Below are 144,179 nucleotides of genomic sequence, written 5' to 3' on the forward strand. Positions count from 1 at the left end.
TAAAAGTGTTGCTAGATGGTTGCTAAGGTGTTGTTGCTATGATGTTGCTAGGTGGTTGCTAAGGTGTTGCTAGGTGGTTGCTAAGTAACATATTTGCATGAATCAGGTTACACATGGCGTGTCTATAGACGCAAGGTTGCTCTAGATATGTCAGGTTTTCAAACTTTTGACCAAAAGCTGCTTTATCCAATAGCTCCTCCATACACTCACAGTACCGGAGAGCAGGGAACAAAAGGCATTTCCCTGTGCAGAGTCCTTCGTTTATTCCTATAAAGCAAAGTCATACGACAAATGTACGAAAACCTTACATCTATATAGGCCTTCCATATTTGCTCTTTATATTTTAAGGTCTGAAAATCCAAAAAAGAAAATTGCAAGAACTTTAAAAGTATCCTCAAGTGCAGTCACAGCAAAGACCATCAAAAACATTATGATGAAACTGGCTCTCATCAGGACCGCCCAAGAAAAGAAGAGTAAGAGTTTCCTCTGTTGTACAGAATAAGTACATCAGAGCTACCAGCCTCAGAAACTGCAAGTTAAAAGCTCCCACTATTTTGGAGAGTATTACTTTAACTACTTTTAGTTTAGTTGAACACTTTAACTCAATCATGTGTTTTTTCTTAGTCTGGATGATTACAGTATTAGTGTATTTAAAATTAGTATATTTATCAAATGAATGTTGTTTCTTTTTTTTATTTTGATTCCAATGTTTTAGTTTATTGTGATTAATTTATCACTTCTTATCATTCTTATTATTTGTATTATTATCTTATTATTCTTATATATTTTTTTTCTCATTTTATATCATATGAATTCTTTACTTCTTCACTATGTGTCATTTTTTATGATCTTTTAAAAAAGTCCTTTTTTACGTATATATTTTATTTATTTATTTTAAATATCAGTTTATTTTTAATTTTTTTACTATTTTGTTCTTTATTATTTCTAATTTCTTATTAAATATTGTAAATGAGGGTCACCCTCAATGTATTCCCCAGGAGAAAAAAAAGTTGATTAATTGATTGATTGATTGACACAGGACACGCCCCTAAATCCAACAGCTCAAAGCACAATTAACTAATGTGCTTTAGATCACTTTTCTCACACGTTTATTCCTGTTGGGCAAATTCATACGACAATTGTATAAAAACCGCACATTGTTTAGTTCGGAAAGAACACAATTTAAAAGTGTTGGCCTGGCAACTGTGAAACATGTGTATTTTAATTGTATTATACCTTATTAAATAAAAGTAAATAAGTGTTTCTTTTTGCAAAACACCACTGCATGCAAAAAAAACCTCTTATCATCAGAAACTGCATACTAATGTAGTGTAATCTGTATGTTGGTGCTGTAGGGAAAGCGTGAAGTTTCAGGTCTTTGGGAGGTTTATTGTGATAGTAGGGCAGCAGCAGCAGCTGAATGGTAAAAGCTCTGTGGGCTGAATGACTCAGTGTCACAGTGTGGAACAGAATCCACTGTTTTAATTAGACAAGAGAGAGAGAGAGAGAGAGAGAGAGAGAGAGAGAGAGAGAAAGAGACAGAGTACAACAGGAAGCCTTTCACCTGATCATCAGACTCCTCTACAACACAGCACATCTGCAGATTCTCTACACATTTTATACAAAAGCTACACTGTGAGCAAAACAGCTTTTATATTTTACTGCAAAACAAGTCCTTTCACTTGTTTTTAGCATCATTTTTACCATTCAAAGCTCTTTACCATTTTAAAATAGGTATTACTTTTAGTGGGTGGTCCATTAAAGCTGACTCATAAAAGCTCAGATAACATTTACTTAACTTTCAGCTGAATATCCATTAAATACAACTGAACTAAACAGCAAAATCTAAACAATTCTCCATGGAATCCCACCTAAACCCTAATGCTAACCTTAACCCTAACTCTGAATCCACTCTAACTCTAACAATTACCTGAAAGGTGTTGGGGGTGTGGACTTTTGTTGTAACAAGATAAAAATGTATTTGATGAATAGCACACCTCCGTTCTCCCACAGTGTTCCGAGATCCAGACATTTTAACAGCTTGTCAAACAAACGCCCTTCAGACTGGGTGGTACGGGGCATAATTTACCATAATAAATCACTTTTTACACCATTATCCAGCTCAAAGTAGCTCCACACCTCCTTGCTAGAATCCAGAGAGCCCTGACATTTAAAAACGAGGCACTAATAGCTTAAAAAGTGCAGAAGAAGCTTATTAAAAATCTCTGTTTACATCCTTTAGCGCTAGCTTTAGCTTCAGCTCCGAGCGCCGCCATTACTGTACTGATAAGGATACAGACATATATATACATAGACTCCACATAGTGTAGCAGCCGGCGCCAGGAGGCAGGCTATGCGGAGTCTATGTAATAGCGGCGCTCGGAGCTTAAAGCTATTAAAGATAGATAGATAGATAGTTTTAAATGTCAGGGCTCTCCGGATTCTATCAAGGAGGTGTGGAGCTACATTGAGCTGGATAAAGTTTTAAAAGCGATTTATCAGGGCACATTATGCCCCGTATCACCCAGTCTGAGGGGTTTTTTTTTGGATAAACTTAAAATTTCTGAATTTTGGAACACTGTAGGAGAACGGAGGTGTGCTATTCATCAAAGGTAAGAACTTTTTATCATGTTTTACTACAACAAAAGACCCTTTTACACCGGAGTTCTCCTTTAAAGGCGAGGAAAGCGGTGAAGACGCTGAAGGTAGGGGTGGGAACCGTCTTCCTCTCTCTTTACCATAGAATGCTCTGAACTCATAAACTGTACATCATAAAGAAGAAGTAAAGAAAAAGGGAACGCCCGTAGTTTTCAGTATGAAATCGCTGCGTTTATTGGAGACTCTGCAGAGCTCTCTTGGTGGTTCACTTGTTTCTCTAAGAAGAAGAAAACGGTCTCTACAGGCTGCAGAAGTGACCTTGCATTATTACACATTTCACAGTGACTCTCAGAGGACTGTCTATTTCTCAGAGCAACAATGCTGAGCTACTTCAGATGCTGCCACTTCTTTCTCCAAGTCTGACAAAAGAGAGCAGACTGGAGTGCCATCTTTTCAGCGCAGTTCTATGCCTCGTTACGGCCAAAAAGCCTGGAATGAATAAAAGAACAGGAACAGACGTCCTACAGCAGCGGGGCGGTGGAGGACATATGAAGGTGGAATCACGTGGAGCAGAGCTGAATTCATTTCAAGCAAACTGCAAGCAAATTGTTTCATTTACAAACAAACACTGGGTGACGATACATTTTTCAAGATTTATTCTGAATCAACTCATTATAACACAGATAGAGTCATGCTAACCTTAATGTAAAAGCATTTCTTGCACTTTTTTTTACACAGTTTTTACACACATTTTTGCCATGTGCGCTGTGCTTCCTGGTTAATTTGTGTAAAAGACAAATATAGCTTTTTTACCTATAAAGTTGTGATGATTTATGCATTTAAATAAAAAAAAAATTAGTTAGTTAAAAATATATACATATCAAGCTGTTAATAATGTTGATAATTCCACCTTTAAGAAAGTAGCCTTTTGACATAAGTGACCTAAATTAAAACTTTCATACTTATTTAAGAGGAAGATGGATGATCACAAGCCATCAAACCAAGCTGAACTGCTTGAATTTTGAACCAGGAGTAAAGCAGCATAAAGTTATCCAAAAGCAGTGTGTAAGACTGGTGGAGAAAGAGAACATGATTCCAAGATGCATGAAAACTGTGATTAAATTATTTGCATTATTTGAGGTCTGAAAGGTCTGTATCTTTTTGTTGTTGTTGTTGTTGTTGACATTTCTGATTTTCTGCAAAAAAAAATGCTCTAAATGACGATATTTTTATTTGGAATTTGGGAGAAATGTTGTCTGTAGTTTATAGAATAAAACAACAATGTTCATTTTACTGAAACATAAACCTATAAATAGCAAAATCAGAGAAACTAATTCAGAAACTGAAGTGGTCTCTTTATTTTTTCTAGAGCTGTTCAAGAGCTGTCCACACAGTTGTGGTAAAATATTACAGTAATTAAAATAATATATGTATCTTTGAAACAAGAACAAGAGCATCAAGAATAATTCACTGTCACTGTCTACTCTGTCACCCTGCTTGCTGTAACAGGGTGGACACATGGAGAGTGAAAAGTAAAAATAAACAGGGATTAAACTCGAAAGATGATTTCTATGTGATCTAAACTCAAAATTTGTTTAGGTCCATGAAGGTTTTTGGAAGGCTGTGATCAGCTGTGATGAAGTCAAGCACTCTGATTTCTTCACTTGTTTTCCAGGGCACAGAAACATCTCCATTGAGAAATAAAGATTTTTTTCCACTTCTTGTTTTTCTCAGTAAATTGTGTCTGTGTTTATGGACTTCTTGAAGGAATCATTTGGCAAAAATCTAATTATCATGATTCATCATTTTCCACAGAAGCAGTTAATTAGCTAAAATTCGAAAATTAGCCTTTTCAGTTGAGAGCATGTGATGCTGAGATAAAGTCGATGAGAAAAACTTAATTTAGGCTGTCACCAATCACATCTTATAAATAAATATATAAATATGCACTTACCATTTTAATTAATTTACTTCACAATCAACTGAAATTCTACATTAATACGTTTTTGAAAAATAAAATGATTTTGTAAAATAAAATGGGCAGATCCTATTTAAGTAATTTAATTAAATAAATGCTTGTAAATGACGCAGCTGTTTAGCCAACAGTTTTAAAACAGGATCCTTTTCACAATAAAAGACAGATTTTCTGTGCGTTATTAACATGTAAATGTATATTCAGTGATTTGGAGGGTACCAGAGGTGTCAAAGACATACTTAAGAAGAAATATTTTACTACAAATACTGTACAATATATTTGATGAGAAGCTGGTTTTCATTCCAGCTTCTCATCATTCAGTAAAACCAGATCTGGATTTATCCAGATAAATCTCTCCTCCATCCAGATAGAGTGAATCTGATTGTGATTGGATGTAGAAAAGTATAAACATATACCATTCTGACTCCCTATTGGTTTATACTGTGATCCACTGTATATACACCCCCCCCCCCCACACACACACACACACACTCCAGCAAGAACAAAGCAGACGGATGTAGTCTAGTATAAAGATGATCTGTGCAGAGACTCAGGATAACTCTTTAATATATATATATATATATATATATATATATATATATATATATATATATATATATATATATATTCCAACTAAACTTCTTTAATATATTTACATTCTACTAAATAAAATACATTAATTTACAACCAGCATATATGCAGCCTAGTGCCTAGTGCAAAATCCCAAATTATATTATCAACATTAACATTTTAATATTTTAACATTGTAGTGATTATGGCTTTTAGAAAAATGTGTTTTGGGGAGGGGGGTTAGTAGTGCACTATAGGACTCTGTGGGCGTGGCCTAAGCTTTTGTCCTTAATGGCTTTATTTTTTCCCCTTACATTACTTTTACTTTTATATTTTAAGTAGTTTTGAAACCAGTACTTTTACACTTTAACTTGAAGAGTAAAAAGCTTGAGTGTTTAAACCCTAGTATCTATACTTCTACCTACAGAGAAATTAATGGCTTATACTTTTAATACCTTTGATTTCAGGTACCCCCTCCAAACCACTCTAACCCCCAAGCCCTGTGTCTGTTATCATCACAGCTCCAACATTGCCGAGCCCCATTGTTAGCATTGTGACTAACCTGCTCATATGTAACAATATGTTACATCCACCAAATGTTAATGTGTAGTTTAGTGATTTGAGCAGTTTTACAGTGGCGGTTAAAGAAACCAGGTGTTATGATTTTATGAATACTTTTATTTTCTGTCCAAAATAACTAGTGGAACAGAACAGCAAAGGCTTTCTCAGTTGTTTGTGTGTGTTATTGATAGTTTAGGAATAAATCTACACTGATGTGTGTTCAGATAAATGTCTGATGTATTGCTATCTTAGCAACAGAAAACACCACTGATGCGCCACTGATTGATTAAAACCCTGACAACAGTCAACTGTCAGATGTTTGTTAAGTATCTTAGCAATGCAACTGGTGTACACCGTCACTCTTTACACACACATGGACAAGCAGAAGAAAAACCCCAACTTTTACACCAACAATAAACAGAGGGAATACACGATAAAATAACATTGCTGTTCCTGTAAATAAGATGCTGTCAAAGTTTTCCCAAAGTTACGATAGCAAAGACACTCTAACATGCCCTAAATCAAGCTGCACTGTGCACAGATCTTTAAAATAGGGCTTATTATCTCAGGCATCAGATGACGAATGTATCCTGGGGACATTTCCTGTGTTAATAATCTGTACAGTCACCTTTGGAACACGCGTTAATGTATTTTTTAAAAATAGGGAAATAAATGAAAAAGTCACAATGAACAGCTGTGCGACAGCAATGTACGAATCTCCCAATGAATGAAGCCCAGGACAGGTGCCTCAAATTGGCCTAATGACACTGACGCCACCGATTTATTAACTACTCAAAACACAAAGAGCCTACAAGTGTAAAAGCCCTCCCTGATGCTGACCCATATTTGATGTTACATTTCCATCTGAGCAGCATGGCAGCGTTAGTCATGTGGGTGAGCAGCATCCAGGAATAAAGATGAACGGAGAAACTGACATTTGGTGTCATCTGCGACAGCAGTTTCACACAATGGGCAAATCTAATGATTATTTGCCACATTCACAATGTGACTGATAGTTCCAGTCTTTGGCCTTTTGAAACATGGCAGGGAAATTGATTTCAGAAGCTTATTAAATATGAAAATAGAAACGATGCACATAGGAAATAATAGGCGTGACGGACAGGAATCCACTGCGACGGTTCGTTTTTTTGCTTTTTATAATCATCATTTTTAGTTATATATCAAATTTTTCCATTTTCAGTCGTCAAACATAAAAATAGAAACACTTAAAGCGATAGATGCACAATAAACAATAAAATAAAAAACATCACTATCTAATGTAATACATTTAGACATTACATTTAAATGTAATACAAAAACATTGAAACACAATATGAATTTAATAGATTTTTTTAAATGAGGATAGAAAAAGAAATGTGCTGAACATGAATGACTTGAAGAGAAAACTGCATCATTTGCTGCACATAAAATAAGCTCCTATACCAAATGATCTACCAAATCATCACAAGATAATGGGGCTAGGGGATGGGGAACATCACTCATCGTCCAAAAAATAGTTTCACCCAGCAGGAATCAAACAACAGGAATGACAATTGTTAGGAAGTCGTGACTCAGAGTGACTCGCATTCAGAAAGCCTGGCATCATGGTGTCGGGTGCAGTTTTTTAACAATGCCAGATCACCTTTAATATTTGATATAGGCACTTTCACTCTCCAACATAAGATTATTGATCTACAGTGCGCTATTCCAGCAGGACAATGCTCGTCCACATTCTGCTGCTGTCTCAAGAGCATCTCAAGATGCTATACCATGGCCAGCCTCATCACCAAACCTATTCCTGATTAAAATGTGTGGGATGATGTTGGATGCACATTAACCCTACTTTATTTCTACCACAAAATCTGCAGAAACCGCATGAGAATATTTGAATGGTATGGATAGATTATCACAGGACACCATTAGGAACCTCTACGATTACATGCTGATATGACGTCTGATATGATGTTGGTTTACACACTGCTTCTTTTTGTGTAGCTCAATAAATAGGACCAGAAGTTTCCCATATCTAAGTCTAAGGGCCCTATTGTACAACATGTGCAAGGCACGTCACAATGCTCATTGCTATCTTACTCCCCTTCAACAGTCTATTTTCACACCTTGTGCCCATGCTGTTAATATAGTGTCTGAGTTTACGAATAAATCTACACTGATGGACGTGGTGGTCTGGAAGTGAGGTGTGTTCAGGTTAATTTCTGGCGTGTTTCTATATATTTTGGTGGTGGAAAACTCAGGAGCTCCACTGACAAAACCCTGATTAAAACCCTGACAACAGTCAACAATCAGTCAGTCGCCCACAAGAGTATGCTGCAGAGCACAAACCCAACTTTTAACTCAACAACAAACAGAATAAAGAATAAAATAACATTGCTGTAAATCACAGTGTGAACGAGCAGGTCAGTTTCCTCTGCTGAGACACACAAAAGCACCACACTGTTAAGATACGAACGCGCCAAAGTCAGAGCTCACCTGCCTCTTAAAGGAAATGACAAGTTACACACTGATTTATTTCACGTTACGCCCAAAATTAACCACACCCATGATTGAGAGAATTAGTACATGCCTTTTGCTTTGTGTTTCGAGTCACACAAGGTGTATTATTTTTTGTGCCCTCATGAAACTAAAGACACACCAACACACCATAAAACCAGCTGCACGATGTGTAATTAACCAATGTGCTATTGATTGCAAAAACAGAGCCCTAAATATTTAATGGTTTATTGTTCTATTCATTGTTAGTTGTTTTCAGGTACATTTCTGGTGTATTGCTATCTTGGCAACGGAAGACAAAAAAAAGTACCCACTGACTGACAAAAACCTAGACAGATAGCAACTGTCAGACATTCATTGCTATCTTGACAGTATGGATCTAACAGGGAGGGCAAGTGAGAATTAGTACATGCCTTTTTTTGCCCTTCATTTTGAGTCAAGCAGGGTGTACTTTTCCAGTTGTTATGATAGCAAAGACACCCAGACATGCTTTAAATCAGGCTGGATGGTGCATGATGGTTGATGGTTGATGGCTCACCCATTGTTCACTAAATTAAGGCCCTACATCTCTGTGAATATTGAATAATGTCAGATAAAGCAAGTGGTATAGTTGTGGTAAAATTCTGGACATGGTTAAGACAAATAAGACAAGTGTTCTTCTCTGTATCAGCCCCCTGCTCTCCATCCTAAAAGCTCAGATTACATGCTGAGTGGGAGGAGTTGGGCTTTAGCCAGCTTTTAAAGGTGGCACCGGAAATTCTTCACAGGCCATTGTTGTCTACCTGACATATTGCACTTCACCAAGCACCCAGTGTTCTCTGCAGATAGAAGAACAGATGCTCAAAGGTGAAGGCTTTAGCCCTAACAAAAGACCCTTCCACAGCCCACCAATCAGCAATTGTCTTCCATTTCAGACTTCCTGCAACTCAATATTCCCTTCAACAGATGACTTTTACACTCAGCTATTGAATAACTGCCCTGAGATGAGGCCAGGTCGACCCTCAGCCTGCGTAGACAAGTCTTTTCCTCCAGATGTCGAATTAAATGGGATTTGGAACCAATACAAATCTCAGTCACCTGTCAGAGCTAATCTATAATCCTGCAGCAGATTCACTGCTCTCCAACTGCGTCACAGTTCAGACAACACCTGCCCATACAGTCCTCCACTAAAGCGCCGCCTCTAACAGAAGAGCAAAGTTGAATAATAGAAATGATAAGATGTAAAATATGAGTTGTGGTCAAACTAAATTAAGTGAAGAAGACTATAAACAATAAGAATAGCTCGTCACATTTTTGTTAAAGTGTTTGAAAGCCTCTAATTACTACATATTGTTACACTGTCTTACAATGATATGGTACAAAAGTCAGTTTCTGCAATTTGCTGCTTAGAGTTTGTTTCACAGAAAAATATATAACAAGTGATGATTTTCTATTGATTCCAGGATTCTTATAATCAGTCAGATACTTTCATTAAAAGTCAAAAACCTTGGGGCTCATGATTTCTGATGCACTTTATCCCACAACCCCCCCATCCCCACTTCCTGTTTTTCCTGAAAATTTCATCTGATTGGCTGAAGTGGTTCTGATGTTACATGATAATGCTGGGGTAATACACATATACTTATTTCTATTTTTTTATCTAAGCATAATATGAATATGAAAATATGAAAACAATTTGACTTGTTTGTCAAATATTTTTGGGGGGAATATAATGTGAAAGATGAACAACTACACTATTTTACAAGCATATAATACTCCTGATTTCTTAATTCTAAGTAGGTATCGTATCAGCAAATGCAAAAATACACTTTTACTCGGTTGGAAAAACAAATGGTGTCCATGCATCCCTTTTCTTAAGCTTTAAAATTCAGTAATGTTTAATAATGTCTTAACTAGAGTCAGTTAATAATTTGTTGATACATTGCTTAACCATTTAACAACGTGTATCACTGTCATTTATTAAACTTATTGTAAATTCGGAAAAAAAAAAAATCATTTCAATTTCCGAATCTTTGCTATTAGCTTTTTTGTTTTTGTGGATTTTGGGTGGGTCCAAAAAGAATGAATTAATCTTAAATCTTCAGTTCTTTTAATGTCTTTTTCCCCTGCCATCCTGAGGCTGTTCATTGTTGTTAAATGTGTTAGTTAATATGACGGTGTACAGAAAGACTGTTATGCAGCAATTAATAATTAGTTTCTGTCTTAAGTATTAAAAAGCCACTCAATTCTAAAACATATTTTTCCCCGTTATTGACTGAAATGTGTTCTTTTGAAGTAATAAAACAAACCAGTCCTGCTTACAATTATTATAGACATTTCCTATCCTTTACAAAACACTTTAATTTTGGTAATTTTGGTGCTATAGGCGAGGATGATGTTTCGGTGTACTTTAGTATAAAGACACATTATCACAATATGCAGATCAGTCAATAATCAATAACACCTTACCCCTGCTGATGTCCACAGGCACACTGTTGCTGCTGCAGCTCAGCCAATCAATCAGCTCTCCTTCCTTCCCTGCCTCTAAACCCATACATCACCCAGTGCCCCTCCCAAACAACTTCTCCAATTTTTTTGTCATTTTTCAAATTTAAGCTGAGAACAGAGTCAATTAAAATTAGGGGGTTTAGTGCCGCTAATGTACTCATGCTATAAAGTCTAACCCAAGTATTTATTAACTTATTGCTAACATGCTACATGCAGAATACTGTAGGGTAATATCAGACATTAGCATTATCCTGCAGGTTTATTCCCTGTTTCTTTCTTTTTCTATTTGTTAGGTGAACTAATGGAACAGGTACAGTAATCATGATTATATATTGAGTATGGTTGTAATTAATGGTATTATATCATTGGTGTGAAACAGCAGTCACCGCTGGACTGAGCTGATAAAAGAGTGGTCAGATGATTCATCCCTGAGTCACAATGTTCTGGCGAAGAGCACGACAATAGAAGCCTGAGGGCTTGATCTTACAGCGAGGTGATCTGATGACGCAGGTTTGTGGGGGTTGAGGGGGGGAGGGGTTTCTGATGGCATGGTTTGGGTTCACATATCTGATGTAAAGGTCAATACAAATCAAATTAAATAAATATCAAACAAAGAACAGCATGGCCAATGCAAGCTGGTCAAGTGGATTATGTTAGATTGTAGAGGTGTAACAGAAAATTACTGAAAATTTACGGTTCAGTTTATACCTCGGTATAAACCACACGTTTCGGTATGTTTTCGGTACGGTTGGTGGAAAAAAAACCATACCATGACTGTTCTCAACAAAATACACGTACTGTTACACCCCTAGTAGTTAGTTAAGTTGGTTGAACAGCTTAGCTTTTGACCAGTACAGGCTATGTTTTTCCTTTTAATATTATATTAATATGAGCCTCATTTCACAATCCACTGCACTACAATCCCCAGCATGCATTGCAAAGTCATATGTGTGTGTGTGTCCACTAAGTGGTTACACACAGTGTTGCCAACTTACCTTTTTCTTCGCTAGATTTAGCAACAAATCTACCTTCATTTACTACAAATATACAGCTACATCCTATGGAGGAGAATCACCCAAACTGCCCAGCGCTCTCCTTCTCTCTTTTTCTCTCGGATATGTTCTTAAAAACTATTTTAACCTTTATCTGCAGCTGTTATGGCCATTCTAGAGTCAAGGCATCCCTTGAGAAGGGAAGTATACTTAAGAGCATTAAAAGTATGATTAAATTAGGTAAAGAATACTAAAAGTGCATTTTCAATTTAATATACTTTAAGAAAGTACACATTAAATATACTTTCTCTGTATTTCCTTCCATATACTTCATTACATCATATACTTCAAGTGTATTAAAAATGATGTACAAAAAACACATACTTAAATCTACTTAATTTTACAGAAAATATATGAAAAAAGCACAAAAAGCACAACCTGCATAAACATTTTATGTTGTGTTTAAATATAGCTTAATTACTATTGAAAACTATTAACTTAACTTAACTTAAGTTGCCATAAGTTGTTCCAAAATAGTAAATTTAATATGTATTTAAGAACGTATTTTAATGTTAAAAGTATGTTAAAAGTAACGCATAACAGGAAATTATAGTGGACTCCCTCCCTAGAGTTTTTTGACAAGAAATAGGAAAACGTAACTTTAGGGGTGAGCATTGGTCAAAACATCAAACAAAACCATCTTCAAACAAAACCCATAAAACTATTCTTTTTATTATTTTATGCTATAAACCAGGATAAATTATAAGATAACAGATAAGATAAATGATTAAAAAAAGTACATTGATGTGTCGAATTAGCCAGAGCAGGTTGTTTTTCCAGGTCGTTAAAGAGTCCTAAACGTCTCTCCAGGTTAGGCATTTCCACAACTTTTTATAGAGATATAGGGCAAATTTATATATATATATATATATTGTTTGTTAAAATATACAGTACCAGTCAAAAGTTTGGACCTCTTCTTATTCAATTTGTTTTCTTTATTTTTATGATTCATTTAAACTAAAATTTAAGCCATAGTTTGATAACACTTCTCCAACACTTCTATTTATTTGTTTGCTTGGAAAAAATGCTGCTTGATGCCTTGAGAAAAAAAGCTCTTTTCAATATAAACAAAAAAACAGATTGCGTAACACCTATAACATGCATGGAAGCTCTGGTACAGGACATCAGAAAAAATCCAATAACTGGCAAAAAAGAATAAAGAAAATGATGTAATGGCATTACATGCTGGGATTGATGTTCCAGTTTAAGCCCTTTAACATAGCACTGGCTGTTCTTGTTTTTACAGACTATAATTGTGTTATATTCATGAGCGGCATTATTCAGTGTTCTAGATCTACTGATAAAACCCAAGATATCCAGGATGCACCAAGAAAAAGAGCAGTATTTTCCCCTCCCCCTGCCTCAGGTCACGCTTCTGTTCTGGCTGACCCCTAGCTTTAGGTGACCTGAGCAGCTGACAGCATGTGTGTGTGAACAGCAGGCGACTCGTAGTAAGCCAGCTTCTTTTCTGCATGCTCACACACACACACACACACACCGTGCCAGAGCGGCTGCGAGAGGCAGGAGACTGATCTTCTCCAGCTGGCAGAGAAAAGGTGGTAGCGTCAAGCAGGTTCAGCTTATGCCAATGCTTACATTATTAGGTATCTGAGGTTCTGCAGGCATGACGGGCTGTGTGTGACTGTCATGGTGTCCTGGTGCATCTTGGGAGTTTATATTGTAAGCTGTAGTAGACTGGCAGCAAGGTAATGATTTTACAAGACGTTTTATTACTAAAACTAAGGCCCTGTCTGTTCGCCCTACTCCTTGTGACCTTTAAAATACTCCCACTGAGAAATTTCACCACCACAGATAGCAAAAATCAGCCATCCAGCCATATTCAAACCATATCTAAACCAAATGCATGGCTTACATCTGAGTGCTGCATGAGGCATAATCTTGTTTAATACAAGTATAATACAACATTAAGTCTGAGCCACATGTGTTAACACCCCGGCTGCTGAGTATAATATGGGAATTTGCCTGAGATGAATACACCATCACCCCGGCTGCTGAGTATAATATAGAAATGGGTCTAATCTGCCTATACCAACACCCCGGTTGCTGAGTATAATATAGGAGTGGGCCTGATCTGCCTATACCAACACCACGGTTGCTGAGTATAATATAGGAGTGGGCATGATCTGCATATACCAACACACTGGTTGCTGAGTATAATATAGGAATGTGCCTGATCTGCATATACCAACACCACGGTTGCTGAGTATAATATGGTAATGTGCCTGATCTGCATATACCAACACCCCGGCTGCTGAGTATAATATAGAAATAGGTCTAATCTGCTTATACCAACACCCCGGTTGATGAGTATAGTATGGTAATGGGCCTGATCTGCATATACCAACACCCCGGTTGTTGAGTATAATATGGGAATGGGTCTAATCTGCCTATACCAACACCCCGGTTGCTGAGTATAGTATAGGAATGGGCCTGATCTGCATATACCAACAACCCGGTTGCTAAGTATGTTTTATGGAGATGCAGATTTCATTTTCCAGCAGGACTTGGCACACTGCCCAAACTGAAAAGATCTAATACATATAATATATGTCTTACTTTATATATATATATATATATATATATATATATATATATATATATATAAAATATATGAGTTTCACATTTTGAACTGAATTACTGAAATAAAATAACTTTTCAATGATATTAATTTTTTTAGATGCACCTGTATCAGTCTAGAATTACTAAGAATGACTTAATAAAAAGTGTCTTTAAATAATAATAATGTACTCTTAAGGTTTATTTTGGATTTATTTGGCACATATAAACAAATAAGGTCAGACTGATCTCACAGCCCAGCTTGAGAAAAACAATCACTTTAATACATTTCCTGTCCCTCAAAATAATGCACCTTATTTATTCCTTTAATACCCTATAATTTAAGGGACAAACAGCACAACACCTGGCAGATGCAGCGCGCTCAGGGTATACAGGTCCAGGATGCCGTTCTTCGGGGGAAAGTGGGTCAGTGTGTTACAGGTATGTAAGTCAGTGGTGCTCTCACCTGCGCCCTACAGAGTGTCCAAATGACTGACCTCGTACAGAAGAAAGCAGCTGAGTTGGCGGACAAAAATAATCCTGAAAAGAAAGACCACAGCGTCTATATCCGCCATAAGGAGGGACTCATGGAGAGAGAAGGACGCTGCCGATGCCACATGCGACTCGGCTCCCGGAGCCTTGAGCTGGAAGAACGGGCAGGCATGCTGTGTACGCTGCTTATTGAAAAACTCAAGCATGTCTTTGTGGTAGACGAGTGAACGGCTGGATGGAGGAACATTGCATAAAGCGAGACGAGGGGTCTGAGAGCTTGACCCATATTCAGGAGTTCCAGCTTCATTTCCCGCTCTCATTCTCACTCAGTTATTCTCATGTATTGGCTCCCCTTTTTCATTATCATTTTTTTACCTAAAAAGGAGAGATGGATAATAAAAACAGGTCTTAGAGCTGGGAATAGCACCACTTACCTTTACAATCCAAAAATACATACAAATCAACACATATAGTATCTTACAAAAGCCTAGGCCATCTTTTCTCAAATCCTCAGCAAGTTCTTCGCAATGAGGTGCCACCATGTTGAATATCCAGCGGCCTGTATTAGAGAACTTTACCACTTTTACTATTTATTAACATTATAAATAGGCAATTAAAGAGGCACTAAACCCTAAACCATATTTTTATTTTATTAATAGCTAAAATGTATTCCTTAGAAGTAATGAAGCATACCAGTCCTGTTTAAAGGACAGAGAGCTGATTGATACAATCCAAAAATACACTCATATCAACACATATAGTATCTCACAAAAGCCTAGGCCATCTTTTTTTAGAGAGCAACAAATCTATTTCTCAAATCCTCAGAAAGTTCTTTGCAATGAGGTGCCTCCATGTTGAATATCCAGTGGCCTGTATTAGAGAATTTTACCCCTTTTATATATAAAAAAATGTATTACTATTTATTAACATTATAAATAGGCAATTAAAGAGGTACTAAACCCTAAATCATGTTTTTTTCCCATTAATAGCTAAAATGTATTCCTTAGACATAATGAAACACACCAGTCCTGCTTAAAGGAGAAAGAGCTGATAGATACAATCCAAAAATACATTTATATCAACACATATAGTATCTCACAAAAGCCTAGGCCATCTTTTTTTAGAGAGCAACAAATCTATTTCTCAAATCCTCAGAAAGTTATTTGCAATGAGGTGCCACCATGTTGAATATGTAGTGACCTGTATTAAAGAACTTTTATAATATATATATATATATATATATATATATATATATATATATATATATATATATATATATATATATATAATATATAATATATATATATATATATATATATTTTTTTTTTTTTTTTTTATTACTATTTATTAATATTATAAATAGGCCATTAAAGAGGCACTAAACCCTTAACCATATTTTTATTTTATTAATAGCTGAAATGTGTTCATTTACAGTAATGAAACCTAACAGTCCTGCTTAATTTTTTTATAAACATTTCCCTAACCTTTAAGAAACTCTTTTATTGTGGTAATTTCTGCCTCTGAAGCCCCTCTCAGGTTATATAACTGTGCTATAGGCGTGGATGATGTGTCCAAGTACTTTGGTAAGCAAACACATCACAATATACAGATCAATCAATCAATAATACCGCCCCTCCTGCTGACGACGTCCAACTATCTGCCCCTTACTACCGCTATCAAAGATATGCTGCTGCTGCAGCTCAGCCATTTAATCAGCTCTCTCTCCTGCCTCGCCCCTAAACCTATACATCACCCATTGCCCATCCCAAACTAGCCCTCCCTCTCTTAGCAGGGCTTCTTTATGCCTTTTTTCTGCAGGACAATGCTCGCCCACACACAAAGGATTTCACCGGAACGTCTTCAGTAGATTACAACACTGATCGCCAGATTTATCTGGTTGTGTATGCTGCTTTTTGCAAAACTCCAGCATGTCTCTGTGGTGGACGAGTGAACGGGTGGATAAAAGAACATTGCATAAACGCACACTACAGTTCTGACCCATATTCAGAAGCTCCAGCTCCATTTCCTCCTCTCATTCTCACTCATTTACTGGCTCTTCTTTCCTATTACCCATTTTTTTCACCTGAACCACAATAAAGAGATGGATATGGATGGAGAGATGGGTAATATAACCAGATCTCAAAGCTGGGAATAGTACTACTTACCTTCACACTCCTAAAAACAGTCCAGTGTAATCTTTTTCTCTGGAAAATAACCTTAAAATAACAAGCGTAGATTTTTTTTTAAGTGTAGTGGGATTTTACGAGAAACAAAAACATATATATCAGTGGAACACTAAATAAAAAAATAAAAACATTTTCTGTAATTTAACAAAGAAAATCACTGTTTTCATGTAGATATATCACTGTGAAAATAGAGTTTATTACTGCAAAACATATCGTCGCTGTCCAATGAAAAACAAGTATCTCCAAAACTGCAACCTTACAGGAGAGAGGGAAAATATATATAAATAAATTTTCAATGGAAGTCAATGTAAAAAAAACTCTATTTCTGGTCATTTGAAGTTTTTTTTTTGGTCTGTCATCAAGACATTTTGGCACAGTGTAAGGGACAGTTTGTCTGTTTAAATTATGTAGTAAACTAAAAATCAACAAAAATTAAGATATAAAACATGTTTTTCACTGGACAGCGACAATATACAATAAAACATATACAAGTGGGTGGGGGGTTGCCATGTCCACAGTGCTGCCTGGTTAAGTTAATTATTTTTAGTGGTTAAAAAACTATAAATATAATAATAGTAATAATAGAAAATATTATTTTTGAAGATGTTTTTAGTTGGTCTGTTTGATTGTTTGTTGATTTATGTTTCCATGTCCTTCCTTATGAACAATACATTATAAATAGGCCATAAAGCGGATGGAAGAGATTTATAAATAAAGCCTTTAACTCTTTAAAATCTTTATTAAAACATCAATGTGGAGAAAATTAAAGGAAAAGCAATAAAACGTGTTTATTGTGATTATTTGTCATAAAGAATAGCTTTGGTGCAAAAACAAACAGAAATTTCATCATATGAATGAATGTCAGGGAAAGAACACAATAGAATATATCAGCAAACATTTTGGGAAGCTTTTTTTTACAATGGAAAACTTATCAACTTTCATTTTCCAGCATTCTGTTGCAATCAAATTCAAAATTCATTTTTATAAAATGGTAAAATATATAATTTTCAGCATCTGATATGTGTCTTATGAGACTTAAAAATAAATGCATTCTTATTTTTATAAACATTTAATTACATTTTACACAATGTCTCATTTCTTTTTTGGAATTAGGGTTGTAGATGAATGAATATAGGTCTTTTCTTTTAAAAGAAAAGACAAGTAAAAGGCAAATAATGGCAAGTAATGAAAGCAATACATAGTCACAGCACTTTTCTTTACGTATTTAAAGCCTTAAAACAAGTGCTGTTCCTTTTAAATTTAAACAGATCCATAATTATGTACGACATTAAAGATTTCAACCAATTAAAACTGAATTACAGGTGCACACGGCACATAGTCTAAAAGTGAAATACAATCAGTGCTAGTTAATAAAAAAGCTCTGTGGTCTTTTATAACTAAAAGCTTGTTAATAAATGTGAATATACCTGTTGTATATCTATTATGCTGTAGCATGTGTAGAAAGTTGAAGCTGTAATACTGACCTACATATCATAAATCAAATTTCATAACCAACACAGCTGTGGTCAGAAGTTTGTATTTACTCATCATGGGCTGAGGGTCATGGAAACACTGAGCTTTTGGTGATTTCTTTGATCTGGTCTTTTTCTGGGGCAGAATGTGAGAACTGGTACATTGGAAAGATGAACTGAATAATGAAAAAGGACGAAAACCACCACAGAATTCCTCAGCTTAACCTCAAACCATCAGCTAGACAATTGGAAAGTGGACAAAATTGGGTTTTTCGACAGGAAAGTGACCCCAAATACATGAAATGTGGATGAAGCAGTATAAACTTAGATTTTGAATGATCTTTACCAAATGTCTGACTTTAACTACATTAAAACCAACTCATTTACACTTAGTTAATAGTTAAAATGGAATAAATCTTTATATGTGTGTGAATATAATGATGATATACTAGTGCATCTTAAAAAAAATTAAATAAATATAATTTACAAAAGATAGCTATTTTATCTTAGTAATTCAGTTCAAAATGTGAAACTGATATATTATATAGATGTATTAAACACAGAGTGATCTATTTTAAGTGTTTATTTATTTTATTGTTGATGATTATGAAGCTTACAGCCAGTGAAAACCCAAAAATCTGTATCTCAGAAAATATTATCTAGAATATTATACAAGACCAATTGGTACTTTTGGTACAGTGTGGGCAGTATGCTAAAATCCTGCTGGAAATTGAAGTCTGCATAAAAGTTGTTTTCAGCAGAGGGAAGCATAAAGTGCTGTAAGATTTTGTGGGAAAACTAAACTGCACTGACTTTAGACTTGATAATAAAACACAGTGGATCAACACCAGCAGATGACAGACATGACTCTCCAAACCATCACTGATTGGTGGAAACTTCACACTAGACCTCGAGCAGTTTGGACTGTGTATCTCTCCACTCTTCCTCCAGACTCTGATCCCTTGATTTACAAATGAAATGTAAAATTTACTGATGATCAGTGATGGTTTGGAGAGACATGTCATCTGCTGGTGTTGATCCACTCTTTGTTTGTTTGTTTGTTTGGGTGGATGGATGGTTTTGGTTTTACAGGTGGTGTTATTCACCCTGTTGGTGTTGGGTTGGAAGTTGGATAAGGGTCTCCACCAGAGTCAGTGTACTGTAAGATAACCACTGCTTGTTTGCTGGTGTTTTATGTTCTCTCCTGTTCTGAAAAAAGTTTGCTCAGGATAAATATATAATAACTTCTCCTGTGATATAGCTGAATTATCATTTCTTCTATTTTATTGAGGGTGTAGTTATGTGTAAGTTAATAAATGATTCAGAAAATAATAATATACAAAAGATTAAATTTAAAATCAACACTGTATAGAGTCACATATTAGCATTGAGTGAGTGTTATTTTAAATGAACACTTTGGAAAGATGTTCTTCATGTGGAGTAAAAATTTAACAGAGACAGTGTTGAATTCAAATGTATAACTTAATTGATGTTAATTTATGTTTTTATGTATTTAAGATGTATGTAGTATACTCGTTCTGGCCTAAAAAATACAACACAGAAATCACTGAAAACCTAATATTACCAATATTACGTTCATCTCCGTTATAAGTGTATGATAAACTTCCAACCACAGCTGTATATACTATACTGACATATACAGCTCTGGAAACAAAAAGAGACCACTTAAAAATGATTAATTTCTTTGATTTGACCAAATTGAGGAAGATGGATGATCACATGCTATCAAACAAAGCTGAACTGCTTGAATGTTATTTTTGCACCAGGAGTAAAGGCATAAAGTTATCCAAAAGCAGTGTGTAAGACTGGTGGAGGAGAACATGATGCCAAGATGCATGAAACAAACTATGATTAAAACCATCAGGTTTATTCCACCAAATATTGATTTCAGAACTCTTAAAACTTTATGTATATGAACGTCTGAAAGCTCTGCATCTTTTTTTGTTATTTCAGCCATTTCTCATTTTCTGCAAATAAATGCTCTAAATGACAATATTTTTATTTGGAATTTGGGAGAAATGTTGTCTGTAGTTTATAGAATAAATCAAAAATGTTCATTTTACTCAAACATAAACCTATAAATAGCAAAATCGAAGACACTGATTCAGAAACTGAAGTGCTCTCTTCATTTTGTCCAGAGCTGTATATCATTCCAGTATCGTACAGTTTAAAATGATCTCTTTCGCATCTCACTTACACATTCACACAAGAACTCCACACATCAAATATACACAAACATAAGCTACAGGGGAAAAAAGCAGTGAGGAACGAGGCTCAGTGGGAGCACAGCTGACAGAAATGGGTCTTGTGAGTCAGTAAGTTCTGAGAAGACGTGCAGGAGCTTCTGTAGTACAGAGAAATACCGACATTCAGCCAGTTCACATACACATCAGAACTGAGGATAAACTGATAAAAAAAAACATTAAAAAAGCGAGAAGAGAAATCTACCAGTTTAATACTGATCCTCCCTTACATCTGTAGGTTTCAGTGCTTTAAATCTTAATCAGAACTTCTTGTCAAATGTTTTTTTTATTATTATTTATTTACTTTTATTTATTTCAACCAGTGTCAAAACATTAAATGATCAATGTGGTTCAATATAAAGCAGCAAATGACAGAAAACAGAACAGCAGTGGGAAGTTCATAAAAGGGCAGTCATTTATTCATTCATTTATTTATTTATTCATTTATTTATGTGCCAACAGTTAAACTATTACAAACATATGAAACATATGAAACATTAAACACACTTCACTTTCTAACGGAAGAGCAATGAATGTTGGAATGCTACTCTTTGGTTGTTTTAAATACATTATGCTTTTATGACAAAACATGTTTAAAATTCAAACACAAAGAATTCTTCACATTCATGAAGGCAGTTTCACACAGAGTCCGATTTTTTTTTTTACAGACCTAAAAAAAAATGTATGTTGAAAAATTCAACACTTATATATATATACTAGCACATTTAAAAAAAATGCATTTTCAATTATGGCTTACAGTCAATAAAAACTCAAAAATCTGTGTCTTAAAAGTTAGAATATTATAAAAAGACAAATTGGTACATTTGGTAGTGTGGGCAGTGTGCCAAATCCTGCTGGAAAATGAAATCTCCATCTCTATAAAAGTTGTCACCAAAGGGAAGCATGTAAATAAGCATTACTGAATTAATAAAATAAAATATATTTTCAATGATATTCAAATTTTTGGAAATGCACTAGTAATTAAATGCAGTCTTTCCCGCACAAAGAGACAAGAGACTGTCTGAAAGCATTTTTTTTTAACTACAAGTTTATCTGGAGTGTTAGGGCTCTGTATTGACCAGCACTTGGCGATACGGTGCATATCATGCTATAGAGCTTTCGATTCAATATATAATGATATATTGCGATACTGTAAATGTGTTGGCCTGAATGGTGTGAACGATATACAATATTTGTAAAAAAAAAAAAAAAAAATACTATACTTCTATTTGTTGATTGCCGAAAAAAAATCATACTTGGTGTGAAAGGGCCTTAAAACAGGAAAATTATAGACTTAACATATTTATAAACATAATTAAAGAAAGAGTGGTTTCGATTGGTTTATTCAAGTCTTTAAATCAGACCCAAAGTCTTGATCTAAGATCCACAGGAGACTCCACTGATGTGCTTGAGTTTAATTTCAGGAATAAGGTGTTGTCTAAAGTTCTTTGATCCATAATATAAAATAAAACTTTATAAATCTTGGTTCTTAACTTGGTTCTCTAACATGTTTGCTCACAAAGACAAGTCATCAACTTCAGATTTAGACTAAACAGCATATTTTATTCATATTTTTGAGCTGCCTCTTCATGGCAGACAATGCATTTACACAGTTTACATTAACATTTTTGAGAATTATTCATAGGTAGGGCCAAGGAGTGAAATGGAATTGGGCCACAGTGTAAACAAGGATGCTTAAATATATATAAAAAAATAATAATAAAGAAAAAAAAAACTCTTTAAATCAGCCTGGAATGCTGTAATGATTTGAGTCTTCTTGCACGACTTTTAAGCCCACTACTTTTCATTGAAACAATTCTTTGTGTACGGATGTCTGTGATGTTTTTGCATGCAAATAAAGCAAAAGAACAGTTTTTACATTTTTAATCTCATTTTAATTTAGAATTCTGGAAATTCAGATACTAAATTTACGCCATACACTTCTAATTCTATTTTTTTCCCATTTCTCTCCCGCCCAATCAGTTGTTGATACAGCATTGCTCGGAGCAAAGCGAAGCACAGCGATTCGGTTCCAATACATCAGCTCACAGATGCCTTGTGCTCTACGAGTAATGAAGGAGAAGAGCTCCATCTACCCACCCAGAGAGAGCAAGGCTAATGTGCGCTCTCTCGGGGCTCTGGCTTCTGATGGCAAGCTGCATGCCCAGGATTCGAACCATCGATCTCCCGATCATTCTGCGCCATGGTTCCTTTAGGTTTGACAGGCATCTGAATTGTGTTTGATGCTTATGACAAACCAGCCTGCTCTTCTTTGATTGGCTAGATGCAGTGCAGAACTTTTTTTTGCACACACTTTAGGCCGTAGGGGCAAAAGACAATGTTGACATATCAAAGTATTGCAATATGTAGTTTTATTAGTTAAAATGTAAAGATTGGTGTTACAAAGCGGTTCATTTTGTGTTGTGTTTAAACTTTGACCTCTAAATAGTAGTATTTTACTCTGTTGTTAGATCCCACTGTTCTAATTGGGAAAAAAATTCAACTTTCCTTTTATTTAGATTTTATAAATATGATGAGTTTACCTAAAATTTAAATATATTGACTTTCTTACTGTATCACAATATACTGCAATATACTGTAATATTATCTGTATCATATTACTGTATTTTTCACACTATAAGGTGCACTTATAAATCCACTCCACTGAAGTACAGCTTCATACAGGAGTTTCAGTTTAGTTATCCAGCAGTATTAGCATTAGCTGCTAAACGTGTAAAGCCCTAGCTTTTTGGCCGTTCAGAGGTGGGTATTATCGGCCTGTAGCCTGCTGCTAACCCCACCTAGCACTGCTGGAGCAGCATTAGCATTAGCATACACAGACCTACATGGCCAGCAGCAGCTCTCTCCCTCTCTCCCTCTCTCTCTCTCTCTACATAAATGAATAGGATGTCTGAGTGTAAAATGGCAAGTGGATACATACCGTGAGAGCTGGAATGCTGTCTCTAAATAACTATTTTTAAATCTTGGACCACTCTGAGCTGTCAAAGACAGAGCAGGATTGATATGTCATAGCTGTCAATTTCTTTACTTCGGCCAGGCAGCATTCTAACATAAGTGTTTCTCAGCACAACCCAACTCTGTAAAAACCTCACAACAGCATCTGACGAGCTTTGCGGCACAGCCAGGAACGGGTCTCATGACTTGCTGGCAAAACATCAGAGAACTCATTACAAAGGACTTTAAAGGCAAAAGAACGGTCTGCTTCTGACGCTGCGCAGATTACATACTTTCAAAAGGTGGAGGGGGGGGGGGGTGCTGATAAGTGCCAGCCAAGCATAACATCCAGCACACAGCCTGATCCTGCAGCAAACTGAGGTTAATCCTGCTGGAATATCTGGAATCCCCTTTCCCAGCTCATTCGCATATCCCAGTGCCTCACTAACCAGGCTGATTTCCAGGAATCTGGAGAGGATGTCAGACAGTGAGAGGAGTCTGACTCTCAGGCGTTCACAATATTTTGGCCTCTGTTATTCTTATATGTGAGGATGCACAGAGAACAGCAGCCTAATGATGCCAACACAGACTGGGCTTTAGTTAATGGATACGGCCAGACAAGGCCGGTCACGATCATTATCACTCAGTGCTCAGTGGGCGGTAATGATGGTGACCGGTGGTGTCTGGCTAGGATCGTGTCCCATGATACTGGTCCCAAGTTCATTTATATTTGTCCCCTGTTCCATAATATTAGACCCATAATCTGATAATATTCCCATGACCTGGTACTGGTCCCTTAATATTGGACCCTTGATACCAGTCCATTGTCCCATGATTTTGGGATCACATGCAATAATACTAGACACATACTACTAATTTCATAATGCCTGTCCCATGACAATAGTCCAATTAAATTCCCATGTCCCATGATTCATGATGCTTGTCTAGATGTCCCATGTCCTATAAATACTATTCCCATGACTTGATACTAGTCCCATGATACTAGTTCCCATGAAAGATACTAGTCCCATGTCTCATTATACAAGTCACATAATTCTAGTTCCCATGTCTTATTATACTAGTCCCATGTCCTATGATACTTGTCCCATGATACTAGTCCCTTGTCCAATGATACTAGTCCCATGTCCTATGATACTAGTTCAACGATACTAGTCCCATGTCCTATGATACTAGTCCCATGATACTAGTCCCATGTCCTATGATACTAGTCCCATGATACTAGTCCCATGTCCTATGATACTAGTCCCTTGATACTAGCCCAATGATACTAGTCCCATGTCCTATGATACTAGTCCAATGATACTAGTCCCATGTCCTATGATACTAGTCCCATGATACTAGTCCCATGTCCTATGATACTAGTCCCATTATACTAGTCCCATGTCCTATGATACTAGTCCCTTGATACTAGCCCAATGATACTAGTCCCATGTCCTATGATACTAGCCCAATGATACTAGTCCCATGTCCTATGATACTAGTCCAATGATACTAGTCCCATGTCCTATGATACTAGTCCCATTATACTAGTCCCATGTCCTATGATACTAGTCCCTTGATACTAGCCCAATGATACTAGTCCCATGTCCTATGATACTAGTCCAATGATACTAGTCCAATGATACTAGTCCAATGATACTAGTTCCATGTCTAGCGATACAAGTACAATGACCTAATACTGGTTCAAAGATACTAGTCCCAAGTCTTATGATACTAGTTCAATGACATTAGTTTCATTATACTAGCCCCATATCCTATGATATTAGTCCAATAATACTAGTCCCATTACATGATACTAGTTCCATGTCCTATGATACTAGTCCCCTGTTTAATAAAACTAACTCCATGTTCAATGACACTAGTCCTATGATACTAGTCCCATTACCTGATACTAGTTCCATGTCCTATGGTCCTAGTCCCCTGTTTAATAATACTAGCTCCACATTTAATGATACTAGTCTCATGACCTGATACTAGTCCCATGTTACTAGTCCCATGTTTAATGATACGTGTCCCATGTCTCACTCACCAGGCTGTTTTCCTGGAATCTGGAGAGGACGTCAGACAGTCAGAGGACTATATTTAGGCTTTTTCTTATTTGTGATGATGCACAGAGAACAGAGCACGGCAACCTAACTCTTATCATCAGTCATGAACCTGCACAGTGCCAACACAGAATGGGTCTGAGTGTAAGGTTTTTTTAAATGTCGGGTGCAGAACTTATGGGTTTTGAAAAGTGGGTCAGAGTGCTTTTTATGCCTTACACCCCCCCAACCCTCTGCATCATCCTTGTATAAACACTCCCACATGGTGGGGGCTTCTTGACTGGGACACATCAGCTGCTCAGTCTGAAAGGGTGGCTTCAGGGGGGCTATTGTAGCATAGTCAGGAGTGCAGCGCTAACGCTAGCCGCTATCTGCACAGATGAAAGGCAGGGAAAGAGGAGATAATGCATGTAGGCTCTCTCTCCACCTTTTCTGGCTGTATCTGCCTGCACAGAGGAGCCGGAGCCCCAGTCTGTAGAGGCAGAAGCAGAAATCGCTGGGTGGTGGGGAAGGGTGGCTGATTGCTCTTAACCCTGCTGTCTGAAAACTGCTGATAAAACGCTTGATAAAGAGCAGATGGATCAGGCGGCTCAGCGTGGAGCATCTTCAGTGAGCACAGATAATAGCGCCTTTGCCTTATTTGCATGCAGAAGCGCAGGGGACGAGATAGGTTGACTGTAAGTCATTTCAAAGTTTGGTTAAAACCCAAACGGATAAATCTCAAAGGGTAGAAAAACAGTTATCGTTTCCAGAATATCAAATATACTAACAACAGCTGATAAAACACTGTGGTCTAGTGCAGAGCCTTTTAAAGGCAGTAAACAGCTGGATATTTGGAAATGTGTAACTATGTGCACTAATATAATATAATATAATATAATATAATAATTAGTAATATACTACACACTAACAGGCCTGTTATGTCATGTTATAGCATTATAGGTACCACTTTAAAATAAGGCTCCTTCATGAAGGCTGTATAAATAGTTTACAAAGGCGTTTATCATTGATTATTAATTAGGTTATAAACCATTAATAAGCAGTTACAACACATAAATAAAAAAGGGCAAGAGTGGACTTCCATGTACCAAATAGTGATTCCACATTTGTTTATAAATGTTAAACCTTATTTCGTAATAGATACTATCTTACTTTGTCTTTTCCATCAATCAGCATTAACTTCTGTTAATTAATTTCTGTTAATAACTATTTATTTAACTATAAAAACATATTACATGACTAAACTGACTTTCTATATTGTTTTATTACATATGTTAAAAAAGTTCTTTTCACTGTTATTTTTTCTATGTATGTGTTGTAAGTAATGTTTAGTAATGTTTTAAACTTTAATTAGTAAAGTATTAAACTTTAATTTATAACCATTAATAAACTCCTGTATAATCATTTTTTTTTTCCATTGGTTGCTGTCTAATAAAAAAAAGTATCTCTGTTTTGTCGATTTTTAAATTACTACACAATTTTAAGAGAAAAATTTCCTTGGTGAACAGACCAATAGAAATACTTCAAAATAACCTGAAATAAATTTAAAATTATATTTTTTGAAAGATTTCTCCTGTAAAGTTGCTGTTTTGGAGATGCTTGTTTTTCATTGGACAGCAACATTATACACTCTTTATAAAGTAGCCTTATTTTAAAGTGGTACTGCAGTATATAAACTGATCAAGAAGTGTTAAGTTTAGGAAATGGCTTGGAAACACTTATATCTGTATAAGCTGTGAGGTGATATCTTGTGAGTGAGGTTAAACCTTGGCCATTTTCCAAATTATCAGAACTTATCGAAGGCTGATTGGTGGATGGCAGATTAATTAGACATTTAATTTACTAAATTTTATCTTTCTCGATCCACAGAGACACGTGCACCAGTGGACAGTGCAGTAAGTGGAAATGATTGTGACCGGTGGCTTCTGGCTACACCTGTCTATGTGAATGCACAAAATCACATGTACATTCAGTGCAGCAGGCCATACACACATACTGCATCCCAAAGGTCATTCCAGCCTAATTGCATAATTGTTCTTTAGCTTCTGAGGGACATGGCAAAAGTCATGGGACAAGATATTAGTTCCTGTTCCATGGGAGTAGGCATGTCAATGTAATATAATGTATGGATATGATGCAAATGAATACTAAACGAAAAATACGTAAAAGGTATGGCATATTGGATTCCATAATCGTTGTAGCCATGGTCTTCATTAAATCCATTCTGGATCCTGAGCAGCATGTATCTATACTCACTACTCACTAATCTTCACTTCTTCTCACAGCATCATGCTGCGCTCCATCAGACAGTGTAAACTTAAGAGACTCATAAACTCATACAGTCCCGCTCAGTCATCAGGTATGGGAGTGTTGCAGTTCCCGTGGTAAACGTGCACAGGTCCCTCGCAGTGATAGTAAAGCTGAAAGATGTCCCCGTAGCCGTGGTCCCTCCACCAGGTGCACAGCTGCCGGTTCCAGCCGCAGGGCAGCTGGTGGAACAGCTCCGGGTGCTCCATGCCAATCATGGTAAAGAAGTCCTGGTCGCCGAGGTGCCCCCGGAAGTGGTACTGCTCAGCCAGACGGGCCACTCTCTCGGGTTCCAGCAGCTGGTTGTAGAGAGCCGAGCGCTGCATGGCCTCCAGGTCCAGTAGCATCACCCCGCTGTTGAAGCCCGGAAGACCCTGTGGAGGGGGGTCGCCCACGCGGGATTTGGGGTTCTCTTTGCGGTACTGCCAGAAGGTGTGCCTGGAGTTATAAATATAGAGAGAAAACAAAGTCAAAATTAGTTTACACAACCTGAATATTCCATTCTGATGTGAGCGACTTTTCTCTATACTGTTTAACTCCATTATTCAGTTTATTATATAGGTAACATGAACTGCTTTGTGTTGCTTTAAGTGGGTGGAGCTTCTGGTCATGGTGAACATAATAAGGCTGGTGTACAGTAGTAAAGTTGTAAGTGGTATTAGTGAATATAGTAACTCTGTATTGTAGTAGAGAAGTGGGAGGAGCTTCTGAACATGTCATGTCATCTGCTGGTGTTGATACATTGTTTTATTATCAAGTCTAAAGTCAGTGTAGTTTTGTTTTCCTGCAAAATCTTACAGCACTTAATGCATCCCTCTGCTGAGAACTTTTATGGAGATGTGGATTTCATTTTCCAGCAGGATTTTGTACACTGCCCATACTGCCAAAAGTACCAATTGGTCTTATATAATATTTTAAATTTCTGAGACACTAATTTTTGGGTTTTCATTGGCTGTAAGCCATAATCATCAACAATAAAATAAATAAATGCTTTTTTAAATGATTTTCTTATTTTTTTAGATGAACTAGTACATCCATTCATGCATGTCAGGCCTGTAACTCATTCAATAAAAGTTGGGATCAGTCTGTGCTGTGTGTAGTTTTGCACTGTTTTGTAGAAAAATCAAAGCAAACAAGTCTTTATCAGATCAATAACACAAGTTCCATCACAGCAACCCAACTGAAGGCTCACACTGTTTGGGAAAGGAAGTGACAACCTCCAAGACATGAGGGTCGAAGTGCTTTAATGAAGGCAGAAATGTGGTGTTCAGCCCAGCATGCCTGGCCCTTGTCCAGCTGGCGGACCGCGGTCTCCCGGCCGCTCTGAGGACAGTGCTGCAGCTGAACAAAAAAACATGACATGCACATAACAGGAAAAGTGAAGGAGCAGGAGGCAGATGGTATGCCAAAGGCCACTGCCAACTCAGCAGCCCCGCCCCCTCCCACACACACACCACACTGAAGCAGCCACCCCCCCACCAGCCCAACATACCACTCTCCACATGGAATTCCAGGGGACTTCTCCTCAGATTAGGACTTGAGGAGTGAAGCTCTTGGATTTCTTGGAAAAACATATTCATCAGTTTTATTACTTTGAACTGTAATCCTGTGTCACTGATTTGGGATATTTTATATTTTAGATCAGACATGGATAGCAGAGATATCTATACACAAAATACTTCCTAAATATTTCCCTGGTTTCCATGAACACCTACAATTTTACAAAAATGATGAATTAAACTAGCAGTTTTTGCTCCCAGTTGGCTGCAAAACTTGGCCCTCAGTTATGCCTTGGGTAGATATGGAAATTATTTAATAAGTGGTCCTAACAAACAATGGGTTTTGCTATAAGAATGCAATTGCCATTAAGGCTACAAACTGCATTGTTAAAATCCAATTCTTTGCTCAGATCGGGTTTAAAAGCAAAAATGAATTCCGATTTGACCATTCACACTCATGTCGCATGTCTGTGGATCGGATACATATTTAATTTAGGACCACAAATAAAAGTGACTCAAATCTGATTCGAAAAAAATTCATTTGGCATGTTCACACATCCAAGAAAAGAACTCAGATCTGAGCCACACTGTGCAAAAAAAATCAGATTTGAGTCACTTCAGCCTGGTAATGTGAACGTAGCCAAAAAGTGTTTAAGAGATTATTTCTATGTAGTGTACCTCTTGGTGAAAGATCGTGGACTGCTAGATATGCCTCTATGATGCACCTGACATTTTGCAGAAATAACAGACTTTGAGGGAATGCATTACTGGATGAACTAAGAGAATCAAGATGGTCATTTGAGGCCGACAGTTTGCCAGTTATCTTTCCTTTTTTTTTTCACCGTTTCCTCACAATTTAGCTAGACCAATTGTCCCACCCATTCAGCTGCTACACAGATGTATATCCCTCATCACTAGTGATGCCAAGACACCAGGAGGATACAGACTAGCACACACCTCCTGTAAAGTCATGTGAAGTCAGACTCCGCCTCTTTTTTTTTTTAGCTGCTGCTGATGCAGCATTGCCGAGTAGCATCACAGAGCTAACGCTCGGAGGAAAGCACAGCGACTCGGTTCTGATACATCAGCTCACAGATGCAGCCTTGTGCTGATCCACATCACCCTAGGAGTGATGAGAAAGAGAGAAAGGGAGAAAGAGCACCATCTGCTGTACCCACCCTGAGAGAGCAAGTCCAAATGACCTGGATTTGAACCAACGATCTCCTGATCATAAAGACTCAGCAACCCCCCAGTAACCATCCAGGTTTGAGTATGGAGGCCAGTCCATGCAGTGTTCTTTGGCTTCCATGGATCATGGGACCTGATACCACGAGACCTGTTCAATTATCCCACACTGTCTGTAGAATCAGGAAATACCTGGTTAAACACTGAGCCTTAAGGAAACCCCAGAATCTCAGAATCCTCAGAATCCCAGTGTTTTCTGCTCAGCTACTGTTGGTCTGAACATGGAGTTTAAGAGGATTCCTCCGTTCAAAACTGGAGCAGTACGGTCCGGGCTGCCAAAACATCACATAGCTTCAACCGAGGAACGGCAGAGAGTCTGAGGGCTGAGGAACCGTGACATGCAGGCCGAATCCTTCTGAAGTGGAGAGCGTTTCCCCTCTCAGAGAACGCTTCAGAGCTCTCTCTCGCCGCCTTTCTCAAAAAGAATGAGCCGAGGAAACAACAAAGTGATCGCCCGGCTCACTTCTTACTGCAGGTTCGACTGACAGCCGAGGAGCCGGGCTGAGAAGATGACACGACAGCACTGCAGCTTTTATCAACCTGTCTCCGACTTCAATTTAGCACAGCTACTAGAGGAGGCTGCTAGAGCTGAGGGCTAGAGCTGAAGTAAACATATATATATGTACACACACACCACAGCACTGAGCTCTAAAACACACACACACACATACACACACACACTTTCAAAGTCAAGCCTTAATAAAGTCTGAGGCTCCTGTGTTCTTCTTTCTGAGCTCTTTAAATCTCGGTTTCAGGAAAATACAACTGAAATGTTCTCCTCTCGTCATTCTGTTCAAAACTTGTTGTTTTTATACCGAGTAAAACACTGTATGCCCCACATTTCACATGCTGTACAAAGCTTGCTGAAAGTTTTCAGACACTTGCTCAGCAAATGTCTTTTTTCTGAACTAGAAAAAGAAACTTGTATGATCTTTAATACCAAAAACTACAAACAACATTTCCTGTGGGAGTCAGCCTGCCCTGAAAACCAGGGCTGTTTTGAGGTAAATAGGTTACGAGGCAAATAGCTTAGCTAACATGAACATTACCCATATTATTTTGTTATGTTGCTAGCGTACCTGATGCTAAATTACACCATTTGTACACACAGGCATAGTTTACCCAGTGAAAATTATCACTTACTCCTGTTTATTCTTCTTCTTTTCTTTCTCTTCCTCACTCTTCTTACTTTTCTGGCTTTTTGAGAGATAACTCCTCTGATTAATGATCGCCGAAAATTCATATTTTGCAGGCTGCAGGAATGACGAACCTGGCTAGCAACTAGTGGGAACGGCTCCTTCAGGGGGATTCTAATAACAGTCTTGTTGGATTTTTTCCTGCATTGACCATCACAGAATTTAAAGGGCCGCTTACACAGTTTTGTTGTTGCATTCGATTCATAACCAGTAATTGTCTGGGGCCACAGGCCAGCATGGGACCCCAGGCAGTTAATTAGTTTGCTTGTCTTGTTGTAATCAAAGGTCATCAAAGGCCATCAAAGGTCAGCCTAAGTCCTATCTGGTCGGGATTAGTTTCTCAGGGGGTTCTGGGCTAATTTTCTCTTTTATGGGGGTTTTTATCCTCTGTGATTTTATTCTTGTCAGAAACGATCATGTACGTGTTTTTCTCAGACGTCCTCTAAGAAAATTACAGGCTGAATTATCTACTGTTTTTCTCTGAACTCCGTGCTCCACCGGTAATTTTAGTCCCGTCCGGATGCACATCTCTGAGTTTCGTCTCCTCACGTTTAATAAAATAGCTATTTGTCCACTGCCGCGCACAGTAATTACACTTTGGTCGTGCGTTTCCACGGAGATCCATGTAAAAAAAACACAACAGCGAGTGGAAATGGAGGAGCTACTGAACGTGATGTCATGTGACAGAGAAAAAAGGCCTAAAAACTCAATTGTCCTCCTGTTTTTTCAATCCCCCTGAGAAACTAATCCTGTCCGAATAGGACTTTTGAGCGAAAATAGGACTTGAGCTAGATTTTTCAGCAGAGTGATGTTACATCCAAATATGAATGGATTTAAATTCAGCTGGATTGGCTAAATTAAAGCCTGGCTATTTTGAATGAACTAAATCTCATGATCAGTAGAGAATTATTAAAATAATCAGTTTGAGTAATAAAGAGGTCAGTTATCCGTGAGTTCTTTTTCATAAATAAAGGAAAGTTATCTTTTTGTCTGGTCTTTCACCCCCTTGCCTCTTACACATACACACACACACACACAGTCAAATAAAAGAGAGCGATGTTGGACAGTGTTATTAGTGCTCCAGCTACGTCACATAGCCAACAATAGGCAGACATGCTGGAAACCAAAACAAACTGCTCTCTGCTTCCATCTCATCCAAGAAAGCCATCAAACCTCCTGACTGCCCCCCACAGATAACCTTTCAGATCCTGAACTGAACTCAAACACTGCTGCTTATATCAGACTGTCTCTCTGTGGAGAAACGCTGGATCACAGACAGCAGTGTGAGTGTGGTCACACTGACACTTCACTTTTCAGAGGTCATGCCTCGTCCTGAGAGATCACCACCCGAACAACACCACAGGACAAACACTCAGCCTGAGGCTTCTGTTTAAAGAGCTGCTTCTCAACTGAGGACAACTTACTGAAAAGAGAGAGAGAGAGAGAGAGAGAGAGAGTAAAGAAAAAAGGATGTCTGATTTTCCACAACAACATGCAACCAATAAACTACGTCAGCTGCTCCTACATGTCACACGGACTCGAGGGTGTATTTAACACACATGTACGTGCATGTCCAGGTCCAGGTAAAAATAAACACTACCTACATTACATAATAAAATTTTAGTTTTCAAACACACAGGGCTGTATTTTAGCGATCGATTGCCCACTAGTCAATTGTGAATCGTGTAGCTAGATTTAGGGGCGTGTTGTGTGTCTGGTATCGTGAGGGCACAAAAAATATGCATTGTGCGGTTTGAAATGTGCAAAAGATTAAATAAAAATATAAAAATAAGTTATCCTATGTATCAAAACAATTTGATATGTTCAATTTGATATATACAATATATCAAGATATTGGTTTAATCGCCCCATCCTTACCCATTGAAGCTATGTACTGTCTGAAGTCAGGGTGCTACTGTATTAAGTAAGAAATGCACTTCAGCAGTGTGGGAGATGATGACAACTTCCTATTGCTCCTCTAAAAGCACCTAATGCCCTTAATATATACTATAAATAAGAACGTTTAACCACACTTCACATGTCTGCTTAGCAAAAGTTCCAGAGATCAATCCATAACACTTGTGATAAACCCAGAGAAGGCCTACGTGCAACCCAACACAGACCGGACAGGAAGGCATGATGATCAGCACAGATGTTCTGCACTTGTAGTGGACAGAGCAGTCGTGCACTGAGTAATACTGCAGGCTGCTGACAGAGTATTAGTGATTTATGAAGTGAGAAGACTGAACGGCACTCGTGAAAAGCCGGGGAGTATTTTGCCAAATGATGCAGTCTGGCTAGAACATGCTGGTCCAGACAATACACACACGTACAGCATCCACAGACATCTCTTCACAAGGCCATTTCAGAGCCCTGGGGAAATATAGCACGGAGAGACAGTAACCGGTCCATATACAATAAACAGGACAAAATAAAACCTTCCAATATACAATGTCTGGCCAAAAAAAAAAACATCACACAATCTAATACTTGGGTGAATCGCCTTTAGCTTTGATTACAGCATGCATTCGTATAGATCAGGACCACCCTGCAACGTCTTCTCCAGTAAATCCAACAGATTCTCATCTGTCTCAGTTCTGGACTCTGGACTTGAATCCTGGCATTGTCATCTTGGAATATGGCCGTGCCATCAGGGAATAAAAAATAATAATACATTGATGGAATAACCTGGTCTATAATATTCAGTATATTCAGGTAGAGTCAGCTGACCTCATTCTTTCAGCACATACTGTTGCTGAACCTAAACCTGCAGACCAACTATAGCATCAAATCCAGATCCGTTTATTTACAGTGAGCTTGCTTAGATTTTCAGATTTCTTAAGCAATAAGGCTGGAGCATTAGCATTCTCTCCTCTGAAGGTGAAAGAGTTAGCGTTTAGCACGGTAAGCAGCTAATGCTGCTCCAGCAGTGTTAGAGGTTAGAGGTCAATAATACTCATCTCTGAAGGGTTAAAGAGCTAGCGCTTAGTGCAGTTAGCAGTTGCTAATGCTAATAATGCTCAAGCCTCTGGAGTGGCTTTACTGCTCCTTAATACCTAACTGGTAGAATTCCTACAAAAGGAGCACCGGATTATAAGGCGCACTGATGATTTTTAAGAAAATTAAAAGATTTGAAGTGTTATTTGTGGCACTCCTTCTCAGGTAATTAAACATGGGCTCATGAATAAATGGCAGCGAGTCAAATTCCAACCAGAACACTCGGACGTGCCTCCTGGCCACCTGTAGTAGTGGAGGTGTGGACAAGCCAACTGGACTGTAAGAGCAGAACTGTCCAGTGCCAAGCCTGTCTCAGAGCATTCTGTCCACTTCTGTGATTCTGCTATTTCGTCGTTCCACACCGGGCTGCTCCCTCTCTCCTCCAGAGCAGGGCGGTAATTAGTCAGCCAAACACTCAGCACTGAGCTGCCAGGTCATCTGCTCTTCCCCTGCGCTCGGCTCAAACGGCTAAACACCGCCGTGAAGTCACTGTGAGGTGCTCTCAGAGAGAGAGAGAGAGCAAAAAACAACAGAACGATCTGTACCGCACCCAGCCGAGACAGCCGATGTTCCCTCACAGAGACAGCACAGGACTCTCTGCAGCTCTCAGTACCCAACGTCAAAACCAGGGGTCTGAAAACTGTGTGCTTAATGCTAATCTTCAGGAACAGTCTCGAGTCCAAAATATATTCAATCTGTCCCTCATACAAGCCTCAAAATATACAGAGCACTATATACAGTCATCTAAATGACTAACGTACTTCACGGATTATAAGGCGCACTCAATCAATGAACGTCTATTTTCTGGTCTATTTTCATACATAAGCACACAGTATTATAAGGCACCTTTTAAGCGACACTAGTAAGGAACAGGGGTCTCGCCGTGTTTCTCTTCTAAGAAAGTTATACGAGCACTGGATGTTAATCAACACAGATTTTCTCTTCTTCTTTCTCTATCTGGGTAAATAAAGTGCTTCCGTTTATTTACAGTAAGCTTAGATATTCAGTATTTTAGTGCGGTTAGCAGCAGAGTTTAGCGCAAGTGCTACAATGAAGTACCCTGAGTGTTCAGGTAAGCCACGGCGATATCAGCTAACAGTCAGTCCCATGTAGCTTGTTTTAACACAGTAAACACACAGAATACAGGCCGAGAATGCTCACCTCTGTATGGTGAAAAAGCTAGAGCTGTGGTAAGTGGCTAATGCTAAAAATGCTCCAGCCTTATTGCTGGAGAAACTTCACTGAAACTCCTGTATAACTCTGTACTTCAGTGGAGTGGCTTTACTGCTCTTTAATACCTGACTGGTAGAATTCATACATAAGGAGCATCAGATTATAAATTACACAAGGATTTTTAAGTGCTACTTAATGTTTTACATTCACTCTCAAACACAGAGCAGGTATTATTTGGTGGTGAGTTATTCGCATATTCTTACAATGATTAGCATGGTGGTGGTGTATGAGGTGTTAGTGTGTGCTGTGCTGGCACGAGTGCATCAATCTCTTGCTGCACATTTTAAGTTGGTCTTCCTCATCAGTCCTTCATTAGCGGGCACAGGACGCCGCCCACAGGATGGTACTGACTGGATATTTCAGCTGGGTGGTCTATTTTTTATTTTCAGTTCAGGAGTAATACTGGTGGAGGTGTTTAAAAACTCCAGCAGCACTGCTGTATCTGATTCACAACACACAGTCACACCGTCATACACAACCATAATGGTAATCACCATGCTATCACTGCTAATCACTGCAGTGCTGAAAATAACCACCCAAATAATAATAATAGCTGCTCTGTGGTGGTTTTCTAGTATGATTCTGAGTATTGAAAAACAGGGTAAAAGGAAGAGAATAATAACTTATATAGGGAAACACATACAGAACTACAGTCTGTAATTACTATTATAGAACTACAATCGGCTCCTATATGATCAGTCAAGCTGATAAGATGGACAGTCAATGTGGAAATAAGGATTCAGTCATAATGTTCTGATGTGACTGTGTAATTCAGTGTTAAATCTTATAATTGTGTTGAAAATCGTTTCCTAAATTACTTATTTTATGTTTATTATTTACTTGCAGTAACAATTCACATGGCAGTTTATGTAAAACAAGGGAAAAAGAATGAAATATAAACATGAGCAATTTAACAGGCCACAGGGAAACCCCTCACTCCCAAACCAGCTCTGACTGGAGTGAAAATCAGCTTCATAATGAGGGAAATAACAGCGGGGAAATAAACACATGATTGTAATTAGAGGCCTGGAGAACAGAGTTCATTTCTCCTAAAAAAAAACAGAGAGTATGAATATACATCTGATCTATTTACAGCTGATTTATCTCCGTATTTCAGACTCTGTGGTGAGTGACTCCGCAGGGAGACGACCCGCTGGACTCCACAATAAAACAGCTGTACAACTTGTTCTGGATTTACAAAGTTCAAATCAACAACAACTCTGCTGCTGCCACACGCAAAACCTTGTATCTGCTAAAAGACAACTTTACAGAAGAGGTATACAAACTTCTTAACAGTGAAGAACATTATATATACATAACGTACATGTACAGTGCCCTCCATAATTATTGGCACCCCTGGTTAAGATGTGTTCTTTAGCTTCTCATAAATTGAGTTTTGTTCAAAATAATATAGGACCACGATGGAAAAAAAGTAAAGTCCAACCTTTAACTCAAGTAAATTTTAAGGGGGAAATAAAATCCCTGACTAAGAAATAATTATTCTTCATAAAATCACCTGTTCCACAATTATTGGCACCCCTAACAATTCTTAGGAAATAAATTTAATAAGAGTATTTCTGTCACTTCTACAGTAGTTTACGAAGTTGATCAGAGTATGTAGGAACATTTAATTGGTAATTCACAACTTCCTGTTTCCCTGGGGTATAAATATGACGTGACACAGAGGCCATTTATCTTCAACATGGGAAAGACAAAGGAACATACCATTCAAGTGAGGCAGATGTGTGTTGACCTTCACAAGTCAGGCAATGGCTACAAGAAAATCGCTACTCGCCTACACCTGTCCATATCTACTGTCAGAGGAATTATTAAGAAGTTTAAAACAACTGGAACAGTGGTAAACAAGCCTGGACGAGGACGCAAGTTTATTTTGCCACCACGCACAGTGAGGAGGATGATAAGAGAAATAAAAAGTTCTCCAAAGCTCACTGTTACAGAATTGCAACAAATGGTAGCTTCTTGGGGTCACAAAGTCTCCAAAACAACCATCAGGCGCTATCTACATGCCAACAAGCTGTTTGGGAGGCATGCACGGAAGAAACCATTTCTCACTCACAATCATAAACGCAAACGTTTGGAGTTTGCTAAGCGGTACTGGGACTTCAACTGGGACCGTGTGCTTTGGTCAGATGAAACAAAGATAGAGCTTTTTGGCAACAAATGCTCTAAGTGGGTCTGGCGTAACACAAGAGCTGAGTATGCAGAAAAGCACCTCATGCCCACTGTGAAATACGGCGGGGGATCAGTGATGCTGTGGGCCTGTTTCTCTTCTAAAGGCCCTGGGAACCTTGTTAGGGTGCATGGCATCATGAATGCTCTAAAATACCAGGACATTTTAAACAAAATCTGGTGGCTTCTGCCCGAAAGCTGAAGATGGGTCGTCACTGGGTCTTTCAGCAAGATAATGACCCTAAACATGTGGCCAAATCTACACAGAAATGGTTCACCGCACACAGAATCAAGCTCCTCCCATGGCCATCTCAGTCCCCAGACCTCAACCCCATTGAAAACCTGTGGGGTGAGCTGAAGAGGAGAGTGCAGAGGAGAGGACCCAGGTCGTTGGATGATTTAGAGAGAATGTGCAAAGAGGAATGGTCAAAGATCCCTCTTTCTGTATTCTCCCATCTTGTGAAACATTACAGGAGAAGATTAGGTGCTGTTTTGTTGGCAAAAGGGGGTTGTACAAAGTATTAACATCAGGGGTGCTAATAATTGTGGCACACATGATTTGATGTTAAATAATTATTTCTTAATGTGGGATTTTTTTCCTACTGAATAAATTCACTTGAGTTAAAGGTTGTATTTTACTCTTTTTTTTCATCGTGGTCCTATATTATTTTGAACAAAACTCAATTTATGAGAAGCTAAAGAACACATCTTAACCAGGGGTGCCAATAATTATGGAGGGCACTGTATATATGCATTATGCATATAGTTTATACAAATATAATATTTTAGAGTTTTTCTATTGATTCATTTAAATGCATATTAAATGCATAATATATAATAATTGTATAATATAGACATTTTAGAGCATTTCTATTGATTCATTTAAATGTAATATAATAAATGCATAACATAATTTAGTTGTATAATTTATACATTTTAGAGCATTTCTATTGGTCCATTTAAATGCATAATAAATGCAAAACTAAAATTGTAATTACATTTTAATAAATACAAAAAATGTCCAGATTCAAACTCGTAACATAAATAAATAAATAAACCTTAGATACACATTTATAATGTGAAGTAAGTAATACTAATACTATGTGCTAGCTAGCATGCTTTTTCCAATTAATATTTTTTTCTTATCTTAAGTTTTTCTTAAGATTTTAAATTTAACATTTTACTTTTAAGTACCATCTATGAATTATGCAATATCTAGTATAATGAATATTGTATCTAAAATAAAAGATTCAGTATCTATTGTAAATAATATGGTTTCTACAACAAATAATTCAGTGTTTAGTAGACATTATGCAAATTTGTGTGTCTGCAATAAATGACTGAATACTTTATATTAATTATTCAATTATTCATTGTCTAATAAAATATGTGGTAACTACAATTACAAGCATCTACTATAATGATGTGGTATCCACAATTAATGATAAGTACACATAATAAATGGCTCAGTATTGAATATAAATACAAACCAGAATATATTCTATATTTCACATTCTTTAAAGAAGCTCCTCTTGCTTAGATGACAGCTTTACGCATTTTGACATTTTCTGTTTGAGAAATGATATAATCCATATTCTGTTAATAACTACTCAGGTAAGTAAAGAATTAAATTACCTTTAGAAATAAAGGTCATTAATTAAAAAAAAAATAATAATAAAAAAAAAAAATCAAGAACTTTGAAAGTATCCTTAAGTGCAGTCACTGCAAAGGACATCAAAAACGTCATGATGAAACTGGCTCTCATCAGGACCACTCTATGAAAGAAAGAGCGAGAGTTTTCTCTGTTGTACACAATAAGTTTATCAAAGTTACCAGCCTCAGAAACTGCAAGTTAACAAACAGCTTATTTACAGAGTATTAAGTTACTACATGATTCCATATGTGTTCCTTCATAGTTTACTATATAGGACTGGTACTGTATGTGTGGGTTGATAATGTAATTATCAACAATAATTAATTGAGCCCACACACGTCTAAACTGAGTTTAAAGGGTTAAATATACCCAGTAGTCCATCTGAAAAACATCAAAATCAAGTGAAACTAATGACAGTATATTTCAAAATCCACTGCCCTACATTCCAGACAAACATGTAACTGAAGGAAAGAAATCCATGAAGTATAATTAATATAATAACTGTAATTTTAAACTGGCACAATCACTACAATTTCTGGATGGAGGCTGTGTGTGTGTGTGTGTCTACTGACTTGGAAAGAGAATATAGGATGACTGAAACCATGCACAGCACTAAACATGCCAAATGGACCTGTTATAATTAAATTAGGTCATTTATATAAACCATTTTTATTTAATCATTTAATTATTTATGAATGACCTGCAGATATGGGTCAAAAACATGGTGGATATGCTTCAATATCTTATATAAAAATATAAGACCCAAATTAAGGCCAATTTAATGGTATACCATGGTAAGAAAATGTGCATTTATCCTACTGAAGATGTTTGCTTATTATGTATTATACATTACCAGGGATAGAACCATTAAATGGCTAATAAACTAATAAACTGGCCACTAACTTATAAACTAATAAACTGGCCACTAATGTTAGCTAGCTCTCTGCTAACCTTAGTTCTTTCCCTGGATTAGATGTTTATTATGGGCCACTGCGTTTTCCCACCGGCATTAAACACACCGTCTGAAAATGTATTACTTACAGCAAATTTACAGTAAACTTAAGAGAGGTTAAGATATTTTACGACTTTTTAAGGACCTGCGGGAACCCTGTTATTAGTGGATTATTGGCTGCTTGTAAACATAGCTACTGTGAGCCTATTATGTGAGAGGATAAGATATTGAGGATCTTGCTCTCAGTTGACCCTCTGTATCCTGTACCCCAGATCTGCTCGTGGCTAAGGGGCCGTGGGCATATGAAGCAGTAGGGGTGTTAAGACAGTTCTGTGAGAATGTGAAATGGAGTGGTACCTGCAGTAATTGTGCAGGGCTGTGAAACAGCATGCTAGCACCAAGGCTAGCACTGTTGGCCTTTGAGTTTATACCCTTCAGGTGGTTGTGGGGGCACTGTGTCGGCCATATTTGGAGACAGCAGTGAGACAGATAAGCTAAAACATTGGCCATTCTCTCCCAGTATATCCCAGTGCCTGAGACCAGACATTAAGTGGAGGTCTCAGGTGGGGTTTCTACAGCTGCAGATTATATCAAACATTTCAGAGACACAGGAAGTGAGAATGGGAGTACTGGGTGTTTCAGTAGTAGACCATTTTAGGTTGCAACTGAGATTTGCACTTTTTTTTTCCTTCAAAAAAATTACACAGTTTTATGGTTTTGTAATATTTCACAATGAAAGCATTACAAGACTAATAATAATACTAACATAACATGCTGTATGATTTAAACATGGATATAATTTATGTAAACAAGTGGATTTTAGCTTTTTCCAAGTTAACTGCTAACTGATTATTCAGTAATAGGTAATTACAATATTTATTATTATATTTACAATGTAAATAAATTATTATTATTAAATATGGGAATCAAACAGCACAGTAAAAAAACAGGTCTGAATAGCATACATTCCCGCTGTGTGAGGTCATGTTACTGGCTGTGTATTTCCTCCACTTCTAAAGGTCAATAGGTCGCCTCAGACTGCACACAACCACTTTCAGCCAGTATAACTGGCAACCTCCCATCTCCCAGCCAGACAAGATAAATCTTAGTGAAGTGTTTATGGAAGAACTACCGGCCTGCCCGGCCTGCCAGGCAGTCCAGAAGAGAAATGACGTGGTGCCCGGCTGTGAGACGGTAAGGCCCGTCCTGAACCTGCGGTAAATGTTGGCTCTTACCACGTGTGTGTTTACAGAACTGCATGTGCCACTATTATACGGGGTTCCCCCTAATTTACGAGAAGGGAAGTGGGACACAACAGCATGTGAGAAGAGAGCTCTGTTTACACTGACCAGAGCGTCTCTCAGTGCTGCCTGAGGCTCTGGAAACCAGTTCCTGCTGAAACGTCTGGCACCAGCAGCTGCCGCACACACTGCTCAGAGTGGAAAAAACATCTACAGCACATACTCACAATCATTTTTCAGAGCTGGACCAGAGAATTCAGAGTGCGTCACAGAAAAAAGGCAGACAAACAAACTTGTATCATGTTCCATTCTAAGTACGCCGCTTAAAATTCCGGTCATGCAGCTTGCCATCAGCTGCCGGAGCCCTGAGAGAGCACAATTGGCCTTGCTCTCTCTGGGTGGGTACAGTAGATGGAGCTCTCTCTTTCCCCTCATCTCATCACTCCTAGGGTGATGCGGATCAGCACAAGGCTGCGTCTGTGAGCTGATGTATCAGAACCGAGTCGCTGCGCTTTCCTCCGAGCGTTAGCGCTGTGATGCTACTCAGCAATGCTACAGCATCAGAAGCAAAAAGCCTGGCTTCAAATGTATTGGAGGAGGCGTGTGCAAGTCTTCATCCTCCATGTGTTGTGGCATCACTAGTGATGGGGTATATCGTTGCTGTCCAATGAAAAACACTCATCTCTAAAACAGCAACTTTACAGAAGAGAGAAAAAACCTTGTAAACTTTCAATGGAATTCAATGTAAAAAGAGTTTATTTCAGGTCATTTTGAAGTTTCTATTGGTGCGTTCATCGAGAAATTTTGGCACAGTGTAAGGGACAGCTTGTCTGTTCAAATTATGTAGTAAATTAAAAATCAACAAAAATGGAGATAAGTGTTTTTCATAGGACAGCGACGATATACAGCTGAGTAGCAGCTGGATGGGTGGAACAATCAGCCTACCTAAATTGGAAGAAAATGGGGAAAATTAGAAATAAATAAAAAAAACAAGAGAAACAGAACATCCCATCCATTTGCACAAGGGGTGGAAATCTCTAGGAAATTTATGATTTGATAAAAAGGATGGACGCCGTGTCGCCGTTCACATTTACTCAATGAAAATGAAGCCAAAATCTCCATGTTGGCGATCCTGAAACCCGTCTGTAGAGCGCAGTAGAGACCAGAGGAGAGAGAAAGACTGTGGAGAGACAGCCTACTCATTGAAATAACCCCGCCCCTGAGGGCTGCCTCCACAGAGCTACACAAAGTCTATGGTCCCGCCAATACAGTCATTGGTCCCACCCCGTCTAGGTGTAACCCAGCCCTTTTACACACCAATAACCACACCTTTTTAAATATAGAGCTGAATAACGTTTTAAAAAACGAATTCTGTGGGGATATATAAAAATGTAACAATATAAGCAGAGGTTACACTAGCTGCTGTATTTAAATAATGGAGGTAGAATTACAGTATATTGGGAGAAAAAAAACGTGATTGATTTTTATCTGTTTTGCCACTGAAACCTATGGGGATGGGTGGGGTTACACAGCGTTCTGCAACCCAACAGCAGGGGGCGCCCGACCTGTGGTGGCTTCACCTTTGAGAGACGATGCTCTGTCCAGCTGTACACAGTCTATGGTGTTTTCACTAAACCCTAAACTAGAAAAAAACTGCTAAAAAGTGCACCTGCACCAACACACAGCTCAGACTGGAAAAACACGTGTAGGACAGACACACACAATCATTTTTCTGAATACTTCTGAAAGCGGCACAGAAAAAAAAATGCGAACAGCAGAAATGTACTGCAGACAAACCCATACCGAATGAATACAGGATCTGCAGCTCTGTTTATTTCATGGAGAAAAAGGAAATGAGTTTAGTCTGGCCTGACAAACAATGGGCATTCTGAACAGAAAACAAAGCTGCACTGATGTAGATAAAAACAAGCAGAACGCAGCTCTACTATTACTAACCTACACTGGGAAAAACTATGCATAAAATAATGTAATAATGTAATGTATTTAAGTTAAAGTTTAGTTGGACTGGAGTTTGAGTCTCTGCACAGATCATTTTCATACTAGACTACATACGTCTGCTATGTTCTTGCTGGATCACAGTATAAATCAATAGGGAGCCGGAATGGTATATTTTTATACTTCTTTACATCCAATCACAATCTGGATAGAGGAGAGATTTATCTGGATAGGGGTTTTACTGAACGATGAGAAGCCGGAATGAAAACGAGCTGAAATAAAAAAGGAGTAACGAGGCTATTTTTATTAAAATGTAAGAAGTCGAAAGTTCAGATAATTATGTAAAAACTTTAAAATAATTACTCCATTAAACTAAAGATAACCAACATTTCTACTTAAGTGAGGTAACAAAGTATTTGTACGTCTTTAGTTTCCACCACTGATCCCTACAATGGCAAAAATGGCATTTAAACAACAATTTTTATAACCCTTTTTTTAAATACTATCCATACTTTTTCTTATTTGCGGTTTAAAGATTTTAACCTGAACTCAAATATGAAAAAGACTCAAATAAAAAAAAAGAAGGGGGGGGGGGGGTAGTTTGGGAGGGCCACTGGGTGTTGTATGGGTTTAGAGGCAGGACAAGAGGGAGAGTTGATAGGCTGAGCTAGTACACGAAGTACACGGAAACATCATCCTCGCCTATAGCGCAGTTGAACATGAAAGGCAGAAATTACCACAATAAAAGTGTTTTTTAAAGGTTAGGAAATGCTTATAAAATTTAGGGCGGGACTGGTATGTTTTATTACTTCAAATCACATTTAAGCTATTAATGGAAAAATATGATTTAGGTGTTTAGTGGCTTTTTAAGGAGATTGACCAAAACTCTATAACAAAAACTATAATCATAAATCTGAATGCTGAGTTTTAGAAAACGAAGTAGCAGATCCATCATAACCCAAACATCCAACTACTAAGAAATAACTCTCTCTGTGTGTGTGAGTAAGTGAGTGTGGAGCTGTAGATTTTTAACTTCATGAAATCCAATATTCTCAGTGCTGCCAGCTTCCCACGAGACTTCTATTAGAACTGACCCAAAGCACAATGCATCAAAAGTTTCCAGTTAAAATGACAGACATAATTCAGCAGTAATGAAAAGATCAATATAGGACATTTGCTCTCTCTATTTCAGCGGGTGTATTTGCATAAATAGACGTTTTGGGGAGAGACCATTTGTTAGAGATGATCGAACGCAGAGGCGGCCGATTCATCACGCAGGCACAGCGGTGCAGACGGAATACAGAAAACTGCTGCGGCTGCACGTGCAGGGTTTGATGATATGTGAGCTCGGCTATATTGGATCTTTTCTCTCTTCATTTCCTTCATCAAGCGCAGAATATTTCATGCCGTCCTGCCGTCTCTTGCTGGGGGAGCTGCTTCCCCTCGGTTTGGATGTGCTGTCAAACAGTGAGAAGAATAGATTCGCCAATTAAATCCCAATTCCCACACACAGTCTTTTCTGGGGCAACAAAAAACAAAGTTCATATTCATATTCGTGTTTTTTTGTTCAACCTCCATGGAGACACCCTCCTTACCCACTGATATCCAAAATATGAGTCATGACTCCTGTTTTTCTTTCCAACTCAATGAGGAAAATATTTCGTTTCTGCTGACAGGCATCAATACAAAGCCTAAAACTCAAAGCTGCTGCTACTGCCAGCGATAACACGAGCGTGATGTCTTTATAATAGTGCTGTTTACACTTTAACATATGTTAACTCATGCTAAATAACACAGCTGGTGTAGGTCAGTATCATACTATAATCATGTGATATTGGAGCTAGAGGAGCTGAACAACACCAGCTGCTCGTGTACTGTATCTGTGGCGGAGCCTGGCTGAATCTACAGCTTATACATATAATATTACTATTATTCTTACAGTCAACACTAGACCTCAAACAGTTTGGACTGTGTGTCTCTCCACTCTTCCTCCAGACTCTGCTCCCTTAATTTACAAATGAAATGTAAAATTTACTGATGATCAGTGATGGTTTGGAGAGACATGTCTGTCATCTGCTGGTGTTGAGCCACTGTGTTTTACTATCAAGTCTAAAGTCAGTGCACAAAATCTTACAGCACTTCATGCTTCCCTCTTCTGAAAACAACTTTTATGGAGATGGGGATTTCATTTTCCAGCAGGACCTGGCACACTGCCCACACTGCTTACCAAAAGTACCAATTGGCCTTATATACTATTCAAATTTTTCTGAGACACTGATTTTTAGGTTTTCACTGACTGTTAGCCATATAAACATCAACAAAAAAATAAATAAACACTTAAAATAGATCATTCTGTGTAATACATCTATATAATATATAAGTTTAAACTGAATTAATGAAATAAATTAACTTCTCAATGCTATTCAAATTTTTTGAGATGCACTAGTACAGGGGTCGGCAAGCGTGAAACATGTGGCCCGTGAGGTTGTTTAAACTATAATGAACGATAATGAAAAATAAATAAATAAATAAAAATAAAATGCTTCTTTGGCAAAGTTTAGTTTACACGCCTCCTCTGTTTCTCTGTTGCGCTTGGCGTGACTTTAGTTCCCGCCCATTCTCATTTTTCCACCCGTTCTTGGGCTCCCTATCTCCTTATATGGGCCTTTTTTTCTTGGCTGTGTCCCATGTCATTAGCCGGGGCAGCGGTAGTGTATAGGGACGCAATCTTGACGACACAGGTTTTTTTATTTATTATTTTTTTCCTTTTTTCTTGGGTTTACCTGCTTTATTTTCAGAAAAAAACATTTTTTTTTGTGGCCCGCCATTTAATGGTTTAAATAATTTCTGGCCCACGGTCAAAACTAATTGCCGACCCCTGCACTCATAGATAATAGAGGAGATGAGCTGTTTCCCCACACAAATACACACACACACACACACACACACACACACACACGATGTCATGTGTGCTCCAACAAACTGCAGATCACGCTACTGTGTGTCTTATGCACTCAGAAATATGAACTCACGTGGACTGATGCATAACTCTGTGTCTGGTGCAGTAAGCTGGTACAGGCACCCTGGGTAGTTGACCCTGTTCTGATGCGTGTTCATTCTGCCAGTGGCATCCTGTTTTCCCTAAAGAGCTCACGTCAAAAACCAGCCCTTCAGTCTGAAGCCCGCTGTCGCGTTCGTGTTTTGATTGGCACGTTTACACAACCAGCAGCAGAACAAAAAGGGGAAGATAACTCCGCCGTGCCGCTGTCTGCTGCAGCCCAGTCAATCCTTCCGGCCACCGCCGGAGACCCATTTACCTTCAGTAAACAGCCTGATTCTCTCAGACTGCTAACATCAGCACTAGCTTAAAGAATATTCCTATTTTGTGCATGCATGTAAGTGTTTAAAGATTTGAGGCGTGGTACTGGTGGCAAGGTCAATGAACACTGGATATAGAACATAACATATAAAACCTTTTAGATTACTGTCACTACTGTTAACCTAAATTTACACTTAAACCAGTTATATGCACTGCTAACAAACTGTAAGGTTTTAATAAGCAACTATTCAAAATAAAGTTAATGATTATGAATCTCAATAAGGAAATTTTCACACCTGAAAGTCCTGACCAGACTCCGTGGCAAAAGTTTTTTTGGTTAAATGTGTTTCTGTATATTTCTGTATTCTTCATTTTATATTGGTTTGTAGGTAATGTTAATAATGAGTTTGGTTCTGGTTTGCGAAACAAATTTTTGCATTTCCACCAACAAAAGAAGGTTCTGGAACCAGGAACGTTTGTTTGCAGTGGGAAACGAAGAATTCTAGGTTCTTCAGCACAAACTGTGACAACATCGGTTTACCGCCACTGTGCAGCACCCTCTGTTGATGGCGTATGATGTGACATTTTGATGGTTTCCCTAAAACTGGTGGAATCGTGGGCTGGTTTGCTCAAAAGCACCACGGTTTTTATAAGCTTGAATGGAACGATTTTTTTTAGTGGAGAAAAATTAACATTCTACATCTACAGAGCTGTTTTTGGGCAAATTCCTGGGCAAATTTCTGGCCAAGAGAAGCCACATACGGGGCCCCGAGTGGTCCAGCAGTCTAAAGTGCTGCCACTATGAGCAGGAGGTCGCAGGTTTGAACCCCCGCTCATGCAGCTTTCCCATTAAGCTGCCAGCGCTCAGAGGGAGCACACTTGGCCCTGCTCCCTCTGGGTGGGTATCTCCCCACATTACTCTTAGGGTGATGTCTGCAGCACAGGGCGTCTGTGAGCTGACGTATCAGAACCGAGCCGCTGCGCTTTCCTCCGAGCGTTAGTGCTGTGATGCTGCTCGGCAATGCTGCATCAGCAGCAGCTCGAAAAGAAGCGGTGGCTGACTTCAGATGTATCGGAGGAAGCATGTGTTAGTCTTCATCCTCCTGGTGTGTTGGGGCATTATTATATATTCCGAATGGAATTCTTTTGTTGGAAAAGCACTAACAGTCTACATCTACACAGCTGTTTTGGAGTTTGATGATTTAAAAAAATATCAAATGAAGAAATGCCCTTCACTGGACAGCAGTGATATAGTAAAGTTCAGTAAACAGATGGAGGGCATAAAATTCCTGGGCAAATTTCTGGCCAAGAAAAGCCACACACATTGGACACTTACTTCCCTACTGACATCATCATCAAAACATGACCGAGTGGCCTTTATTACAGAACAAAAGCATAATAAATCAGCGTGGAGTCGGTCGGAACAGCGCTCTCAATAACCTCCATTCAGTAGCTGCAACCAAGGGCACTCTTTCAGATTCGCTCTGTGGTTTGGATATCCTCTCTCGAATCTCCTACAGTCCTTTTTAAAGAGATGAGAGAAACGTGCTGTGCGTAAAAAAGCTTCAACTCCCATTCACAGCAAACCAGACAAAGCCGGGGAGCAGCGGACCCGGATTATTGTTAACATACTGAAGGTCACAATTCATTTAGCGAGCAGCCGGACTAGTGTTTACTCTCATACCGAGCTACACATGCAGGGTAGATTCCAGACACTTGGCAGACTTTCCTCCCTGTGCATCTGGTGCCCTGGAGAGGGCAAGGTCTGGCACAAGCTTGGAGAGGCTGGTAGTGAGGAATGAGCATGTGTGAGCAGCAGGTGACCTATCTTTTTTATTGGTATCAGGGCTCAGGTGCGTTTCAGTTCTGAGGTCTTCAGTAGGTTAGAAAAGGTAGAGTTAGTATATTGGAGTTCGCACCATAGATACAAAAAGCCCAATAAATAGTTTAGAGCAGACAGGTTTGTTCAGTATTTATAGAGCCAACACTGGTCACCAGTCAGCCTTACTGATGAGAAAAGAATGCAGTTGGATGCTACATTAACCTTTCATGGTGTTACTTGGCAATGCATCATGGTGCAGGGCATCTGTAATGTTCTGCAACCTCTATCAAGATGATACGTACTTTACTTTTTAAAATCAACAACATTTAATACACTGTGGAACTCTCGAGAGGGTCATCCAGTTAGTGTTCTGATACTCACTGTACTCTGACACTTGATTAAGGTATTCACACAGCAAAAGACAAGCTCATAGTTGTCAAACAAGGAATACAAAACTCTAAATTATTTTCTAAATAATTGATGATGTAGCAAGAATGAAAGTCATTAATTTAAAAGCTATCTGAGCACCTTGTGCCCACCTGGCAAGATGTGGACATCCTAGTGTATGTCCACAAGGCTCTGAGCCTGCTAGTGATTTTGGCCAAAACTCCCTTATTCTCTCACTTATGAGTACAAAAAAACCTTTAAGTGTAACAGAAAGTGATATGATTTATATCGTGATACATATCAATATCGGCTGATATAAAAAACTATATTGTGATAAGATTTTTTTCCATTTCACTTTCTAATCAGCAACTTTCACATGAAATCAGAAGCTAAAAGGTAGCATTCACATCAATCTTAAAAATAGGAAAAATCATTACATTATGCTGAGGTAATGAGTTTTAAGAGTGAAAGGATCTTTCAGCAAAGAACAGAAAGCTGAGGCTGCAGTTGGCACAAGTTTAACAAAACTGGACAGTGAAAGATGCTCCATTTAATACACTGTGGAACTCTTGAGAGGGACATCCAGTTAGTTTTAGATTAAGTTATTCAAGTGTTCAAAATCTTCATGCTGTGAAGCTCCAGCTCATCTCAAATCACCATCTCAGTTCATCAGGTTTAGATCAGGGGATTAATGTGGAGGACGAACACTTTTTTTTACTGTTTACCACAAAATTCCATATGTGTCCCTTAATCGTGTTCATGTCTTAAATATTAATCTATAATGTAAAGAAAAAAATTAAATAACTGGGCACAGCCCTGCATTTATGCTGTACATTGATTCAACAATGTCTACTAACTGAATGGCTGGATGCAGATAAAACTAGTTCCCACAATATGGGGGAAACACAGCAAAAGACAAGCTGATAGTAGTCACAGAAGGAATAGAAAAATCTGGATTTTCTAAATAATTGATGATGTAGCAAGAAAAAAAGTCACAAGCCTGCCCCTGAGGATGTTACCAGGGTTTAGGATGTAAGAATATGAATTCCACACAACATACTGTCATACAAAATAGATATTCAAACACAGAAATGTGTCCATCAATATACCCATCCATCCATCCATCGTCAATAACCCAATAACCACTTTATCCTTCAGGTTTACGAGGGGGGAGGGCATGGGGGGTAAATATAGTACTGTGCAAAGGTTTTAGGCACCAAAGCAAATTAAACTAATCCATTTCTCAGCAATACGAGTGTTTTTGCCTGAAAAAGAGTCACATATGATTTGACGAAACAGATGCAAATAAACATGAATACAGTAAAACGTAACAAGGAATTCTCATTTTAACTATAAGTATGTTTTATCCAGTGAGCCGAGCTGAAGAAATCAAAGTGTAGAGATTCCAGATTTCTCCTGGATGCTCCTCCCCTCAGCCAGCATGTGTATATTATGTTCAGTTCCGTCAGCAGCCTGCAGTTTCAGTGGCAGGCTCTTGTCACAGAGCTGCTCTACGGACAGACTGAGAAGATCGTTCGTTCCGAGAGCCATCAGACTCTTCAACTCCTCCCAGTGGAGCCGGAAGAGAGAGGACAGATGAGGAACGAGTCTCTATGTGCTTTCTTAATCAGCCTTTTTTTATCTGTACTGGAAAGCACCCTACACATCTACACCCTGGGACTCTTTTGCCTTTTTACTGTATATACTGTTCATTTGCATCCCTGGACACTTGGCACTTTACTGTACACTCTGTACCTTTTCACTCCTGGACACTTTACTGTACATCTTGTACATTTGCACCCCTGGACACTTTGTCACTTTACTGTACATCCTGTACTTTTGCACTCCTGGACACTACACTACGCACCTTACTTAAATACAATACTTGCACAGGTTTATGTTTAATATTGTCATATCTGCTGATACCTTCTATACTTAAATTATTATTTTACTGCACTACCTCATATCTATGACTGATTACTTTCACACTTTGTATAGTTTTTTGTATTTATATATTTATGTATATATTTTTAAGTCTCAGTTTATAATTTTATAGTTTAGAGTCTTATATTCCTCACTGTGCTCTTTTATTTTATTTTATAATACTTATTGTTTGTTTCTACTGTGTACTGTTTGTTTCGACTGTGTTGTGTAACTGCTACTGGCTGCTAAATTTCCTTCGGGATCAATAAAGTATCTATCTATCTATCTATCTATCTATCTATCTATCTATCTATCTATCTATCTATCTATCTATCTATCTATCCATCTATCCATCTATCCATCCATCCATCCATCCATCCATCCATCCATCTACCTGATTCACCACATTTACCAGTAATTTACCAAACCAAGTGTTGATTAATATGATTAAAAAAGAAATAACTCTATTAAACTCAGATGAGGAGGAGAGATTAGGAGATGTTTTAAGAAAAAACAGGGCTGTAAAAGTTGCTCTGCTTTTTGTAAAATTGCTGTTTGTATTTATTGTAATGCTAAGCTAATGTGCTTACTGAGCAAATACTAAACACTTACTTCACAGATAAGAAGCTTTTTCTTTACTGAAATTCACACAGGTGCCTAAAACATTTGCACAGTACTGTATAAACATAGAAGTATGTGGCTTGGGACTTTTAAACCTTATTAAAATAAGTAAATGGGTCAGTGGATGCTGCACTCTGCATCTCTGAACTGTTAGAGCTACAGCCATGCAAATCTGAGTGCCATCAAAACTACTCTACTGAGAGCTTATAAAGGTTGAAGTGCCTGATATAGATCACACACACACACCGTAAACAAGTCTCCTGCCATGATCAGGAACTATACATGCACACTCAAAACACCAGTTAATTAGCATGAGCTTTGACCAACTTCTTGGAAATCAATGTAAAATATTCAAGCATTTAAACAGAAACTCACTGATTTATTTAGACGATCTCTACACCTATTAAACCAGGTGACTTTCTAATCAGCAACTTTCTATTTTACATGAAATAAGAAGCTAAAAGTTAGCATTCACATCAGTCTTAAAAATGAGGTAATGAGTTTTAGGAGTGAAAGATTCTTTCAGCTAAGAACAGAAAGCTGAGGCTGCAGTGGACACAGGTTTAACAAAACTGGACAGTGAAAGATTCGACAAAAGTAGTCTGATCTTTTTTGTTTTGTCATTTACTGTATTTTCTTTAAACTGCATATGCTGCTCTTTAGTTTTGTGGTAGATTTTTGTTGTTACTTTATTTTTGTTAATTTTGCTTTATTTTGTTACACTATTATCAATACCAATTAGGTCTAGGTAACATACTGTTTTTATGTATAATTTTTTTAGATTTTTAGTAAATAAACCTTTATAATATATTTTTGCTGCAGTAGTGAATTCTTGAAATTATTATTTCAAAAAGAATCAATGTTTTGGCACATCACCAAGAACACTGTCATCGCAAAAACAACATGAAACATTGAGATTTTAATTTAGGGCCATATTGCCCACCCCTAGTTTGGTAAAGCTCGATTTCTACTAGCAGATTCTGCTCACAGATAGTTGATCTATAGAAATGTATAGATATAGAGAGATTTTAATTAAAAACAATGGATACAGAAAATAAAACTAGCTAACTTTTAAGAAACACTGTTTATAATGGAGGCATGCAGATGCCTCATGACTCCAAGCACCTTTTAATTTCAGTTTTTCGAGGGAAGCAAAACCCCTAATATTTTTAATAGGTTACCATTTTCACACTTGCTGACCAGAACTAAAATGCACACTTAACGGTGTGGAATCATGTAGACAGCAGCAGTGTTGATATGATATGCTAACTGCATTAAAACGTGCCAGTCAGGTGGAAGACACGGAAAGTCCAAACATTAATTAAGAGGCCCAGTAGAGCTTCTGCTGCAGGTGGTTGATCTTATCGCCTCAGCTGTACCTATACCTGCTGACTCACTGTTATTACTAAAGAACTGAGCCTCTCACCTGGGGATGCATATTTCCACACAATATTTCCACACAGAAAATGACGGCAGTCAGGCATATATATATATATTACGTGTCATAATGTCATAGTGTTGTAAACAGGGATGACCCAATCAGTTGATCTAAACCCAACCCCACATCCCAACTCAGACCCCAGTTTAGATCTCTTAACACTAGAACATGGCTAAAGCTACGAGTAGGGCTGGGTATTGGAATTTGGTATTAAAAAGGCACCGACCGAAATGTCTCCAAATTGGTCTAAAAAAATGGTTGCATATTTTCAATACTTAGCATGACACACACAAACACGCCAGTTGTGGAGCGCATGCATTACATACTGTAAATCCACTGTGTGAGAATAACTATCAATTGTAATTTAGAAAAAGGTATAAAAAAAAAAGTAGCATTTGGATATCTGTACTAAAAAGTTTAAAACTATACCCAGCCCTAGCTACGATTTTAGCTGTGATTGTCCAAACACACAACCCTGCCAGATGAATTCTGGGAACTGTAGAGGAAAACAGTGTTTGTCCTTTAGCTGTAAGGGTAAAGAGACAGAGTCCGGACACTTGACGAAGATGCTGATTTCACTAAAAAGTTGTTTGTTTAGGGATTTATTAAGTGGGGCTAATATTAGGCCTGTCAAAATATTTACATTCACATTATCGACTTATCGTTCAAAAAATGGACATGACCTCAATTATTTTAATAATCGTGATTTCGTCCATTGTGCTTGGACTTACAAAATGCACTTACTTAGTAGGGTACTTAGTACTCTTTTTAGGAAACATGCCCTCCATTAACACCCAAAACAAACGTAAAGAAATATAATATCGGTCCAGTGCGGCTCTATTTGCTTAACTTTAGTGTCTTAAGTTGGTTTAGTGTTGCCTCAGCCTTCCGTTTACCATTAGCGCATCTCTCGAGTGAAGTCTGAGGCAAAGTCTTTATGCCGGTTCAACACAGGCCAGCTGGGACAGACCGGGGCTGCTGTACGTCATGGTGTGGGGCAGACCCACAGTGTCTTTGCCTCCGCACTTCGCAATTTGTGCGTATATATATATATACATATATACATATAATATAACCTACTTTGGTTCAAGCTGGGAACTTTTCACGTTCCAAAATTAGGTGCGTGAACAAGAATATAAAGCTTATTGTCTTTAAAAGGATTAATTCCTTTGTTATGATATTATGTTATCATTAGATTACTGCCAAATTAGTGGTTTAAAAATGCCAAAAATATCGTTTATTGCAGTAATTTCTGGGACAAATTATCGTTTGCAAAAAAATGTTATCGTGACAGGCCTAACTAATATTGAGTAGGGCTGTTGCCACAGGTGGTAGATCTTATCGCCTCAGCTGAACCTACACTTGCTGACGCACTGTTATTACTCGCTCACTTGCAGATGCTTTCCAACAAAGGACTGACTCAACCGAGGCATATATTTACTATACGTCATAATCATCACTATAGTTTTCACACTATTGTGTCTGTACATATGAAATTACTGGAAATATATGGAAATATTGGTCAAAAGGTCAAAGTGGTTAGCATTTTTCTTCTACCCCATAACAAAACACTGAAAGAGGAGCATAAAATCACACTGACTCTTCAAGTGGTTTGAATGGAGGTTGTCCTTTTGTGCAGAACTGAAATAAGACCTCGTTTATTGATCTATCGCATTGCTCTGCATTTAAAGCAGCAGTCTCCAAAGTGGCTGCCCTTTTACAAGCCCAAAACAACCCGAGCGGCTGTCCTTGAGTAGGGACAGCAGCAGCAGCAGTACTGAGGAAACAAATCCAAAGAAGAAACGAGGGAAGCGGGGAAGGGTGAGGAAGAGGAGTGAGAGAACAGAGTGTAAACAGCCCCAGCTGAACAGCTGACTGGAGCTCCATCTAGTGGGTGGCACAAGTGTGCCTAAGGTTAAATTTCACTAAAGCTGATTGGAGATCATTTCAGAACATTTCCACAAAGTGTGTTACATAAACTGCGCTAATTTACGCAATATTTTTAGCACATTTCAAAGTAAAGTCCAGAACATTGAGCATGGTGTAATGCTTTGAGTCATGCTCCTGTTCCACATGCTTTCAGGAAAGCAAGAGATACTTCAGTTTCTGAATCAGTTTCTCTGGTTTTGCTATTTATAGGTTTATGTTTGAGTAAACTGAACATTGTTGTTTTATTCTATAAACTACAGACAACATTTCTCCCAAATTCCATTAGCAGAAAATGAGAAATGGCTGAAACAACAAAAAAAGATGCAGAGCTTTCAGACCTCAAATAATGCAAAGAAAAAAACAAGTTTATATTCATTAAGTTTTAATTACAGTTCAGAAATCAATATTTGGTGGAATAACCCTGGTTTTATCAAGTTGCATCTTGGCATTATGTTCCCCTCCACCAGTCTTACACACTGCTTTTGGATAACTTTATGCCTTTACTCCTGGTGCAAAAATTCCAGAGGTTTTAAATTTGGTAAAATCAAAGAAACATACAATTTTTACGTGGTCTCTTATATATATATTTTTTTCCAGAGCTGTACATGTGGTATAAATAACCATATTTAAAGCATTATTGCCACTGATGCCATTGTTGGTATTCCAATTATGATGTCAAAAAAGCACATTTACGCTTCACAGTTGGGTCTATATGACCAACAGAAAGTAAGAGTGTGTGTGTGTGTTGCGTACCCAGAAAACCGGGCAGCAACATTAAGCTGGAAATTTAACCTGCCCTCCAGCACAAAGCCAAACCTGATGAGCAGTACACAGGCATCCTGTTGTTACAGCCCAAAAAGGCAGACTCACACACACACACACACACACAAATCTCCCCCAAAGGAACTTCCTTTGTTAATCCCCTGTTGCAGCTCCGACTCTCCGTCTTGTATTGCAGCAACTCTTAGCGGTGCAGCGCGAGGGCAGCGTTCTCAGAAAGCTCTCGCGCCGCTCTGCCGCTCGACGCTCGGTCCTCTCGGGGTAAACTCTGAAAGGCTAACACCTCCACTTGCCTTTTAAAGTGCCCCAGTTTTAGGGGTGTGAAACGGCCCAGCCGCAGGACAACACTGATCATATTGGCTGTTCTCGAGCACACTGAAGTAGGTCAAGAACCCTAAAGTTACTCAAAGTTCTTTTTTTGTTCCCAAAACTAAACACACATAACAGGCTTGTGACTGGTCCAGAACTTCCTGTACTGACAAATCACAAACAAAAACAGTGAACCAGCACTGGTGTGTTTTGATTTTCTTATGAATATGACAACTTTTTTTGCTATAATTTGCATTAAAGGCAGTGAAAGAACTATATTGATTAGAATAATTGTCTTTATTAAATTATGTACCATATATTTTGCACTATAAGAGGCACTTAAGATCTTTTAATCTTTTAAATCGTCAGTGCGCTTTATAATCTGCTGCTCCTTATGTATGAATTCTACCAGTCAGGTATTAAGGAGCAGTAAAGCCACTCTGCTGAAGTACAGAGTTGTAAGGGTCTTTTCAGTGAAGTTTCTCCAGCACTAAAGCTGGGCGAAGCAGCATTAGCATTAGCCGCTAACCACAGCACTAGCTCTTTCGCAGTTCAGAAGTATGTATACTGGACAGTAGTCTGTGTGTTTACTGTGTTAAAACAAGCGCACCAGAATACTCAGGGTTCCTCAGTTTAGCACTATCAGGCAGCATTTACTAGTGCTAAGCGCTGCTGCTAACCGTGGATGAAAATATTTTAAATCTAAGCTTACTGTAAATAAACTGAGGCGCTTTACTCACCAAAATAAACAATTTTCAGGAGAGAAATCTGTGTAGATTAATGTCCAGCAAAATATGTACATTTTTGAAGAATTACAGTTTTTTACTTAGCTGCTTCCCCAGCACTGAGAACTGCTGAATTAAAAGGAAAACATGGCGACACCACTGTTCCTTACTAGTGTTGCTTGAATGCACCTTATAATCCTGTGCACCTTATGTATGAAAACAGACCAGAAAATAGACGTTCATTGATAGTGCGCCTTATAATCCAGTGCGCATTATAGCCCGCATCAAATAGTCCAGTGCGCCTTATAGTTGCATCACAATAATGCAAATACGCCTATGCCCACTGAAACACGGGCTGTGTTACAAATTGGACACTTTCACTAAGACCCAACCCCATTTCTCAACCTTTTCCTTGGAACAGAGTTAGAAGGGAAAGTGGTTGAAATCTTCCCATTAAGCAATAGGTCACCCCTTTAAGAACATGATTAAAAAAAAAAAAAACATAAATAAATAAACAAATAAAAAAAAAATTTAAGATATAATGCTTGATTAGCAGCTACTAGCAGTGCTCTGTAGGCGACCCTGCAAATACAGCTAGCTAGCTACCGAGACATGCTACTACTAATAGTGTTATTTAATGCATGTTATGAGAAAAAAGGGCCATAATACTCTGAAACTTTTATAAGATAATGCAATTATAATCATAAAAGATGTATTTATTTTTTTTGGTTTCTTTGGTAAATTGTACAACCACTTTGCCAGGGATCTCAAAACCCTGAGGGTTAGTCTATTTTTTATTTTAAATAAGTACAAACACACACACACACACATTAATATTAGAATGATCAACTAATCAAAAATAATCATTTTAATCCCTAAAGTATTGGTTAGGTGCAGGCCTAGTGTAAACGTAATATAAAGACAGTATTACCTGTATACTGGCTGCATCTCTCGGACGATTCCGATCACCGCTTCAGGAGAGAAGAGTCTGAACTCTTGGAAGAGATCTCGAATATTACTCCTGTACTTCAGATCCAGATCCAGCTGCACAATACGCTTCATCTCTGTGAGGGAGAACAGGACATTCTGTTATTTGCAAACAAAAAATGTTTCATTGGTGCATGCAATCAATAAAAAAAAAAAAATTATATCACTGGAAAGTTTTATTATATAGATGTTTATTTTTTTTATTGTTGATGATTATGAATCCCAATGAAATCCCAAAAAAATTATCTCAGAAAATAAGATTATTATATAAGACCAATTGGTTGATTTGTCAGTGTGGGCAGTGTGCCAAGTCCTGCTGGAAAATGAAATCCGCATCTCCATAAAAGTTGTCAACAGAGGAAAGCATCCAACATTATCATTAGCTAGCACTGTTAGTGCACTATGTTTATGAACACATTAATTGGGAGGTTATTTTTTTTATTTGTATAGGATGTATTAAATGTGGCTCATTGACTTAAATTAATTTGAAGACCCTGAACAACAACCTCAAATAAACACCATCTGTAACTGCTGATGAGTTCAGTTGGGTAAAGCCAGCGGTTTCCAACCAAGTCATTAAGGATCTTCATGGACCGAATTTTTGCTGTAAAATTTGGACCATGTGGAGTCCCTGTTAAACAGTAAGTTAAGCAATTTTCCTCTTTTAAAAACTACTCCAGTTCCCATATACTGTATTTTCACTGATTGGACAGCAGACTCACAGCTCTCACTGTGAACAGCAGACCTAAGCATGTTGTAATTGGAACAATGAAGTTCTAAGCAGCCAGAGACGAACGATCGGCTGGAGGGATTTGGGGCCGAAGTCAGTCCAAACAAGAGGCGGAAACCGAGCAAAGAATGCAAGTCAACCATGCTCCTCACTCTTCTACAAACACGGAAGCAAGAAACACAATAACTTCACACGCTACGCTCGCAGAGCTACCAGGAGAGACGAGTTAAGGGGCCTTGTTTTCACAGAGGACTTGCTGCATGTTATTTGAGTATAATGGATTTGATGGGTAGTGAGGGAATCAATACGACAGTATCTATACTAGCATCTCACGAGAGCTGACACGTCATTTTGTGTTCAATTTGAAAAGTGACTCGGTAAACGTGACGCTAAAACTAACTGGAACATTAACTGCGAATAAAACAATTGAAACTAGAGCTGGGCGATATGGCATTAAAAAAAAAAATTGTTTTCGATTTTAATAATTTTTTATCCCCTAATAAAAATTTACCACAGATGACATTAAAAAAAATTTAAAACTAGGTTTACCTTTATTTTGGTTTCACTTAAATTTCATCTTTGGGGTTCAAGTGCAACCAACCAGAAACAAACTTGTAGATGAGATGGCAAATTATGCCATTAAAAAAATAGTGAGAACATCCTGTAACTTAAAAAAAATAATTTTTATCCAACATAGCTTAGATTCAAAGAGGCAAAATAAGAAAATATGGCATTTAGAAGCATTTAGGACCGTGGCACAGCGAAAGTCCTTAACTGTAAATTAAAATTAATCGATAAAATCAATTGATCGCCAAAATGTTTATTTTATTGTTATGCTTCTGGCTTTTAGACCGCTTTTCCTATGCAGGCTCAAATGGTTAGTAAGACGGTGATATACCGATCAATAATAGTAAGGACCCTTTAGCTCAGTTACATTACATTTTCATTTGCTTTGCTGCTTTTTTCACAAAATCCAGCTCTTTACTATCAGTATTGTGCAATTGCGCTAATACTGTGTTGGCAATGCCCGCAACTGGGCTCATCATACATTACTAATGCTGCATTAGCAAAGCTAACACAGAATTAGCGATGTTGGGTAAGATGGCCAGTGGGCTCCAACGTCACTAATACCACTTTAGAATGCAATAATATTTATTGTTTTTTTTTATTTATTATTGTTTTTGCATTTTTTGGTTGCAATTTAGAAAAAGGTGTTGAAAAATATATCATGTGGGTATTGTATCAAATTCAAAGTATCACATTGGTACCGTTATCAAACATTTTAAAACAATACCCAGTACTAGTCCCAGCCTGGTTTATAAGTGCTCCTGCAACCAATGGAATGGAATGAGCTATTCTAACAGGACAATGCTCATCACCATACTGCTGTCCTCTCAAAAGCTTCTCAAGAGCCTAGCTGCTAAATCTGCAAGAACTGTCTTTGTGAATATTCAAGCTGCATAAGATGGATTAGTACTTCTGAATGAGTAGCTCATTAAATGTTGGTTATATTCATATTTATTTTTATTATATATATTTTTTGCTGGGTGCAACTATTTATGTTAACTGCAGTTTGTATGAAGGTTTACTACACCAGTGTTTATTGGTTGGTCAACTTAGTTGTGGCATGGTTTAACACCAAAAAAGGCAGCAAAATGTAAGTTAATATTAAAGGGGGTCTAAACCACTTTTCTTTTTACATTTTTGATGACTCCACCCTCAGCTCAAATTTGTAAACGTGTAAAAAAATGTGAGGAGAAGTTTGGAAGGGGCACTGGGTGATGTATGGGTTTAGGGGATGGGCAGGGCGGAGAGCTGTTTGACTGCAGTATTACTGACTGATTATTGTATTACTGACTTACTGTATTATTGACTGACTGATACACAAACACATTATCCTCGCCTATAGCACAGTTTGACCTGAGAGGGCACTGCAGAGGTAGAAATTACAATATCACAATAAAAGCATTTTTTAAAGGTTAGAAAATATTTACAAAAAATTTAAGCAGGACTGGTGTGTTTTATTACTTCAAACGAAACACATTTCAGATGTTATTAAAAAATGATTTATGGTTTAGTGGTTTCATGGTAACAGAGATTTGCTTTGCTCTCCTCTCACATTCTTAGAAAAAGAAAACAGCGCAGAGGAAAACTCGTCTTCAGAGGTGGTGCTACACCTTCAGGCCAGACCAGGCCATCATCAGGAGAGCACAGTACCTGCGGGGGACGCACTGAGAAGCTTTAATGGTGTGTTTGTGGTCTGCCAGACAGAACTAATTAATCTCACCAGAGCGTCTCAGCCAGGGGCTATGCTGATTTCTCAGACACGGGAGTGAAAAGTTCACCATGACCAGATCTACCCCTGCAGTGCTCGAGCATGTGCTGCTGCTGCTGCTGCTGCATACCCACAGTCTTACACTCTGCCACTCACGCATGACTGACAACACATGACTAAACACAAATACTGCACAGTTCCCTGTGATGTGGCATTTATTTAACCCTTTACTATAAAAAATAGACGAACCACACAGAACACTATCTGCTTTACACAGGATCTCAAGTTAAAGCTGTTCTGTATGGAGGAATGGGTTAAAATTGCAGTTATTTCTACACTTTTCATATTTCATATATCATGTAAAATGTGATCATTTTCCTCTATTTTCCTATTTTATTTGTCTCAATTGTTTGATTTGTTTATACTTATGTACTTCAGGACTTGATATCTGATGTTATATATAAGTTATAGGCCAAAAATGATGCAGAAATATCGAATTTCTAAAATGTTCCTGGATACAGATTTAGGATTGTGGCGTCATATCATACACAATAATATCAATATCATTTCTGAAACAATAAAAAAAAAAATCAGATTTTGGCAAGAGCAGTATTCTGTGTATTATATGTTTTGCTTGACTGCACATTTTTACTGTTTACTGTAGTTTTTTGTCCCATTACACTGTTTTACTACTGTATGTTTTATTACTTATTTTATGATTTTTTTTAATACAAATCATTCTCTTGGTGAGTTACTGTTGTTTACCCAATAGACAAAATAAATTCCTGCATTTTTTCCTTTCTAGTGATTGTGTAAAACTGTTATTTTACATAAAATGCAGTAGTATATTCTTAAAAATGTAAATATATTTCAGTGTTTTTCACAAGAATTCCAACAAATATTGCACACTTATTTTAGAGCCATATCCCCCACCCCTATTCTGCATTAGAATTTCTTTCCAAACCATCCTAAGAGTAATAGATTGTGAATGATGGTGAATTTAATTGCGCCCTGAGTGCATTATTACACTCCTAGATAACGAGGTAAAAGTCTGCAGGTCACAGACTGCTGAAGACAGTAAAGCTCTGATGATAATGCAGCATGTGGCAGGTGGGCGTCCATCTGGATTTGGTGGATTATGGCTTCTCTCCGTCCCCCGCCTCATTTCCCTGATGAAAACAACAGCAAACGTTGCTTCACGCCGAAACTCCAGACAAATGTAGGTCAACCTCATTATGTGCTTAATACCTGGCTGTACGTGACCACCCTCCACGCACCCCGCCTGCACGACTACGCTGCTACAAATGAGGCATGCAGGGACATAAAAAATGGTTCCAGCTCTACACAAATAAAGATAGCCTAATAGATGTGCTGTTTATTAACAAACACGAACAAACAAACAAACACAAGCAATGCAGGAGCTGACATACCACACTTAGGACTCATTGTGTTTCCTATGTGAACTGCTGGCCAAAGTGGCATCTTTAAAATATCATCAAATATTATAAAGTATACCACAGTTAGTTCCGACCCTGGCAATGTGATTGGCTGAGAGGCGTTCTGTGAGTGCCATTATCAGCCGGTAATGCACTGTAACCGAAGCTCTTCATGTATTACTCCTCCACATACAGGTAACCTAGCAACAATGCAGCGCTTACAAGCCAAACCAAACAGCGCAGCAACAAACAGAGCAGCAATGAAACTATTTTAACTGGCGGAGTGTTTATAACCAAACAGATCCTATTTTCTCCTCCTCTTTAACTCTTTAAAATCTTTCAACAACCAGCGATAATGGAACTGTTGTAAAATCGCAATAATACACTCGAGGTTGGTGCTATAATGTGTAATATTGGCACTGCTGTGCTGCGGTTGTAGGCACGAATGTCGACTGTATTATTGGTCAAATATTAGTGGTGTCACGATTCTCTAAGTCCGCGATTCGATTTTATTTTCGATTTTAGGGTCACAATTCGTTTCGATTCTCGATTTTCTTTTTTCTTTAGCAGAGAGGCCTATGGCAGTTTTAGATTAGTCTATGGTCATTCATTGGTTTGATTCATCAAATTTGCAATATCTTGTTTCTAAAGGTGGGCTTGATATAAGTGATGCAAAGTGATACAAGTGATCTGTAATACACCACATTAGGCACTAATGGTCAAATTTAAATAATTTAATTAAGATATATATGTAATGCCATCTAGTGGCTTTTTTGGTAGCAGCAGTGTGCACTATTAAAACAGCAATGTGCAACATAAAATAAATAATAAAAAAATACAGGAACAGTCATGTACAAAATAATAGAACAATTAGAAAAACAAGACTCGGTCCCTGGGAATAACAAGTTTTTTTCTTTAATAAAGATATATTATTAACTTTATCTGAGAGAAAGATGCTCCTTAAGGTACCAAAACTATTAACATATTTGAGGCTAGACAAAACAACTGTTATTTTTATATTTTCAAGTTTTTCTTTAAGAAGATGAGAATGTCCACATTCTCTTTGAGCAGTCGAAATATCCGCGGTGTCGGCTACAGTGTGCTGCGCCATTTGCGTTTGCGATTGCTTTCACACATCTCTGAGAGCTTTTTGAGGTATGTTTGGGGTCATTGTCTTGCTGGAAGACCCATGACCTAGAATGCAAATCCAGCTTGAGCCCTACATTGCAACTCAAAATCTTTGGGTAATCTTCAGATTTCATCAAGCCTTTAACACAGTCAAGCCACCCAGTGCAAGACGCAGCAAAACAACCCCAAAACAATTTTTTTTATTAACATATTTGTTCTTGGTCTCATCTGTCCACAAGACATTTTCTCAGAAGGATTTGGGACACAACTGGGACACAGCCAACATCATCTATGGATTGTAATCTTTTTATTGTAGAGCAAAAACTCAATGTCAAAAACGTGATTGTTATAGTCATATTTTTAGAGGTGTCTTTAAGTTACTAGAGCATAAAAAAGTCTTTTATAGCTTCTCTGTGGGAAAAGGACACTGTGCTGATGCAAAATTGTTGCTTTGGGCTCAGAATCTGGAGCAGACATTTGAAGTGTGTTTTCTTAAGATCATTTTCCTCGTGATCTGTCCGACACGTGGAATAAAAGCCAAAGCCGGCGATAAGACATCACTGTCCTCACTATCGGTGTTGTCATTCTACAAAGTTCGCCACTGCGTCTAGCTGGAGGCTAGATTTACTTTAATGCCGAGACATTAGGTTCACACCACAAGCCAATGATCAAGCGTGACTGAAGCCCTGCATGACATAATAAAAGACAGAAAGAGCGTTAAAGAAAAGTTTTCTTCTTCTTCACTCATCAATGGCCGGCACGTGCCTGCTTCCGTCCCTTAACTCTAATGTCCAAGAGGGAAAACGAGGTCAGAGGTTTCCTACTGTGAATCCGATTTCTGGATGAGACATAAGTTACAGCAGTATAATGACGCTCCATGACACCAACGGCCAGCTCAGAATCATGGCTACAGAGCTACAGACCATGCCACTGACTAACATACAGCTCAGCCAGAGCCACAGGGTGAGCTCGTATTGATCAGCCCATCAGAAAGCAATCAATAGCTGGAACAAGCCTGGCAGGAGAGTAATGAGAACGACCTAAACCACCTCCCCCTGCATACCGTACCACATACATTTCTGTAAGCATGCAGGTTTTAAAGGTAAATGCACGCCTTCTTTATACAAAAACGCATTAATCACGAGTTTCCAACATTATAATTAAAATTAGTCTTCAAGCTACAGTATTAATATATTTTATAGGGCTACAGTTACTGCTCTTGAAGCTTTTTTGCACCTTGTATCCAGAGTTTTTGGGAGTTTTATCACTTACTAAATGTCAAGCCCTAACTTTGTTCAGTAAAGAACAATAACTAATTTACCCTGTAATTTTCTCAGGGGATGACAGAAAAAAAACACAAATACGGTCGACCTGGACGAGAACAATACGACACAAGGAGCTCCTGTTAAAGAGAGCATTACTGCAGGACCCCATGCATGTATAATCCCATCCCAACAGGGCTTAAGTGTCAATACCAGTAAAGCAGGCCATGAAGAGGTTTAAAAAGCAGAACGAATCAATCAGAAACATGGCCGGGACATTATGAGATAATCAATCAGTGATTCTGGCAAAAGCAATCAACCTGGCTAGGCAGAGGAGACTGTGGTAAATGAACTCTTTACAATAGGAAATGGACCAACTCATCTGTGAAGCACAGTATCATCGGTGTGTACTGGTGGAATTGGATCTCTTCTCTATGCGGTAAAATGGGCTTTTCTTTAGCAACCAAAAGTAAGAGTATATTTAAATATGCTAAATATACACATTAGTTTCTGAGGTTATGGAAACAGAATATGACAAAATTAAAAACGTTATTGTCAATTTCTACAAATTTGTCAGATTGGTCAGGTTTTCACCATAGAAAGAATAAATTAATAAATAGAAGATTCTGAAACTGAAATATAATATAAAATAAAAACTAATTTCAGCTCCCCACCACTGCTATCACATCAGCCCAGCAGGGTCATCTGCAGCTTCTTGAAGAGTTGTCCCAATTACTAAGGGAAGAATTTCAAGGTATTGAAGGGGTACAAAAAATCATAAAGGGCCCATTACTAGGATTAATTCCAGTCTAAGAAACTGCCCCAATGTGTTTTCGAGGTAAGATTCTTGAATTAGCTAAAAATTAATCTTTAAAACGTGCAAAAAGTAAGTACCATATTTTTTGGACTATAAGGCACACCGTATTATAAGGTGCACTATCAATGAACCAGATTATAAGGCACATTTTAAGGGACAATAGTAAGAAACAGGGATGTCGCAATGTTTCCCTTTTAACTCACCGCTGGGGGTGTCTAAGTAAACAAAACTGTAATTCTTTTAAAGTCAAACGAGCGCCGCATGATAATCTACACAGATTTCTCTCCTAAAAACTGTTTATTAGGGTGACTAAAGCGCTTTTATTCACTTACTGTGAGAAACCAAACTGAAAACTTACCCTTATAACTCTGTACTTCAGTGGAGTGGCTTTACTGCTCCTTAATACCTGACTAGTAGAATTCATACATAAGGAGCACCGGATTATAAGTCACTCTGACGATTTTTGTTAAAATTAAAGGATTTTATAGTCTGGAAAATATGGTATACCAACTTCCAAACAATATAAAAATAATGCATGGTGTTAATCAGTGTTTTTCATCCATTAGAGGATTGCCTGCTTTAACACAATCACTGTCTCAGTATTATTTGCAAGGCAGAGGGGCACCAGGACCAGGACTGAGACACAGGGTCTGACCCATATTCTAATACGCAACAGTATTTATAGCCTCCTACAGATATGGATATTATGAATATTACTGAACGAGGTGCGGAAAGCGCTGTGTGGTCCATTTATAAACTACAATGGACAGAAAACTCATTCATTCAGAGATCTGGGAAAGTGAACAGTAGGACGAGAATGAAGTGAACTGACCTACTTCTCTGCAGCGCGGACACTAGAACAAGTGCTAATGTTTTTTTTGTGTCTCCTGCCACTATTGTAGAAACCACCTGTCTGTAAACAACATCACCCAGTGTGAAAAGTGTGGAAAAAAGAAAAAAAGAACAACTTTTTCTTATTTTCCCTTTACCGCAAACACACACCTCTCACATTAGCCTGCAGGAGCACCGCGACTCCCTGCGGTTATAAACAGCCTCTTCACTAAAACACTAAAGCACTTCAGAAACAAGAGAAGAGACACAGAAGCACAGTGGGCCGCGTTTCAGGATAAATGAGCCGAGCGCAGATTTCACGCTGCGCAAATTTAAAACCATCTATTTACTCTAAAAGACCCAAATTAAAAGAGAAAACTACCTAAATTAAAAAAAAACTCAAGTGCAAAAAAAGCCACTTGTATTCAGAAGCATTGTCAGTAAGTGTGAGACAAAAGCACAGCCATAGTTTGAACAATGAACATATTTACGACATATTACTATGCACTCATAAGCCATATAGTTATATATAGCCATATAGAATAGTTTTAATAATGCTTCATAAGCTCCGTTTACACATTTACACAGCATAGTCATCCAGACCTGAAATTGAACCCTAGTCTCACACATGGCAGCTCACTGGCAGTGACTGGTGGTGTTATCCACTGCACCTAACCAACTATAACATATTAATAGGTCAATACCAAGAACCTCAGTACCTATTTATAAACGAGAAAAGTCTATAATTTTTACTTGGAACATGCAAAGACATGTTATAATGCATTACAAATGACTAAAACCTACAATAAAATCAAAAGTATAGAAGTATAATTCATGAATGTGTAGAGCTTAGTGCATGTTTATAACTAGGCAGCTTTGCTAATTATACTGCACTATGCAATGATATTGATGTATAACATATTATAAAATGTTATGCATTTTATACATATTTATAGCAATGTTCACAATGCCTTATAAATGCATGCAAAAATATTTTTGTTTTATAGACATGCAATACATAAAAAAGTATTAGAATTTTCTCACACTGAGATAAACGTGCAAATAAGCCTCAGATAATCAGCTAAGCATAACACAGTTCTACACTGAAGGCCAACCCAAGCTGAAGGCCAATTCAGGATTCAATGAAGGTTGGTTTCAAAGTCTCCAGGAAGGTAGATCTGGGCCGAGTTTCCAAAAAAACACGTTTTAAGGGCGTTTTCACACCTGTAGTTTGATTCTATGGTGCAGACCAGTGGATTTTCTCCCACTGTTTGGTTTGGTTTCACAGAGGCATGAAACCTAAACCGACCAAAATGTGCACCAATAAACCACGCGAGCATATACCATTGTCTTCTCTGATTGGTCAGAGCTGTCTGGCGCGGGAGCAAGAAAGCACAGACCGCATGTGTAAACAGCGTGGAGCAGCAGAGACAGGGTTTGTTCATAGCTGTGGTAATTATTAAGCGTTATCTGGCTTATATATTAAACTGAGCCTTATCAGCAGTTTAGCTCAAATAAAAGGAGCTTATTCGATATTTGAGGCAGATCGAGACTGGATGATGTTTTCACCACACTGCACTAACAGTACCAATGAACCAGAGTCTGTTTTAACCAGAACAAAAAGTGCTGGTGGGGAAAAAAACCCAAAACAATCTTTAATGGTAAAGATAGGCCTGTCACGATAATACATTTTTGACTTAGCTTCTTTCCCATGGCGATCACACTTCTGAACAGTTGAACTGTTGAGTTATTCCCACTTGGGCTATTTTCATTTGCACTATTATTGATGCAGTTTAATTCTCTGAGTGTGCTTTGCCATGTGATAATATGTCTTGTTGTGTATATCCTTATCATAATTTTGTATATTATATTGATTGTCTGTGTCTCAATGTATAGAGAGTTAACATCTACCGAAGTCAAATTCCTTGTGTATGTTAAGTATACTTGGCCAATAAAACTGAATTTACACTAAGAGTATAAAACATACAGCAATATTTTAAAAAGGATCCAAACCATGACTCCAAAACCAGGATCCTTTCTGAAAAAGTTTCTGAGGAGATTCCATTAACATGATTAATCTGGTATGTTAACTTTAAATAATTATTAAATGCAGTGCTTTTATTTTATTTATTTTAAATTTATTTTTAAGAATTTAGACATTTTTGTTGTAATTCCTATTTATTCTGTGTCCAGTGTAATGCTAGTTCTGCTAGTTTAAGAGTCATCGTTTGTGCACGTCGTCCTGATCAGGGTCATTCATCAGGGATTTTGGATTCTAGCCAGAATAACACAGGAAGAAAACATCCTCCCAGACACAAACTATAGAAATTGGAGAAATATCAGCCAATCAATCACTCCATCTATAATTTTAGCCTATCAGTATTAAAGGATAGACAGGTAGATAGGGTAGACAGACAGACAGACAGACACAGTCATGATGTGCCATACAAGAAAAACTAGAACAAAATTGTAGGTGGACCACACAACAAGACAATGACCCAAAACAAGGAATGGCTCAGAAAGAAAGAAATGGAGAGTTCTGAAATAAACAAGCCAAAACCTGGATCTTAATTCTATTGAGAAGCTGTTGTGTGATATGAAACTATCACTAGCTATGCATGATTGAAAACCCTCAAACATTTCATTACACACAGCTGAAAGAATTCTGCATAGAGGAGTAGGAAGAACTCACATTTTGACGGTTTAAGAAAATGCAGAAAATTAGTCTATTATAGTTATTAGGGCATAGGGGATGCAAACTTTTTCCTCTCACACAATGTACTTTTTTGTTTGTTACATATATATATAACTTATGTTTAAAAGTAATTTAATCAGTTCCATGTGTTTAGTTACATAAGCTCCATCTCTTAAAACTGTGTAAATAAAACTCAAATGTCCTCAAATGAATGAATATGTTTAAAAAGACATTTTGCTTTACATTACTGTACATATACAGGCAGATGGACATAAATATTTATCACAGTTACTTTGCATTTAGTAAAAAAGACCATCATTACAATCTCCACTTTTACCTATATACTTCCCATAAGTTTCTGAACTAGTTTAATTGCTCCATCTGTGTCTGCTGAACCCCCGCCTCCCTCTGCATGAGAGCTGCAGACTCCCATCGGCCTCATCGATCCTCCAAAAAGCCCACGCCAGTTCTGCCGGTCGGCACAGTCGTCCCAGACTGCACTGCTGTCAGAGAGTGAAAAAAGCTCGGCGGGGTGGACGGCACCAGAGACGCCTGCTGTCCAGGTCACCGGTACGAGGACAATCAGAAGCTCTGCCCCACCCCCTCCACTGCCTGGATAACGTGCCACGTGTTAGTGCAGCACCTGTGAGTGCGACAGCCTCTCCGACTGACCCCCCCACCACACCAATCCTCCTCCATCGCTACCGCACAGCTGACGCTGGCACTTACCCTGCGGCTAACTGCTCTCTCTGACTCACTGACTGAAGAGCTATTGTGGCTTTCCACATCTGCTGGACATTTCCAACACTGTTAGAATTCCTGGGGTTGCTCTACTTTTGCTCACAATATAGAAAATGAAATTGGCAGCCAAGGTTCAGTACATAGTGGATATGTTCACATCGTTTCCAGGTACAATAAGACATTTTGCATTATGATGTTTAAATATGAAGCTGAAAACTATGTGTGCAGTGTACACATTTACAAAAAAATCTGATTACATCATGGTAGAATAAGTGAATATATACTAGTGCATCAGAAAAAAAGAATATCATTGAAAAAAGTTCAGTTCAAAATGTGAAACTCATATTATACATAGAGTGATCTATTTTAGGCCAATGAAAACCCAAAAATCAGTGTCTCAGAAAATTAAAACATTATATAAGACCAATTGGTACTTTTGGCAGTGTGGGCAATGTGCCAAGTCCTGCTGGAAAATGAAATCCGCATCTCCATATAAGATGTGGGAAAACAAAACTGCACAGACTTTAGACTTGATAATAAAACACAGTGTATCAACACCAGCAGATGACATGTCTCTCCAAACCATCACTGATCATCAATAAATTGTACATTTAATTTAAAGGAAATCAAGGCAGCAGAGTCTGGAGGAAGAGTGGAGAGACACACAGTCCAAGCTGCTTGAGGTCTAGTGTGAAGTTTCCACCAATCAGTGATGGTTTGGAGAGACATGTCAACTGCTGGTGTTGGTAAATTATTTAATGGCTGTCTCTGCTTGGAGCACTTTTGGTAGGAACTGATTACATCACACACAAGACCTGCCTGATATTTTGATGATCAAAGCAGACAAATCAGTTGTTTTAATGATATGGGTGGTAAGTATATCATATTTATTTATATTTTTATTGTTTATTTAAAAAGTGAAGCTAAAGTGGAGGGGAACCACACAATATGACAATGAACCAAAACATAAGGAGTTCTAAAACGGCCAAGCCAAAGCCTGGATCTTAATTCTGTTGAGAAACTTCTGAATGACCTGAAATGAGCTGTGAATTTTACATTTTTAATATTGAGAAAAACTAATTTAAAGACTTCCACTGTAGTGTATATGTAATTCAAACTACATGGCTAGACAACAAAAAAAAGTTGGTCTTGCTCTCTCTGGGTGGGTACAGTAGATGGCGCTCTCTCTTTCCACTCATCACTCCTAGGGTGATGTGGATCAGCACAAGGCTGCGTCTGTGAGCTGATGTATCAGAACCGAGTCGCTGTGCTTTCCTCCGAGCGTTAGCGCTGTGATGCTAATCTGCAATGCTACATTAGCATCAGCAGCAGTTCAAAAAGAGGCGGACTCTGACTTCACATGTGTTGGAGAAGGTGTGTGCTAGTCTTCTTAACCCTCCTGCTGTTGGGGCATCACTAATTACTAGTGATGGGAGGAGTCCTAATGAGTGGGTTGGGTGATTGGCCATGTAAAAAATTATATATAAAAAAAAAATATATATATATATGTATTGCCACAGTAACAATAATTCATCATGAAATGAAAATGTAATTGGTGCACAGCTCTTCTGCTGCTATGTGTACCTGCCCAGCTTACCTGCAGGCATGATACGATGCATGGCCACAGATAGGAAGAAGATGGCATCGCTGTAGTAGGCCCCAGAGCCTGCACTGAAGTGCCTCTGCATGGCCTCCACAATGGGGAACAGCTTCCCTGTCAAATCACCTACATCATGGAACACCACCTGGAACAGACAATGAGAGCAAAAGCCAATCTGATTAACGGAGATGTTGCCTAGTGTCCTTCAATACAGTCAGATCTGATGCTCGTACAGTACGTGTACTTTCGGTTCATTGTGTGTGTTCACGTTATCTAGATCAACCTTTCCCAGCTCTTAAATCTCCCATTGATGGACCCTGATAGTGACCTACTCCAACGTGACACGCCCCCTTAACGTCCCCTCCACTTTAAATCGAACACAATGGGCTCTGAGAGTCTGCAGTACGAGCAGGAACCTAATCCTGTCCTGTGCTGCGTAGATTTGGCAGCCAGTCGGCACTCACAATCAGATAATGTGGATCTCTCGCTAGATTACACAAAGCGGATTGAGCTGGGGAGAAAAAAAATAATAATAAAACAGTAACCACACATTTCTCATTAAAGCTTTTATTCCAATGGAAACAAATATGTTCTGGAGAGAGATTACCATTCCACACTCGGTCCAACAAAGCACAACAGCGCTGATTCAACACAAGCCCCGATTCAGGATTAAATCAACAAAACAGCTCCCAAACTCAACAGCCGCTCAGTGTTTAGAGAGGATCTGCAAAGATTATTTTAAAACACCAAAACAGATTAAAACTGTCCGAGCACTGCAGCAAGAAAGCGGACAGCATAACATGCTCAGGATTCTCCGTTACTCTAAATGCTCTAGGAAAGCATGCTCTTCCATTCACAGCCAATATCACAACAGAGAACATTTTTTAAGATGTCAAAGATAGAACAAAAGACCCTTTTAAATGAGAAATCTGGTGTGAAAAGGACTTGGGGTGTATTAGTGAAACATAATAACAAGTACAAACTTTTTTCAAATAGCCCACCACCATTCACCCCCAGCATTCTGAAATACAGAGCTTTTAACCAATGCTCCCAACAGGGTTACAATGCTAATGATAGGGGCATAGAAATCACTACATTAACACTACATTAACAAGAAGCTCAAAGTAGCTCCACAATTCATTAGTAGAATTGTAAGGGAGCTAATATTTAAAACGAGCCACTGAGAACTTTAAAAATGCATAGATAGTTTATTAGTAAAACTAATCGTTTAAATTTAAGAAGTGTTTCTTATGAATATATTCCAAAAGTCTTAAGGCCAATTTATACTTCTGTATCGAACCTACACCTTTGCCTACACGTCGCCACATACCCTACGCCATAACCTATGCCGTCTCTCTGGAAATGTAACAACAAGTTGTGCGATGAGGCCAGTCGCAGCTGTGATTGGTCCGCCGGGGCAATGCAGAGCCACTGATACGCGCACACAGAAGTATAAACATGCTTTGCTACATAGTGCGCTCTTATCGTATAGGCATAGGCTACAGTGTAGGTTTGCTGCAGAACTATAAATCAGGCTTTAGCTGTATTTCACCACCATCACTCTCCTCTAGATGCAAAATGGATGGGTCTAAACGTGGATCAGGCTGACATAGATCCGCCCTCTCTTTGAACCTGAGCAACCGGAACCAGCAAGCTGGTGAGCTGGCGCTTAGCAACCATCTAGGATAAAAGTCCTTGGACAAGACTCCTAACACTACATTAGCCCACCTCTGTATTAGGAATAACTCCTAGAACCTTCAAATGTAAATGTACAAAATGTAAATCTAACATTTTTTAAAATATTTTGACCACGCCCATGCAGTTCTCAGAAAGATGTGAAAAAAATGCATTTTGGTGATTTTCGAGGAGCGTTTTATCATATTTCTGCTTTGCGTTTTCTACTTAAACTTTGTCGAATGCTTCACACAACACCCAACATATAAAATGTGTTCCGAATGTTGTTTTCTTCCGTATCAAAAGGGGAATAGTCTCTCAAACATGGATCACAGTGTGCAGGGCTCTCATTTCTCCAGCACTTTCACTGGGCCTCCAGTCTGAAAGCTCCATTATTCCCAACTTCCTACAGCACTCTTCCTGGAGACGGAACCCATCTAATGTGGGGTCAGTGTTTGCCTCAAGCTCCTAGTTGTTGTGCTGAAAGCTGAGGATGCAGAGGCTGATCCTGAGTCAGTTGAGTGAGGAGCCTGACTTTGGCTTCCTGAGCAGTTGGCTTGGACCAAATCTGCATCCGAAAGCTTAACCACATAACGACTGTCGTTAGGTGAAATACAGTCGGTTTCCCAGACCCAGATTACTTATTTTTAATGGCAGAATACAATTAACATGTGTTTAAGACTATCCTCTTGAAATGAAGCTGTTTTAAGAATCTTTAGGTTACATGTAATCCCACCATTCCTTTTAACAATTTCTGCAAAACTCAGATGTTAATTTAGTAAGTGGAAATGTGCACATAACTAAACCATGATTTTTTTTCAGGGTAAATGGTCTTTTCTAAATGGTTTGGACTTTCTGACTACTTAGAGGAAGACGAGGCAGGTTACAGTCACCCTATTAAACAATAGTAGATGCAGAAAAAAGAATGGGTGTTGTGCCAAAATCTGACACTCCTTGGCATGCAGCTGCATCACACAGCAGTATGGATTATGCTGGTGATTCCTGTATCTACTGTAACTGTTGATTAACTTAACTCTTATTTATTAATATAAATAACTGTTAAATTTACTTTACTGCAGAATGCTCCTGCACTGAAAGGGAGTCAGATTCTGTCAAGAAGGCAGAATTTGGCACAACACCTGAGAAGGCATGTTGTTGAACTAACAACTTACCCCCAACAGTTATTTATTGCACTCAGTCACTAAACTGTAGTAACCAAAATTACACATCAACTTTGGTCAGACAAAATTTACACTAGTTGTGTCAATCGGTTAAAAAATGTAATCAGAATAATTGCAACAATATTTTGTGATAAACTGCAAATAATCTCACTGGTTGTTCTTAAGACAAGTTTTTTATAGAGGACATTTAAATTTAAATTAAAGAATGAAAGTGAAAAATGTAAAATGCAATCATATTTATATTAGTGGTGTTAATTAAAATACTAGTATATACTTGCATGTTTGAGGGGAGATATAGCCAATGAGGGAGCTGGAGTAAAGAATGCATGATAAATTAGAGCTTAATTAGCTGAGGATAAAAGAGCGTTTTCACACCTGTAGTTGTGAAAGTTTCTATGGTCCGGATCAGTTGATGAGTTTGTTTATTTGGAGAGTTTCTCCCTCTGTTTGGTTTGTTTTCACACAGGTATTAACCTAAACGCACCAAAATGAACACCAATAAACCACACAAGCACATCGTCTTCTCTGATTGGTCAGGGCTGTCTGGCTCGGGAGTAAGAAAGTAAATATAGTGAGAAGATTCTGTGTCCCAGTGCAGGCAACGCTGCACAGGCCACGCTCAGTGTGTAAACAGCATGGAGCAGCAGCATATATAATCTGGCTAATATATCAGATTAAACTGCACCATATCAGCAGTTTAGCTTACAGAAAAAGAGGTATATTTGAAAGCTGGGTCGGATCGAGACCAGATGACGTTGACAGCCCTACTTAAAGAGCATTAAAACTCACCTGTTTCAGATAATAATGGTTTGTCGGGACATGTGAATATTAGATCCAGGGTTGGGTTAGATCAGAACTGCGAACCACAGGGCTGGAAGCATTCCTGTGGTATTGCACCAAACCACACTCCACCAAACCAAATTTGGCACCTTTATTTTTAAGAGTGTAATTTTCATCCACGTCCAAGAAACGAGCCCAGAGGGATTTCAGACTTGCTCCAACATGTTCTGATTGATGCTCGTTTTGGAAAAAACACAAGAGGCTTTAGCTTGGTTTCTGAGCTCTTACTTCACTCATTCACTTGTTATGGCCAAGCACAGCACGAGTACAGCAGACTCTCACAGCCCTCACCACAAACTTCCAGCTCCAGCTGGTTACAGCCTGTATTCCCACAGCCGAGGTGCCACTGGTTTATACTCAACTGTTTTAGGAAGAGGAGGGGAGTGTGTGGGAGCTGAGCTTGTACAGCCGATTCCCGAACTTTCCATTCAGGAGTTAAGTGAAATGTGCTGTTGCATGCAGAGGAAGCGTGTGTGTGTGTGTGTGTTTGTGTGTGTCAACTCGAATCAAGTATAAAACAATTAAAGTATATTTTCTTCCCTTTATATGCAACTCATTAACTGCTGGATTTTCTCAGTTATCTTTATGTATGAGGTAGAATCACCTGGAATTCAGGCTTTCAGTTAACAGCTGTGCTGAACTCATCAAGAGTTAATTACTTGAATTTCTTGTCTCTTAATAAAGTGTTTGAGATCATCAGTTAAAGTAAAGCAGTGAAGAGGTAGAGTTACAGGTATACAGTGAATAGTGAATATTTGAGTAATATTCTAATCCAGATTATGAGAAGCAAGAAATACTCAACTAAATTAAGAAAAAATACGTTTAGAAACAAAAGTCAATCAATCTGAAACATTTCAAGAACTTTGAAAGTATCCTCAAGTGAAGTCCCTCTCATAAGGACCACGCCAGGAAAGGAAGAGCGAGAGTTTCCTCTGTTGTACAGGATAAGTTCATCAGAGTTACCAGCCTTAGAAACCACAAGTTAACAAACAGCTCCCCAGATAAGAGCATCTAAATACTTCTTCACAGAGTATTTTTTGGTTTGTTTAACTCTTTTAAGTTACTACATGATTCCTTGTGTGTTCCTTCATAGTTTAAAGGATTTCACTATTCATTTACTATTTAGGAAAAAAAGAAAAGCATTAAATGAGAAGGCGTGTACTAGTCTTCGGTACTAAATATCCGAAAATTATTTAAAAACAACAAAAAAAATGGGTTATTGGAATCATGAATTTATTTTAGCACTGCTATAGTCATCACACATTTAGCAATCTAGCAACCTCAGCAGTGCAATCTTAGTAATAAGTTTACATCAGTACTCATAAATGTACATATGCAAAGCAATTTTAGTCACGAATGTACATCAGTAGTGCTACTGAAATCATTCATTTACTTAGGAGGTTATTATTCAATAGTCATTCATTTTAGTGAACTGGGAAAATCTGCTTTTAGCTACAGTGCACCAGTGAGCTGGAATTCACTACAGGAAACAGTTAAGCTCAGCTCGCTGGGAAACACTGAATCATTTTTAAACTTTTAGTTTCTAATCACCATCAAAAAGCCTGTGACTGTTTTAAGTTACTTTTTTATTAGTTTATCTTTTTTTCTTATATTATTTGTATATTTTTTATTTTTTATTTATTTTTTTTGTTTATTTATTATTACTTTTATTTTTTATTTCATTTTAATGATTTGTATTTTCATTCTTGTTCTAAGTTCTATTACCCATTTAATCACTTATTTTTAATATTTTACTTTACTTCTACTATTATCTATTTACTTATTTTATATTTTATACATTTTTTATTTTTATGTCAAATTAGTTTTTTTATTTTAGAATTTCCTGTTTTACACAATATTTTTATTAAATGCGTACTTTTCTTTTTTTTTACTATTTTATTTCTTATTATTTTTAAATTATCATTAAATATGTTCAATCCCTTTGATGTTATAAAGGCTCGGCAACATTGTAAATGAGGGTCACCCTCAATATTTCTTCCCAAAAATAAAGGTTGACTGATTGATTGATTAATTGATTGCCTGCAACAGTATTTAAGTATACTTTTTCCACGAGAGAAAGCGGGATATTTTATACCACTCATCTGCCTACAACCAACCAGACTGATAATGCCTTTGGAATACAATAAAGCAGCATTAATCAAAGTGCTTGAGCAGCACATGGTGTACTGTATGTGCAGAGTGGATTACTATGGGATGCTACATTAAGCCCTATGCTCATTATCTCGTGGTGTGTGTGTGTGTGTGTGTGTGTGTGTGTCTATATGTATGTGTGTGTGGGGTGGGTGGAAGTGGATTAAAGGAATGATAATCTGAACGGCTGGCTAAAGTCCAACTGTTCTAAACTGCACAAACTATCCCCTGATCCAAGGTAAAGGATCATTGTAAGCAGGGATGTTGCTGGGCAGGAGAGGCTATTGTCCACTCTGAGCAGGATGCTGTCGCTTCATTAATCAATATAACATCTAACAATGAAGATCCAGACTTCAAAGTTCTTCCACACATTCTGTCCTGCACTTTTAATATGTTATTATGGTTCAGGTCATTATTACTTTTGGGGGTGGGACAAAAAAAAAAATCAATATTGAGATATATCATGTCATCAACACTACAAATAATTTGGTCATTCATGTAATGCAACCAGTCACAAACAATAATGTATATTAAAGGCCAAATGTTTGGACACACCTTCTCCTTTTCAATGCGTTTTCTTCAGTTTCATGACTATTTACATTGTAGATTCTCACTGAAGACATCAAAACTATGAATGAACACATGTGGAGTTTTATGTACAAGAAAAGCTGAAATAACTATTAAAAAAAAAGTTTAGATTTGAGTTTCTTCAAAATCGCCCCCCTTTGCTCTGATTACTGCTTTGCACACTCTTGGCATCATTCTCTCAATGAGCTTCAAGAGGTGGCCACCTGAAATGAAAAGTTTTCCAACAGTCTTGAAGGAAGGAGTTCCCAGAGGTGTTTATTAGCACTTGTTGCCCCTTTGCCTTCTTCACTCTGTGCTCCAGCTCACCCCAAACCATCTGGATTGGGTTCAGGTCCGGTGACTGTGGAGGTTCAGCTCATTTTTATTAAGTACATAAAACTCCACATGTGTTCATTCATAGTTTTGATGCTTCAGTGAGAATCTACAATGTAAATAGTCATGAAAATAAAGAAAACGCACTGAAAAAGAGAAGGTGTGTCCAAACTATTGGCCTGTACTGTACACATTAAAATAAATGATGAGTTTCTTTGATTTTACCAAATTATTAACGGTAAGCATCTGAAATACGAAAACAGCAACTGAAACTGAAGTTACTGAATGTTGTTTTAGGAGCGCCATGTAGTGATTAATCCAGAACCAGCAGCTGGAGTCAGAACAGCACATATCCAGGTACTGAGACCCGATCCGGACCACCACAGGCCAAACACATACATCCACATACCTGAACCCACTCCACTTCTACCACAGGAAGCAGCATGAGATCCAGGCTTCCACTCAAAGAGCAACACTGCCACCATGTGGCCACAGATCTGCAGACATCCAGCAGCCTACTGTAAATTCACTGGTTTATACTTAAAACTAATCTCAAATGTTTTGATTAAAACAAGTCACTGTTATTCTGGCAATAGTATAAGAAGAAATCTGTTCATAATTTTATAAAATATATTAATGTTCTTCACTGCCATCCCCTTGTTCCCCAATTCCAGTGTGGAATGGTGATTACCATGGTATAATGATATTTTCTAAAATATGCAATGAATTTATGCTATCAGAATTCTTCTTGTTCTTTTTCTTATTTTTATTACATATTTCCCTCTAGGATTAATCAATCATCCATCAATCTAGTCATCCATGTCCCAACCATGCCCCCCTCAGAAAAAAACAAACATTAATGACATTATCATTATCATTATGAACCAATCTGCTGATTTCCCAATTAATAAACTGCTTGTTTGGTGAAATTAGTAATAAACTGATAGGTTTCTCTGTTCATTCCTCAAAACTGGTATTAAGCAAATTAACACAGTATTACAACCATCAAACTTTTTATTGCGGATATACCCAACAACGGTATACCACTGCAATCCTTTTGGTCATCGAGGATATATACATTTACAGCTCTGGACCACTTCAGTTTCTAAATCAAACCAGTTTCTCTGATTTTGCTATTTATAGGTATATATTTAAGTAAAATGAACTTTGTTCTTTTATTCTATAAACTACAGACAACATTTCTCCCAAATTCCAAATAATAATATTGTAATTTAAAGCATTTATTTGCAGAAAATGAGAAATGGCTGAAATAACAAAAAAGATGCAGAGCTTCCAAACCTCAAATAATGCAAAGAAAACAAGTTCATATTCAGAAATCAATATTTGGTGGAATATCCCCAGGGTTTAAATCACAGTTTTCTTGCATTTTTTTTGCATATGTTCTCCTCCACCAGTCTTACACACTGCTTTTGGATAACTTTATGCCTTTACTCCTGGTGCAAAAATTCAAGCAGTTCAGTTTGGTGGTTTGATGGCTTGTGATCATCCATCTTCCTCTTGATTATATTCCAGAGGTTTTCAATTTGGTAAAATCAAAGAAACTCATCATTTTTAAGAGGTCTCTTATTGTTTTTCCAGAGCTGTATACTAGTGCATCTCAAAAAAATTAAATATCATTGAAAAGTTACTTTATTTCAGTAATTCAGTTCAAAATGTGAAACATTTTAAGCGTTCATTTATTTTATTATTGATAATTATGTCTTACAGCCAATAAAACCCAAAAATCAGGTTCTCAGAAAATTTTAATATTATATAAGAGCAATTGGTACTTTTGGCAGTGTGGGCAGTGTGCTAGCAGGTGGTCTCCTCAAAAACTGCACATAACCTGTTTTACCACACGCAAATTCTCTGTCCCGAAAGAACTTTAAATCCCGTCCCATGTGCTATTTTTATTGCCAATTTTTATCATCCCCAGGACAGTGGGAGGGTGTTAGTCTGAAGCCCTGTACATAAAATCACCCTAAACATTAATTAGTTGATCAGTAAATTTGTACTGTAGTATTTTAACCTGTATTGTAGTACTTTTAATTCCATATGTTTGTTTTATAAAATTTATAATAAATTAACAGAAAGGATAATAGTCCAGATTGGGCTGAAAAGCCTCTATGGTACGCTCTATGGTACTCCCCAATATACTTAAAAATACTAAATAGTAATAATAAGAGTGTGATAAAATCAGAGAACATTAGGAATTAAAAGTACAACAATGCAGGATAAAATACTACAAAACAAAATCACTAATTAACTAATAAACTAATTAACTTACTAATTAATGCGGATTTACTGTTTAACATGCATATATAGAGCTACACTAAGCTACTGTACTAAGCAGATTAGCTTGTTTAGTATGTTTAGAACATTATCTCTACTAAAGCTACGCCTCCACATTACATTTTACTACACTCAAAACTTTACTACAGTGTTTACGATCTGAATTGTAAATTGTATTGCAGTGCACTGCAGAATAAATTCTGAAATAAGCTTCGAAAAGTTAAAGATTGACTATTATGTAGAAAGATATACTGTACAGCCGTACTTTCACAATGTAAAAGTTATACAGCTCCTGCTCAGGAGTTCCTACATTTAATATTAGAGCTGCATGATATAAAAAAAAAAAACTGACATTGAGATAATTTGTTATTTTGCAATATATATTGCGATATTTAAAATTCTGTAAGCAAAATAAGCAAAAAGACAGAGAAACAATGTTGTTGATGATTAGGTCATATTGTGCTTCATTGGTGTGTCCACTGGAGTATAAAGAAAATATGTGTTAATACGCATTAATATTTTTAAGTTGTAGTTTAGTTTTTTTTAGTAAAGCAAGACAAAAATACATTAAACGCTTTTTACAGTAAATAATTTCAATGCATTCCTACAATTTAACAAGAGTTTAACAGATTTAATAATGTGTGTATTGAAAATGTGATAGAAAATTATAATAGTGAAAATTGTCCTTTTGTATCATACAAGTTGGAGTGTTATGTGTTCATTTAAGTGTATTATAAAATTGCACATCATGCAATGTGACTATTGCACATGTTCACAATGATGACGCTAAAATATATATTGTGCAGTAATTTAATCCCGTCCGGATGCACATCTCTGAGTTTCATGACCTCGTTAATAAAAATAAAATAGCAATTTGGGCAATGCCAAGCACCGTAGTTACCATAATTGGGCATGCATTTCCACGGAGATCCACATAAAAAACAGTTAGTGGAAAAGGAGGAGCTACTGAACATGAGATGTCATGTGACAGAGAAAGCCAAAAAAACTCACTTGTCCTCCTGTTTTTTAAATTTCAGACCAGATGCATGAGTTTTATCACTGAGTAGAAATGTTAAATATTGTTCATAGACGTCACCCCGAGAAACTAATCCCATGCGGATAGAGCTTGAAATTCCCATAAAAACACACTACTAAACCTTGTGAAAAGCTTTCCATAGAAGTTGAAGTTGATCATCATATTAAACCCTTTCAAATAAGAATGAGAATATGTCATAGAAAGTGATAGTGAAAATTGTCCTTTTGTATCATACAAGTAGGAGCATTATGTTTTCAATTAAGTGCATCTTATAAAATTGCACATCTTGCAATGTGACTATTGCACATGTTCACAATTATGCTAAAACTATATAATGTGCAGACCTATTTGATACTATTAAAATTTTTCCAAAAGGTTTACCAACAGTAGTAGGTAGTTTTTTTGTAAATGAGACATGGATACGTTTTTTAGGAGCCATTAAAACATGATTTATATTTTCTATGTTCCTTGGCTGTGCTAGGATAAGATGTTTTGGTGTATAATAAACAGCTGAATGATATGATAGATTATGTGTAGCATGTGGAATAGCTGCTGGTGTGGGTGTTCCTGTGGGAGCTCTGGGATGGAGAGATATACAGTGTTTGTCTGTGTTACGATGGAGAGGAAATGTCTGTTGTGTGACCTCTCTATCCTCTGGCACGAGGCACTGAAGATCACATGGGCTCATTGTGTGTGTGCCCATCTCCTACCTGCCTCAGATCAGTACTTTCATTACATCATCACTACGATTATATCAGTTTACCTCAACATAGCAACAGACTGTGTGTGATTATGTACAGAATTACTTTTTATCAATAATCAATAATGAGAAGTTTTGACAAGAAGATGATGGGCCCCCCTTTGAATCTTCACATATAAATACAATTGTATTGCTGCCTCTGGCTTGCTCAAATGGGTTTTATGCAACACCTCAACAACCAACACCTACACTTATTTACAACACCTCAGCAACCACTTAGCAAACAACATCGTTTAACATGAAAAACTTAGCAATCACCTAGCAACACATTAGAAAACACCACCTAAAATACAGAAACACCTCATCAAAACGTCTATTTTATAGAATTCTATACTATTTTATCTGTTTTATAGAAATACCTCAGCAACCACTTAAAAACCAACACATATTTTTAGAAAGACATTAGCAACCACCTAGCAACACACTAAAAAACACCCTCTAAAATACAGAAACACCTCATCAAACCTTCTATTTTATAGAATTCTATACTATTTTTTGTTTTATAGAAATACCGCAGCAACCACTTAAAAAAAACAACAATTATTCTTTAGAAAGACCTTAGCAACCACCTAGTAACACTTCAGAAAACAACACTTAAAATACGGAAACACCTCATCAAACCTTCTATTTTATAGAATTCTATACTATTTTATCTGTTTTATAGAAATACCGCAGCAACCACTTAAAAACCAACACTTATTCTTTAGAAAGACCTTAGCAACCACCCAGCAACACACTAAAAAACACCCTCTAAAATACAGAAACACCTCATCAAACCTTCTATTTTATAGAATTCTTTACTATTTTATCTGTTTTATAGAAATACCTTAGCAACCCCTTAAAAAACAACACTTATTCTTTAGAAAGACCTTAGCAACCACCTAGCAACACACTAAAATACACCCTCTAAAATACAGAAACACCTCATCAAACCTTCTATTTTAGAGAATTCTATACTATTTTATCTGTTTTATAGAAATCCCGCAGCAACCACTTAAAAAACAACACATTCTTTAGAAAGACCTTAGCAACCACCTAGCAACACATCAGAAAACACCACCTAAAATACAGAAACACCTCATCAAACCTTCTATTTTATAGAATTCTATAATATTGTATCTGTTTTATAGAAATACCTCAGCAACCACTTAAGAACCAACATATTTTTTAGAAAGACCTTAGCAACCACCTAGCAACACATTAGAAAACACCACCTAAAATACAGACACACTTCATCAAACCTTCTATTTTAGAGAATTCTATACTATTATATCTGTTTTATAGAAATACCACCTAAAAACCAACACTTATTCTTTAGAAAGACCTTAGCAACCACCCAGCAACACATTAAAAAAACACCTAAAATACAGAAACACCTCATCAAACCTTCTATTTTATAGAATTCTATAATAGTTTATCTGTTTTATAGAAATACCTCAGCAACCACTTAAAAACCAACATATTGTTTAGAAAGACCTTAGCAACCACCTAGCAACACATTAGAAAACACCACCTAAAATACAGAAACACCTCATCAAACCTTCTATTTTAGAGAATTCTATAATACTTTATCTGTTTTATTGAAATACCTCAGCAACCACTTAAAAACCAACACTTATTCTTTAGAAAGACCTTAGCAACCACCTAGCAACACACTAAAAACACCCTCTAAAATACAGAAACACCTCATCAAACCTTCTATTTTAGAGAATTCTATACTATTTTATCTGTTTTATAGAAATACCTCAGCAACCACTTAAAAACCAACACTTATTCTTTAGAAAGACCTTAGCAACCACCCACCAACACATTAGAAAACACCACTTAAAATACAGAAACACCTCATCAAACCTTCTATTTTATAGAATTCTATACTGTTTTTTGTTTCATGGAAATACCTTAGCAACCACTTAAAAACCAACTCTTATTCTTTAGAAAGACCTTAGCAACCACCTAGCAACACATTAGAAAACACCCTCTAAAATACAGAAACACCTCATCAAACCTTCTATTTTATAGAATTCTATACTATTTTATCTGTTTTATGGAAATACCTGAGCAACCACTTAAAAACCAACACTTATTCTTTAGAGAGACCTTAGCAACCACCCAGCAACACATTAGAAAACACCGCCTAAAATATAGCAACATCTCATCAACCACTTAAAAAAAACATTTTATTCTACAGAATTCTATACTATTTTACTCTACTTAATAGTAAAAACACCATCGAAAAAGCAACACCTCATCAACCACTTAACATAAAAAACATTCTATAACGAAACCTATACTATTTTATTCTATTTCTATTATTTTATTATATTCTTTTATATTCTATATATACGATTCTACGATTGTTTAAATTGTATAAAACAAAAACTTTAACAGAACAAAAACACACTGCCACATTTATAAAATTTGAATAAAAAAATAATTACTTTTAATTGCAATCAAAACAGTGGGACCTAATTTTCATCTGAGTTTAATCACCTCGTTAATACAAATAAAATAGCAATTTGGTCACTATAATTACCATAATTGTGCATGCGTTTCCACGGAGATCCACGTAAAAAACACAACAGTTAGTGGAAATGGAGGAGCTACTGAACGTGATGATGTCACGTGACCGAGAAAGCCTAAAAACTCACTGGTGCTCCTGTTTTTTCAATTGCAGACCAGATGTAGGAGTTTTATCACTGAGTAGAGTGTGAAATATTTTTCATAGACGTCACCCTGAGAAACTAATCCTGTCCGGATAGAGCTTAAAATGCCCATAAACACACTCCTAAACCTTGTGAAAAGCTTTCCATAGAAGTTAGAGTTGATCATTATATTAAACTCTTTAAAATAGGAATGAGATGGGAGTTCACATGCATTTTTTACTCCATAGTTCTTACCTCATACAGAAAGCTTGCCTCCATCAGCAGCTCAGGCAGCATCCTCACACCCAGCTCCTTACTGGCTTCATCAGAGACGAAGTGAAGAACCAGGACCTCGTCCTCCAGGAACCGGCCGTGTTTAGCCATGGAGCGCATGGCCACCTCAAACTTATTCTGCAGAGTCCGGCTCTTGTCCACCTTGGTGAACATCATGAGGGCGTGATACTGCTGGGGCTCACCTGGCCTCTTCTCAAACCCATCGTCATGCTGCCTGATCCCGCTCTTTTCCTCGTGATGGATGAACCTGGTGTCCTCAGACAGGTCAGCGTCGTTGCGGTTGGAGTTGTGGCTCGCATGGTTCTGCTTTATTCGCTTCGTGGTGCTGGAGAAGTTCTGCTTCTCTGAGCCGAAGTAGTAGAACGCCATCACGGCCAGGGCTGCGGCCAACAGCAGCACGATCTGATAGGATCTGAAGGTGCTGATCCGGCCCACAGTGGCAGAGAACCAGCGCAGGAGACTCATGGCTCCTCGGGCAGGATGGGGCGTCTCTCTTCACAGGCTGTCCAGGCTGGGTATCTTCTGAAGTTCTGGAAAAAAGATCAGAAGATGCGTTATTATTCAGTAGATCTGTGTTATTTATGTCTTACGTCTCTCTATTCTTGCCTTCTTTTGTCCTTGAGGACTGAAGAGTGTATACTAAGGGTGTCCCATATCATATTATACATGATAGTATTATCTTCATTTTTGTATCTATTCAAAATAAAAATCTATATTGTGATAAAAGCAGTTTTTTGTTTTGAAAGTAGTCTATTTTTTATTTGTTCTGTTATTTATTCTGGAGCTTGAACAGATTTTTCAATAATTGCTTTTTTTTGCAGTTTATATGCTTGCACTATATCTTCTGCAATATTGGGGTATATTTTTGTTGCATTAGATCATTTTTATGTTTCACCAGATTCTTATTATTTTATAGTTTTTTATATCGGCAATATATATTTTTGGTGGTCCAGCGGTCCCAGGTTTGAACCCCATTCATGTAGCTTTGCTAAATACAATTTGGGAGAAAATTGGGGGAAAAAAATTGACATAAAAAAATAATACAATCATAAAATATACTAAATTTGTTTTACAGCAGTATCACCCTATTTTTGTACAGCCTGAGAGATGATTAATGTGAATAAGCCAGTTTTTCGACTTGTTTAAAAAGCTTTTATTTTTTTATGATTTTGAAGCATTTTTATATTCTAATTTCATTCTCTTACTATTCCAAATGATTACATGTTGATCAAGCTCCTAAAAAAAATATAATTACAATACTCAAATGACAGGTCTGAATACAAACAGTAAACCTTTAGCAAAACTTTTCAGCCAAACGCATCTACATTCCCTATTTAGCCAAATGATTTTTGACAGTTCTATTAAGCCAAAGTATATTAAATTCACCATCATTCCAACTGTTTGCAAATGTTGTAGGCCAACACTCTTTTAGCCAAACATATTTGCATTCTAACCTTTAGTCAAATGTTTTTGGACACAGCTCGAAAAGTATTTGACATTTCACCATTTAGATAGATGTTCGATTACTTCAATCATTTAGACAGATGTTTTCTGACTCTCAACATTTAACCAAACGTTATTTGAATTTCATCATATAATCAGATTTCTTCAACATTTAGCCAAACGTTTGGGGACACAGATCTACTAGGTAAATGCATTTGCATATAGAAACACCTCAGCAGCACTTAAAGATCATAGCTTTAAACCGAGAAAAGACAAAACCTATAATAAAACTAAATAATGTAATATCTTTAACATCAGACTCCCTAAATAACTCAATATCACTGATTTACCGGCCACGTCAGGCTCTGTAATAAAAAAAAATCGCGATTTAATTAACGAACATCATTAAAACATAAACTGAACTAAACTAAAATCATAATATTTACCATATTTATTTATTTCCCTCCAGCTTCCCTCAGTCCGCCAGCAGCAGCAGCAGCAGCAGCGCGTGAAGCCGGAGATAATAATCCACAGAATTACACAACCCGCCCGCTTCCTTAATCTCTAATCTTAATTTACTGCTCTAAATATTCAGTATATTCCCAGTCAGTGAGCTCTGTGTGTGATTATGAGTGTGTTTATATTGTTCTGTATTTGTTTTTTTGTTTGTTTGTTTGTTTTTTTTTTTTACTTTTTTTACTTGTTCTGTTTTTGTTGTAAAAAAAACTAGTGTCAAAAGAAATGTTACCAGCTAAATTAATATGCGCATTAGTTATTTACCAAAATAGCTATATTCATATTCTCTTGTAATGCAGAAATCATACATATTTACCAATAAAAAAATACTAAAGCTGAAAATATTGATTAAATAATTGAATTGTCTTGTATCTGAAGCCTTCTGAATCCAAGGCTTTTATCCGAGACTTTTATTTTGAAAGGAGAGGCAGGCTCGCAAGCGGAGAGCCTCAGCTTTTGTGTCCTTCTGACACCTCTGTCAAAATAAAAGCTTTGGATAAAAGTCTGTGGTTGCGCTAACCACAGAGTCACTTTTTTATTGAGCGAGGAAAGATGTACATCCAGACAGGGAGCAAAATTTCACAAACATAAATGAATTAAATAAAAAAATTAAACAACAATCTCAATCTTCAAATATGAAGGTGCAAGCTGCTGCATTTTTGCATTTGGTCCCCCACGGACAGAAATCTGGCCAGAAAAAAAAAAAAAATAAATAAAAATAATAATAATAATAATAATAATAAAAATAATAATAATAATAATAATAATAATAATAATAATAATAATAATAATAATAATAATAATAATTATTATTATTATTATTATTATTATTATTATTATTATTATTATTATTATTATTGTTGTGGCAACAAATGATACTCCATAATAAACAGCTGTACCTAATTGCATTAAAATACATAAATTAGCTCTATAAATAGGCAGAAATAAGTGATGCAGGTAGTAAAATAAGCAGTTTCTAAGTGGAAATATTTAAATGACCAGAACATCTAGTTCTTAAAAAGTATTATTATTATTATTATTATTATTATTATTATTATTATTATTATTATTATTATTATTATTATTGTGGCAACAAATTATACTCCATAATAAATTACATAAATTAGCTCTATAAATAGGCAGATATAAGTGATGCACTGTCTGGTATAATGGCGTTTTTGGCATAACTCAAAGATCTAGCCAATCGACAAACCGACAACTGGTTAATGAAGGTTGGGCACAGATTTATAGAGACCGATGTTACTGAATCAGGCAATAAATGTTCATTTACAGGTTTTACCAATCCTTGGAAAATGAGCGCGGGTAAAGCAGGTTTTTGAAGACTGAAGACTTTTATTTAACCTCTGTAATTTCAGCTTGTGGAGCTTCATTATTAACTGCTGCATCTACATGTTGGCTAAGGCCAAACAACACATTCTTTCTCCTCGACCTCCGTAACTCGTCTTCTGCTTCACACTCTCCAAAATATCGCTTCTTTGCTGTGCAGTCCTCCGCGTTCATGCTCAGGATGAATGGAAAATCCCATATTTAAATATTCAGTGAGTGATTTGCATGGAGTTTTTATTGGTAAATGGAGGCGGAATACAAGACTGGGTCACCTGCGCACATTTAAACATATATTTTGAGTTATAAAGAGGAAAAAGCATTCAGGTGTGTGTATGCACGCTTTTTTAAATAATTTGTTTTTGAGTGGGTACGCCAAGAAATGGCCCTGATCAGGTTTTTTGAAGCAGGCAACATAGACTACATTCACATTACCAGATTTATGACTCAAATGTGAATTTTGCTCAATGTGGCTCAGATCTCATTTTTTTCATTGCTGTGTGAACATGCCAAACCTGATTTTTTTTTTTTTTAAATCTGAGCAGCTTCCATATGTGGTCCTAAATCGGATACGTATCCAATCCATGGACATGCAACATTAATGTGAATGACCAAATTTGAATTCATGCACCTATGCATTAGCATTAGCATTAGTGCTACATGCTTCTCTCTCATACCCACACATCTCTTGGTGCAGCTGTGCAGCTATAATTGCAAAAAAAAAACAGCAAAAGCAAACCGCCTGGCCTTTTTTCACCTCCTGGACCTGAGCATGAACTTCAGACCAGCTGTTTACTCTCCACTCCAGCAAAAGATGCTCCACGTATGAGCTGCTAACTCATCCATTTTTCTTTATAAAGTCTCTCGTCTCTCTAATATGAGGGTTTTTGTTGTTGGTGAAAAAGGAGACGTTTATACAGGTATCAATGTGCAGCATGTGAGACGGTGTTTCAGGGACAGATTTGTTCACATTACACACAGCTACAGATCACTTACATTTGTGAATGTGAACCGTCAAGATAGACAAATCTGATTGTAGGAAAAAAATCTGATTTGAGCAACGTAGCTTGAAATGTGAACGGAGCCTTAGATTGGGTGGGACCTCTGCAATGCAAACTTGAAGGTTATTAATGCTTTATATATTATGTGCAGTCAGTTAACTAATCAAGCATGTTTTGTTATGCTCTTTTGTTTTAGGTGAAAAAAAAATTGGTCAGTGCCCTTAACACTCAGGGTTCCCCTGTGTAGAGCTGTCTGGCGGCATTAGCTGCTAATGCTAATGCTGCTGCACCCAGCCTTAGTGTAAATCTGAATATCTAAGCTAAAGAGACACGGAAGAGAAATCTGTGTAGATTACCATCTAGCACTCATTTGACTCGAAAAGAAGCTTTACAGGTGTCGCCACCCAGCAGCAAGACCTGCTGAATTAGAAGGGAACCATGGCAACACACCTGTTCCTTTTTAGTGTCACATAAAATGCGCCTTATAATCTGCTGCGCCTTATGTATGAAAATAGACCAGTAAATAGATGTTTATTGATAGTGTGCCTTATAATCCATTGCGCCTTATAGTGCGAAAAATACGGTTAAAAAATTCTGAAACTGAAACTTTTTTTACCCTCCATAAAATCTGTGTCTGATCACATTATCTTTTTTCTCTTTGCATGCATGCATGTGTTACAAGGCTGTTTGATGCCGAGCCAGACCACTCTGTATCTTTATCATGAGCATTCTGAGTGGAGAGTGATCTGTTTCTGATGGCTGGCGGAATGATTGCTCACTGTTTGCGTGGAGGTCCTGCTGTTATTCACATACCTTCAAGAGGCAAAGATAAAACTGCAGTTACTAAAATCTGTGAATGCCCTGACCTTGATCTTAATGAGAGAATTAAGCTGGTGTAAAGGGATACGTTCTAGAATTTTTTGTACCTGGTATAAAATTGTCTATGTATATGAGTTCCCTTTTATGCAGGGGTCAAATTCAGTTCCTGAACACCCACAATTCTGCAGAGTTGTTTCATTTACCATCTGATGCACGCCATCAGCCAATTAGAAAGGTCTTTTTTATATTAAGAAAGGAAACAATCTGTGCAATCTGGCTAGGGTTCCCACCTGTCCCGGTTTTCCCAGGAAAACCTTTTTAATATTTGGTCCCGGAAAAAAAAAAAACTCTTTAATGTCCAGGTTTTCACTAGATTAGTTTAACTGATTATTTATACTTTTTCTGCCTGCATTAAATATGTCTTTTTTTCTTGTTAAAGTGCACTATTGTGCACATTGGTGCTGTGGGATCATGTGACTACTATCCAATCAGTACAGGGGGCTCCTACGGATCTTGAATCAAATATTAAAGAGAGAGAGCACATCAGATTCGACATCACCACATTTAAAACAACTCTATAGACATTTACTGTGTATAATCTTAAGAGATATAAGTGAAGATAAGAAAACACCCATGATAGGCATCTCCTTTCCTTGTTTTCCATCTGGTGTGCTATCCCTCCTTAACCTTTTTGGCAAAGAGGATGTAGAAGGAAGCACAAGCAAACCTCCAACCAGTACTAAGATAAGCAGGTGAGCAGCAGTTCCTTCTCATAATTAATGTATTTAAAATATTCACAGCTTTAAACAACCCTACTTCTCAAACTGTCTCTGATTCTGTTACATTAACCGTATATATGTGAGCAGCTGTCAGTATGACAGTGTCCTTGTTGTTTTGTCAGACACAGGTGGCAATACTAAATCTGAATCTGACCATACTTTGGGCTTTGATCTCATCAGCTTGAAAGACTGCAGAATCGTATGGATGATGATGTTCTCCTGCCCTTCTTTGAACCCAGGCCAGTAGACGTAAAATAAAAAAAAATAATAATAATAATAATCCCTTACCAGATTTGTGACCTGTGTACATTTTTTCCACCATTGCCTTGAGAATATGAAGTGTCACAGATTGTAGGGCTGAAAGTTTTGCCCAGTTCCTGGCTGACCTCGATGATGCTGTCAACACTCACTTCTTCTGCCAGAGCAGCAGCACCTATTGGAAACCCAAAGCTTTTGGTTAGTAATTCCAGTTTTTTGATGTCCATTCCTTTCTGCAGGAGTCTGAGGGATTCAGTCAACATGGGAGGTAAGCATCTAGTGGTGTAGAAGCCGAGTCCGTCCCTAACCACAGTGATGATCTTGCTACGGTGTCCTTTGGTGTTTTCTCAGTAGTGATGATCTCCAGAAGCTGCATTTTGTCTACTGAAGAAAAGTAGTGCATTTCAGTGACCTTCTCTGGTCGTTTACTGGCCGTCAATGTCTGTAATTGGGAGGGTTGATGTATTGGAGACATACCAACCACTACGGATACCATAGCAACATCTTAGCTACCACTTAGCAACACCTTAGCAACCACCTTGCCACCACTTAGCAATACCATAGCAAACACCATGGATACCATAGCAACACCTTAGCAGCCACTTACAAAAACATAAGCAACCATCATGGATACTGTAGCAACCACCTAGGAACCACTAAGCAACACCTTAGCAACCACCATATGCACCACAGCAGTAAGAGCCAGTTTAGCTGCGCAAACATCCTGCGTTCCTTCAGGAAATGCACTTTTCTAGTTATTATTTTTCTCTGCTGTGATGGGGAGCTAAAATTAGCTTTGATTGGCCTTTATTTGATTTTTCTATTCTGCCTTAAAAGCTGCAGCCCCTGCCGTCTGTAGCACCATTTAAGGTGGAACGGAAAAAAGTAAGCTAGCTAGCAACTGAGACAAACTACTAGTGATCTATTTTTGCTTGTTTAGAAGAATTCAGCCATAAAACATTGAAAGTACACATTAAACTCTGGTAATAAAGTGCTAATCATTACTTTTAACAAGGAAAATACTGAAATTTGTGGGTTTCTTTGGTCGCTTGTGACAGTGCCATCTTACCAGTGATTCACATACCCCTCAGTTTGAAGTGTGCCTCTGAAAAATATCTGTATGAAGGCCTAAAAAGCCCTGTCCCTTCCCCTAACCATAACCTACCCCTCCAGCCTAACAACAATCGAGGCACCCCCTATTTAAATTTTTGATGTCTTTAAAAAGTGTATAAATACTTTGTTATGCTATTCTGTTATCATTATGTCAGTGGCATTTAATAGTCTTAAAATTACAAAAATATCATGTATCGCAATAATTTCTGGGACAATATATCGCCACAAAAAAATCTTATAGTGACAGGCCTATTTGTAAAGCAATGCTTTATAATGCTTATATACAGTATAATTCAAATACATAATGTTTTAACACTATAATAGCCTATGCCAGTACTTGTAATCTGTTTATCTATGCTATGTGTCCAAATGTTTGTGGACACCTCTTATAATCATTCTTGCGTTCAGCTCCCCTGTATGTCTTCAGATGCACTGTGCACTGTGAATAAAGGGGTGCAGTATGCCAGTGCAATAAAACTAATCTTTTAAACTCAGGATGGAAGATTGGATCCTATTTAAGCAAGACGGAGTCGCAAATGCTCAGATACTTAATTTGCAAACTGTGTTCAATTCAAATCCAATTCAATCTAAACATCTTCTCGTTTGTAATTGTTACAGAGCCCAAATATGCCACCTGCTGTTCATGACATGCCCATTAAGCAATAGATGTTTGGAGACGTGGCACAACATTGCAAGCCCAATGCTCCATTCAGCACGCAAATGTCGCACATCACAGCGAAACATCTGTTTACTCGGTGGGCCTTGTTCTGTCCTGCCCTGCCGGCACTTTATTTCAGTGTTTGGAAACTGTGTTTAGTGGTTCTGTGCACCATTTCTAAACCAATCAGTCCTGCATGCTTTTTAGGCTGCATGTTGGGTTTGTTTTCTAAACCTTAGTGGCTAAACTGTGAGTGGAACGGTTTCTGCCTTTTTTTTTTGGAACATTTTTTAAAAAATATATCAAAGAGGAAATAGAAAAAGAAAAAAAATAATAAATGCAAAGAGAAAAAAAAATAAATAAAATAATGGTTATCTAACAGATCCAATAGAGTGCCAACATGCTTGTAAGGAGATTTTTCGGATAAAACATTTATCGAATTACTTGTTAAGTTGGCTTGGAAAAGCCAACTTCTTGTTCTTCGTAATCTTCTTATTAAGTTGGCTTGGAAAAGCCAACTTATTGTTCTTCGTAATCTTCTTATTAAGTTGGCTTGGAAAAGCCAACTTATTGTTCTTCGTAATCTTCTTATTATTATTATTATTATTCCGCGCTTTTTTTGTTGTACGCTACTCCTCCTACAGCTTTTGACGTAGAACCACGAAATTTTACAGTATCGTAGGACCTATAGCGGTTCAGGTTGCTTGTGCTTTTTGAAGCGATATATCGTACGGTTTTCGTAAAAACTTCGTAAACGTACGCATTTTTTTCCCATAGGAATGAATGGGGCCAAATTTTAAACGTCCGTAACTGCCACAATTTTTGAGACACGAACACCAAATTCGGCGAGCTTATAGATCTTATCGAGATCTTTAAATTAATAGGAGGTTGCGAAGTGATACGACGTACGGTTTTCGTACAAATGTCGTACGAAGTTTACCCATAGAAATGAATGGGGGGCTCAGAGTTCCATCTCACACACGAGCAGCTCTGCGCACGGAACCCCTTCTCTCCCCTGCTCCTCCAGTACTGTGAGTGTATGGAGGAGCTGCTGTATGGAGCAGCTATCAGTCAAAAGTTTGGACACCCCGGCACCCCAGCCAGGGCTTTGCAACCACCTAATAATTGCTTATCAACCACCTTAGCAACCACCTGGAAAACGTTAGCAACTGCCTAGCAACCACTTAGCAACACCTTAGCAACCACCTGGAAAACGTTAGCAACTGCCTAGCAACCACTTAGTAACCACCTGGAATACATTAGCAACTTCCTAGCAACCACTTAGTAACAACCTGGAATACATTAGCAACGTCCTAGCAACCACTTAGCAACCACTTTAGAAATTATAGCAACCGCCTAGCAACCAGTTAGCAACACCTTAGCAACCACCAGGAAAACGTTAGAAACTGCCTAGCAACCACTTTAGAAATTATAGCAACTGCCTAGCAACCACTGAGCAACACCTTAATAACCACTAGGAAAACGATAGCAACTGCATAGCAACCACTTAGCAACCACTTTAGAAATGATAGCAACTGCCTAGCAACCACTTAACAACACCATAGCAACCACCAGGAAAACGTTAGAAACTGCCTAGCAACCACTTTAGAAATTATAGCCACTGCCTAGCAACCACTTAGCAACACCTTAACAACCACTAGGAAAACGATAGCAACTGCATAGCAACCACTTAGCAACCACTTTAGAAATTATAGCAACTGCCTAGCAACCAGTTAGCAACCACTTAGCAACCACCTGGAAAACATTAGCAACTGCCTAGCAACCACTTAGCAACCACTTTCGAAATGATAGCAACTGCCTAGCAACCACCTAGCAACACCTTAGCAACCACCCTGGATACCATAGCAACACCTTAGCAACCACCTAGAAACACCCTAGCAACCACCTAGCAACCACCTAGCAACACCTTAGCAACCACCCCAGATACCATAGCAACACCTTAGCAACCACGTAGCAACCACCTAGAAACACCTTAGCAACCACCCCAGATACCATAGCAACACCTTAGCAACCACCTAGCAACCACTTAGCAACCACCTAGCAACACCTTAGCAACCACCCCAGATACCATAGCAACACCTTAGCAACCACCTAGCAACACCTTAGCAACCACCTAGCAACACCTTAGCAAACACCCCGGAGACCATAGCAACACCCTAGCAACCACCTAGCAACCGCCTAGCAACACCTTAGCAACCACCCCAGATACCATAGCAACACCTTAGCAACCGCAAAGCAACACCTTAGCAACCAGCTAGCAATCACCTAGCAACACCTTAGCAACCACCCCAGATACCATAGCAACACCTTAGCAACCACCTAGCAACACCTTAACAACCACCTAGCAACACCTTAGCAAACACCCCGGAGACCATAGCAACACCCTAGCAACCACCTAGCAACCGCCTAGCAACACCTTAGCAACCACCCCAGATACCATAGCAACACCTTAGCAACCACCTAGCAACATCTTAGCAACCAGCTAGCAATCACCTAGCAACACCTTAGCAACCACCCCGGATACCATAGCAACACCTTAGCAACCATCTAGCAACATCTTAGCAACCACCCCGAATACCATAGCAACACCTTAGCAACCACCTAGCAACCACCTAGAAACACCTTAGCAACCACCCCAGATACCATAGCAACACCTTAGCAACCACCTAGCAACATCTTAGCAACCAACCCGGATACCATAGCAACACCTTAGCAACCACCTAGCAACCACCTAGAAACACCTTAGCAACCACCCAAGATACCATAGAAACACCTTAGCAACCACCTAGCAACATCTTAGCAACCACCCTGGATACCATAGCAACACCTTAGCAACCACCTAGCAACCACTTAGAAACACCTTAGCAACCACCCCAGATACCATAGCAACACCTTAGCAACCACCTAGCAACACCCTAGCAACCACCTAGCGACACCTTAGCAACCACCCCGGATACCATAGCAACACCCTAGCAACCACGTATCAACATCTTAGCAGCCACCCCAGATACCATAGCAACACCTTAGCAACAACCTAGCAACACCCTAGCAACCACCTAGCAACACCTTAGCAACTACCTGGTATATGTTAGCAATTGCCTAGCAACCAGTTAGCAATAGCTTAGCAACCACCTGGAAAACATTAGCAACTGCCTAGCAACAGCTTAGCAACCTTTTCAGAAATGATAGCAACTGCCTAGCAACACATTTGCAACCAAAAGTTTAACCAAAAGTTTTACGATTTCAGCATTTAAACAAGCGTTTTTAGATTTCAGTGTTTAACCAAACGTTTTTAGATTTCAGCGTTTAACCAAACGTTTTTAGATTTCAGCGTTTAACCAAATGTTTTTAGATTTCAGCGTTTAACCAAATGTTTTTAGATTTCAGCGTTTTTAGCATTTAGCGTTTAGCCAAAAGTTAACACCATATCAATGACTCTTCACACTCTTCAGACGGAAAAAGCTTAGCAACCATTTTAACTTTTTAACGTTATTAGCGTTCTTTTCCAAGCCAACTTAAAGTTCGTTCACGAACTTTACCTTTTCTAGTTATTAAGTTGGCTTTGGAAAAGCCAACTTATTGTTCTTCGTTTTCTTCTTATTATTAAGTTGGCTTGGAAAAGCCAACTTACTGTTCTTCGTAATCTTATTATTATTATTATTCTATAAACTTTTTATAAACAGTTTCTCCTCCTACAGTTTTCAAGCTAGAACCACCAAACTTCACAAGATGATAGAACCTATTGCCGCGGGGTGTGCTTGTGCTTTTCTAAGTGATCGGACCACCAGGGTCCGATCGGTGGTCCGCCAAAGTCAGATTTTTTCCCATAGACTTCCATTCACACTTTTTTCAAACGGCTCTAAAAGTCACAATTTTTGAGCTAGAACCACGAAATTCACAAGACATACAGAACTTGCAGAGACGTTTCAGACGATATGCTGATCTCACCGATACGATTTACGGTTTTCGTAAAATTATCGTACGAACTTTCCCCATAGGAATGAATGGGCGGAATGTTGGCCATCTCACACACACCAGCCGATCCTGCGCACGGCCCCCCTCTCTGCCCTGCTCCTCAGTACTGTATCTGTATGGAGAAGATACTGCTGAACACAACCCACACCAGAACCAATACAACACTACACACACAGCACACCACACACAGTCCACACCACACCTTACACACATTCCACACCACACATACCCCACACCAAACAAACTCCACCCCACACACTCCACACCACACATACCCCACACCACACACACTTTAAACCACACTTCAAACCACACATACCCCACACCACACACACTCCACACCACACAAACCCCACACCACACACACTTCAAACCCCACACCACACACACTTCAAACCACACATACCCCACACCACACACACTTCAATCCACACATACCCCACACCACACACACTCCACACCACACAAACCCCACACCACACACACACTTTAAACCACACACACTCCACAGCTCACATACCCCACACCACACACACTCCACACCACACATACCCCACACCCCACACACTCCACAGCACACATACCCCACACCCCACAAACTCCATACCACACACACTCCACAGCTCACATACCCCACACCACACACACTTCAAACCACACATACCCCACACCACACTCACTTCAAACCACACATACGCCACACCACACTCACTTCAAACCACACATACCCCACACCACACTCACTTCAAACCACACATACCCCACACCACACTCACTTCAAACCACATATACCCCACACCACACTCACTTCAAACCACACATACCCCACACCACACTCACTTCAAACCACACATACCCCACACCACACACACTTCAAACCACACAAACCCCACACCACACACACTTCAAACCACACATACCCCACACCACACACACTTCAAACCACACATACCCCACACCACACTCACTTCACACCACACAAACCCCACACCACACACACTTTAAATCACACACACTCCACAGCTCACATACCCCACACACTCCATACCACACAAACACTCCACAGCTCACATACCCCACACCACAAACACTTCAAACCACACATACCCCACACCACACACACTCCACACCACACAAACCCCACACCACACACACTTCAAACCACACAAACCCCACACCACACACACTTCAAACCACACACACCCCACACCACACTCACTTCAAACCACACATACCCCACACCACACTCACTTCAAACCACACATACCCCACACCACACACACTTCAAACCACACAAACCCCACATCACACACACTTCAAACCACACATACCCCACACCACACACACTTCAAACCACCCATACCCCACACCACACACACTCCACACCACACAAACCCCACACCACACACACTTTAAACCACACACACTCCACAGCTCACATAGCCCACACCACACACACTCCACCCCACACATACCACACACAATTCACACCCCACACCACACACTCCACACCACACACACTTTAAACCACACACACTTCACAGCTCATATACCCCACACCACACACACTTCACACCACACATACCCCACACCCCACACACTCCATACCACGCACACACTCCACAGCTCACATACCCCACACCATACACACTCCACCCCACACATACCACACACAGTTCACACCACACATACCCCACACCACACACACTCCACACCTGACACACACCCCACACTCCACCACACATACACCACACCACACACTCCACACCACATACACCCCACACCATACATACTCCACCCCACACATACCACACACAGTTCACACCACACCTACCCCACACCACACACACTCCACACCTGACACACCCCACACCACACACACTCCATACCACACACACACACTCCACCGCACACCCCACACCACACCACGTACTCTACACACCCCACAAACTCCACACCCAACACACTCCACACCACACACACTCTACAGTCCACACCACAACCAGTTAGCAACACCTTTGCCACACCACACCATGCTCTCCACACACGCCCCACACCACACACGCTCAACACCACACACGCTCAACACCACACACACACAACCCACAACCACAACCCACACCACAACCAGTTAGCAACACCTTAGCAACCACCTGGAAAACGTTAGCAACTGCCTAGCAATCACTTAGCAACCACTTTAGAAATTATAGCAACTGCCTAGCAACCAGTTAGCAACACCTTAGCAACCACTAGGAAAACGTTAGCAACTGCCTAGCAACCACTTAGCAACCACTTTAGAAATTATAGCAACTGCCTAGCAACCAGTTAGCAACACCTTAGCAACCACCTGGAAAACGTTAGCAACTGCCTAGCAACCACTTAGCAACACCTTAGCAACCACCTGGAAAACGTTAGCAACGGCCTAGCAACCACTTAGCAACCACTTTAGAAATTATAGCAACTGCCTAGCAACCAGTTAGCAACACCTTAGCAACCACCAGGAAAACGTTAGAAACAGCCTAGCAACAGCTTAGCAACCACATTAGAAACGATAGCAACTGCCTAGCAACCACTTAGCAACACCTTAGCAACCACTAGGAAAACGTAAGCAACTGTTTAGCAACCGCCTTGCAACCACTTAGCAACCATGTGTAATACATTAGCAAATAACTAGCAACCGCTTAGCAACAGCTTAGCAACCACCTGTAAGATGTTAGCAACTGCCTAGCAACCACTTTCAAGATTTTAGCATTTATCCAAATGTTTTTAGATTTCAGGGTTTAACCAAACATTTTTAGTTTTCAGCGTTTAACCAAACATTTTTAGATTTCAACGTTTAACCAAACGTTTTTAGATTTCCGTGTTTTTGGCATTTAGCGTTTAGCAACCATTTTAACTTTTTAACGTTATTAGCGTTCTTTTACAAGCCAACTTAAAGTTCGTTCACGAACTTTACCTTTTCTAGTTATTATTATTATTCTTACGCCTTTTTTTCTGTACGCTACTCCTCCTAGAGCTTTTATCGTAGAATCACGAAACTTTCACGGATCGTAGGACCTATAGTGAATTACGTTGCTTGTGCTTTTTGGAGCGATTTATCGTACGGTTTTCGTAAAAACTTCGTAAACGTACGCATTTTTTCCCCATAGGAATGAATGGGGGAGAATTTTGAACGTCCGCGACGGTCACAATTTTTGAGATACGGAGACCAAATTCGGCGAGCTAATAGATCTTATCAAGATCTTTAAATTAATAAAAGATTGCGAAGCGATACGACGTACGGTTTTCGTACAATTGTCGTACGAAGTTTTCCCATAGAAATGAATGGGGGGCCCAGAGTTCCATCTCACAGACGAGCAGCTCTGCGCACGGAACCCCTTCTCTCCCCTGCTCCTCCAGTACTGTGAGTGTATGGAGGAGCTGCTGTATGGAGCAGCTATCAGTCAAAAGTTTGGACACCCCGGGCACCTCAGCCAGCGCTTTGCAACCACCTATTAACTGTTTAGCAACCACTCTCTCTTTCTCACTCTCTCTCTACTTCTCTCACTCTCTCTTTCTCACTCTCTCTCTACTTCTCTCACTCTCTCTTTCTCACTCTCTCTACTTTTCACTCTCTTTCGCTCTCTACTTCTCTATTTCTCACTCTCTCTTTCTCACTCTCTCTCTACGTCTCTATTTCTCACTCTCTCTTTTGCTCTCTACTTATCTACTTCTCACTCTCTCTTTTGCTCTCTACTTCTCTACTTCTCACTCTCTCTTTTGCTCTCTGCTTCTCTATTTCTCACTCTCTCTTTTGCTCTCTACTTCTCACACTCTCTTTTGCTCTCTACTTCTCTATTTCTCACTCTCTTTTGCTTTCTACTTCTCTATTTCTCACTCTCTCTTTTGCTCTCTACTTCTCGCTCTCTCTTTTGCTCTCTACTTCTCACTCTCTCTTTTGCTCTCTACTTCTCTATTTCTCACTCTCTCTTTCTCACTCTCTACGTCTCTATTTCTCACTCTTTCTTTCTCACTCTCTCTACGTCTCTATTTCTCACACTCTCTTTCTCACTCTCTCTACTTCTCTATTTCTCACTCTCTCTTTTGCTCTTTACATTTCTTTATTTCTCACTCTCTCTTTCTCTCTTTCTCACTCTCTCTCTACTTCTCTATTTCTCACTCTCTTTTGCTCTCTACTTCTCTATTTCTCACTCTCTTTCTCACTCTACTTCTGAATTTCTCACTCTCTTTCTCACTCTCTCTCTACGTCTCTATTTCTCACTCTCTCTTTTACTCTCTACTTCTCTATTTCTCACTCTTTCTTTCTCTCTTTCTCACTCTCTCTCTACGTCTCAATTTCTCTTTCTCGCTACTTTTCTATTTCTCTATTCTCTACTCTTTCTTTATTTCTCGCTCTTCTCTCTACTTCTCTTTCACTCTACTTTTCTATGTCTTGCTTTCTCTTTCTATCTATCTCTCTACTACTTCCTCTTTCTTTCTCTACTTCTTTATTTCTCGATGTCCCTTTTTCTCTAATTCTCTTTTTCTCGCTCAATATTTCTCTCAACTTTTTTTCTCACATTCTCGCGTGTTCTTTCTCTTTTTCTCGCGATTTTCTCCCTACTTCTTTATTTCTTGCTCTCCCTTTTTCTGTACTTCTACATTTAACACTCTCTCTTTTTCTCTACTTCAACCATTTTAGAAATGATAGCAACAACCTAGCAACCAGTTATCAACACCTTAGCAACCACCTGGTAAACATTAGCAACTGCCTAGCAACCACTTTAGAAATGATGACAACCGCTCAGCAACCATCTGGAATATGTTAGCAACTGCCTAGCAACCAGTTATCAACACCTTAGCAACCACCTGGTAAACATTAGCAACTGCCTAGCAACCACTTTAGAAATGATGACAACCGCTCAGCAACCATCTGGAATATGTTAGCAACTGCCTAGCAACCAGTTAGCAACACCTTAGCAACCACCTGGAAAATGTTAGCAACTGCCTAGAAACCACTTAGCAACCACTTTAGAAATGATCACAACTGCCTAGCAACCACTTAGCAACCATGTGGAATACGTTAGCAACTGCCTAGCAACCAGTTAGCAACACCTTAGCAACCACCTGGAAAACATTAGCAAGTGCCTAGCAACCACTTAGCAACCATGTGGAATACGTTAGCAACTGCCTAGTAACCATTTAGCAACCACCTCGGATACCATAGCAACACCTTGGCAACCGCCTAGCAACCACCTAGCAACACCTTAGCAACCAACCCAGATACCATAGCAACCGCCTAGCAACACCTTAGCAAGCACCCCGGATACCATGGCAACACTTTAGCAACCACCTAGCAACACCTTAGCAACCACCTAGCAACCACCTAGCAACACCTTAGCAACCACCCTGGATACCATAGCAACCGCTTAGCAACCGCCTAGCAACACCCTAGCAACCACCTAGCAACACCTTGGCAACCACCCTGGATACCATAGCAACACCTTAGCAACACCTTAGCAACCACCCCAGATACCATAGCAACACCTTAGCAACCACCTAGCAACACCTTAGGAACCACCCCAGACACCATAGCAACACCTTAGCAACCACCTTGCAACCACCTAGCAGCACCTTAGCAACCACCCCGGATACCATAGCAATACCTTAGCAACCGCCTAGCAACACCTTAGCAACCACCCTGGATACCATAGCAACACCTTAGCAACCGCCTAGCAACACGTTAGCAACCACCTAGCAACCACCCGGATACCATAGCAACACCTTAGCAACCACCACAGATACCATAGCAACACCTTAGCAACCACCTAGCAACACCTTAGCAACCGCCTAGCAACACCTTAGCAACCACCCCAGATACCATAGCAACACCTTAGCAACCACCTAGCAACACCTTAGCAACCACCCCGGATACCATAGCAACACCTTAGCAACCACCTAGCAACATCTTAGCAACCACCCCGGATACCATAACAACACCTTAGCAACCGCCTAGCAACCACCTAGCAACACCTTAGCAACCACCCAGGATACCATAACAACACCTTAGCAACCACCTAGCAACACCTTAGCAACCACCCCAGATACCATAGCAACACCTTAGCAACCATCTAGCAACACCTTAGCAACCACCCCAGATACCATATCAACACCCTAGCAACCACCTAGCAACACCTTAGCAACACCTTGGCAACACCCCAGATACCATAGCAACACCTTAGCAACCACCTAGCAACACCTTACCAACCACCCTGGATACCATAGCAACACCTTAGCAACCACCTAGCAACACCTTAGCAACCAACCCGGATACCATATCAACACCTTAGCAACCACTTGGAAACCATGTGGAATACATTAGCAATTGCCTAGCAACCAGTTAGCAACAGCTTAGCAACCACCTGGAATATGTAAGAATCTGCTTAGCAACCAATTAGCAAACACTGAGCAACGATGTGGAATACATTAGCAACTGCCTAGTAACTACCTAGCAACCACTTAGCAACACTTTACTTTATATAGGTATATATAAAGTAAAGTGTTTATATTACTTTATAAGACAATTATTAGCTTTTCACCATGTTAGCCAAAACTTTTTGGACTTTAACATTTAGCTGAAAGTCAACAGCAAAGCAACCACTCTTCACACGCTTTAGACACAAATATCTTAGCAACCATTTTAACTTTTTCAACGTTATTAACGTACTTTTCCAAGCCAACTTAAAGTTCGTTATCGAACTTTCCTTTTCTAGTTATTATTATTATTATTATTATTATTATTATTCCGCGCTTTTTTTGTTGTACGCTACTCCTCCTACAGCTTTTGACGTAGAATCACGAAATTTTACAGTATCGTAGTACCTATAGCGGTTCAGGTTGCTTGTGCTTTTTGAAGCGATATATCGTACGGTTTTCGTAAAAACTTCGTAAACGTACGCATTTTTTTCCCATAGGAATGAATGGGGCCAAATTTTAAACGTCCGTAACCGCCACAATTTTTGACATACAAATACAAAAATCGGACGGTCTATAGACCGTACCGCGTTCTTTCCGAAAATGTAAACGTTTCGACGATACGTCGTACGCTTTTCGTACAAATGTCGTACGAAGTTTCCCCATAGAAATGAATGGGGGGCCCAAAGTTCCATCTCGCACACGAGCAGCTCTGCGCACGGAACCCCTTCTCTCCCCTGCTCCTCCAGTACTGTGAGTGTATGGAGGAGCTGCTGTATGGAGCAGCTATCAGTCAAAAGTTTGGACACCCCGGCACCCCAGCCAGGGCTTAGCAACCACCTATTAACTGCTTGGCAACCACCTTAGCAACCACCTGGAAAACGTTAGCAACTGCCTAGCAACCACTTAACAACACCTTAGCAACCACCTGGAAAACGTTAGCAACTGCCTAGCAACCACTTAGCAACCACCTGGAAAACGTTAGCAACTGCCTAGCAACAACTTAGCAACTGCCTAGCAACCACCTGGAAAATGTTAGCAACTGCCTAGCAACCACTTAGCAACCACCTGGAAAACGTTAGCAACTGCCTAGCAACCACTTAGCAACTGCCTAGCAACCACTTGGAAAACGTTAGCAACTGCCTAGCAACCACTTAGCAACTGCCTAGCAACCACCTGGAAAACGTTAGCAACTGCCTAGCAACCACTTAGCAACCACCTGGAAAACGTTAGCAACTGCCTAGCAACCACTTAGCAACTGCCTAGCAACCACTTGGAAAACGTTAGCAACTGCCTAGCAACCACTTAGCAACTGCCTAGCAACCACCTGGAATACGTTAGCAACTGCCTAGCAACCACTTAGCAACCACCTGGAAAACGTTAGCAACTGCCTAGCAACCACTGAGCAACCACCTGGAAAACGTTAGCAACTGCCTAGCAACCACTTAGCAACTGCCTAGCAACCACCTGGAATACGTTAGCAACTGCCTAGCAACCACTTAGCAACCACCTGGAAAACGTTAGCAACTGCCTAGCAACAACTTAGCAACTGCCTAGCAACCACCTGGAAAACGTTAGCAACTGCCTAGCAACCACTTAGCAACCACCTGGAAAACGTTAGCAACTGCCTAGCAACCACTTAGCAACTGCCTAGCAACCACTTGGAAAACGTTAGCAACTGCCTAGCAACCACTTATCAACTGCCTAGCAACCACCTGGAAAACGTTAGCAACTGCCTAGCAACCACTTAGCAACCACCTGGAAAACGTTAGCAACTGCCTAGCAACCACTTAGCAGCTGCCTAGCAACCACCTGGAATATGTTAGCAACTACCTAGCAACCACTTAGCAACCACCTGGAAAATGTTAGCAACTGCCTAGCAACCACTTAGCAACTGCCTAGCAACCACTTGGAAAACGTTAGCAACTGCCTAGCAACCACTTAGCAACTGCCTAGCAACCACCTGGAAAACGTTAGCAACTGCCTAGCAACCACTTAGCAACCACCTGGAAAACGTTAGCAACTGCCTACCAACCACTTAGCAACCACCTGGAAAACGTTAGCAACTGCCTAGCAACCACCTGGAATACGTTAGCAACTGCCTAGCAACCACTTAGCAACCACCTGGAAAACGTTAGCAACTGCCTAGCAACCACTTAGCAACTGCCTAGCAACCACCTGGAATATGTTAGCAACTGCCTAGCAACCACTTAGCAACCACCTGGAAAACGTTAGCAACTGCCTAGCAACCACTTAGCAACTGCCTAGCAACCACTTGGAAAACGTTAGCAACTGCCTAGCAACCACTTAGCAACTGCCTAGCAACCACCTGGAATATGTTAGCAACTGCCTAGCAACCACTTAGCAACCACTTGGAAAACATTAGCAACTGCCTAGGAACCACTTAGCAACCACCTGGAAAACGTTAGCAACTGCCTAGCAACCACTTAGCAACTGCCTAGCAACCAGTTAGCTACATTTTAGCCACCACCTGGAAAACGTAAGCAACTGTTTAGCAACCGCCTTGCAACCACTTAGCAACCATGTGTAATACATTAGCAAATAACTAGCAACCGCTTAGCAACAGCTTAGCAACCACCTGTAATACGTTAGCAACTGCCTAGCAACCACTTTCAAGATTTTAGCATTTATCCAAATGTTTTTAGATTTCAGGGTTTAACCAAACATTTTTAGTTTTCAGCGTTTAACCAAACATTTTTAGATTTCAACGTTTAACCAAACATTTTTAGATTTCCGTGTTTTTGGCATTTAGCATTTAGCAACCATTTTAACTTTTTAACGTTATTAGCGTTCTTTTCCAAGCCAACTTAAAGTTCGTTCACGAACTTTACCTTTTCTAGTTCTACTTTTTATTATTATTCTCTTCGCAAAATTTAATCGACTACTCCTCCTAGGGCTTTTGACGTAGAATCACAAAATTTTGCAGTATCGTAGGACCTATACCCGAATAGGTTGCGTGTGCTTTTTTAAGCGATACATCGTACGGTTTTCGTAAAAACTTCGTAAATGTACGCTTTTTTTTTCCATAGGAAATGAATGGGGGACAACTTTGAACGTCTGTGTAGGTAACAATTTTTGACATACAAAGACAAAAATCGGACGGTCTATAGAACTTACCGCGTTCTTTCCGAAAACGATACGTCGTACGGTTTTCGTACAAATGTCGTACGAAGTTTTCCTATAGAAATGAATGGGGGGCCCACGAGCAGCTCTGCGCACGGAACCCCTTCTCTCCCCTGCTCCTCCAGTACTGTGAGTGAATGGAGGAGCTGCTGTATGGAGCAGCTATCAGTCAAAAGTTTGGACACCCCGGCACCCCAGCCAGGGCTTAGCAACCACTTATCAACACCTTAGCAACCACCTTAGCAACCACCTGGAAAACGTTAGCAACTGCCTAGCAACCACTTAGCAACCATGTGGAATAGTTAGCAAATGCCTAGCAACCAGTTAACAACACATTAGCAACCACCTGGAAAACGTTAGCAACTCACTTAGCAACCACTTAGCAACCATGTGGAATATGTTAGCAACTGCCTAGCAACCGCTTAGCAACACCTTAGCAACCACCTGGAAAACGTTAGCAACTGCCTAGCAACTGCTTAGCAACCACTTTAGAAATGATCACAACTGCCTAGCAACCACTTAGCAACCATGTGGAATATGTTAGCAACTGCCTAGCAACCTCTTAGCAACCATTTTAGAAAAGATAGCAACTGCCTAGCAACCAGTTAGCTACACTTTAGCCACCACCTGGAAAACGTTAGCAATTGCTTAGCAACTGCCTAGCAACCGCTTAGCAACACCTTAGCAACCACCTGGAAAACGTTAGCAACTGCCTAGCAACCACTTAGCAACACCTTAGCAACCACCTGGAAAATGTTAGCAACTGCCTAGCAACCACTTAGTAACCACCTGGAATACATTAGCAACTGCCTAGCAACCACTTAGCAACCACTTTAGAAATTATAGCAACTGCCTAGCAACCAGTTATCAACACATTAGCAACCACCTGGAAAACATTAGAAACTGCCTAGCAACAGCTTAGCAACCACTTTAGAAATGATAGCAACTGCCTAGCAACCACTTAGCAACACCTTAGCAACCACTAGGAAAATGTTAGCAACTGCCTAGCAACCACTTTAGAAATGATAGCAACTGCCTAGCAACTGCTTAGCAACACCTTAGCAACCACTAGGAAAACGTTAGCAACTGCCTAGCAACCACTTTAGAAATTATAGCAACTGCCTAGCAACCACTTAACAACATCTTAGCAACCACCTGGAAAATGTTAGCAACTGCCTAGCAACCACTTAGCAACCATGTGGAATATATGTTAGCAACTGCCTAGCAGCCGCTTAGCAACCACTTTAGAAATGATAGCAACTGCCTAGCAACCAGTTAGCTACACTTTAGCCACCTCTTGGAAAACATTAGCAACTGCTTAGCAACCACCTAGCAACCACTTAGCAACCATGTGGAATACGTTAGCAACTGCCTAGCAACCGCTTAGCAACACCTTAGCAACCACCTGGAAAACATTAGCAACTGCCTAGCAAACGCTTAGCAACCACTTTAGAAATGATCACAACTGCCTAGCAACCACTTAGCAACCATTTTAACTTTTCAACGTTATTAGCGTACTTTTCCAAGCCAACTTAAAGTTCGTTCACGAACTTTGCCTTTTCTAGTTTTTACATAGTGTTGTATATAAATCTTATATGGAGCTGTTTATTTCAATGTGCCAGTTTCACCACCTGGGAGATTTATGGTCCAGTTATCCCAATATTTGGTAAAAAGATATTTTTTTATTGCAACACAAATGTAAATTTTTCCATTGCATACAATGTGTAGACAGTATCAATCCATCAATCCATTGATCATTTAAGCAGATATTTATCAATTGTCCCAACTAGCTGGAGCACCTTTCACCTATTTAGTCCACTATTTCTTGCCCAAAGGACAACAATATCTCCAAAAAATATTTAAAAAATTACGGAAATGGTTCATTCAAGACATATTTGGCACATTCTTGTCCTGTCCCTTGTCAGTCTTCATGTTTTCCCCTCCTTTCTTTGTTGTCCTAGCCTATGCTTATAACACATGGCTCTCCGGCTGCGTCCCAAAACCCCAAAAGTGTCTCCTTTTTCCTACCGATCCTCCTCCTCTCCTCCATGACCCGGAAACTGATTTTGTGACGCCATCTTTCCGCCTGTCCGAATACCGTAGGAGGCGAAAGAAGCCACTTAAAATCCTCCTCCAAGAGGCTTTAAATTGAGGATACATCAGAGCATCCTACTCCGGAAGACTTTTAAGGATTTTCAAATTACATCACTGCATCCACGCCCACAGAGCACGCAGGAATGGAGAAGGCAACGCACAAATATAAATCATAAGCATATTAATTAACTAGAATATTTATCTAATTAAACAGCCAGTAAAGCAGTAATATCATTTTTTATTTAGATAAGCTGTATGCTCAGTAAAACTATATTAATGATCCCATATTTGTAACATGATATAAATCTATCTATCATTGGCCGAAGAAATGCGGCCAAAATGCCTGGGAGTAAGCAGGATTTTATTGAAATATCTGAATATTTAACTGTGTGTGATAGTAATGACCCATGGATGCTGTTTAATATAATATTTTTTCACTTTAACATGTATGAAAAATATAATATTTATTATTATATTGGTTATTTATTAATATTTGTTATTTGTTTTATTACATTCAATGAAATCATATTTTACTATTAAAATAATTTAATATTTACATATGCGACCTTCATCAATGGCTAATCTGGCTGCATTTTTAAGCTTGATATGCTTGTCAAAGTTATGATTTCTAAAATATGGAATTGTGTTTATTAATCTCTCATTTTTATTTTTGTATGCGGAGCTCTAGTAGTCAACATCCTATCTTAAAGGGATCAGCTGTCCCATTTCCCCAATTACAGCTCCTTCCCTCCATTCCTCCTCCTCCTCTCCTCGATTCCTCCACCTTCTTCCAGGGGTAGGAGAAGAGGAGTAGGAGAGGAGGAGTAGCAAAAGTTTCTGGACGCAGCCTCTGTGTCTCTCCAAGTCTCCGCCCATGTCTTCAGTGCTCCCGCCTGTGTTCATGTGCAGCTCCGCCCTCTCATCACCTGTTCCCAGGTGTTTCTGGTTTTCTGTTCCCTCCATGTGTATTCAAGCCCCTGTGTTTTCGTGTGTTAATTTGTCTGGTCTTGTGCTTGTTTGACGTCAGTCAGGTTGTTGTTTCTTTGTTTTCTGTTTTGATAGTTTATTCAGTGTTAATACCAGTAGTCCTGTCTGTTCTTGTATCTTGTTTTGAATTTAGTTTTGGTTTATTGTTTGTTTAAATTATAAATAAATAACCTGTGTTTATGTCCACATCTCGTTCTCCCAGCTCCAATCTCTGACACTGGCATTCAAATCTTGCTTATTCAGTTTGCACCGGAGCTCCAAGGTTGATATAAAAGGCTATTTATTTAGATTAGCCTTTTAGCTCTTGTGTTAAAATCGAAACACCATGGGACACCAAACATGCCTTGGCTGATTAACTGTGTTTGGGATGAGAGGAAATTGTGTTTGAACCAAACTGGGTCAATTAAAGGCATTCATTAAGGCTTTTCTGCACCTAGCAAAAACTTGTTTCAGTTTAGTTTTATAATCAATGTGCAAAACAGTAGAGTAAAGAAAAACTGTGAGTGAAAATCACAGGGCATCACACATTAAAATATTATCACGATACATTGTTCATTATAATGAAGATTTTACGATACTGTGATTCTGTGATGCTCAATACATCGCAACACAATTCTCTACAATACACCACAACATCTGTGTTACTGAAGAGGATAAAATACTCCTAAATATGCAAATACCAGGAATTATGGAAAATACTGGGTGGTAATATTGTTTTATTGTATATATTAAAGATGATTGTGTTTAAAATAATTGTAAAAATACCATAAAAACATTAAGATCCTGAATATGATGATATAGATCAGGGGTATTAAATTAGAAATCAGTACGGTCCAGCTGGAGAAAATTTCTACAGCCCAAGGTCGCCAATGTCAACTTGTGTTATGATTCAGTCCTATATCCTGTATGTGTGTGAGTATATATATATATATATATATATATATATATATATATATATATATATATATATATATATATATGTATATATATGTGTGTGTGTATGAAACATCTGACCCCTGAGGTTGTTTGAACTACGATGAAAAAAATATATAATAATAATTAAATGCCTTTCTGGACAGATTTTTTGTACATTCCTCACCTGTCTCTCTCTCGCGCTCGGCGTGTCTTTAGTTTCCGCCCGTTCTCGTTTTTCCGCCAGTTCTCAGGCTTCCTATCTCTTTATAAAAGCGTTTTTTCCAGGCTGCGTCCCAATTCACTAGCTGGAGCAGCAGTCTGCACATATCTGGCTGAGATGATTTGGTGATCTTCCACCACACGTAATTGGTCTGTGCGTTTACTGCACCGCAAAACACACACTGCAGCAACATGATGCGTTTTTCGCACCGCCTCCTACTATTTTCTATGGAGAGCGGCGGCAGAGAACAGAGAACTCTGGGAGTGGTAGCGGCGCAAAAGAGACAAAGCGAGCGGGAAAAAAGTTGGGATATTTTTTTTTACTTTCATGCAAATGAGAAGCGAGTTTCGCTGGGCGGTAGATAGGGCTGGGGCGACGCGTCGACATAATCGACGTCATCGATTACGAAAATACATCGATTTGCATAACGTGCGTCGGCGCGTCGTAAATATGATCAGAACTATGTTAATTAACACGGTAACATAGAAGCATAGAACTATTATTTAATTAAAATGATTTTTAAGAACAGCTAAACACAGTTCTGCAAGTCAAACGCGGAGGAGTTCACGTGCGAGAGAGAGAGAGAGAGAGACACACACACAGAGAGAGAGAGACACAGAGAGAGAGAGAGAGAGAGAGAGAGAGAGAGAGAGAGAGAGAGACACACACAGAGAGAGAGAGAGAGATTTGCTTGTTCTGGTGAGAGCTCATATTCTAGTCCCATACATAATTCTGCAGCTCCCTCAGTGTTTTCTGCCGTATTTTGCGGCTAGCGCGAGCGCTTACAACTGACACCGCGCACCGCGAGGTGCCGCCGCGTTTGTGCCGAATCCGACTCTCTGCTGAATCTGACTCCCGCTTCGCGGACAGAATCGGCACAACACCCCCGCTGTAGAACTGCGGTAGTGAAAACAGCGCTTGTAAATAAATTAGTTTAGTTTCACTTTCAGTTTTCGTTATTTTCGTTATTTTTTTTTTACATAAAAATATAATTAAAAAACAGACGCCTACATCTCGGACTATTTTCTGGAGCCCGGGTCGGATTTCGGGTCGGACCTCGGGTCATGTCGGGTTCGGGCAGAGGAGAGCATGGACTCCGGAGAGCAATCTCCAGCTACAAAAAAAACGCCAGCGGGCATCTAAAGTTTGGGAGCATTTCACGCAAAAGGGCAACAATGTGGTCCTCTGCCATACGTGCAAAAGGACTTGAAGCGCAAACATCCAGGAGCACTATGTCAACAGGGTCACACAGTAAGTTACCGTTTACATCAGGGTCTCCGCGGGTGTCCTTAAAAAGACTTAAGGCTGTCTACCAAAGGTTTTAAACCTGCCACAGGCAGAAATTATACATTTTTGGTTTATATTTGTGCATGGCATTTCGCAGATTCCAGAAACAGTAGCATTATTCATAAGTTCAGGTGTTTAGTTAAGCTAGCTGCCTTAAGTTATTTTAGCTAGCGCCGTCGGCGCTGCGGTGTTGCACCGTTTTCTGTCACCGTCGGAATTTTGTGACCAGTGCTCACGGTTATGAGCGTTCATTGGCAAAACAGAAGCTTTCTATACCTACACCTTACCCTCAGCCCTAAACTTAACCGTTTTGGCCAGTCGGGGTAAACATTAGAAACGAACACGTTTCGAATCGGCCAGTGCACCGGTCTGCTGAGAACTACTTGCCAGTGGTCACAAAATCTAGCGTCACAGAAAACAGTGCAACACACGGTTGTGGTGTATGGGAGCTTACCATTTTTAGCGTTAAAGATCTAAACGTGTTGTACATGTAAGTGATTATAAGTGTGGGGTTTGGTTTAGTAGGCTTGTGTTGTTGTTGTTATTATATATTAATATAGTAATTTATCGTTTGCTTTAAAACGTAAAATAATAATTATTTAAATATGTTTCTCAATAAATAGATTAGTCGACTAATCGAAATAAATAATCGTTAGAATAATCGTTTAAAAAATAATCGTTAGGGACAGCCCTAGCGGTAGACAAACAGGGCTTCAGCACCACACACACCACAGGCTGAACTACAGAGTGAGACAACGGAGGAGAGGTATAGTACAGCTTTTTCAGGATTTTTTGTGCTTTAAGAGACCCCAGCTAGTCCTGAACTGGATGTTTAGCAGGACTCACTGGGCGATAAAAAAACTACTACTACTACTAAAAACCGTGCTTTTTCAGGCGACGCGCCCCAAAGCGGCGAGAGAAAGGCGGATAAAGTGATTGGGAGCGATGCCGTGTCGCTGCAGTGTGAACAAGAAAGGTTACACCCCTTTAAATAAACACTGTTAAAATAAAATCCTTCTCTGTAGTTTATCGGTTTGGTTCCGTATTGGACAACGTCTGGGTCAGGACCCAGACCGCGGTCCGCCTATTAATGACCCCTAATATAGATCATAGACAATCACAGATAAACTTGAATTTACCTGTTGATTGTACAGTCTACTGACCCGACAGACAGGAAGAGACCAGTGAAACTCTCCTAGTGAATGAATCTAGCAAAACTCGTAACTGGTTACTGGGCTTCAGTTCCCCAGTAGTCTGACAGGTGTTCAGATCTCTTCTGGCAACTGATACACCTGTTAATGAAGACAGAAAAGCAGTGGAACGGAAAAAAAAAAACGAGGCAGACTGACCAGACTGACCTCACAGAGTTCTTAGATTTGATCATGTCATGGATTCTGAATCACGGACTGGATTGTTTTTGGATCAGAACAAAAAAGGATGAGCTTTAACAAAGTTTTCATTTCTTTTCTGTTCATTAAAACATGAAGTCTGCAGTTACTGAGATTTTTGTATTGGTGTCTCCAGCTTCAACTTCCAGAAACTGCTTCTTTTAGTACCTGCACCAGATTTTTGACCATAAAGAGCACAAATGCCCAAATAAAGATGTTGACCTCTGTATTTTAATAAACTGTCTCACTTTAACCCCTGTATGCATTGTATTTTTCTGTTCCTGTCCTGCACAACTGTTTGTTGCTGTCTTCCTTGCCTGTGCTCCTAAGCACAGCCACCTGGTCTTAGCCCCACCCTAGTGCTTAGTGTTGTCACCTTGGTTCTTATTTGTAACCCCACCTGGTTGTTTCCCTCCCTAAGTGTCCCTTGTCTGCAGGGATGGACTGGGACAAAAAATCGGCCATGGCATTTTTTGGTTTAGACAGGCCCCTCATAATTAGCGGTGCACAACCGACTTGCAATTCATGTATTTGGGGTTACAAAGAAGCATAATGTATCAGCATATTAAATATAAGAAGTTTAGTGTAGTGCTGGGCAGTATACCGGTTAATGCGGTATACCGTTGTGCAATTTTGAACCGTAGAAACATGGTGGGTGTTCAAATACTGTCACTCTAACTAGCTGTTCCCAGCTGGGTGAAAGCAGGGAATTGTGGCTGATTTTAATACTGTAATTGTTATAATAGCTTAAATTATTTATTAAAATATTTCGTTTTGTAAGGAAAACTGTGTTAAAGTTGCTGGCGTATCTCTTTTTAAGGTCTGTTGTTTACGTTCTTTAGCTGTTTCTTTTGTGGGGCAAAGTAAACCCAATACTAATCAGAGCCTTAATTTAAAGCCTTTTTTTATTAAATGTACTCCAAACAGAAGAGTAAGTCACAGCCTATATAAAAGCCCAGTCATGCAAAAATATATAAATAAAATAATAATAAAAATACCGTGTAATACTACTGTAAAACCACCAGAATCTTGGAAAATACGTGATAAGCATTTTTGGTCATACCGCACAGCATTAGTTTAGTGTCTATTATTAACTCCACCATTTTTGTCTGCTCTGTGTAGTTCATTTGATGTTTTATCCTTTTTATTGAAATCATTTCTAATATGTTTTTTTCTGAATTTCTCACTTCTAATTCTTTAGGTTAAAGGTGCTTCCTTCTTACTCTTATTCAGGGTGGGTATATATCTTGCTAATATTACTTTTATACTTTTTTACACTTACTTTAGTCATGCTTAAATTGCAAAGCTTTACTTATTATTTATCAGTTTTAAAATCTGTTATTTCACTTGTTTTATTGCTTTTTAAAACATGTTGAACCACAGCATAGAGGCTACAAACTCAAACTATGCAGCCTTTCAACACAGCTTTAACCTAAATATCTAAAATGTTATGATGCAGCCTAAAATGTACACTTGCTGCTCATCCAACACTTCTCAGTCTTGACCGTTTGTTATTTTATCAGAATAAGAGGGAGTGGCTGCCAGATTTTGGGAAGTATGCAAACACCGATTAATATTGATACTAATCAATCACCATTACTCATCATGTAATAGAGCTAACGTCACCCCCATCACCTCAAAGTCCCTGTGTAGTCCTAACGTTACCTCCATCACCTCAAAGTCCCTGTGTAGTCCTAACTTTACTAACGTAACCTCCTTCACTTCAAAGTCCCTGTGTTATCCTAATGTTGCTAACGTTACCTGTTTATGTTCTAAACTTACCCGCTCTGTCTGTTCCTCTGTTTCTGTCACAAGCCTGCATCTCTGTCTGCTGCTGCTCAGGACGCGGAGACAGCAGCGAAGATGTCAGTGATTTTTACACATTTTGTAGCAGCTACAGTGAGATTCTTCCGTTTCTCTGCGCGTAAATTCTCCGGACCAGCTTTCTGACACTTCTGTTTCTCCTTACTGCCTCTCCTCACACTCAAAAAACGGAACGTAGTGGGAGTTCAGTGGTTACATAAACTCATAATGAACTCATGCTATTCTTTGCAGAGTTGATGCATCCATGAGCTGTAGTGATGCAGCAGCTTGCACCTTCATATTTCTGCGAGATCATTTTTTAAAATTAATTTATTTTTGTTTGTATGGTTTCTTTATTCAATAAAGACACTTGGTCAGACGGTCGCAAACAATCCGGCTCTAAGAACCGTCTCTGCCGATTGTTTTTTCTGTTAAAGCCACATTGATTGGTCAAAATGTGTGGCGGTGTCTGGCTCATCATTGAGTGAATCAATTGATCAAGCTATGTTATGAAAAGATTGTGCTGCTCCTGTTCCGCCTTTCACTCTATATAATATCATATACACAATATAATATTCCATCTTTTTTTTTTAATGTTGCAATGTTACAACATAAAAATATGTCAGGAAATATACAACAAATATAAGATAAAAATAAAACACACACACACAAACATAAGACTAGAGAAGGCAGGCTTTCCCCAGTGTGTATATCTTACAGTAAGCATTGACCAATGTTATTGCACATAGATGAATAAATAGCAAATACATAGTAAATTTGCAAAGCTCATGTTTGATACCTTTGCTACCCATGTTTATAAATCCTCTTAGCTGTATAGGAGGAGGAGGAGGGCGTGGCCAGTTTTTCTACCCTTCACTGACAGTTCCCGCGCCCTCGCTGTCTCAGCCAATCACAAACCGCCCATGCCTCCATTACGTCGCAGTTAGCCCAGCCCCATGAATGTGATTGGCTGGCTGGGCGCTGTCACGGACGGCGGGAGTTTCAGTTGCGCCAGATTCGGGTCTGATTTTTTACCCGGTTCGGATTCGCTTTGCGCTCCGGTTCGGTTCGACTCTGACAGCTGATATTCCTTAAAAATTCGCTTTGTCTGTAATTCGGCGTGTTTTGGACAGACCTGGAGACGGGGGCGCGGGTTCGGAGAGGGGTTAGGTGATCTAAAAAAGCTGGAAATTGGATTAACGTTAGCTGATAGGTTAAGCTAACAGGCTAAGCTAACAGGCTAGCTTTCACTGCACTGTCTAGCCGCCAGTATTAGTGTTAGTGTTAGTGTTAGCTTAGCGTGCTAACGTGCTCACTTAATCCGCGCCAGCCCGGTTCGTGACCCGGACAGGGACCTGCTAGCAGTGGCAGCGACACAACGACTGACCGTATTTATCGTTAATTGCCGATATTTCGGTATTTACCGAGATAATGAGTCGTTAATAAGTTAGCTAACCCGCTGTAAGTGTTAGTTAGTTAGTTAGTAAACTAGCTAACCTAAATGTGACCGAGTAAATAGTGCAGACACACGTAGAATTAGACAGTTAGTTAGCTAGGGGTAGCTAACTTATTTAATTTAGACCTAATGGAGAATTACTACCATCAGCCGCAGCGCTACGACTCCTCCAGCCAGGGGAGAGACAGCAAATCACACCGAAAAAAGGGGCTCGTCGCTGGAGGGACGTCTGCTCATACTCCCTATGGGACCGAGGAGGGGGAGAAGAAGCCTAAATTCGTGAGTAGCTCCATAACTAACAATGTAACTCTTATTTTTTTAACCCAAGCCTGACCACAGTGTGTTTCATGTCAACTCTTTAACCCTTTGTTTTTACCAGTTAAACTCAAAAACTCATTCAAAATCTCTGTTATGCAGTGTTTAATAGCATTGATCCTTATTAGGCTTATCAGGTAATAGCTCATAAGGTTGTTTAAACTAGTAAGTTAATAGTCTCAGAGATGTATGTAATCACGATTATTTACACTTTTTCTTACTTTAAACTAAGCTATTGGACATTGGTACTTAAATGTGAGTCAAAGAACCAGTGTTAGAAACACTTTGATGTGTATAATTGGTGCCCTTTTGTTTATTTTTTTTTAACGACGTTGGAACTGTTTTGTTTAGATCCTCGATTACAGCTTAGGTTTTTAGTTCTTAAACAACAACTTGGGTTTTTTGTTTATAAACACACAGAACTATTTAAAGTTATGCACAAGTTGTTGTTATTGTTTACTTTTAAGGAATAGTAAGCATTCATTCCCTTTCAGCCTTACGTGCAGCTTTTATGTTAAACACAGGGCAAAAACAACGTCCTTGTATTTCATGTAAGGAAAAGTGTCAAATATGAAAATCACTGCCATAAAAGCACAGAAGCAAATGTCTACTGAAATTCCCTCTGACAGTTTCTGTATGTAAATATGTACAATCTCTTTAGGTATCAAGCTCTATCCATTATTTTTATGTTTCAAAGGTCCTTGTAATTTTCCATAGAAAAAGTGTGCTGGTGAGTTAAAACATATATTGGAAAAAGAACCAATGCCCACAGGAAGCAGATATTGGGGCATGGCAGAAGTAATTTAAGTTTGCTTTTTGACTAATCGAAAAAATAATCATCAGTTTAGTCCTATTTGTTAGTAAATAGTATGTATAACTCCAGATATCTCTACTGTAGTTCTGGCCTGGAATATATCCAGGTCCATATATTATGTAAATGACCTCTATTTAGTATAAATGATGATAATATAAGATAATTCAAGTAATAATGTGAATTTCAGGTATGAGCATCTCTAGTTTGACTAGTAACAAGATCATTGATGTCTAAAATTGCAATGTCTAAAATTCAGATTTTAAATTTCTGCTTTTAAAAAAGGAAATATAAATAAAGGTAACTGGAAATGTAATTGCAAAAAAAGAAGGAGTAAAATTTAAAGTCTCAATTTTAACATGTGACTTATCAAAATGTTGAGGATGTCATCCAGGCCATGTGGCCATAGTCAGAAGAGATCTGATATTATTACTAGTAAATATTTTGAAGCTGATATTTCCAAGAGATGTTACTAGTAGAATCTGCATTGCAGAGATCTTGAGTTATTTTTGGCTAAACCGGGCTTGCCACAATACAGAGCATAAATGAATTCACTCTCATTCCAGTTTATCTGTTTTGTACAGAGATTTGGAGGGTTCAGTTAAGTTGACATTGTCCTCCTACTTTAATCCCACGTGGCACGATTTACAGTGCTGACGGGTTCCTGCTCGCCACAAGCGTGCACCTCTCCATATTTCAGCAGTGGGAAGCCAATTTACTGACAGGAATATTAAAGCAATTTTATGAGGCCAGCAATATTAGTCTAGTTCTTTTTAGTAGGGCAAGACCCATCCTGTCTGTTTGCTTCAGGTACCACATTGGAGATGTCTGCAGGAGACTGATCAAAGGGGGCGAAGTGTTAGGCAGTGAGAGTTCATGTAGAAGTTCATGTGTGAATAAGATATATTGGTTCACAGATAATTGCGATAAACGATGAAAAATGATAAAAAAAGACAAACTGGCAAAATGGTTAAAAACCCTGAAAAAACAATGTTTGGTACCCTGCCTTCTTTCAAATATTTAGTTTTGAAAATATCGATATTTGACGCCAATTTAACGTGATATTAACTGAGATTGATTTGTGGAGCTGCTGTTAAAGAAATATTTATTTTAATTTATTTAAAATATATTTATTAGGAATAGTGTGTCTGTAGCTGTTATTTAACAGCTGCTATATATTCTTAGTTATTATAGGGTTAAGGTAAGATGTGCTAATATGTGTTTTGTAAGTCCATTCAAATAAGTCTTAAATAATAATAAAAAAAAAAGGATTATTATTATTACTCTACTGTTTCACCAGATTGCACCATATTGTTTACGCATGTCAAGTTAAGATACTATAACTGCTCAGGCCTCATTAGTCCATATAGTTCTATATATTGCAGTGTCAAATGCTTTGCCCGATCTCAGATCAGCACTCTTACTCTGAGAAGTTTGATAAATCCTGGCTCTGCTATTAAGTTTCTTCTCCAGTGCTGTATTACACTAAGATGTTGACTGCTGAGGTGTAGTGTCTAAATCAAAGGATAAAATTAGCACAGAGATAAGACAGACTAATCCACAGACGCTTCCGTGGCTCAGCGCTGGAGAATTGTTGTGTCTGAAGGTCCGCCAAAGCACCCACGTAGACAAACAGGCCCAGGAAAGATGCTTCACAGTTAGGGGCTAGGCCTCAGGCTCCTGTGCACTTTGGATTGGATGTTGAACATTTTAAGGCATGTAATGGACTTAAAATGTTGGTCACAGACTGATTCTTTTTTAAACAAGAGCTCTTGTTATTGGTTCTTCTTGATTTGGACCTCTCGGAATCACCGGTTGGCAGTGTCTTTCTGTGTCTGTCTTTGTGTCATAGTCTCTCGTTTGGAGAGCGTTTGGCAGGATGATCTGAGTCTCTGCCCCAGGCCTAGGCAAATTCTCTCTCAGTGCTGTAATGGGCAATCTTGCACAGATGATTAATTTTGCCCATAACCCTGATGCCTTGGGGACAGAGCAGACTCTGCCATGCTGTTGAGTTTTTACAGAGAGAGCGAGAGTGAGCGGGGTAACCTAAAACACAGGAGTTATAAGGAAAGAGCGGTGTAAAATTTAGGACAGCTGGAGACTGTTAATGCCATTGGAATCTGTTTTTCAGTTGGAAGCTCTATGAGTTGGAATGGGTGTTATCAGTGTGTTAGGACATTCCTGAAATGTTTTCTAGCTCAGAAATGTTTGTATAAGGAGCAGCTTGAGAAGAGAGGAAGCTTCAGTGGAAAGTGGCTGTTTTCATTACTTTAAGAGTAAGGGTGTACTCACAGTAGGCACGGTTATGCACCCTCCCTACTCCCCTGCTGACCTGCACTCACACTGCGTTCAAACAATCCGTGCCCGAGCTGGTTTACGTCACTCGCTGCTCAGTAGGCTTGCTGGTGTTGTGCTGAATTCAGCCCCCCTGCCATAACAAAAAAACTCAATCTTGGGAGCGCTTACGCACATCACCTTGAAAAAAGCTTTGCTTTGTTTTTCGCAGAAATACGTCACGGTAGTATGAGAGGAGGTGCTTTTCCTGGTGGGGTTGCTGAATTCAGCACAACACCGCCATGTTTGTTTACAGAAATGTCACATCACTAACATCATCTTGTTGTGTCATTGATATAGTCAGGTTAAATTTGTAGTACCCTAACTGAAATAATAACAAAATAAAAATCAAATAAGCAATGATTATTCAATCAATTAGATTAGTCAGGTATTTATGTAATATCTGTGAATGCTAAAATATATGTTATTAAAATGCATAAATTGGAAGAAAATCTACCTGTATGTGCATTGCAGAAAGAATTAAACACAGTGGATCAACACCAGCAGATGACATGGCTCTCCAAACCATCACTGACCATCATTTGTAAATCAAAGGAGCAGAGTCTGGAGGAAGAGTGGAGAGATACACAGTCCAAACTGCTCGAGGTCTAGTGTGAAGTTTCCACCAATCAGTGATGTCATCTGCTGGTGTTGATCCACTGTGTTTTATTATCAAGTCTAAAGTCAGTGCTGTTTTGTTTTCCCACAAAATCTTACAGCACTTTATGCTTATCTCTGCTACTGACAACTTTTATGGAGATGCAGATTTCATTTTCCAGCAGGATTTAAATTTTTGAGATGCACTTGTTTTTTTGTCCTAGTAGACGTTTTAATGGGAAAGGATAACTGTTTAAATTTTCAGCAAGAAGTTGTAATCTGATAGAACTATCATAATATTTTAAAGTTTTTTTGTGTTAACAATATAAAAAAATACATTATGATAAAGGACACTCCTACTGTACACTAGTAGACGAGTTTTAAGGAAGTTCAGTTTAACCAGGGTTATGTCTGTATCCTGTTAGTTCAGCTGCTTTATTAAGTGACTAAGAAGTTTCTCCTCTTTCTGTCTTTCTAATTGTATTGTCTTCTAATTGTATTTTTTCTAAAAGTGGCCTTATTATTTTATTGTGGAAACAGTCTGGTTAATTATTATTTTTTATTTTTTGTGTCATATAGCACCAGCATGGCTTTCACATTTAATGTTGCCTAAACTAGTCTATAACAGGCTGGGCAGTAAATATATCAATATCAGTATATATTGATATTGATTTAATATAGGTATATTCTTTGTGGAGTGCGCTTGTCACTAACCCGAAGTTTATTGTGAATTGGCATTGCCAATTTATTCTGCATTTGTTGGTACAGATCTCTGTTGTGAAGGATTTTGGCAGATTTTATGTGGTGTGGTGTGGTGGTATGCTCATATTAATATTAGAATTATATAGTGCTGACCAAAATTAAGAAATATATTGTGATATAAATTTTTGCTGAGAGTTGTTTCTACAGTTTCTGAAAAGGGAGTCCAGTCCAGTCCAGTTGACTGTTTTGTCTATTTTGTCTTTGTTGTACTGTCATCACTACTTCAGTGCATAATAATGCTGTTAAGGAGTTTAAAGACGGGTCATGTTCTTTTTCTTCCAAGGCCTGTTTGAAAATAAAATGTATATGTTAACCACTAGGTGGCACTCTAAAACCATGTAACAGAGCGCAGGTGAAAACCTCATTTCCATTAAGAGGAACATTTTGATCTTCACTGCCATGCTTTCATAACCACATCATTTTAGTGCCAGGTACATCTTACCCAAAGCCATCTCTAATTCCACCCTCCATATGAGGAGGATGAACCAACTGCAAGAAGGAAGAGAGGGCTAGCGGGACAGGGTGTTTCTGCCTTTGTAGTGAGGCACATAATGATTCTGTTTCTCTGTGTTAGTTGTGGTGCTCTTTTTTCCCCCCAGTTAAGAAAGGGATAAAACATCACATCAAACGACAACAAGGCTCTTCTTTTCTCACTTGAGCCAGGCTGTTATTTGTTGAGTCATTAGTTTAAGAGTGTAACACGAAACCTCCCCTCCTTAATTAAGGCAATGGCTGTTTACTATCTGCATCTTTTTTGCACAAACAAATTGCTCAGGGTGTCAACGTCATTATCACCAGGACAGATAGTGATCAAAAAGAAAAAGCAGGTATTTTTTGGGGGGGATTTGTTTTTTGTGATGCTGTGTCTAGATGGCCATGCTCATTTTTGATTTTAGTATGAAGTATTGAGCATGTGTCTCTCTTCTTTGCTCCAGTGCATGCACATCCTGCTGATAGATGAGTTCAAAAGAAGGGATGTTTGTCTGTTTGTTTGTCTGTCTATAAATAATTAATGCTCCTTAAGCAGAAAAAAACGTGTGTGTAATGACTCTCTGGGCAGAGCTGTTTTATCTGTTCTAGCCATAAATGAGTCTTGTGTGCACTGACGCCTGACAAATCCACCTGTGCGCTATGTGTTTTGTGGAAGAACACAATTGTTCAACCTCCCCCTCTTCAATATGCGCTAATCCTTCAAGCCTTCAGGAAACTTTGATAAAAACCCAAGTGAGTTGTTTCGGTTTTCTCCGAGATTGCTCAGTTTAGGCGATTAGGTGCGATTACCAGAGCAGGTGTTCAAATTTTCTGGGTGACATTTGGGCTACCCTTTAGAATGCATTCATTGTCCTGGGCTAAACAGTCAACTCCTCCATCTGGCTCTAATAAAGGAGGGAGACGGAGCGAGAGCACGTAAGAGAGTGAGAGATGGAGAAAAATAGATTTAGTGCAGCCCACAATACGGTGCCGACAGGGGAACATAACATGGTGAGGGTCAACCAAACGGGTGGCATTACCACCAATTACGATGGCAGATTGATTCCTCGGTTACGGACAAGCAAGGAGCTGCTCAGGTGGAAGAGAAATCGAATGAGGACCTTAGGGAGGGGCAAAAAAAAAACAATTTACACCCAGCTTTTATTGCTGGCCTTGGACATATGGAGCAGAAACAGCTGGTCGAATCCATCGGGAGCTCTCATTCTCTCGTCGTTTCAACCCCGCCTCTCGTCTCCCCTCTTCTGCCACCAGTGGTGGAGCTTATGAATTATCCATCATCAGTTCAGGTACCTTCAACTCTAAAATGGAGTAAGCTTTCTCGTAAGCAAATCATTATTAGCAAATCGTTCTGAAGCCTGGTGCCTGTTCACCTCTATTTGTTTGCAGGCTGGGAAAGTCGCATACAATCCAAGGGGAAGTGTAAAGAAAGAGCCAGTCAATTGGAACAGGGAGAGAAAAAGTTGCTATTGCAAGAGGGAAGCGTGCATTCAGCCTCGTAGAGGTGAGGGGTCGAAATGGAGGCTGTTCTTGTCTCATTGGTAAGCAATGCGACAGCGTGGTGCTTATTGAACAGAACCAATTCAGGAGAAGCAATTACAGGAGCTGCCAGCAATGCTCGTGGTTTATCACAACATGTCCGACCGCCCTAATGGCGCAGTTAACATTTGAGCACTCAACAAAATGAAAAGATCTGACTTTTATTTTAACAAAATAAAAATAAAAAATCAACAAACCACTGCATTGGAGAAGCTGAGTGGAACTGTCAAGGTCATTACAATTATGTCTCATCTTAACTTTTAGTTTTCTCTCGTTTTCAAATGAAGATTTTGGATTGATTTGTAATAGAAGGTAATTTTCATATTAATCTCCTGTCATTCAACATTCAAGCAGAATAAAGTTGCCGTTTTTAAGTAATGGTTTGATCCCTGGCAGCTGCGTTTATTACCTGGTGAAAAGAAAAGCTTCGCGAAAACTCAGCTGCCGTCAGGGTCGCAGAATGTAGTCCTCTTAGGATGACAAGTCAAGCCTTGCAACACCTTTTAGGGGGTAACAGACATCTGTGTCTCTTTGCACTTTCGATTTTAAATAAAGTGAGCTTGTTTTGCACTTTTTTTGTGAGACTAGCAGCTCCATATATGACGTTAAATCACAACTGAGCGTATTTATAAAAATATATTTAGCATTACTGTAGTATACAGCTTTCTCAATTCATAATTGATGTAGACAGTGCCAGCACGGTTCTTTAACTAGAAATCTGTCATTGTGTCAGATGGGCCTCTTTGCTACAATATGTCCATTACACTAATTAAGCCTTAAAGATGGTTTTCCGTCTTACTTCAAGATTTGCAGCATGTTTTGTACATCTGGACAAGCAAACACGTGTCCATGGCCAGATGTTTTCAGTGGCGAAACTGAAATTACGCTGCATTGCTTTTATTTGTGTTGGGTAGCATTTGCTTGACATGCTTCAGGTTGATTTTTATGCACGGTCCAGATCAATACTTTTGGAGTCTCTGGTTTTTTTTTTTGTTTTTTTGTTTTTTAATCCAGTATTGGCATCAACTATTACAAGTAATATAGATTGAAGGTGTCTGGTTTTCCAAGCGTGTCCGGCTCCATGAGCACAGTGCAAGTTTAATACTTACTCCTTATTCAATCAAAGCAAATAAACATTTGGCAAATAAAGTTAAAATTTGGTGAAGAAAATCTTAGATAAAAACATGGTTACATTCATACAAATATCTAATATCTAATAACCTATTGTAAAAACACGAGTAACCTAAGATATATTAAGTTTGTTTCTGTTTGCTCATGTTTGTGTGTCACTAGCGTTGTTGTACTGTTGTCTTCAGAACCTTTCCCCGCTAAAAGATTTCTTTGATTACAGTAGTGTATAGCAGTATATCCCATTTTCTCCCCAATTTACAAAGTCAATTACCCAACCCACTCATTAGGACACCTATCACTAGTGATGCCCCAACACCAGGAGGGTGAAGACAAGCACATGCTTCCTCTGACACATGTAAAGCTAGATTCCACCTCTTTTTGAACTGCTGCTTATTCAGAATTGCTAAGTAGCATCACAGCGCTAACACTTGGAGGAAAGCACAGTGACTCGGTTCTGATACATCAGCTCACAGACGCAGCCTTGTGCTGATCCACATCACCCAAGGAGTGATGAGGAAAAGAAAGAGTGCAATCTACTGTACCCACCCAGAGAGAGCAAGACCAATTGTGCTCTCTCAGGATTCTCAGGCAGCTGATGGCAAGCTGCATGACAGGGATTTGAACAAGCGATCACCAGAGCCGCCTCTTAACCCTTGTATCGTGATATGTATCATATCACATTAGATTCTTGCCAAACACAGCTTAAATCCACTTTGTCTGAGCAGAACATTTAATAGAGTTGTAGTAGATGTTGTGATCACAAAGACAAAAGCAATAATCCATTATTTAAACTGTAACCTGAAACATTTATGGGCACGGCAGGGAAATACTCTGGACTACATCATTACAGCGAATGTAAGAGTGGCAGCAGGATAAACTACAAAAGCATCACTAGTAATGTTGAGCAGACGTAGCTCGGTGTATACTGCAACCACATGAGGCATGGCTGATCATGACTGGCATGATGAAAACAGCTCTATCTTTGTCTCACTCTCTCTCTTTCCTTTCCTCCCTATCTCTCTCTCTCTCTCTCTCACATTCACACACAGACACACACACACTTACTTTTTCCGCACACATACTCAGAATCTGAAAGAGATTGTTTCTTGTAGCCATAGTAACAAAGTGGAGCAGCAGCTAAAGCTTTAGCAAAAGCAATGTATTCAAAATGCTGTGAGCTCTTCTTCCAGTTTGGAAATGGAAGTGTGTCCTGGTGGAATGGTGAGTTAACCTTTATGATGACCTGCAGAGAAGTTACATTATTGTTTCAGGGACTGGCGAAATTTTGCTTAAGTCTTGTAGAACACTGTTTTAAACCTAATTTACTCTGTGCAGCCAAGGTTCTAATAAATAGCTGATGAGCTGAAGCAGGTATTTGAACTGGGGGCCTCCGTGTTCAGCCTTGTTCTAAAGCGTGGTGACGCTTGACTTACAACACTAACTAAGATATATATATTTTTTAACTTGGCATGATGTCTAGAATACGTCAGAAAAATTAGGCTTCCTTTAGGCTAGTCTAGATTCCAGCTGACACCAGACCAGCGAATCTGCAATGACTTGTGAAGATGATTGTACTGAAATTGGTGTGATTTCAGACTAGGGAGAGGGCGATGAGCCCTTAAATTATCTCAGATGATGTTCCTGGCAATATGACAAAACACTTTTATTAATTTCAAAAGTGTAAATAACAGTGTTTAGTCTAACTAAATCTAATATTAAGTAGAAACTAAAAAAAAAAATAAAATAATAAGTGTTCCACTATAAAGTAGCATACAAATCATGTTTCAAAAGGTCAACAAAGCTACAGTGTATGCATAAAAACTGCCTACTGCTAAATATTGCAATATAGATTTTTATTTCATTAAAAAAAAATGATTGTAATTAGGGTTGCAACGGTATGAGATTTTCACGGTATGATAACCGTCTCGGAAAATACCGCGGTATCACGGTTATCACGGTATCACAGTTTGTTACATATATTATTAAACTGACCCTTAAAGAAATTACAACAAAGGTTTTTTGTTCAATTAACTATTTATTGTAGAAACTACACCATCAGGTGAAGGAAACCATGTTTTTCCACTACTCTTAAGGGCATTAAGAGTGTATATATATAAAAAAAGTTGGTATATAACCAGATACTGCAGAAAGAGGGGATTTATTTCTGACATGATCCTCACAATAGAGATATCTATTTTAAGGCTTTCATACCTTAAAACCTTCAACATATGAAAAACAGGCACGTCAGAATTTGAAAATTAACGCATGTAAATGAATGGCGTCTTTCACATCCAGTCCGGCCAGGACCTTTACACGGACACGTGAATCCATCGTAGCATGCACTTCACGCCTGTACCTGCGTGCCCAAATTTCGGATAACTCAGCGCTTTTGCGGGCGCTTACCGCATGGGTTGTGCACGACTACAAAGAGGTTTTATTTAGGTTCAGATTAAAATTATAAACTAAACACATACTTTGCGCTGCACAGCGGGGTGGTGTTTTCGAAGATGGGAGAACAGGTTTGATGTATTTCCTCCTTTAGCTGTGACTTTACGGCCACATTGATTACAAGCTTGTTGATTACAAGATTACAAGTCTGTTTTCAGGCTGTTTGAATGAGCGAAATATGATCAGAATTATGTAAATTAACACTAACATAGCAGCATAGAACTATTATTTAATTAAAATTATTTTTAAGAACAGCTAAACACAGTGCGGAGAAGTTCACGTGCGAGAGAGAGAGACACAGAGAGAGAGAGACAGAGAGAGAGACAGAGAGAGAGAGAGATTTGCGTGTTCTGATGTGAGCTACTCACAGGTAAAGGTTCTCTTTTATCTCCTCGTGCTCATTTTAGTCCAATACATAATTCTGCAGTTTCTCAGTGTTTTCTGTCGTATTTTGCGGCTAGCGCGAGCGCTTACAACTAACACCGCGGACCGCGAGGTGCAGCCGCGCTGCCGCTGTTGTGCCGAATCCGACTCCCTGCTCAATCCGACTCCCGCTTCGCGGACAGAATCAGCACAACACCTCCCGCTGTAGAACTGCGGGAGTGAAAACAGCGCTTATAAATTAGTTAGTTAAGTTTCACTTTCAGTTTTCGTTATTTGGTTCGTTTTCATTAACAATAATAATTGTTAATGAAGCTCTAGTCTGATGCACTTTCTGCCGTTCTCACCGCTGTGTGCTGAGTAGCTGAAGCGGAGCAGAGTTGCGCATGCGCGGGTGAGTTTCACCGCTGGCTTGCGTTTTACCGGTAATAAGCAAACACACACGGTATGATAACCGTGCATTTTAATACCACGGTATACCGTGAAACCGGTTACCGCTGCAACCCTAATTGTAATAGTGGGTATGATCATTTCTATGCAAAGGTGTAATAAAATAAAAAAGCAACTACAGTAAAGGAAAGTCATTGTAAATTATGTTATTGTCGTTGGTCTATTTGAATTTAATGATTGTCTGTAGTGCATAGCTGTATTGCTATTTTTTGTGATTTTGCACTTAAAAAAATATATGTTCATTCACCATGTTAAATTATATTAGATTAGAGGAAAGTCATTCAAAAATCATTCTTGTCTATGCTTCTTCAGTGCTGCAATGTTAATAATTAACATCATTCTAAACAGATTTCACTTATTGAAACAGCACAAGAATGTTTTCAGAAAGGTCAGTTTAATGCTCTACTTACCAAAAAAATTGTCTGGTTTAAATTGGGCTCGGGCTCATAATGACTCCCTGATAAAGTTTATGGAGCGGATCGGGCTCGGGCAGATTATGTACTGGCTCTGGCTGGGTCGGGCTGGATTTTTTGAGCCCGATCTAAGCTCTACTGCACAGCATTACTGACAAAACAGTCATTCTGCCTTTCAGAATATTGATGGCAGAGCTGTGAGCTTTCATTTGGTAGAGAACATGTGAGAAATGACTTCAGTCGTGCAGGCTGTTTGAAAAATCTTATGTTGTTAAAGGAAGGAATGGTCTACTATTTTTTACTGCATTTTAAATTAAGTCGACATTTTTGTGGCCACATCCTTAACAAAGGTTTGTGAGAAGGCATTTTGGCCCGCAGAATTCCCTGCGACCCTTTAGGCCTGCCCTCGTATGAGGGAGCACAGGCCCTGCTGATCACTGACGCATGTGACAGAGCTTGAGATGTAACTCGCCACTTTACACTTCTCCAGTGGCGTAGTAAGTCAAAACGAATGATGCATTCACATGCTGTGAGAGAGATGGAGAGAGATGGCTGCTGCTGTATCAGAGATGCTGATGGCCACTGAGCTTTAAGAAAGGTGTGATATGGTTTTAGGATGGTGTTTCTCTCCTCTGTCTCTAACCCCTGCTCCTGTCTGTCACTCCTTTGATGCACTGATTGCTATGCAGCTCCGGGCCTGCCTTTGGCTCCTGTCTCCGACCCCAACCGTATCCGTGGAGACCAGCTGTCAGCCCAGTCAATTCTCCTCTTCCTTCTGACAGAACGCATCGGCCTTTGGACGCAAACCTGGAGATTGGACTAAGGCCAACGGTCCAGGCGCGCAGACTGAAGGAAAGATAGACAAATGCAGGTGGACAGATAGGCAGACGGGCAAGAAAGAGAGAAGGGGTATGCAGACAAGTAGTTTGTAGTAGCGACACCTAGAATTTTCAAATCGAACATTTCACCCTGCGTATGATCGTCAGTAGATGATATGATCACGCACACGAGTTTGAAAAGTGGGGACTGTTAAAAGTGAAGGAACTTCAATATTTAAGAAGGACTTGGCTTAATCCCTTTCTGGAAACCAGTGATGGGATTTATCGCAACTATTACTAGGGGGGGGGGGGGGGGGGGGAGTGCCATCTACCCATCTAGATAGAGCATGGCCAGTTGTGCTCTCTCAGTGCTCCGACAGCTGATGGCAAGGCTAATTATAGTGGCAGCGCTTTAGACCGCCCGTGAGAATAAACTTTTAACCTCCACTGACTTTATAATACAGCTCTTGACAGAGCATCTTTGAGCCAATACTGCGAAATAGCAGAGCCAACATTCAGCACCTAACATTAACCACACCTAACTGCAAACCATTAAAATAATTTTTAGTGCTGTGAGTTTATTGCTGGATAAGCAGCTCTTTTTGGTTTTGTTTTGTGTTACTTTGTCTCTTGCACTCTTGGTATATCAATGTCTGTACCTCAAACTGCCCTGGTTTATGGCTTTTGGATGGTGAATTAGTCGTGTGGCTCCTTTTTGGTGTTCTTTTGTGTGCATAGTCCACAAATATGCGTATGTATTTTTTATATCTTACATAGTAAAGTTTTACTTTTTTTTTTTTTTTTTTTGCACCTGTTTATTTTGTTTGTAATTTGGTCATATGGATCAGACTACTCTGTCCTTTTTTTTCTAAATATTGGTTGCTTTCTGCTGAGTACCAGTGAACGTCGCCTCGCTTTGCCAAAAACTCACACAAAGCAATCCAGACTGTTCTCATACAGAGTTCCCCAATGGTGGAACAAACTACCTTCCACTACCAGATCAGGAGAATCTCTCGCTATCTTTAAGAAACTCCTGAAGACAGAGCTCTTCAAAGAGCACTTACTCTCTCTTAAACACCTCTAACACACTAACTACTTCTATCCTCATTTCCTTCTTCCTCTCCTTCACTCCTCTATCCTATTATTCCCCTTTGTCCTCCTTTTATCCCTATCCAAAGATGTTTTACCTTTAAACTTATTTTACATTGTACTCAACTATTGTAAGTCGCTTTGGACAAAAGCGTCTGCCAAATGTAATGTAATGTAATGTAATGTAATGAGTACCTGTCTGTGTTGAAGATAAAAGCTGTGGAGTGATGCTTCAGAACACTAACAGGGCACACTTATCAAAATGCTGCTCTTTTTTTTTAGAGTTACATATTAAAGAAATGTCTTTTCTGTTCAGCTCTAACGTCCTAATAGAAGATCACTCTGTGTTGTACGTATGCCCAAACACTCATTCCCCTTCTTCCCTTGGCTCGGCATTTTTGTCGAAACAGGAATGGCAGTCTGACAGCTAGTGATGGCGTCTGTCCCAAGCCTGATTGCCACCCTGCCACTCTAGTCTTGACGTCCAAGGTTAAGACAATCACTGGCAGGTGGGTGTGATTGAGCCTAATGGACTGCAATTGACATGATTAGCGACTCTTACCTCCGCAAAGGTGCTGGTGGATTGATTTTAATGGCCTCTCCTCACAAAGTGCCTACTGAAGAATCTGTTTGGCATTCATACGTCCACGGCTTGGCGTGACCTTCATGCAGACTGTCCCCCTCCTCCATAGTTGCCTTTTTTCCCCCGTCACTCATGCTCTTTTTATTCAGATCTCGCTGGTTAATTTGAACAGGCCTTGTTTCTGTGGCTTTTTGCCTTTGTTTGAAATGGTGGAGGAATGGACTATAATTGAAAGGCAAGTTATCAGTGTTTAATTAGGGAGCAGCAGTAAGATAACGGGCATGGCTGGAATGGATCTCCTGCAGACTTGTCAGTGCAGGTCTCTTGAACGAGTCTGCAGCTGTTTGCCATGGCTGGTCCTGTGATAAACTGCACGTAAGACCTGAAAACATTCATATAAGAACAAATTAATGTGTTGAGATTTAGAACTTTATTATGACATGTTTTATAGTGTTGTATCGATACACCATGTTCACATTTTGTTTCCATTCACACCACTGAGTTTACGATTAGATTTTATCACAATATTTTAAACGGATGTAAATGAAGAGGATATTTTTTTTAAGCGAATTCTGGATTCATGATGATTTTTTTTTTATGATAGTTGGAAAAAAACTTGAATACAATATTTTTATATTTTATATAAATGCTCCATGTATTAATATACTTAGCATGGTGGCGCTAATCAAAACAATGGGTAGACCTAAGGTGAAGAATATTAGTGGTCAAATTCTGTGAAACTGAATCCAGTAAATCCATAATTTGTGATATTTGCTTACTTACTTACATGGAGCACGTCTGGTCTTCAACCAGCCAAAACGGGCACATGTCACCCCGCTGCTCATTGAGCTCCATTGGCTACCAGTTGATGCTCGCATCAAATTCAAAGCTCTTACAATCGCCTACAAGGTGATGTCAGAACAGGCTCCTTCCTACCTGCACTCGCTCCTGAAGGCTTACGCTACCTCCCGGCCGCTGCGCTCCTCCAATGAACTTCGCCTCGCTTTGCCAAACATTCACACAAAGCAATCCAGACTGTTCTCATACAGAGTTCCCCAATGGTGGAACAAACTACCTTCCACTACCAGATCAGGAGAATCTCTCGCTATCTTTAATAAACTCCTGAAGACAGAGCTCTTCAAAGAGCTCTTACTCTCCTAACACCTCTAACTAACTACCTTCTACTACCAGATCAGGAGAATCTCTCACCATCTTTAATAAACTCCTGAAGACAGAGCTCTTCAAAGAGCACTTACTCTCCTAACACCTCTAACACACTAACTACTTCTAACCTCATTTCCTTCTTCCCCTCCTTCACTTCTCTATCCTATTATTCCCCTTTGACCTTCTTTTATCCCTATCCAAAGTTGTTTTTACCTTTAAACTTATTTTACATTGTACTTGACTATTCTAAGTCGCTTTGGACAAAAGCGTCTGCCAAATGTAATGTAATGTAATGTAATGTAATGTACTTAAGAGTATTTTATTCTCTTCGTAGAGGAGTTTCTTGTGATGTATCGCAGAATTGCAGAACCACAGTATAATCGACTTAATAAAATGCACTGTGATTCCCACCCCTAAACATGAATACGTCCTATAATGTATGCAATTAATAAACAATTATTGTCCAAACTCTGTTTTACCAGCAGGAAAACTGCACACCTTTCTTTGTTTTTTTTATTTTTTTTATCATCACTGAACAAAAGAGTAATCACTAGAAAACTAACTAAATCAGTCAAAAATGTCTTAATTATAACAATAAATTAATTGTTACAAAAATAATAGTTTTTTTTTCTTTAGAATTAATTAACAGCATGTTTTATCTAAACCTTTTTTTTAATATTGGATAGGATCTGTATGGCCTGATACTATAAGAACCTGATCGGGACATCCCTTCTTTTCTTTTCTTTTTTTGCAGCTTGCTTATTCTAGTCCACTTGTTTTGCTCTTGCCATGGCTGCTGATTTCATTCACATCACTGCATTGGGTTTGAGCTGAACTAGGAGAGGGGGTTTCCTAGCAACTGTTGGTGTGTTATACCTGAGATCCTGATCTATTTTGCTATCACCACTTCCATCCAAAAATGGAAATGTAATAAAAGAATAAATAAAATGATCCTCTTGTCAAAGATGTTGACGCTGTGGCACACTAGCAGTGTCACTCTTTATTTATTCACCTGTTTCCAACTGTATACCTTTTGGCGTAAGGTTTAGAGTGCATGTCATTATGCCTAATGCCTTGACATGAATTAAAATTCTTCTGACATTACAGAGAGAGCAGTTTGAGTCTGAAAAAAAGAAACCTACGCTTTGCCATCTTTGACTTTGACAGAGACGACCTTTTATTAAAGCCTTGCATGATGGATGACCCATCGCAGTGACCTAATAAACACGTATAATTATTAAAAATGCATGCCCATGAAACAGGCTAATGTTACTAATTACGGTAATAAGTCGTGTTAATTAGACAGGTGCAATGGGGGAGTGGGAGGGGGTAGTATGGAGAGTATGTCGGCTGGGTTTCAACATGCAATATTTATTCATTTTCATTAAATATTTTAATCATTTGTTTAATTCCGTGTTCAATAAGGACTTTGCTACGCCTAGCTTGTTTTTGTTCAGAAGGCTTAGCGCTCACATTTAGCTCCCTCTGTCTTTTTGTGTGAACAAGGGAACTGGCCTACACCCAAGGTGAGATTTATAAAGGCTTGTCTGGAATGACAATGCAGGTTTATCCAAAAGCCAAATTTGAAAACTCCCTCTCAAGGTCTGTACTTCAGAGCTGGTTCCTACTTTGGTGTCTGAATGTTTCAGAGCTCTTGGCCTCAAGATACTGTTGTTCCCAGTAGAAAACCTGCCCTTTCAAACAACTTCACTATAGAGGAAAACAACAAAAATAGAGATACCAGGTTGTTATGACTGCAAATATGTGCAACATGTTTACAGTTTGCCCATTTGTTTCTTAGCTACTAATCATAATATAGCGGTCTTCTGTTTCTCTGCATACTTCCTTTTACCATATTCTTCAATGCACAGGACTCCACAGGACCACCACTGATCAGCTATAATTTGGTTGGGTCATTATTCTCAGCACTGTAGTGATACTGGTATGGTGGTGGTGTAAAAGGTGTAAGGGTATGTTATGCTGGTATGAGTGGGTCAAAAGTTTTTGAACACTGCAGTGTCCCTGCTGGATTGGGAATAGATCATCAGCCAGTGATGTCCAGCCGACATCGTTCCTGGGGGATGTGTCTTGTAAAATATGGACCTTTCATATTCAGATTCATGTCCAGAATTGTTTGTTATGACCTGGTCTAGATCATCTTGTAACATAAATAAAAGGGACCCCCGTGCCCTCCTGGTTCCTCAACCAAACATACTACCTATTTGTCAAAAAGTCTCATTTATTTACAAGACTTGAATCAAAGGGGAGACAATTGTAGAAGAAAGACAGAAAAAAACAAAATAAAGCTGACTTAAAGCTCCACTAGGTAGGATTGAGATTTTGTGCTCGCGGGCTCCCCCTACAGTTGCAGAGTGTAATAAATGTTTTAGGTGGATTAGTTTCTCTTTCTCGTTTTTTGGCTTTCACAGACATATTCGGTCTCTTTCCAGCTTCTGCCAGAGTGTCTGTATGTTAGTTTGTAAAGAATGAACCAGGAGTCCTTGTAGAACTGTTAGAACTAAAGGTCAGAAAGCAGGTCGCAGTTCTCGTGAGCGTTGGTCGCGGCCATCACGGAAAACTTAGAGTCTGGTTTGAGCTCAGAGGAGCCCAGTACAGACACAAGAGCACTGCTACTCCTCCTATTACAACTCAATGCAGCGCTGCAGTGAGTTTCAAGCTGTAATTTTACTTCTTTAAAAAGATCAAAAATCAAGAAAATCCTACCTAGTGCTGCTTTAAGTATTAAGAAAACTAATTTACCTAACAAAGAAAAGAAAATACTCCCTAACTTAACAAACCAAGAGAAAACATATAAAAACCCCTCGTTTCTCCTCACTGAGAGAACAGAACAGCCTTAACAATGTTCAACAGCCTTAAAAACACAGGTTTTTACCATGAGTCTAGTTCTTACACTTCAAGAGGCTGCAAACTCTGAACTAACCAAGCGGCAGGGAACCAGGGACACGCAGGAGCCATGTTGGAAGCCAAGCACACTCAGATGTTCCTGTTGCTTTTTTTGGATGGTTCCCCCTGATTGTGACCAGTCAGCTTGGTTCAGTCCATGCAGCAACCTGCAGCAAGAATGCACACTCAAAAAAAAGGAATGAAAACTGGATTTAAAGGCCTGGGTTGAAGACCTCTGAACAGATGACCTTCTATCTCTGACTTTACATCTACAAGCTTAACCAGCTAGATTGGATCGCTAAGAGAGTGCACAGTGAGTGGACACAGAGTTTAAAAACTCCAACAGCATTGCTGTACCTGATTCACTAGTAACAGCAGAACACGCACTACAATCTAAACCATGCCGTTGTCACTGCAGTGCTGATAATGACCCACCAACCAATGTAATAGCTGCTCTGTGGTGGTCCTGTGGTCCTGTCCTAATGTTACATTAAAGCTTAGTAGACATGTATGCAGTTTCTCCTCATTGTAGCTGTTAAGAGTTTTTTGTATGTACACTCACAAATGTGCGCACACACAGCCAAATGCAGTCTCCCACAGATAAGTCCAGCTACTGCCAAAAAAATCTGACAATGGTAGTAGAGTGCAGCGAGAACCTATTTGTGCACACCATGTTGGGTATATGCGTGTTTGGCTAGTTTCCGGCCATTTTATTGAATCAGTAACATCTCCCGTGCTGCTGGGCTTCCTGAAGTGCCCAGGGCCAGAATGCATCCAGCAGTAATGAGTATGGATAGGGCATGCTGCTGAGCTATTAGCGAATTTGTTTAGGCCTGACGCTCTCAGGTGTTTTTAGCTATTTTATTTTATGGTAACTTTTAACAAGACACTTACAGACAAAGAAATGATATGTGCCAAAAGACAAACAGGCTCATTTGTGAGGAGAAAGCATCATTAGGTTTAGTGGAATTGGATGCATATAAAATGAGTGACTCGTAGCCCTTGTTTTGGCCCCATTTGAGAGAATTTTATCCATACCCTTCTCCTCCCTGTCTCTGGCTCCTCTGCCGTCTCTATTCGACAAAGGCAGGCAGCGCTGTTGCTGGTTGTGTTTACCCTAATGAAGTTCGGTATGAATTACTTGATGTCATTTTGAGCGGAGTGGAGCCCGCCTGTGTTTCTAATGAGCTGTCTGCCACTAAAGTGAAGGTGCTTTTAATAGGTTTTAATGCTGTCAGGGGCCATTGCATTGAAACAAAGACACTGCATCAGACACTGTTACTGAGGGTGTTTAATGATCCGAACCCTTTGTTTGTGTGTGTATGTGTGTTGTGAAGAGGAGAGAGAGACCTGAATGCTCATTATGATCTGCCCAGGATCCTGTTGTTGTACTGTTGTACTGTTGCGCGAGATACTTTTGCAAGGCAACATCACCTCAGCGTGGAGGTCATACCCAACAAACCTGCTCTAGCTCTACCTTGGAGATGTTTGCCAACGTGAATACACATGAATACGCTTAGTTCTTCACATAAGACATTTTTTTTTTCTCTTTTTTCTTTTATACTCACAAACACACACACACACACATTCACACACTCTATCCCTCTAAGACACACATGCATACCACACAGCACACAGCATGCCTGCCATTAGTTACCACCTTGCTCTGGGTCAGTGGCTTCACTGTAGGCGGTCAGTGCTTGCTCCGTGGGCTGAGGTGGAGCCTGACCAAGGTTGTGCAGGTCTGGGTGTGTTGATCCCATTAGCAAACCTGAACTCGTCCTCCATCATTCCTCACACTTTTAATGAGCACCTCCTACTGTCTGACCCCAAAATCTCACCAACTGTGTGTGTATTTCTTTATTTCTTTATTAATTTTTTTGCTTAGCTGCTTTTGGTGCCCAATAAACAATAAGCAGAGACCGCCTCGTCTCAGAATGCTGCTGCCCACAATGCGAGATTGATGATTGTGAGCTCTTTGATGTTTTCTTCTGAATTCCCCTCCCATCATCAAGGGGCTCTGTGCATCAGGCTATGAGGCTGTGTCAGAACCAGGGGCAATATCAAGCTGTTCCAGTGCCAGCTAACACATACACATTTTCGGTTACGTGAAAGTCAAAAACAGCCTCCTGTTGCTTCCACCGTGCGGAGTAATAAGAGCGAGCCAGGTCGTGTGTATTGTGTGTGCTGTGTGTGTATACAGCTGTGCAAGTCTGTGCATTTTGTGAAAAGATATCCTGATAATTAACTTGCTCACTCCCTCATCTGAATATTTCGTCTGTAGGGAGGAGTATCGCTTTACTCGCTTGTAATGTGTGGGGTTTTTGCAGATGGTGTGATGGTGGGAGGTTGTGAAAACGGCAGAGGGATGTCTGGTAAGGAAACACCAGTGGCCGGGGTTCACCGCTGTGAGAAGCCCGCGCCAATGAGGGCCTTACTCGTTGTGTGAAGCTAATTAATTTCTGAACCAGGAGTTCTCTGCCCCGGGCACCTCACACAGTGAACTCTTGGCTTTAAGGCATTGCATCTACCAGCCTAGATCTAGACTTGTCTAAAAAGCAAATGCAAAGCAGCACCTATCTAAGTGGGAGTAAACTGATTTTTTTTATTTTTTTATTTAGGCATAACTTTTTAATGTTCTCAGAAATACACAATATACTTTTTTCATTGTTAAATAATTTTAAGTCACTGATACATTGATATAAAAGTAAACCCAATGGGCAATGTTTCCATACTCTAAACATTATGTCGATATAATTATCGTAACATTCAGACTACTGTTGTTGTATTATATACAAATAATCAGTCTTTTGAATGTTTATTTATTTAGCATTGCTTAGAATTAAATTGCATCAGTAAATAATGCGGACAACTCTCCACTGGAGATTATACTGCAGCTCACTGGACAAAGTTATTATTAGGTGTGATTTAGTGGGAGATTTTAGCAGCTTGCCACAGCATGGGGCCGGGGTTTACTATGCTAATCCTTATGACCAGGTTCTCTTTTGTCCTTGCATGTGATTTAGGGACATCAGTGTTTATCTTGCATGATATTAGGAAAGGAAATTACGTTACAATATGCATTTTTCTTATGATATATTGTGATTTAAAAAAAATAATTATAATAATTTTTCACCAGTAGTCAATGATCCAACATGTCATGATATGAATGTTATACTTTATATAATACAATAAATTAACTGGGCTTCTGGTGGATATTTCACGCAACTAAAAAGCTAAAACATGATGTGATATATTTTTACATTGTGATATAAAATTAAACAGTGATTATGATGCTGAAACAAATATATGTTGTGTGGCTATAGCTGGCAGCCATGTGAGCAAGTCTTGTTTAGCTCTATGCCTTAATCATATGACTTTCAGAATGCATTATTCTTGCTGAAGTGCTCACACCACAATTCAAACAACATCTGGCCAGGTTTCCTAAAGCTTCCTCTGTTTAAGTGATGCTATTATTAAAATTTGCTTTAACCAATTTCCTAACTGGCTTTGATGGCGCATCACAACTTATTGTGACAAAATGCCCCAAAATGCCCTCAACTTGTAGAGAAGGAAACGTTTTCATGATTCTCCTCACCAGGGCGCCACACATGCTAGACTTTCTAAGCCAAACAATCTGTTGTTAGACCATCGGACATGATTCCAGTAGTCTGGACTGCTTGTCTTCATCAAACTGTTTGAAGGATTTATTGTGCATCAGCTTCATAAGAAGCTTTCTTCTGGGACAGTACCATGTGGACAGAGTTGATGCAGTGTGCTGTGTATGGTCTGAGCACTGCAGGCTTACATCCCACTTCTTCAAGCGCTGCAGCAATGCTGGCAGTACTCATTTTTTTTTTTTTTTTTTTTTTAAAGCTCTGGATATGTTGCTGAATGTGTGGTCTCATCTTCTGTGGTCGACGCTGGGAAGGCCAGTTCTGTGTGGAACCCCCATCCTAGAAAGCTGCTGTACCATATCAATTTTAGAGTTTTAGCAAACTTCTTATTGTCTAGGCCATCTTTTTGGAGAGCAACAATTCTGGTTCTTATATCCTCAGAGAATTACTACTTACCATGAAGTGCCATGTTGAATATCCAGTGGCCAGTATGAGAGAATTGTACCCAAAACACTAAATTTAACAGGCCTGCTCCCTATTTAGACCTTAGACCTTGTAACACTAATGAATCACATGACACCGGGAAGGAAATAACGGCTAATTTGGGAACAATTTGGCCATTTTCACGTTTAGACATTAACGGCTGTGTTTTGAGTTATTTTGAGGACAATGCAAATTTACACAGCAAAAGTTGTACAAGCTGTACACTGACAACTTTGTCCAAAGTGTCATATCTTTAGTGTTGTACCATGAAAAAGTATAATGAAATATTTATAACAATGTGAGAGATGTACTCACTTTTATGAGTTATTATATGTGTCCGTATACAATTTGGCTGTATTTTTTTTAGGCAAAATAAGATTAAAGTATTTGTTCATATTTAAGCTCTGGCAGCTGTATCAGTAGTTCTGATTGACTGTTTTTTCCGCACATTGTCTCATTGTCAAAGCAAAAATATTGACATCCAGTGTATAGACATTTAAAGTAGGTAATTGAATTCTATTTATACCTTCAGTTGTGTAGTGTGAAAGGTTCACCTAGTTTATGATGGCATACAGGAAGATAGTCAAGCACTTCATCTCCTACAGCAGTTTATTAGCTGATTTGAAGACTCCCACACAGGATATGGCTCGAGGCAATCACGCACAAGTGTGGAAAGTCCGGGAATGTGTGCAATATTATATAAAAATATATGATTCAAAGGGGCTCTGTTTAAATTCAGAAAGTAAAACACATATCAAGACTTTAAATCCACTTCAGAGAAAATAAATGGCACAGAGACTTTAGCAAAGCCTGTAGATATTCTTCTCTGCTCTGACACAATGTCCTTAAGGGCTGATCTATACCTCTGTGTAGATGCATTTCTGCGTATCCACGTCGCAGTGGGTAAGCACAGCTCGCAATGCCACAAAATCTCAACAGTTTGTTGCGTGGGTATCTGAAGATCAGCCAAATAAATATTGATTACTTCTCCAGTAGTGCCGGCGGGGATATTACAAACAATACGATCACCAAACAGCACAAGCCAGCGCTATCGCAAACATCAAAATGAATCAGTTTGTGGATAAGTTGCCTGAAGAAGCACAGTGTTAAAGATTTATATGAGCAGTCAGTGAAATCTATTATTATAAAGAATGCTTACCTTACAGGCAGGTATGTTCTCAGATAAGCAAACGCTCCTGTGTGCATAGTATTGAAGTAATATATATTTTTTTGTTATTACCATAGAAATTACCATGTATTTAAATTTAACGTGTAAATTTAAGGTACGTTAAAAAAAAATGTCCAGGAGTATTTAGCTTCATACATTGACATGCCAAAATTCATTAGACAGCAGCTCATAAAATACTAGACGTGTTCCCTCAGAGCACAGTTTAAAAATGGCCACACCTGTATACATTATAAAGTGTTATTTGTAAGTAAAGTTGAATACTGGCTAACATGTTTATGTTTATGTTTATGTTTTTTTTACTGTGCTTTATAGTGATAATATTAATAGTTTCTGATGTTTTGCAGTTATTCAGTACTTCATGATCCAGTGTTACATTTGTACCAGCAGTACATCATAGAGGGCATTTCCACATGGACATTTGCCTGGCTAGAGTCTTTCAATTACATCCACATTCAATGCTTTGTAGGACATGCCAAAAATCATGGAACACTTTGCTAGTTCCTGCCCCATGTCAATGTATTTTGACCTGTAACATGCCAGATAAAAGCAACTATTGTAACTAAGCTCAAATTTGAAAAATAGGAGATGTAGTTTGTGAGGGGAACTGTGTGATGTATAGTGTTAGGTGTGGGGCAGGAGGGAGAGCTGATTGGCTGTGCGCCTTTGATAGCGGTGAGATGCAGATCGCTGGATGTCAGCAGGGGGGCGGTATTATTGGTTGACTGATCTGCATATTGTAATGTGTAATGTGTACCAAAGTAGGCAGACACATAATTCTCGCATATAGTACAGTCAAACATGAGAGGAGCTGCAGAGGCAGAAAGTTAAAAAATGTTTATAATTTTTTTAAATAATTATTTATACAGCCAATTACCCATCCCACTCATTAGGACTCCCCCTATCACTAGTGATGCCCTAACACCAAAATGGTGAAGACCAACGCACGCCTCCTCTGACGCATGTGAAGTCAGACCCTGCCTCTTTTCGAATTGCTGCTGATGCAGCATTTCCGAGTAGCATCACAGCGCCAACGCTCGGAGGAAAGCGCAGCAACTCCGTTCTGATACATCAGCTCAGAGACGCAGCCTTGTGCTGATCCACATCACCCTAGGAGTGATGAGGGGAAAGAGAGAGCGCCATCTACTGTACCCTCCCAGAGAGAACAAGGACAATTGTGCTCTCTCAGGGCTCCAGTAGCCGATGGCAAGCTACATGAACAGGATTCGAACAAGCTATTTCCAAATTATAGTGGCAGCACTTAGCTTGCTGGAACACTTGGAGCTCCCAAATGTTTATAAAAAAAATAAAAAATTAAGCGGGACTCTAACACATTTCAGCTATTAATGAAAAAAATATGGTTTAGGGTTTAGGGGCTCTTTAGTGAACTTTAAGCCAGTGTTGTGTGTTGTTTGAGAACTAAAGGGGGGATTGCTAAGTTAGTGGAGATGGCAGCCCCTCGGCCCTCCTAGGCCTTCCCAGGGGGTTGTTTTCTGACATGATGAATGTAGCATCACTTGTACATACTCATTGGTTTTCAACAGTTCTATTTATCTTCTGTAGAAAAGAAAACTCATCCCCTCTCTCGCCACACGATGCAACATTGATTGAAGTGTTTTGTTAGTAATTTTGGCCTGTTTTTCTTTTAATGAAGGGCATTTCTGTCACGCAGTCTTACTGATTGATCACCGGCTCCACATGTCTACATTAAACCATGTCAGTTTGTTTTCACTCTATTAATGAAGTAACACTAATGCAGGCGACGCATGGCGGCGGCACCGGTAACCATGCAGCATATTTTTGACAGTTGTGTTTACGGCAGCTTGAATTAACAGCGCGTGTAAATGTTTGGAGGGAGGTGGGAGAAAATGTAGATTTGGGGTTTGACTGATTACAGACTCTGCCATCTGGAATGGGCTTGATATGTTTGCATGGGGCGTGTTCTGTGCCTATAAAATAAAGCAGTTCTTCCAAGTTAATGAAGCAGCCATATGAGCCTGAAGCTAGGTTAGAGGCTGACAGTGTGAGGGCTTGTTTATTCCGTGGGTTTTGTAAGCTTTTGTAAACAACATAAGTAAAACCATTCTGAGCTTTGCTAAAATACTGTTTTACAAATCCTACCCATGAATCAAAGCTACAGATGGGTGTAATTTGGTTGTCAGTTTCATCCGGACACTTCTAATTTAGATTTTTACGGTTATGCTCCTTTTATTTTTGTGCTAAAAGATTATTATTTTAGTTTCAATCGTTTCAAAAGATTTTGTAAGGGCATTATTGTAGCTCAGCCAGTGTCACTTGGTCCTTTTCTGGCATACAGTAAATATGTACTGCCAATGCCAATGATTCATTAAAAAAAAAAAAAAAAAAAAACGATATAATTCATTCATCATTTTGCATCGATAAAAATAATTGCAATGAACAATATTATTATATTCCATTATTAAATGCCACTTACTAATAATACCATGATAAAACAACAACCTTCTTTTTAAAAACATTTTAATGAATGTGTATTTCGAAAAGCCTTATTGAAAAATCATTTATAAAATACATTAGAAATATAATTAAAAGTTGGCATACTTTATACAGTTATATGCTATATATAGGCTTATATATGTTTTGGGTAGCTCTTGCTAAGAAAAAAAGTATAACGGCTGAAATTGAGATCACCACATTGATTCAGGTCACAATCATATATTGTTCCATTTGTCAAAAGTATAATTATCATTCTGGACTTAATTAAAGCCACAATATAAGTGATTGATTTTTTCCTTAATTTTCAGTTATTTCAAATCTAAAGGTTAAAGCAGTGCGAAATAAAGAATAAACAGGAATATAAAGAAGTTACCATAAAAATACTCCTATATCACTACTATTCCAACTAAGCCATGCAAGTCTAACAGCTTACAGCTAAAGTTTTTTTTTTGGTGACATGCATGTATGTGAAATTACCATAAGTAACCTAATATCATATTATTCTTTTGAAAGCAGGTGGTTAACTACAAATGTAAGTGAAAATCCTGCACATTAAAAAAATGTTTATTATATTCTATATAAAATTGTACACGATAATTTGAATACATGATTTACATAACAAGCTGAATAAGAACTGAGAACTAATTTAACATTTTTGAAGCAACCGTTTCACATAAGTGTTTTTGTGTCATAGAAATTATGAAGTTTGTAGACATTCTGTCATCTGTATATATGTATGTAAACAGTATTTGGGTGTT

The 144,179-nt window shown here is 38.8% G+C and overlaps 2 protein-coding genes across 6 annotated transcripts in view; one reads left to right on the plus strand and one right to left on the minus strand.

The window, feature by feature from the left end:
* Nucleotides 1-21,798: 21,798 nt before the first annotated feature.
* Nucleotides 21,799-87,744, minus strand: xxylt1 (xyloside xylosyltransferase 1). Its single transcript, XM_007252576.4, has 5 exons — nucleotides 87,648-87,744; nucleotides 85,720-86,288; nucleotides 71,986-72,133; nucleotides 58,418-58,550; nucleotides 21,799-28,508 (listed from the first exon to the last, which is right to left on the minus strand). Exons 2-5 carry the CDS (start codon nucleotides 86,221-86,223, stop codon nucleotides 28,112-28,114), a joined length of 1,182 nt encoding a protein of 393 aa, XP_007252638.3. The 5' UTR covers nucleotides 86,224-86,288; nucleotides 87,648-87,744; the 3' UTR covers nucleotides 21,799-28,111.
* Nucleotides 87,745-116,961: 29,217 nt separating this feature from the next.
* Nucleotides 116,962-144,179, plus strand: part of diaph3 (diaphanous-related formin 3) — a 557,032-nt gene continuing 529,814 nt past the window's right edge. For all 5 annotated transcript variants that reach the window (XM_049465746.1, XM_049465747.1, XM_049465749.1 and 2 more), the window contains exon 1: nucleotides 116,962-117,711. In XM_049465746.1, the coding sequence (XP_049321703.1) occupies nucleotides 117,562-117,711 (150 nt within the window). In that variant the 5' untranslated portion in view covers nucleotides 116,962-117,561. The remainder of the gene's footprint in view (nucleotides 117,712-144,179) is intronic.

Source organism: Astyanax mexicanus, chromosome 16 (genome assembly GCF_023375975.1).
Source record: "Astyanax mexicanus isolate ESR-SI-001 chromosome 16, AstMex3_surface, whole genome shotgun sequence".
NCBI classification, from domain to species: Eukaryota; Metazoa; Chordata; class Actinopteri; order Characiformes; family Acestrorhamphidae; genus Astyanax; species Astyanax mexicanus.

What these genes read in the sequence shown, in the direction of transcription:
- xxylt1 (XM_007252576.4), bottom strand. Translation starts at nt 86,223, where the DNA reads ATGAGTCTCCTGCGCTGGTTCTCTGCCACTGTGGGCCGGATCAGCACC. An exon ending in AGGCAAGCTTTCTGTATGAG is followed by an intron (nt 72,134 to 85,719) that starts GTAAGAACTATG and finishes TGTCTGTTCCAG; the next exon opens with GTGGTGTTCCATGATGTAGG. An exon ending in GAGATGCAGCCAGTATACAG is followed by an intron (nt 28,509 to 58,417) that starts GTAATACTGTCT and finishes TTATAACTCCAG; the next exon opens with GCACACCTTCTGGCAGTACC.